Source organism: Pseudopodoces humilis, chromosome 19 (assembly GCF_049639895.1).
Source record: "Pseudopodoces humilis isolate 2021_Gansu_Grassland_sample_001 chromosome 19, ASM4963989v1, whole genome shotgun sequence".
Lineage (NCBI taxonomy): Eukaryota > Metazoa > Chordata > Aves > Passeriformes > Paridae > Pseudopodoces > Pseudopodoces humilis.
In genome coordinates this window covers 2,174,879-2,315,729 of record NC_142218.1, presented here as the reverse complement: position 1 = coordinate 2,315,729, position 140,851 = coordinate 2,174,879, and the positions used below count along the sequence as shown (strand labels likewise).

General features: G+C 51.5%; 1 protein-coding gene across 4 annotated transcripts; it reads left to right on the top strand.

Moving 5' to 3' along the window:
* The first annotated feature begins 25,668 nt into the window (after positions 1-25,668).
* Positions 25,669-137,508, top strand: RALY (RALY heterogeneous nuclear ribonucleoprotein). Of its 4 annotated transcripts, none has more exons than XM_088064612.1 (10): positions 25,669-25,790; positions 64,873-64,951; positions 118,794-119,058; positions 123,735-123,807; positions 129,587-129,634; positions 129,783-129,943; positions 130,725-130,838; positions 131,798-131,943; positions 135,658-135,706; positions 135,924-137,508. In XM_088064612.1, the coding sequence occupies exons 3-9, from the start codon at positions 118,803-118,805 to the stop codon at positions 135,700-135,702; spliced, it is 843 nt and encodes a 280-aa protein (XP_087920738.1). In that variant the 5' UTR covers positions 25,669-25,790; positions 64,873-64,951; positions 118,794-118,802; the 3' UTR covers positions 135,703-135,706; positions 135,924-137,508. The 4 variants fall into 4 exon arrangements, with proteins under 4 accessions (XP_087920738.1, XP_005533005.1, XP_014116934.1 ...); XM_005532948.3 differs by having other exon boundaries at positions 25,675-25,805; XM_014261459.2 differs by having other exon boundaries at positions 25,675-25,805; positions 135,811-137,508.
* The last annotated feature ends 3,343 nt before the right edge of the window (positions 137,509-140,851 follow it).

Sequence of the window (140,851 nt, the reverse complement as noted above, 5' to 3'; positions counted from 1 at the left end):
AGGACCCTTACCTCCCCATCTGTTGAGGTCTCTCTGCAGAGCTGATGTAAAAGGCCTCGGCAGCCCTCAGGCCATTCAGATGATCCTGGCTCCCGGCTAAACTGGCCAGGGAAGGTGAAATGAGCCTTGTGTGTTAATAACACCTTGTGAGATCCAGCCCTGCACAGGCAGAGCCCTGCTAGCCCTGCCTGCTGACCTCGGGAGGCTCCAGAGCTGCCTCCCCTTGCCCCAGGGAGTCACACAGCTCATTCCAGGTGAGTGTGCTGGCCAACACCCCTGAGCTTCTGCAGGGCCAGGCTGCATGGATTCACTCTGAAATCCATTTAGCAGCTGATTGGTATCTTCTCCAATTCATCTTTGCCATATTTACTCTGCTGCTGAGAACAGGAAGCCAGTGTTTCCTCAAGCAAATGATTGTGTGTTCCTGGGAAGCTAAAAAATAAAGATTTAATAGCTCAAAACCCCACAATGGTGTCAGTGATGAATTCGAGGAGTTTATTAGAGTAAGGCTTTGCTTTTCCTTCCTTACTGGAAGCTCCATGGGGAGCTCCTGCCTGTATCTTCATGAAGAGGCACAGTCTGTGTAATCCTTCCTGCTGTCCCCATGTCTGCTCAGCTTTTAGATCCCACACAGTCCAGCCAGAACTCTGTAAATGGCCTCACTCTTTGACCAAAGTTGCACTTCACAGCTATAAAAATTACTGAACCTACAGAAGCCCCATAAAACCAGGGAACTAACAATTAATGTAATTTGACTGCCAATTCCCCTCTGGAAAAGATCCAGGTAGGGCACAGTCCTGCTTGGTCCAGAAGGTGAGGGGCAGTTGGGTTGATCCCATGGAGTCTGTGCTCTGGGGTTACACTGGTGGCTGCTGCTTTTTCTTAAACCACCAGCCTGTTACAGCCCCTCTTGCTTCTTTCTCCTCCAAGCCCAGCGCCAGTTTGATCCCAGGATGTTTTTATCCTTATCCATATATTGCTATCCCAATATTTAGTCTAAATTTCCCCTCTTTCAGCTCAAATCCAGGGATCAGCTCCTCCAAGGAGCCACTGAGGGATCTGGCAGATGGAGTCCCTAATCCACTATCCATCACGTTTGAAAAATTGTGGCAGCCAGGTGAAGTTCCTGATGACTGGAAAAAAAGAAAACATAATCCCCATTTTAAAAATTGGGAAAGTGAAAGACTTGGAGAGCTGCAAACAAGCCAGGATCCTAAGGTACCAGTGAGGTATCCAAGCACAATTTCTGTTTGTTTGAGGAAGAAGTTTTGTGTTGCTTCCTCTGCACTCCAATGTTCTGCACTTCCAACTGCACTGGATGATCTTTCCCCAGTGCATTCCCATTAAAAGCAGTGGTGCAGAACCCGGGGTCCTTGCATGGGGTTTTCACCCTCACAGGCTCAGTGAGCTGAGTTAAAAACAGGGTTTGACACAAAGGATTTGACTTGAGGGGAAAACCAGAGAGGTTTCTTGCTGGGATTTGCTGCTAAGGAGATCTGTCACGGACCAAAGGAGATGTGCAGGTTCCCTGATCTGATATTTTCTTTCATTCCTTGAACTCAGCTGAACTCTGGGTATTTCTTTTATAAATGCATGGATTAATTAGCTGCAGGACATAATAAATGTCCTGAGAAAAACACTTTCTTGCCTTCTGATGCTGCCTTTAATGTAAAGTCTGTTTGACAGGAGGTTTCAGGAACATTTTTCTGGTGACTCACCTGAAGCACGGGGGGAGCCTTCATTCCCATTCACCTCACTGGAAGATGGTCCCTTCCTGTTGGGGTGTGAGCTGTGTCTGATGGCTCCTTTGAAAGGAAACTTCATCCCTGCAGATGTTTAGTCCTTAGGGCAGGACTGAGTGATCTAAACGAGGTCCAGCCTTCTTCAAGGCAGTGGTGACACTCCCAAGCCTTGGGGTGGGAACTCCATGGAGCTGCTCAGAGCTGCAGGACCACTGGCAGGACTCTGGGTGCTGTTAGCCCTCCTCTGGGACTGTTCTGCACAGCTTCAGGAGACCTTCTGCATCATCCAAAAGTCTATCTCCAGTTGAGAAACCAGGTCCTGGAGAGAGATGACCATTTGTCTTCTCTTTAACCCTGCAGAGGTCCAATCAAAAGGCAGAGAAGCAGCTCAAAGCCCTTCCCCCATTGGAATGGGATGGAACTGAGGACCAGGCACCCCCTGGCAGAACCTGCTGGGCCCCTCAGGACAGAGACAGCGGTGGAGGAGCTCTCCATCTCCACCCTGTTCCCTTGGGATCTTACAGAGCTGGAGGGCAGCAGCACAGAGCTCCTTGGCTCTCCTGCTCCATGTGGGAAGTGTCACAAGGACTGGGAGGCTGGCAGGGGCTGCCACTGGAGCCTCCAGCAGCAGGGACTGATGGCCAACCTTGGCAACTCCTTATTCCAAGGTCCCAAATCACCAAGGGACCACTTCAGCATGAGTCATTCAAGAAATCCTGGTATTAGTTTAGATGAGGAGAATTAGTTTCATCATCAAAAGGGCAAGAAACCTTTCTCTTTTTCCTCTCTCTGCTTTTTTTTCTATTTTTTTAAAAAAAGAAAGCTGCAAGTCTGAAACAAAGAAAAAAATCCACGGGGGTACACTAAACCCTCAGAACTTGTGGATTTTATCCATGCTTGAACATTTTGTGTTCCTCTACCTGTGCAAAATGAATTAAAGGTTTCAATCCGGCTCCTGGAGGAAAAAGTGCTCCCATCACAACTGGCACTAATTGGCTCCCATGTCAGCAGCTTGTTGGGAAGGTGAGCAGCGAGCTCTGCACACACTGAACCCCCAGCAGCTCCAGGGAAGGAGGGGAAGCAGGTCCTGGTGTTTCATCTCTTCCAGGGAACACCAGAATTTCGCTTTCTGGGCCTGCCAACTTGGCGTTAAATTCCCTTAAATCTTGTTTGCGACGGCAGCGTCCCCCTGACGGATTAATTGAGCTGGGAGAGAAGCAAAGGAACGTGAAGGAAAAGCTGCAGTTGCATTAGCCAGGGTTAATGCAGCAAAGAGGGACCAAAAGCTGCAGTGCTGGATGTCCGGAATGCCAAGGGATCCCAGCCCTGCCTGCAGCAAATGAAGAATATTCATGGGGTGAAAACCATCGGTTTAAGCTCCCCTACAGCTGGAGGAAGGGGAACTGCACCTGGGAGGTGGCTCTGTGATGACTCCAGTGCTTCATCCATCAATATTAATAATAACACATAAAGCTGGGGCTTGCATATTATCTCCCAATGAGCAGGAGCCAGACACTGGGTTCCATGTAATTTAATTTCAATTAGTGCACTGGAGCTTTTTAAAGAATGGACTATATATTCTTCTGCAGTTCCTTGCAGACTATTAAAAACAATGCAGAAAAATTTTTATGTAAATGAGAATTATCTTATTGGCTTTACTATCTTTCTCCCTTTCCCTTCCCCAGGTAATTGGGTAGGAAGGTGCTGGGGGAAAAAAAATGCAGGTGATGGGAAATGAGAATAATGAAACCTCCGCAGCGTTGCCTCCTGTTAGATGCAGGAGCCCAAAATATATGTGTGTGTCAGTTTAATTTAATTTGCTGTTAATTAGCTTAAATGGCAGTCTTACCTTCGTGTGCTTTCACTGCATTTCTGTCCAGGCTCTCATTAGGCAGAGGGATAAAGCAGGTGCTTGTTAAAAATACCAGAAGTGCCTATTTACATTACAAAGCTACTCCCAGCACTTGTGGTGAAGGAGCTGAAGTCTTGTCCCTGGATACAGCTGGTGGGAGAGGGGAAGCAGCTCCTGTTTTCACAGGTTACCACATCAGAACAGTAATTCCTGGTATTAATGAGATGAGAATTTAGAGCACAAGGTGCTGCAGCAGAGTCATGGTTTGGTTTGGGCTTGAAGGATCCTCACAGCCCATTTCATTCCACCCCTGCCATGGCAGGGACACCTTCCACTGTCCCAGGCTGCTCCAAGCCCTGTCCAACCTGACCTTGGACACTGCCAGGGATCCAGGGGCAGCCACAGCTGCTCTGGGCACCCTGTGCCAGGGCCTGCCCACCCTCACAGTGAACAATTCCCTCCCAATATCCCATCCATCCCTGCCCTCTGGCACTGGGAGCCATTCCCTGTGTCCTGTCCCTCCAGCCCTTGTCCCCAGTCCCTCTCCAGCTCTCCTGGAGCCCCTTTAGGCACCAAAAGGCCACAATTATGTTGCCCCAAAGCCTTCTCTCCTCCAGGCCAAACAAGGCCAATTCTCTCAGCCTTTCCTCTTAGGAGAGGTGTCCCATCCCAATAAATCCAATTAAACAACAGGTGTGTAGCTATCACCAAAGCCAGGTGGACAACAGGCACTCAGAAGAATGCCTGGAGGATTTAGGTGTTCACTTCCCACCTATTTCTAGCTTATGTAGAGGACACCTCTGCAGGGATATGCAGATGTCTGTGGATGCAAATCATTCAGAAACAAAGTTCCCAATTATTTAATTCAGGCCAACAAAGAAAATCAAAAATCCAGGTTTGATTTAAATGAGCCTGGATGAACCTGGGAGAGAAAGCAGAGGTGGGAAAGAGGCAGCAGGGATGGAAAAGGGCACAGAGAAGGAATGCAGCGTAGGGGAGTGTGCTTTCAAATATTGATATGGAAAAGGTATAAATAGAAACAAGCACATGCTTGTGGAGCTAATAAAGGGCTTGTTTACAAGTGAGCAGAGAGGTTCATTAAGAACAGGAGCAAGCACCTGCTCTGAAAATAAGGGAAACACTTAATGAAGCACTGAGAGGGTGGAGAGAGGGATTTGAGGCCAAATGTGCTCAAGAAAGAGAAAAGTTCAGCACCTCTCATCATTCACCTTCAGCATTTGTGTGCAGGGCTGCAGTCCATGGGCAGGGGTTCATAGAGAGCACAGTCCAGGGCAGAGCACTAGGGCTGGCACAAGGAGTTCAGGAACAGAGTATCTGGTTCTCACTACTTTATTCCAAGGAGTATTAAATCCAAACAAAAAAACCCAAAACCTCAGCTCATTTCTTATTTTCAACTCATCTGCTTCTCCAGTTGTTTGTTTGTTTGCTTGTTTTCACTATCTCCAACTGGAAAAAAAAATACAGGCAGGGAGCAGAGTCTAAACACCCTGGGAGATGTCCTGCTTCCACTGTGTCCAGCTGATGTCTTCAGCTCTGCAGGGGAGGGGGATTAGGCTGTGGTGCCATCAGGTTAAATCCTTCCTTGTACTCACCTTCACAAGGCTCTTGACAATCCTTAAGGAGCAGACAAGGCTGTGAGACTCCAACCCTGGCTGAGGAGGGAGGGTGATGGCCAAATAACCCCAGAGAATCACACAATATCCCCAGCTGGAAGGAACCCAAAAGGATCATCCAGTCCAACTCCTGGCCCTGCACAGGACACCCCAGGAATTCCACCCTGTGCCCTGATAAGTGTGGAAGTGAACGTGGAGAGTGGTGAGAAAGAGAATCCATCTCTCTCCTTGGAGGTCCCTCTGGAAGAGCTGTCTGGAGCCTGCCCTCCATCCTGTTATGGTGGGTGTTTCTCTAACCTGACATGCATTTTTCTCCTTTTTTGTTTTGTAGGAGTTGGAAAGGACACGTAGGAGGTGTCCTGGTATCCCCACAGCATCCCTGCTGGGGGAATTGTCTGCCCAGGGACTTCCTGCCCCTTCCCAGGCTGTGACAGCTCCACAGCACCACTCCAGCACCCCTGCACCTCTCACCTGGAGAACAGGGACTTCTCCCGAGTTTGGTACCAGTGGAAGACAAGAATGTTCCCCTGTTGTATGGAGAAGTCTCCTATTTCCTCTGTGCCAGAAAGCTCTGACAATAATTTGGGGATGACTGTGGGAGAGCTGTGGCTGCTCCTGGAAAGGGTTTGAAACCCCTGCTTGGCACAGCAGGCTCTCCCCCAGCTCACCTGTAACCTGGCATTGGGGGTGGGGATAAGCAGGGCCCATGGCTGGAGAGCAGCCTAGAAGGAAACATTTGCTTTCCACAGGGAATTGTTCAGTACTCCTTGGAGGCAGGCACTGCCCTGGGGAGCAGTGTCTGAGTGGGAGGGCTGCTGTCTGAGCCCTCCTTTCTTCCTGCACCGAGGGACAAGGATGTCCCCTGCCCTGAGGTGACCCCTGAAGTGGCCTCTGCCTGCTTCCCGACCAGGTACAGCTGTACCAGCTCATGCTGCTCCCCTAAAACCTTGAGGACCTTTCCAGCAGGTGTATCTGGACTGTGAGTTGAGCACAGTTTGATCCTGCTCCTGGGACCAGAGCATCCAGCACTGGAGGTCCTGCTCAGCTCCTCCCTCAGCCAGAGCTCTGCAGAGGGAGGGGAGCCCAGGCTTTGACCCTGGGGGCTGCACTGGCAGCTTGGCAGGGCTTCAAGCACTCCAGCCCAGCTCTCCTGGGCTTGTGCTCCCCCTCCCCATGCAAATGCCAGGCCAGCACAGTCTGTGTCCCCACTCCTCCCCTCCTGCACTGCTGGGACTCTCTCAGAGGTGTCTGGATGCCTTTGGAGCGAGGAGCAGCCCTGCCTGCCCCAGCAGCAGGGCTGGGTGTTCTCACCAGTGTAGAGGGTCCCTTGCAGTAACTGTGTCCAGTGTTTACACAAAGTGCTCCTGGTGTCATCAGTCACCTGTGTCTGCTCAGCAAAGGGGTTTGGAGCAGTTGCTGCCACGTTGAGAACTTGGACAGGTTTAAACCTGGTTTAACTTCAAGGGCAGCAGTGGAGGGGAAGGTGCTGATCTCCACTTCCAGGTGATGCCAAACGAGGGGATGGAATGAAGCTGTGTCAGGGCAGGGTCACAAAGTGTCACAATCTGTCACAAGCTGTGAGGAGGTGAGGGTGGGCTTGGCCATCCTGGCCATTCCCACCAGGATGGGTTTGTAGGGCAGATGGAAACGAGCTCCCTAAGAGCCCTGCTGCGAGGATGAGGAGTAAAGAGCCCATTTGTTCAGTCTGCCAGCATGATCTGATTTCATACTCCGTGTTTAGCAGAGAAGCTGTTTCCCCTTGAGCAGAGTTATGCACTTTGCAGTTCCTGCTTTAAAATGACTTAGTTATACATTTGCTCCATGTTATTTTGAATTCTCTTGAAGATCAAGGACACTACAAAGCCAGCAAGATAAAATTAGCATCTGAGCTGTAGCCTTTGCTTGGTATAAGAAATGCAGATCAGCTTCACTTGCAGTGAATGCTGGAAGGTGAATTTCATTTATGTCTTCCTCCAGCAGACCCAGTTCTGCCATCCCAGTTTGTTTTGAGTGCCACCACAGCCCCTAAGCTGTCCCGGTATTTCCGTACAGCTGCTGCCAGAGAAAGTATCAGACCACAAAATTGGACCTCCAGCTGATAAGAAATCAGTTTGCTCAAAATCAGTTCTTATCTCTTCAGTGTGATCCCTGGGAGTTTCAGCAGGGGAGCAGCCAGGATGGGTTTGTTTGTGCACAGTTCTCCAAGCAGCAGCAGGCCCAGCACCAGTGCTAGGGGATTAAAAGTCTTTTGGAAGAGAGATTGTGCCTGGAGAAGAGCCCAGGAATGACCTAAAGAGGGGAGAAGTGCTCTGAAGTGGGGGCTGTAATGGCCTGTGTGTTTGGGGGGTGCCCATGCTCATGGGGCATCTGCTTGTGGGGGGAAATGCTCTCAGAGGGAAAAGGTGGGGGTTGGAGGCCACTTCAGCATAGCAGAGAACAATCTCTGGAGGAATCAAGGCACGTGTTTAAAAGGGAGATTAACCATCAGGAGGGTCAGCCAAAGGGACCTAAACACCTCTCAATCCCTTCTCCTCAAGGCAGATTTTTTGGGCAGGTGCTTTTCAGGAGTTTCATAAAACCTCAGATTGTCTCAAGCTGGAAGGGACCCACAAGGATCAGCAATTCCCTTCTCCTCACAGGAACACCCAGAACTAAACAGAGGATTAAGAGCATTGTCCAGGTGCTCCTTGAGCTCTGGCAGGCTCTGCCATGACCATTTATTTCCCTGGGGAGCCTCTTCCAGGGACCAACCACCCTGTGGGGGAAGAACCTTTCCCCAGTGTCCCACCTGAACTTTCCCTGACACAGCTTCATTCCATCTCCTCGTTCGGTGTCACCTGAAAGAGGAAATCAGCACCTTCCCCTCCACTGCTGCCCTGGAAGCTGAACAAAGTTGAAGCCTGTCCAAGTTCTCAATGTGGTGACAACTGAGCAAAACCCTGCTGAAAGTACCAGACATCCCAAGGAGAGGATCTGCCCAGCACCACTTTAGCACAGGGTGACCCCTTCCAGGCATTCAGGTGCAGGGTTGGAGCAGAATGGACCATGAAATCCTGAGCAGAAATTCCAAGTTTAGATCCTATTTTTCTTTCCTTTTTTTTTCCTGGCCATCATTAGAGCTTTTACCCATTATCTTCATCCCTTCATCCCAGGCCCTCATCCCTTCTCCTGTGGACTTGTTGGTGACAGGCCCTGTTATCTCTTTGAAAACAGACCCAGAACTGGCAGCCTTCACAGCACTGGCTCTGTTAGGTCTCACAGATGAAGCATTATCTTCTCAACCACCTGGACCAGGAGGTGACTGGAAGTGGATCCACATGATCCAGACCAGAGCTGGAGGCTCTGGGCTCCTCAGTCTCCCTGTCCTGAGCTCAGGAGCTGGAGCACTGACCCCAGAAGCAAAGATTTCTTTTGAATCTGGCACATCCTAATCTTTTATTCATGGTGGATCATCCATGGTGATGGCAGGAGGAGAAGGAGGACGGATTAGAACAGCTACAAAACCACCTGAAGATACAGATGGGATCTCAGAGGGGACAATCAGGATTTCAAACTTGGCAAATTGCTTTAAATGCTTTATGTTTACATATTCTGCATCCAGAACCTGAGGAACTCCACATTTCCAGCAGATTAATTCCCCCCAAGTAAGGGATGTATTTTCTGTCTCTGTGTTTGCAGGGTTTCAGAACAGCTCTGAGTTTTGCACAGTATTTGAGATGATTTACTAAGATCTAAGTTGGGTTGTCAGTGAGCATAACCAGGTGTCAGTCTCTTGATCTTCATTGATTTGTGTCCATTGATACCAGCTCAGGATTATTCTTTCAAGAAGATGGCTCTGAGTACCCAAGCTTTAAAGCCCAAGTTGGTTTAATTGGACTCTTAGGTAAAGTGTTTCATGTTTCCAAAGTAGGATGAACACAAAGACACTTTCACAGGGTTACTGATACAAGCTTAAAAGTAGGTGTTTTTCTGGGAATTGTGCTGTCATTTGTGCTCATGGATTTACAGTGAGCCAGCAGGAAACAAGGCAAACCTGATCCATCTGCACCCCCTGGCACCACCATTACCCCCAGTACAGCAACCAGGCAGATCTGGATTTTACATAGGATCATGTCATGTGCAACCACACTCTTTGTTAGGGAAGTTAATGTTCTGCATGTCCACTAGAGGTGGATCCATGCCACAAACATCCCGATCCAGACCTTGGGTCTTTGTGTCCAGATCCTTTTGTTTGTCCCGTTGAAGGAGTAAGGCTGACGGTGAATTTTAGTTCTGGAGCCAACTTCTGCAGTATCTTAAGGAGGTGGGAGGCTGGATCCAGGCTGATGCCTGTCCAGTTTGCTGGAGGCACCAGAACACTGCATCCTCATTCCCAAATGCTGGATGAGTGTTGTAGTTGATAGCCTGAAATGTATCTTTTCCCATCTTTTAGTTGTAATTCCCCCCCAGCTTCTCTTTCTCCTGTTTACCTGGCGTCAAGTTACCATGGTTACTGAAGTTTCTCTCCTCAGCCCCACGGCGAGAGGCCGGGTAGAGTAAAGAGAGGACCCCGCTGGCATTTCCAGCTGCTTGAAGTTTCTTTAGCCCAGGAAAGCACGGGGTTGGGAGAAGAGAACTCTTCTTTCCTACACGGAAGTTTGTAACTTTTTCCTGTCCCAGAATGCCTCTAAACTATGGAAGCTGAGAGGGCATGCTTACCTTGCCTTCCCTTTCTTTCCCCCCCTGTGTTGCCAGGAAACCAAGCCCCCCCTCTCTCCCCCTCTGCCCCTCTGTATAGAATACTCCCACACCTTTGTGGGCATTTGAAGAAGTTAGTGTCTGTTATTTTTTATCTTGGCGTGTGTAACCTTGATTTGTAGAAAGTTTGTAAAATGTACTAACTGAGAAAAATAATTGGTTCTCTCTCTGATGTTCCCTCCCTCCGAGAAACCCTGTTAAAAGAGACCCCCCAGACCCCAAATCCTTGGTCTCTCATCCTTTGGATTCCCCTTCACAGAAATAAACTGTGGAATGCAAACCAGAGAGAGAGTCCCCCCCTGATTTCTTTACTCGCTCTATAGACTTGGATTCTTGAAGAAAATCAGTGAACCCCACAAACATATGCTGGCTCGAAACTCGAGTGAAGAGAAACCTCATCACTGAGCTAGCCGGGCCACACACAGATCGAGTCAGATGACGCCCAGAACGTGAGGCTGGCCTGTCCCTCAACAAAGGGGACAGAAGAACCACGGAAGGTGAGATTCTGACCACCGCTGGGACGACATCTACCCCAGAAGCGTCTCTTCGCTGTTCTAAGTGGAAGACGTGTTGGGGAGAAAAGCAAGAACCCCTGTGCACCGAGGGGCTGCTTTTGAGAGCGAGACAACGGCAGGAGCATTCAGAAGACTGAATTCCCCAAAAGGGGGAAGTGGTGAAGAGGGAGTGGGTGAGAGAAGAGTCCCATCCCAGGTGAAACTTCTGGATGCAGAGCAGTTTGGAGCCGTTGGTGAAATAGCTGCGACGGACAGGTGAGATCACAGAGATGGGTGCAAAGACTGTCTGTAGCACAAAGGGGGATTTTTAATCAAGTGATTGGCATTTTGCAAATTGGAGAGAAACCGTTTTCTAAGAAAAAGTGAAAAAATTAGTGAATTGGGTTTTTTTAAATTTTCCTCAAGTGTCTCCTGCAGATGTAACTTCTGTTTCCTTTTGGAACAGAGTGGGACAAAATTGACTGAATCTGTGAATGCTGGAGATAGTTCAGCAGAGAAAGTAATCCATTTGTTTTGTTTTTGGTTAGACTAACCCTTATTGAAAAAGAAAAAAAAAAGGTTATCCAATCCTAACCCTGATAACCCTGTTTTCTTTACCTCAACCCTGTTACCCTAAGCTGGGGGAGGTCCTCTCTCAGCACCCCCTGTTCCAGTAGCTCTGGCCAAGCTGTTGGAAACCTTTCCCTAAAAAACCCATCCCAGCTCCCTCTCCTACCCCTCTTTACCCTCAATATCCCTCTCCTCTTGTTCCTGGTGGTCTTTTGGGTACACAAAATGGAGGAGACCACATGGTGAGCCTCCCCCCAAGAGTTACACAAAGGGCCCAGGAACTTCAAAATGGAGGCGGGCACATCGGCGACCCCCAGGTTGCATCTTCTTCCCACAATCCCCCTGGTGCCCCTCCCCCCCCTCAACCCTTTCCCTCCCTCAAGACCTCCCCCCTCCTGGTCCTCCAGACCCTCCCTCCTCTGCCTCCGCCCCACCCCTCAGGGGTGTCTCCCTCCCAAGGCATCCCGCCCCTGACCCCTCCTTCCCCCCCTGCAACCCCGCCTGCCCTCTCTCTGCTGCTGGCTCCCAGGTCACTCCCTCCAGCTCACACAGTGTGGAGAAGGGAGGGAGTGAAGGGACAAACCAGGAACAGAGGCCTGCCTTCTTTTGCAGCACCTGTAACTTATGGGAGGGGAGGAAAAATCACCATAATGGAATGCAATGTCATTTCGATTGAAAATGGAATTATGCAAAGCAGCAAAAGAGTTTGGAAAGGAAAGCCAATTTTTTAAAAGTCTTTTAAAAGGCAACCCTCTCCTCCAACCAATTGGGCCCCCCATGATTTGAAAGATTTGTTTTCCTGCCTTCTATCCCCAGGAGAATATTTGCTCTGGGAAGGGGCTTGGAAAAGATTGTTGAAAACCCTTTTGGGAGAATTACTGAGCAGTGATTTTGAAGCTTTAGATGAAAGGGGTAAAATAATTACCATGAATCATTTATGTGGTGAAGGTGATTGGAGCGAACCTATTGACCAAGCCCAAAATTTGGCCAAAAGGAGTTAGAGAGAAAATAAAGAAGGCTGCAGAGAAAGCATTTTTCAATATTCCTCTTTCTGAATCTGTTGTTCCCTATGCTCAAGTTTAAACAATGTTCTGATGAAAGATTTGTAGATTTTGTGAATAGATTAAAGGTACAGATTGAAAGACAAGTGCAGAATACCCACCCTGCACTCTGACTTGCTGTTGGAAATGGCTCGAGAGAATGCGAATGAAGCCTGCAAAGCACTGATTCGGGTGCTGCCGAAAGATCCACCACCGACTTTGACAACTTTGATCGAGATGTGTAACGGATGTAATCAGCACTTCAATGCCAAGGACTGAGGATTCCCAAAGAACCCCAGGAAGGATTGCAGCCACAACTGTACCTACTCTGCCATCACCAGCAAAGCCGAAGGGAGCGTTCACCTGTCATCGGTGTGGACAGCCAGGACATTTTGCAAAGTTTTGCCAAGTGCCATATCCTAACAAGCAAGGGCAAAGAAACCTGGAAAAGGGAGGGGGTCCTCAGAACCAAAAAAACTAGATACGCAGCGCGAGTCTATTCCGCGCAGAGACACAAGTAGAATAGAAGTCGCAGGGGGAGGGAAAATTGAATGTGATAACACTCTTAAATGTGACGTTTCTCACAGGTCTGACTTCTGCCACCGAAATAACACCAATGGTTGTGAGGTTTGGAAGCCAAAATTACCTCTCAAATTGTTTACTGTGAAAGATCAATTTTTTAGGTCTCGCCACTGGACGGTTGTTTCCGTTGACCCGCTGAGAGAAAACTGACCCCCGACTTGAATTGTAAGTTTCTTGTTATTGGGGACACAAAAAACACACCCCCAGAGATTGAAATTTCTCCTGTCACTCTTTCAGCTGACTTGGATGCACTCATCCTTTTGGCACGGTGCATCAACCCACCATTCTACCTGGCACAAGGGCAGGTAATTGCTCAAGCTATTCCCATTCCATCAGGGATCCCAGTAGACGACGTAGCACCTCAGATCTACTGGGCTCAAGCATGGGAGAAAACAAACCCATCATCTCATGCCATTTGAAAAAAGGTAGTGAAGGCATGGGAATGACAGGCATGATAGACACAGGAGCAGATGTGACTGTCATCCCTGAAAGGAGATGGCCACCACAATGGGAACTGCAACCGATGGTTAGCCACATCCAAGGTATAGGGGGAGCCCAATTGGCCAAGATATCAAAGGAACCCATTCAGATTAGAGGACCTGATGGGCAAATAGCATCTATTCGCCCCATTGTCACTGATTTCCAGGTTCCCCTGTGGGGAAGAGATGTCATGTCCCCAATGGGGAGTCCCGCATTGAAATTCCGAAAACACCTCGGGATTTTTGATTGCGGCCACTGAGAAGCGCCAGACCCAAAAAAAACTAGAATGGACCACAGATTCCCCAATTTGGATACCCCAGTGGCCGCTGAGTAAAGAGAAATTAAAGGCGCTAAAACGAGTTAGTAGATGAGCAATTGGCCCAAGGCAATATTGAACCTACTTTTAGCCCTTGGAACTCCCCTGTGTTTGTCATTAAAAAGCCAGGGAAAGACAAGTGGAGATTAGTTCATGATCTGCGAGAAAATTAACAAAGTCATTGTAGACATGGGACCTCTTCAACCAGGGATAGCCGTCTCCTGCCATGCTTCCTCAAGATTGGGAATTGGCTGTGATTGACATCAAAGATTGCTTTTTTCAAAATTCCTCTAGGACCCTATCGATGCCCCCAGGTTTGCTTTTTCTGTTGCCTTCCCTCAACAGAGAAGCCCCAATGAGAAGGTTTCATTGGAAAACCCTCCCCCCAGGGGTGGAAAATTCACCTGTGATTGCCAATGGTATGTTGCTGCCTTGTTATCCCCTGTGCGAGCTGAGGTGGGGGAAGCCATTATCCTGCATTATATGGATGATGTGCTAGTGTGTGCCCCCCAGGAAAAATTGCTCCAGTCCACACTGGACCGGGTGACCGAAGTTTTAACAACTGCAGGACTCACCCTTCAGGAAGAAAAAGTACAAAAGATGCCTCCTTGGAAATACCTAGGTCTGGAAATCACTGCAAAAACAATTGTTCCTCAAAAATTAGCTTTTAACAGCAATCCCAAAACCTTAGCCGACTTGCACTCTCTGTGTGGAACATTGAATTGGGTTAGGCCTTGGCTAGGCATTGCACTGATGACCTAGCCCCTCTTTTCAATTTATTGAAAGGGGAGGTGAGCTGAGTGCTCCAAGGACTCTGACTCCAGAAGCCAGGGATGCTTTAGAGAAGGTAAGCAGCATGATGGAGGAGAGGCAGGCACATAGATGCCATCCAGACTGCCTTTCAAATTTATTGTAATGGGGAAATTGCCACACCTTCAGGGGTTGATTTTTCAGTGGGACAAGGACCAGAAAGACCATTTGATAATCATTGAGTGGGTCTTTCTCAGTCATCATCGGTCCAAAAAATATTACAAGGCCACAGGAATTGATGGCCCAGCTGGTTGGAAAAGCCAGGCTGAGAATGAGAGACCGTGCTGGCTGTGATTTTCATGTATACATTTGCCCCTAAGCCTCTCTGAGGAAGAAACCTCCTCAGTGAAGATGACCAGGGAAATGGTTTGAGCACCTCTTGAGGAATCAAGAGACCCTGCAAATTGCTCTGGAGAATTTTACTGGGCAGATTTCAGTTCATGCCCCTGCACACAAATTGTTTAATTCAAAATTTAATTTGGTACCAAAAGATAAGAGGAGTCAGAAGCCCCTTGAAGCTTTGACTGTTTTTACTGATGCTTCTGGAGCATCCCGAAGGTCAGTAATGACCTGGAAGGATCCTCAGACGCAGCAGTGGGAAATAGATGTTGATTATGTAGAAGGATCCCCTCAAATTGCTGAGTTAGCAGCAGTGGTTAGAGCATTTGAGAGGTTTTCAGAACCATTCAATTTGGTCACTGATTCAGCTTATGTAGCAGGAGTAGTTTCCAGAGCAGAAAATGCAGTCCTCAAGGAGATCTCAAACAGAACTTTGTTTGAATTGCTCTCAAAATTAATTTATGCAGTTTCCCATCGAGAACATCCCTATTTTGTTATGCATACCCGGTCGCACATGGAATTACCTGGTTTCATAGCAGAAGGGAATGACAGAGCTGATTCCCTGGCTGCTGCCCCTGTTGGACTGGCCAGACTCCCTGACCTGTTTCAACAGGCAAAATTAAGCCATGAAATGTTTTTCATCAGAATGTACCAGGTTTGATTCGACAGTTTAATCTGAAACGAGATCAAGCCAAAGCCATTGTGGCCACATGTCCCCACTGTCAGCGCACAGCTCTGCCATCCCTGGGTGCTGGAGTCAATCCAAGGGGACTGAAAAGCTGTGAAGTATGGCAGACTGATGTAACACACATCCCTGAATTTGGACAGGTAAAATATGTACATGTATCCATTGATACCTTCTCGGGAGCAATTTTTGCCTCAGCCCATGCAGGAGAAAAAGGTGTGCATGCCACAAAGCACCTGTTGCAAGCTTTTTCTGTACTAGGAATCCCTAAAGAAATTAAAACAGATAATGGACCAGCATATATTTCCAAAGTGTTTAAGGAATTTTTGCAGGAATGGGGAGTGAGACACAAGACAGGAATCCCCCACTCTCCAGCAGGTCAAGCAATAGTAGAGAGAGCACACCAGTCACTCAAAAGAGTTTTTGAAAAATCAATGGAAAAACAAGTAAAGTTAACACCACAGGAAAGATTATTGCAAAGCCCTGTTCACTCTCAATTTTTTTAAACTGTTCTATGGAAAATCAAAACCCCCCAGTGGTTAAGCATTTCTCCCCTCATGGCAAACACAAGCTCAAGGAACATCCACCAGTGCTGATGAGAGACCCTGAGAGTGGAAAAATTGAAGGTCCTTACAAATTAGTGACATGGGGAAGAGGATACGCTTGTGTATCAACACCCCTGGGTTTGCGGTGGGTCCCACAGAGGTGGGTAAAACCGTACATTGAAAAACATCCCACAAGACCCCCCGAATATTTCAGTAGCAGAAGTTCAAAGAACAAACAGGTATTTAGGTGGAGAAGGAAATCCAGATTCTCCATTCTACCCTGACTTTCCACTGTTGAATTTTGTTTACTGATGAATTTAGCTGATGGTTTTTGTTCCTTGTTTACCTGTATTTTAAGAAGAAACCATCCTCAGTATGACAGTTTTTGTAGACATTTTCTCAGAATGGGGATTTTCGGGATGGCTGTCTTCTGTTTTCCGTACTGTTTTAGGGTTTTTTGCAATTGTTGTTGTTGTTTTAATTATGTTTTTCTGTTTTTGCTACGTTGGTGTGTTACCACCACCACCAAGTTAATTTCTCCTGCACCTCAGATAAATGCTGTGGAATTCCCAAATCCCAATACACCCCAAGCCCCTTCCCCTTGGTTTGAAGAAGTAAAACCAAGTTCCCTTCCTTCTTTTGGAAAAAATTAGGGGGAGATGTTGTAGTTGATAGCCTGAAATGTATCTTTTCCCATCTTTTAGTTGTAATTCCCCCCAGCTTCTCTTTCTCCTGTTTACCTGGCGTCAAGTTACCATGGTTACTGAAGTTTCTCTCCTCAGCCCCACGGCGAGGGGCCGGGTAGAGGAAAGAGAGGACCCCGCCGGCATTTTCCGCTGCCTGGAGTTTTCTTTGGCCCGGAAAGCACGGGGGTGGGGGAAGGGGACTCTTCTTTCCTACACGGAAGTTTGTAACTTTTTCCTGTCCCAGAATGCCTCTAAACTATGGAAGCTGAGAGGGCATGCTTACCTTGCCTTCCCTTTCTTTCCCCCCTGTGTTGCCAGGAAACCAAGCCCCCCCTCTCTCCCCCTCTGCCCCTCTGTATAGAATACTCCCACACCTTTGTGGGCATTTGAAGAAGTTAGTGTCTGTTATTTTTTATCTTGGCGTGTGTAACCTTGATTTGTAGAAAGTTTGTAAAATGTACTAACTGAGAAAAATAATTGGTTCTCTCTCTGATGTTCCCTCCCTCCGAGAAACCCTGTTAAAAGAGACCCCCCAGACCCCAAATCCTTGGTCTCTCATCCTTTGGATTCCCCTTCACAGAAATAAACTGTGGAATGCAAACCAGAGAGAGAGTCCCCCCCTGATTTCTTTACTCGCTCTATAGACTTGGATTCTTGAAGAAAATCAGTGAACCCCACAAACATATGCTGGCTTGAAACTCGAGTGAAGAGAAACCTCATCACTGAGCTAGCCGGGCCACACTCGAGAAGATCGAGTCAGATGAGGGAGGATGATGATCCTCTGCTTGTGGAGCAGCCCTGCCCTGCCTGGGAGGGAGGAGCAGAGAGGATCTCGCTCAGCCCTGGGACAGGAAGAGCTGTCACCACCAGGTCACTGTCCCAGCACACAGGCACAAGGACAGCTGATGGACTGATGATACTGTAGGGATTCTGTTGGTACAATCAAGTCTATTTTACCCAAAGGAAAAGGATGAAGTCCTTACAAACCGTGGATGTCTGGGATTCCCAGAAAGTTGCAGTAGTGCCCATTTCCTGCCTTACTGGTTTATGCTGAGGGCAATATTCCCAAATAAACGACAATTGAGGGAGGAGCAGGACATGTCACCTTCTACCATGCAGGACTTCCATTTGTGAAACACACAAAAAATTAAGGACCCTTCATTTCTCCTGCCAACTCTTCCATGATTAAAGCAAAACATGAGGGATTGCATTTCACCTATCTAACACCTGTCTAACCCCCTGAAAGGGTTTGCTACATCCCCAAGTCCCTCTCATTTGAGGCTTCACACTTTCCTGTCTGTTGTTATTTTACATTTCATTATCTCAGTGTTTCCAGATGAAAATAGACCCACTCTGTCAAATCACTGAATGTTTTTTCTCTGTCGCAAACAGATTGCTTCCCTGTCCCTTCTCAGCATCCAGCCCCTGGCTGCAGCAATATCCCTGTCATTAAATGGAACAGGAGCATCCTGCATTCTCCGTATTGGTTTCCCCCCAGATGCTGGGATCGATGTGGTGGAAATTTCCATCAGTTCTGTTACCTGTCCTAACACACAATGCAGACATGTGTGGGTGCATTCATAGGCTGCTTTTCACCTCCTGCTTCCAAGCTGATGTGGAAGCTGTAGGGAAAAGAGAAATGGTATTTTCCAGTTAGGTCTACTAATTGCAGGATGTGTTTTGGGGAGGAAAAAAAAATTGTTTTCACTTGCAGTCTTTCCAATCTGTTTTGAATTAGGAGACACTTAGGATTAGAAAGTGTTTTCTCATTAGAACAAATGTCACAGATTTAAAAATCTCTTCATTTAAATTCCTCCTAATGTTCTTTGGCTTGAATGAGTGAGCTCTTAATGTCCATTTTAATTAAAGCATTTCTGTGGGATTTCTGCCTGGGCACCTAATGACAGCAGGTCTCGGGGAAGTGGATGTGCTTCAGCTAAGAATGGGAACTCCTGGACGGCAGCTGCAGCAGAAACTCTCCTTTTGGGGCTTTTTTGGGAGAAGTGCTGAAGGACACACAAATTAAGATCTGCCTAAGAAGTGATCCCACGCTTCCAGTGGCCAGAAATACCACACTGGTTTGGGAGACTCTGGCTGGGTTTGCAAAGGGAGTGATTTGTGTTTCCTGAGGCACTTTGAATTTTTCTCTTTTTGCTGCTGTTCTGCCATCAGCACAGGCTCTGGCAGCCAGGCAGGGGTGCTGGGCTCAGGTTTAGCACCCTGTCCTTCCTCTGCCCCAGTCACTGCCCCACGTTTCTTCTCCCTGTTCAGGTGAAGGTTGGGTCCTTCCCCCACTCCGCAGCAGCTCCCATGGTGCTGGATCCATTTATCAATGCACACCCACGGGACCTGCCAGTGAGCAGGGCTTTGTCAGCTTTCCCAGGTAAGAAATCCTTTGAAACACCAGGTTTCACAAGGCAGGTGTCTGTCTGGTGGCACAGGAAGGCAGGAAAGTGCTGTAAAATAAAAGCATAATTGGAATACATCCACATCCCTCTCCTGGAGCATGGCAAAGGCAGTGGGAAGCATCCTGGTGGGGAATTGGATGATCTTGCTCCTCAGTGTTCTTCTTTTCCAGCTGGGACAGCCCCCACTTCTCCCTTTTCCCTGGAGCAGCCTGGGACAAGGAGCTGTCCCTGCCTCTGCCTCACCACGGGACTGCCATCCCAGAAGGATCCAAGAGGAGAAGAACCTGGAGGCCAAGAGCCATCAGACGGTAGGGGCAGCACATGGACAGTTTCCCTACAGGCAGTGTGGGTGCTGGAAAAAACAAACCACAGAGCCAGACAGCAGTGATGGAAATCGCACAGCTGGGGAAAGGCAGGAACCTGCCTGGGCTCACCCTCCCTCCCTCCTTCAGTGACAAATAAACCTGGAGACTGTTAATAACGAAAGGCTGTTAGATAAGATTTAGTCTTTATTGTTCTCATGCTTCCTGCATTTGTCAGGCACTTGAACCAAACAGAACAAACGTTGATCTGGGAAACGCTGCTGATACCTGGACAGTGGCAGATTTATTGGCACTTGTGACCAGGCACCATCCAAGGGATGAGGAGCTCCCTGGGAAGGTGTGGCCCTGTGTGATCCTGTGTCCCTGCTCCTTTCCCTCAGGACACTCATTCCAAGCAGCTACCTCCACTTGGTAGCTCATAAACAATGTCACTGCCAGAGCTGGGCAGCATTTCTGGGCCAAAAAGAACCTTGACAGACCAAGTGTTGTTTTGAAGAAGAAAAATCATGGAATTATGGAATGTGTTGTGTTGTAAGAGACCAAAATATCATCTCATTCCAACTCCTCCTTCCACTATCCCAGGTTTGTCCCTGTCCAACCTGGCCCAGGACACTTCCAGGGATCCAGGGGCAGCCACAGCTGCTCTGGGCACCCTGTGCCAGTGCTGTTTAACCACCACACTTCAAGCAATTTGGTTTATTTTTAATGATTCTTGGAAGTAATATTCTCTATTTTCTTTATTTTCACCCCCGTTCCCCAACACATGAATTGTTTTTCTGTCTTTTCAGAGAGAATCCTGTTTGTGTTGCCTCTCATTCAGGCTCTGCGAATCCTGGGAGCAGTGAGCTGCTGCGTATCCTGGTGAGGTGGAGGGAGTGCTTAGCAGTAAATCTTTGATTTCCTCAACATAACAGTAAGAAAAACAAAAGAAAATAAGCATAGTTTTTGTTTTCAGCAAGTTTTCAGCTGCATGTAATGTGCAGATCCTGTAAGAAAAGGCACCTGGACATACACAGGGCACGGAGTACGGCCCCAAGGCTACCAGAGCTCCAGGAGCATTTGGATAACACTTTCAGGCACAGGGTGGGATTGTTTGGTTTCCTGGGCAGGCCCAGGGGTTGGACTGGATGATCCTGGGGGCTCCTTCCAGCCCAGGATATTCTGATCCATCATCCTGTGATTCTTTGGTAGGAGTTCCTGCAGGCAGGAGACTGAGGGGAAACGTGCAGCCCTTCCCGAGACAGTTGTACAGATACAGCCACCTGAGAGGCATCTGCTTTTTGAGATCACCTTCACAGAGTTTTCCTCCTTTAACATGAAGTGGATGAGCCTCAGATCCCCCCTTCCAACATCCTTTCATTGCTTTTAGACTGACTTTGAGACAGGGTGGAAAAAGAAATCTGAGAGAGGTGAGTTCCAAGGTCAGTGCTGCTCACCCGGCTCTGTCATCCCACTGAGCTCATAAATTGGTGTTAACACCTCCTGGAAAGAACAACAAATATAAAAAGAGAACCTGGCTCAGACGTGGAAGCAGAGCCATTACTGGGGCAGCCACTGCAGAGCTGAGTCTGGCACAACAGCAAATCCAGCCCAACTCCAATGCCTGTTCAGGCCAGATGTGGTCCCAGCCCCTGGCAGCATCCTGGTCATCTCTCAGGAGATGGAGAAAGCTGCCTTTTTAGGCAACTTACTTTTTTAAACATCACAAAGCACCTGTGTACTTCTTGCTCCTCTCCTGTTAAAAATCTGCTTTAGCAGAGTGCTCTTTTTTCTTTTCTTTTCTTTTTTTTTTGCTTGTTCTTTAAACAGCTCCTCAGAATGGGGTTTCGTGGTGTGGAAAGCACAAATTAGTTCAGAGCCTTTCATTTGCACCCCCCCACCCCTTCCACTTATGATTCCCTTCAGTGGGATTCACAAAATCTATTATTGCTGCTGTAGATTGGCCACGGTGTGACTTTGGAGAAAATTCTTTCTATGTTGACACTGTTGCTTCATTGTTATTCTTTCTGTATGCGTGAAACAAAATGAAAAATTCATTAAAAACAGAGGAAAAAAAAAAAGGAGGAAAGAAACCCATTGGTATTTCTCTATCTCCCAGCACAAAAATCAAATGTGGAAGATTGAAAACAGGGTGATGGGAAGGGAAGGGCAAGAGGATTAAATGTCTGAAGGATCCAGCCACAGTGTCTGGGATAAATATGTCAATAAAGAGAGTAAAAAGGACATGTCATCTTCTCAGGCTCCCACTATGAACTTAGGAGCCAGGGAAGGGTCTCACAGGTGGACTCGCTTTCATTGGGATGTTTTAGCAGGCAGCTAAAGAGGAGCTCTGGGAACTGCACCATGGCCCCAGGGAGCTCCCTAAGGAGGGGCTCTGCCCTCAGCCCTGCTCTCAGAGAATCACAGGATAGAATATCCTGAGCTGGGAGGGACCCCCAGGATCCCCCAGCCCAGCCCTGGCCCTGCCCAGACCCCCCAACAACCCCACCCTGGGCATCCCTGGCAGCGCTGTCCAAACGCTCCTGGAGCTCTGGCAGCCTCGGGGCCGTGCCCATTCCCTGGGGAGCCTGGGCAGTGCCAGCACCTCTGGGGAAGAACCTTGCCCTGACATCCAGCCTGATCCTGCCCTGGCACAGCTCCAGCTGTTCCCTGGGTCCTGTCCCTGTCACAGAGAGCAGAGATCAGAGCTGCCCTTTGGGAGGAGCTGCAGACCCTGGTGGGATCTGACCTCAGTCTTGTCTTCCCCAGCTGAACAAACCTGATGACCCCAGCCATCCTCTTCTGCCCCTCCAGGCTCTCCCAGCCTGGCAGGACCCCACATGCTTCCCTTTCCAGCTGGGCTGGAACCCCCAGTCCCCCCATGGCCCCAAGTCCCCACAGACATCACCTCTCGTCTGCTTTGCCCCATTTTTCCAAGCTGGGAGGCAGAGGGAGGAGGTGGCAGGGAGGGGACAAACAGAAGGAATCTGAGGCATTCTGATATTCCCAGGCCAGACTCTGCTGGCAGTGGGACTCTGGGAACAGCTCCTCACCACATGGGTGCTCTGGTGGGCTCCCAGTGCCTCCTCCTCTGGTGATGGGGCACTCTGCCTGTGCACAGACCTACGCTGACTTCTTCCAGAGCCTTCTGAATTTCCCAGTTTGCAGCCTCAGGGATGTCTATTCAGGATTGAAGGGACAGATCCTCTGGGAAAGCACAGCCAGAGGAGCTGGCCCAGGCCCTGGAGCTCCTCCTCACCTGTGGGACCTCAGCAAAATTGCTCTGTGTGGTTCTTCAGCCTCAGAGCAGTGTGTGGCTGTTCAGGGCAGACCAAGGGACTTGGACCAGCAGATCCTCAGCTCTGCAGGTTGGATGTCCCCATCCACTTTTTCCTAGGATGAGGCTGATAAAGAGCATCTTCTGTGGTTCCTCACATGGAATCCCAGAGCACCCCAGGTGCCTTGATGCTGGGAAGGGCTTTGGTGTGGTCTCCTGTGTTATCCTGGCACTCCAAGTCAGCACCTCACAGCACAGACATGGGGCTTGGGAAAGGCTGGATGAGCCTTGGGCTCCAGGGAGATTAGGGATGGGCTGGACTCTTCCTGGGTGCCAGTTACAAGGGGAAAGACCCCTCAGGGGAATTTCCTGGCACCTGCCCTAATAGCCATAGTAATGACCTGAGAAATGCACCTGCAAAATGAGAGTCTCAATGTCCCTTCCAACCTCAACTCTCCTGGGATTTTGTAGCTCCCTAATCCTCTTCCCAACCTGCTGCAGGTTTGCTTTGTTGCTGCAGCTTTTTATTCTCATGACAGACTCTCATGGAGATTAGGTCTTGATCTCCACAATCACCACTACATTATTATCCATCCCAGGAAGGGGACACCCCCACAAATAATCACCCATATATTTTTTAAAAATAAAAATGACAAAACATTTCCCAGGATCTCTGCTGAAGAATGTCACAGGGGAAGAAGAACTCTTTTTGTGATCAAGAGACTGAACTTCAAAACACAAAAACTGCACATCTCTGCAGGGCACCTTTCTGCAGGGTTATTAATAAGAAATAATTGTTTTAAATGCAGAAAAGTCTGTGTGCTTTCTATTCCCTTCCAAAAGCCCTGCATCGCTTGTCCTTAATGAATAATGAAAGAAGCTTTTGTATTGCTTCCCACCCATAGACTTTCAAGTGATTTTTAAGCAATAATAAATAGGTCTCTAAAGAAAATCAGGGCTTGATGAAAACTTGATTCTGGACTAATAAGAGAAACACCTGCTGTTGCACAAGTTTACAGACATTCCTGGGGCTTTGGTTGGTGGAGAATTTTGGTGAAAGCTCTGAGTGTTCCAACCCTGGGATAATGTCACTAAATGATTCTGAAATGTTGTGTAGCTCCATGGGAATTAGAATTTGGAAGGAAACCAGGAGATGCCATGCCCAGGACGGGCACTTTGATGCCCTGATCCAGCACTGCTGTGATGCCTGTCCAGTCTCACTCTGAGGGGGGATTTATCATGGAAAGCCAAACCCAAAGGGGATGTTGTTCTCTGAGGAGAGAGGGAGAGCAACATCCCATGTCAGATTTGGATTTCCTGGGCAAATGTATTCCACCAGGAAGCTGTTGTGGCTTTCAACCCTGCCAAGGGAAAGCACATATTGCAGGTGAAAAACTGAAGCTTGGAAAGGGATATCATGGAATAATGGAATGCGTTGGGATGGAAAAGACCTTAAAGCTCATCTCATTCTGTCCTCTCCTGCCATGGGCAGGGACACCTACTACCTCAGGTTGCTCCAAGCCCTGTCCAGCCTGGTCCTGGACACTTCCAGGAATCCAGGGGCAGCCACAGCTGCTCTGGGCAGCCTGTACCAGGACCTCCTCACCCTCACAGAGGAGAATTTCTTCCTGATATCCCATCCAATCCCTGCCCTCTGTCAGCCATGAGTTGTCCGAGAAAAATTAAGCTGAAAAAGCCAGATAATTGCTCACATTTGGGTTGGTAGGTACCGAGTTCTCCAGCTCACAGCCAGAGAGGTCTTGATGTTGGCAGAAGAGTTCAGCTTACAGAGGAGTCTTTACCCAACATTCAGAGGTATCTTCTGAGCACCTCAACATTCCCACCAGTCCCATCAGCAATCTGCACTGTGTTGGGAAGTTTTGAGTTTCTGAGATCACTTCAATACCACTATAATTCTGTTGGGATCAGTGGGGGAACCGTCAGGGGGACTTGCCTTGATTGTTAATTAATCATTTGTGCTGTAGCACTATCCGAGACATGTAACAGGAATAAATTTCTTACTGAAAGGGTTGTCCAGCCCTGGAACAGCTGCCCAGGGCAGTGGGGGGAGTCACCATCCCTGCAGGGATTTAAAAGCTGTGAGGATGCGGCACTTGGGGACATAGGTTAGCAGCAGTCTTGGCAGTGCTGGGATAATGGTGGGACCAGATGGTGATTCTATGATTTACGCCTCTGTGATGGGTCGCTCCTGCTGGTGAGCTCTTGCCCTTCCCTAACACGCTGTTGAGAGCAGCTGCATAAAACTATTTGCATTGATGTGACCTGAACACGGCTGCCGTGAGCTGGGAGCACACAGCGGGAGCCGTGGAACCGTGTGCCAGCTCCAGCCGGTGCTGTCCGCAGCCCGCGATTCCCCGCACAGCTCGGCGAGTGCCTGTCCCTCTAGCGCCGGGGCTCTCAGCCTGGGCTTCCCACGCCTCCACACACTGACGAAATGCTGGACGTTCATTTCGGTCAGGAAACATCATTTTCCCAAGAGAAGCGTTTTCTTCCCGGTGAGTGCCAGGAGCAGGCGAACGGAGCAGCCGACCTGAGCGTCGCGCTCTTACCGAGAGCGGCTGGGGAAGAGCGGCCGGGCCGGAGCTCCGGGCTGGACCCGCGGCTCCGCTCAGCGCTCAGCGGGGACGCCGCGGGTGCGAACTCCGGCTGCGGCTCCGCTGAACCGGGTGTAGGCAAAGAGCGAGCGGTGCCGGTGCGAGCGGTGCCGGGAGCGGATGTTCTGCAGGTCCCGGGCCGCGCTGCGGGGCCGGGACCCCCCAACACCGGGACCGAGACCGAGACCGACTCCGACCCCGCCACGGCCGCCCCGCCGCTCCCTCACGGGGACCCGCGCCCGGAGCAGCCCCGCGCGCCCGGCCCCGCCCGCGCCCGCCCCGCTCTGGACTCTTCCACCGCGCGGGCAGCGGAGCGGGAGGGAGCGGGCGCTGCGGGCGAGCGACGCTGCCCCGGCCGAGCCTCAGCGGCGCGGCCCTGCCCGGCACAGCCCCGTGAGGGAGGATCGCTGCGGGCCGCGCCGCGGCAGCAGAGACAGCGAGCGGCGGGCGGCGGGGTGGGTTCTCCGCGGAGCGCGGGTCCCCCCCGGCGTGGAGCCGTGGTACGGTCGGCGGGAAGGAGCCGCGGCGCGGGGCGGTGCGCGGCACTGAGCCGGCGGCTCCCGCGGGCGAGGCGGGACGGGCCCGGCCCTCCGTCCGCACGGCACCGACCTGCCCGGCACCGACCTGCCCGGCACCGACCTGCCCGGCACCGACCTGCCCGGCACCGACCTGCCCGGCACCGACCTGCCCGGTGAGTGCTGCCGCCCCTTCCCCCAGCTGCTGCGGGGGCCGCTCCCGCCAGCCGGAACGTGCGGTCCGTACTGGCAGCGCGGGTCCCCCTGCCAGTGACTTAGTGCCGCTTTATCGTTATTTTTTTTTTCCTTTAAATCTTCGCTTTTCCCACCGTGTGCGCTTAGGTTTTTTCCGCCCCTGATGCGCGTTTTCCCCGTTTAACGGGAAGCGGAGATGCCGGCGCCCGCGGGATGGGGAAGTGCCGCGCCTGGAAGCGGCTGCCGGGTGGGTCCGACCCCGCCGGGGATGGCGATGGCTCCGGGGCTGAGCCCTCCGCGGGTCCCGGACGCTCGGGAGGGATATCCGCGATGTGACCGCACGATCGCGGGGTACTTTGTGCCTCTTGCGAACCGGAGATGCTCCGCTGCTCTGCCAGCGGAGCCTCGGGCGGCCGGGAGCGGCTTGTTAGCGAGAAAACAGGCGGAATATGGAGCCCGAGCGGCGCTGAGCCGAGCCGCTCCCCGCGGGTCCGTGCGGAGCCGGGGCCGCCGGAGCTTCTCGGACGCGATTCTGTTGGGGCTGCTGATTTCTGTCGGGAGTTGGATTTGGGAACAGGCTCCCAAGGGAAATGGTGGAGTCACCATCCTTGGGAATGTGAAAAATGAGCAGATGTGGCACTCGGCCGTACGATTTAGTGGGCATGAGAGGACTTGGTCAGAGATTGGAACTTGATGGGTTTTTTCCAACCTTAGTGATTCCACTGTTTTGAGGTGATGTATGACACTCCGGGTCTTACTCCAGAGCACCTTTGGTGAGTGTGAAGCAGTCAGATCCAGCCGTGTTTTTGGAAGGGTGTCTGGCTGCTGATTTCCTCTTTAGACAGCCACAAGCTGCCGGGATGGACAACGGGCTGGATGTGCACCTTTATTTTCCTGACTTGCTCCTGAAGAGCAAGAGCCCACCTGCAGGAACGACCCATCGCAGCCGTGCTCGCTGCAGTGCTTCAGCACAGAATCCCAAATCACTTGGGTTGGAAAAGCCCGCTCAGATCGAGAGCAGCCTTTAAACCCAGCACTGCCAAGCCCACCACTAAACCATGTCCCCAAGTGCCACCTCTACACCTCTTTTAAATCCCTCGAAGGATGGTGACTCCGCCACTTCTGAGTATAATTCTCCCGTGGTTTTGGCACGGGGAAGGGCTGGGAGCCAGCCCATGCTGATTGTGGCTCTGGGGCCTTCCCACACTCCAGCGGCTGCTCAGGCTTTTCAGGAGACTGAAGTCAGTGGCATCACGGCTGCCTTGAGCTGACTTTCAAGGCCAGAAGAAAAGACCCTCTTATTTCATATTGAGGAAATTGTTGTCTTTCCCCCAGCAGTAAATCCCGTGTGGTGACCGATGGCCGGGCAGGGAGGGACCGGGGTGGCAGCGCAGCTCGGACACCGCTGCCGGCCCTTCCCGAGCTGGCACAAGCCCTTGGCATTTGCCCTGGCTGAATCTGTTTTCCTCGGCTGTGTCAGCAGCCAGGGAGAGCTGGGCTGTGTCACAGCACCTCCGGATTGTCCCTGCTGCGGGGAGGGCTGAGCTCTTCCACAGGTGCCTCCACTCTTGGTCTCCCTTTAGCAGTTAAGTGCGAGATGTTGCTTTCCCTTTCATTTTGCCCTGTCCTTTATTCTGCTGTTTGTTGGGATCTTTGCATTATTCTAAAGGACAGGGAAGAAGCCTGGCTTCCAAGTGAGCTCCGGGATGGGGTGGGAAGGGAAGGAGTGCTGTTGTCAGGGAGCTGAGGAGCTGTGCCACGAGCAGAACCGCAGATGTGTGACCCTGCAGCACCTTGGTGGGCTGCCTGCTCTGGGTGACAGCTTGTCACAAGGTTTATTGTTCCTGGAAGCCTTTTGTGACTTGTTTTTGGCCGCGTGTGAAAGCTTCCTTGGAGAGGGGTGGGTGTTCAGACTCTCCCAGCTCTCTGAGCCAGGGAGGATTGCTGCTGTTTCACTTCTGTCAGGCTAATATTGGAGACGGATTTCAAGGGAACGGCAAAGCAGAAAGAGGTGTGTCTCTTAAGAACCACTTTCTTTAGAAATGGCTGATAATAGGCAGTGAGTTTGGGGAGGATGTTTTATTTAGGGATTGAAAAGAGAGGATTAAAGCTCTTGACAGAGAGCAGTTTATGTGAAGTAAGTGATGGGACTTGATCATTCAGAAAAAGACTCTAACAGTGTTCCCATCACCAAGACAGCTTACAGCTCTCCTTGTCCCAAATCATTCAATAAAAGCAACAAAACTCCTTTTGATTTGAGTTCTTTGCTGGTGGCCGCTAAAGGAGTTTTCAGACCTAGCAGTAAATTTGTATGTGCTCAAAGAAAACAGTCTATGGGTATAAAAAATCTGTGATTTGCTAAAGTACTGTGGATTTATCCAAGGTGTTAATTATAGGCATTGGAAGTAGCAGTGTCTGTCTTGGAGAATTGCAGCTTTTCCTTCCTTGCCCCCTCCCATCAAGTTACTGTGCTCCTGGATTTGCAAAAGCACAGAGTCACTGCTCGTAAAATCACTGAAATAAAAAAGGTTTGTGCAGGGGAGAAGAAACAAGAATCAAATTTTAGGCTCAAATTGTGATTCCAAAACAAGTTGCTCATTCTTCTCACAGCTTGAGATTTGTGATGGAAAGGTTGAAAATACCCAGCAGAAAAACAGGCTGGGGAAAAAAAAATCAGAATAAACTGTCGTCAGAGAGTCTTTATAAACCTGCTGGAGAAAAGACAGGGAGCAACCATTCAGATCAATAACAAGTTCTTATTTTGTAACTGTAGAGCTTTAATCATATAGTTTAAAAAAATAATCCTAAATGTGTGCATTTTATACCTGTGCTGGTAGCTGGGGCTAAATCTGCAGAGTTCATGCTGATCTGGGTAATCTGAATCAAGCTGAATAGTAAAGAGGCTCTTAGGAGGATCTGAAACCCAGGAGGCATTTTTCAAACCTGAGTTATGTCACTTTTTTTAGAGGTGCCTCAGGCAATTGCATTTTAAGAAGACAAAGCTTTTGTTTTCAAGTTGGCCTAGAAAAATGCCAAGGATGAATCCAAAGTAAAGGCTTTCAGAAGTTGTCATTTGTGATTAAGTTGATTTTGCTGTTGTGCACAGAAGGCCGCTGCCTTTCCTGGCGTGCTGAGAGCTGGGGCTATTTTTATTTTTGCCACCAGTCCTGGTGTACCTGTTTAATTCCAGTGAGTAGCAGTGCCCAGGGGCTCTCACCTGAAAGTGTGTGTTTAATGAGAAGGTCGGGTGTCTGCCAGCTCCATCTCCAATAGAAAATGAGCTTAGAAAAGGTAGAATTGAGGTGATACCGGGCAGGGATTGACTTAGATGAGTGTTCTGCAGAATTAACATCTGTCTGCATCTACTTTTGTATTTGAGATGTTGGAAATACCAAAGCCAAGGCTTCGAACCACGAGCAAAGGCTGTTTCCTTTCACAGAGACCAGCCTGCACGCACCGAGGGAATCCAAAGCTTTTCTTGGGGCTTCTCACATTACTTGCAGCCTAAAACAATCAGAAAGTGTATCCTGCTGTTGCCAGGCTGTGGGCAAATAAGAGGAGCTGCTCCTGCAGAGCCCGAGCTGAGGGAATATTGTGCAGGATGTAACAGATGATGCTGGAGCATGGATGTGGAAAAGTCTGCTGCCTGCAATCTGGAGTGCTGTGAGCTCCCAGCGAGATGCTCCTTGTTAGAGAAAGGTGAAATCCTGCGAGTATTGTAATGACTTCTTGTTCCTAAATAAAACGAGAGTTGGTTTTGTCTGAAAATCTGTCTGAAATTAGCTCTGGCTGCAGGAGCAGTGCCATGGCGGTCTCACCTGGGCAGGAGGTGTCCCTGGAGCTCCCCTGTCCCTGGGAGCAGCTGATTCCTCAGCCTGGCTCTGGATAGCCAGGGAAGGGCTATAAGGGCAGCCTGAGTCATCCTTTTGGCTCTTGTATAACACCCAAACAATGCTGTTTGTCCTGCTCTTGGATTGCCCAGCACAGAGAGATGTGGGACTGGATGGACCTTTCCAGGGGCACCTCTGAGCTGCAGCTTCTGGAGCAGCTGGGTCCTGCAGCTCTTACCGTGGCACTTCATAATCCTAATTTTTATTTTTTATTTTTTTTTAAAGCAAGCCTCGAGAATGTGTTGGAAATGTGTAGAGCAAGTGGTGCTGGCGATCTGAGGCAAGACTTGGCCTTGCCTTAGCAGGGAAGGTTCCCAGTTGATTCCTGGGCTTTTCCTTCCCCTCTGTTGCTGCCTGGCAGGTTGCCAAGCTCTGTTCCAGGAGCATCTTTGCACCTGTATTTCCTTTATTGAACATCCCCACACTTTGCCAGTGACGTTACACAACTGTATGTTTTTGGGGTTTTTTTTATCTTGTTTTGTTTTTTTGGTTTTGTTTCAAATTTGTTCCAAAAGATCTGGTTTTAAAATAGAAAACACAACAGCGGGTTGCTAGGGTTTATTTCTACCAAGAGAAAGGTAAATAGTTGGGCACCTCTAGGCAATGTCTGTGTGAATTCAGTGACTCGAAGGTGGTACCTGCAGCATCACCTCCATGTGGGGATGGTACCAAACAAAAGGAGCTGAGAAGTGCCAGGGCTTTATCTGATGCTTTTGCAAGCAGCTTACATTTCAACAAATACAGCCGCGCTGGGAATGAAGGTGAACTCATTTTCGGGTTGCTACTGCAGGCAGAATAAGAATGGCCAGGTTAAATGTGTGAGCTGGAGTAATAACTGAGGCAGTGCAGCTCTGTCTCCTGCTGGGTCAGGATTCCTAGTGGCTCCCACCTTCCCTGGAGGGAGAACAACCTTCCCCTGGGGCTCTGCCTGCTGGGCTTAAACAGGAGACAATTTCTGCCAGAGGAGGTTTTGAGGAAAAGGTGGCAATGGATTATCCTTGTGGAACCATTCTTGTTCATTTTAATGTGTGAATTTCTGAGTTCAGGATAGGATGTGGCAAAGGCTACAGGGTGCACAGAGGAGGTGGTCTCAGGTCTCCCCCACCAAAGCTCTTGATGGTTTTATTAATCTAAATCTTGTCCTGCCCTTCTGTCTTTAGCAAACTTTCTTTTGAAAACTGTCTTGGGAGCATTTGTGAGAGAAGTTCCTTTGGAAGGATGTGGAGAGCACTGACTCTGCCACTTCTGCATGGGGCTGGTGTGTCACTGTGCCCTCGGTGCTCACAGCTGCCTCTCACCTGGCCCTCGGTGACATCCTCCACTTGCCAGGACTTCAAGGTGACTCTTCTGGCCTGGGATGTGGCCCCTGTGTAGAACACTGCAGGTGGCTGCTGCTCGAACATAATTGTGGTTTTTTTGCATCTAGAAAAATCTCAGTGGTTGCTGTGGGACAGACCTTGCAGAGCTGATGGTGCTGCCTGGCCTGAGCTGTGTTCCTGCTGAAGAGCAGCACTGGAGGGGTTTGGTGGTTCAGCAGCTCCTGGTTCCTGTCTCTGGAGCTGTGTCTGCTGTAAAACATGTATTTTTTTTGGTGCTGCAGCAATCTGCAATGCTTGGAGCTCTCACAGCTCCCAAAGCTCCTTCTGGAGCTGGTAAAAGCTGTAAGCACTGCAGAAATCCTCTTGAGCTCTTCTAGTAATTCAAACTTAATTTTTTTTTGTTTATAATTTTTAACTTCTGCTCCAAAGAGTGCAACTCTTACGTTCACACATTTCAGCAGGCCAGTAAAACCTCACCTGTCTCTGTGATGGCTCTGAGAGAATCCCAGGAAGGTTTGGGTTTGGAGGGACCTTAAAGCCCATCCAGTGCCACCCCTGCCATGGCAGGGACACCTTCCACTGTCCCAGGCTGCTCCCAGCCCTGTCCAGCCTGGCCTTGGACACTGCCAGGGATCCAGGGGCAGCCCCAGCTGCTCTGGGCACCCTGTGCCAGGGCCTGCCCACCCTCACAGGGAACAATTCCTGCCCAATATCCCATCCATCCCTGCCCTCTGGCAATGGGAAGCCATTCCCTGTGTCCTGTCCCTCCATCCCTTGTCCAAAGTCAAGGACCTGGCTCTGAAATGGCAGCTTAAGATGAAAAATCCTTGGTGCAGTTCACACCCTGCAGTGTCCGTTCTGTACCTCTGGTGGCCCCTGGGCACCCTCAGGGCCCAGGAGAGGAGAAACTCCCCATGGGAAGTTCCCCTGGCAGGAAACCTGTGCAGGTAAGGCTGTGGAGCATCTCCAGCACTGGAGGAGTGGCTGCTGCACATCAAAGGTGGGATCTGGTGTTTTCCCCTTAACCAGGAGCCAGTGCTTCCCTGCAGCTGGGCTCCCCAGCCATTTGACTGCGGCATAAACAGCATTTCCAGGGAGGCCACGGTAATAAGGCAGAGTTTGCTGATACCTCCTGTGAGCACAGCCACACCTCGTGGCAGGAGAGAGGCAGGGAGGGCTTAGATGATTTAATTAAAGTTGTTGTGAGGAAGAAATTAAATTTGGTCTGTAGCCCTGGTCATATTATGAGGGAGTGAATGCAGCCTTTCCCAACTGAGCCTTTCCTTGCCTTCTGTTTGCCTTGGAAAAAAGCAATTTCTCTGGCAGCTTTTAGCCTGGCTCCTGAGCCCCAATTGCTTGTTTATCTTCAGCAGCTCCCCAAATCGCTTTGAAGATGGGCATAAACATTGATCATCTCTTACAATCCTTCATCTTTCCTCTGCCAGCAGACATTAGGAGAGATATTTTAAATTGCCTTTTTTCCCCCCAAATGAATGGGCTGTGTATGGGCTGGAAGAATTAAAGCTCTTTCAGCCACTGTATAAATCAGCTGCTCCCGTGTTTTCGTCCAGTTCTCCTGGATTCATCTTCCAGCCCAGTCTGCAAAGCAGCAGGGATTCCAGGAAAGATAAAAGCCAAAGTGAAACTTAATTTTGAGGCAGAATCTACCAGTTTTCCCTATGGGGAGCGGGATCCTGTTTAAAAATGACTTTTTTCCCCTTTATTGCAGCAGTGGGATCTTTCTTCTTGCCACTCCCTAGGTAGGGGCTGGGGAGCCCCATGGGGTGATGCCCTCCAGACAGTGGGGTGCAGAGGTGAGGTGATGCCTGACACTGGCAGCTGCTGGCAGGGAAGTTTGGAAAATAAACTTTGGATCACTTCCTTTGCCTTTAGAGCACTGAGATCTGGGAAAAAAAACTACTCGCTAACAGCAGAACATTTATTCTGTGTCAAACAGGCAGCAGACAGCAGAGGTGGTTAATTCAGCATGGAAAAGCCCAGAGCTACAGTGAACAGGCAGGAAGGTTTAATCAATCATTTGGAGCAGGTTTCTGATGCTCCTTTATGCAGACAGTTTTTTGCTGTGGTGTTGTTAACACTTCATTGGTAACAGGTCACACCAGCCTCTCTCCCAAGCACAGCCAGAAGGGAGCAGCTTATTTAGATGCACAGTCACCCTTATTCCTGGTGTATGTCCCAAAATACTGCTGAGAGGAAGGTCCTGCAGGGCTTGGGCTGAGGGGTTTGGCTCAGTGAAGGGTCATGCAGCAGCCTGAGCTGTGTGGGTTTGTGATCCAGGCTGGGGTCTGCATTCATTGCTTTTATTATCATTTATCCTATCACAGAGTCACAGGCTGGTTTGGGTTGGAAGGGACCTTAAGGCTGATCTCATTCCAGTCTCCTTCTGCAGTTCAGTTTGCAGATTCCACGTCCCCATCCCCTTCTGTGTGCTGATGCTCTCTGCCTTTTCAACCCCTCGTTTGCAAGAGGGGCAAAAACAGTGTGACCTCATCATTAATAGATTTTAGCCTTATATGTAGCATAAACATCTATATTTTATAGTTTATTGTGAGGCATTGGTGTAGGGGATTCTGGCTCAGCGAGTCAGAGGCTTTTACCACTCAGTGATGTGAGTAATTTATGGCTTGTCCCAAGTCTGCACAGCTGGGTTGCTGAACTACAGCATGTTGGGGAGTAAATATTGCATGTTTACACAAAGGCTTTTCTCTCCAAGTCCCCAAAAAGAGGATGAACCACTTTAACAGGCTGCTCAGGCTGGGTGGGTGTCATATCCCAGGGCAAGATGCAGTTGGGCAAAGCAGCCCAGCGATCTTATAAATACAGTGAATTTCAAATTCTTTCCTGGGTTGTTACAGGAGAGGAGCATTCCTGAGCATCTCCACAACCTGCAGTGATGTGAGAGGGAAAGCTTTGTGTAGTGATGGCAAGCAGCCTTTAGATCCACTGAGCTTTTGTGAACAGAAAGTGTTTTCAGAAGCTGCTGCCTTTGGAAGTAGCTGCCCTCAGCCCATACTGGAATTGTTTTCTCTGTTTGTACCAAACAGGCTGGTGCTGCTGAGGTGCAGGGAGCCAGGACTTGTGCTGCCAGTGGCTGCTTTATAAATTTCCAGGTTAAATTAGGCAATGGGTTTGGATTTATTTTTTTTTTCTTATCCAGAAGCTTGTCAGCCTCTTCTTTACTCTGAGTCTCACAGTCCTGAGCAAGAGGAATCTCCAGCAAATAGACCAGCTGATAAAATTGATGGAAACCAATTTATTTCGTTAGAAATATGAAATACTCTGAGCTGGAAGGGACACACAAGGATTGAGTCCAACTCCTGGACACTCCAACTATCCCACCCTGTGCCTGAGAACATTGTCCAAGTATCCCTTGAGCTCTGGCAGGCTTGGTGCTGTGATCACTTCCTTGAATTCTCCTTCATCCCTCGAATTTGGCTTCTCAAAGTTATCTAGTGAGAATAAAGGCAACCAGGAGGTATTGATAAGGCTTCCCACCCTCTAGAGTTGCTTCTGCCCCCACCCTGAAAAAGGAAATGTAACCAAATCTGAGAAATCTGTAGGACGTGGTGGGCAGTGGTGACATTTGCCGTGCAGCAGGGTGCTATCTGCAGCTCCGGGCTTGGTGCGGCGCGGTCGTGGCTCTGGCATTGATGCTCTAAATATATAACAGGTAGGAGGGCATGTGGCTTGGCCTGACCTTGGGCAGCAGCAGAGCTGGGAGCCAAGCCAGCTTTCAGCTCCCAGTCCCTGCCATGTGACGTTCTCTGGGCTGCTCTGGCCTCCCCCAGACCCTGCAGGTCCCTGGCCCAGCCCCAGCGAGGTGTGGGGTGCCCGAGCCCAGGCGCTGTTGCTCCCGGCCATTCCTACCCCATTCCTGGGGCTCTGCCCTGTCACAGCTGATTTTCTCGGAGGGTCTGGACTCCAGGGAATGCCTGGCACGTGGGATTTCGCTCGGTGCAGCTGCATAGCAGCCGTTTTTGCCGGGCTTAGTGCTGGGTTGAGGAGCTGGCCCTGCTCTGAGCACCCTCCTTGGCAAATCTGTCCGCAGCACCTGTTTCCTGTTGCTGCATCGACTGATTCTCCTTCCTTATTTTGTCTCGGGGTTAAACTCTGGGAGGTAACAGACACCTGAAATTACAGAATCACTGAGGTTGGAAATGACCTCTGAGACCATTGAGTGTAACTGTTAACCCAGCACCGTGTTTGTCACTAACCCATGTCCCCAGGTGCCACATCCACATGGGTTTTGAACACTTGCAGTGACTGTGCCTCTTCCCTGGGCAGCTTACCTCGATAGCTGACCTCTCTTTTCAGTGATTTTCCCTAATATCCAATCTAAACTTCCCCTGGCACAGCTTCAGGCTGTTTCATCCTGTTGTTTGTTCCCTGAGAGAAGAGCCCGACCCCAACCTGTCGTAATGGACTTGGACTTTGTCACCTGGGTGCTGCAGGTGTGTGCAGCTTATTTCAGGTGAAGAGGTTTTGCAGCAGTGCTGGCAGTGCTGTGGTTGTCCCCTGATTCAGCAGCCCAGGGTTCTGTCCCTGTGCTGGTGCCATTTATCATCCTTTGAGGATCCCTGGGGAATGGATGTCAATCCTTCACACTCCTGGCCAAGGTTACAGGGCTGTCAGCCCTGGGAACAAAAGCTGTGCCCCAGTCTTGAAAATCATAGAATCCTGCAATGGTTTGGGTTGGAGGGACCTTAAAGCCCATCTCATTTCACCCCCTGCTATGGGCAGGGACACCTTCCACTAACCCAGCTTTCCCCAGTCACTGTCCAACCTGGCCCTGAACACTTTCAAGGATGGACAAGTATATTTAAACAAAAAAAGATGGACGTGCTGCTCCCGAGTTCCCATCTGAATCCTGCTGCAGCACTCCTGTGCACAGCTGCCTTTTGTTCCTGCATATTTCCAGGCAAAGCAGGTGGTGTTTAATTTTTTTCTGCATTAAAAAAAAAAAAATAATCTGTGGCGTGCTGTGTGAGGCTACTCACATCTGTGCACTCTATGTAGGTCAGATGTGTAGTTGCTTCTTTACGAAGACTAAACTTGACAGCGTTTCCTCGCTGCAGCCTGCGAGGGAGGATCACAAAATTCACATGCTGTCTTCATGAGAAATGTCCTCAGGGAAGACCCCACAGGGGCTGTGTGTGCAGGTGAAGTTTGTTGCCATCCTGCTGTGCTCCAGGTTTGTGACAATGAGCTTTTATTGATGGAGATTTATCTGAGCTGTGTATCCAGGCTTGATTCAGTGTCATATCAGATTAGCCTTGCAGCTGGAAATGCTAAATGCTTCCCTGCCCTGCTTCCAGCAGCTGCCTCTTGCTCTGCTCCCACTAAAAAGCCTGTTCCCTAATCTCAGCAGCCCGTGTTTCTCTTGCTGTATCTCTTCACCTGCAAACCCCTCTCCCTCCCCTTTCCTCCCCCCAGCCAATCCTGGTCTGGGATTCCTTGACCTCTTCTGACTCTGGCAGTGGTGGAGGAGAAAAGGAGTTGGAAACAGGCGACCTGTCATGCCCAGGAGCAAGTTGGGGACCTGAGCTAACACCTTTCAGCGCAGTTGAGAGCCTCCCCTTGCTCATGGACACAGCCTCAGATCCAGGTGTGTTTGGTCTTGTGGGAGATGCTCCACTGGGATGAAAGTAACAGGGATCAAGGACACTGTTCCTGCTGATCTGCCACTCATCAAAGTCCTCTGATCTCCTCAGTCTGATCCCAGCCCATGAAACAGGAGACCTGAACCAGTCTGGCTGCTTTGTACTTGTTGGGAGTTTCTTCTGTCTTCAGTCCTGAGCTTCTGTGGGTGATGTAGGAACTCTTTCTCACAGAAGGGGCTTTTTTGGAGGGGGAACTTGAAAATGGGTCCCTGAACATCCATTAAGACCAGATAAACAGAGGACCTAAGGCTCATTTAAATCTGAAGAGGGAAGTGGCTTTGCTGCCCACATTACTTTTCCTAAGCTGAGATGCCCTTGGAAGTGACCAGAACTGGGGCAGTGGGATCAGAGCAGATGAAGATGGATATTTGCATGTCCTTATGCAACCCAGTGTAGGGTGGAAGATATTTCCAGTATCAGAATTGTTCTGCCTGCTCCACAAGCCTTACCAAGAAACATTTGAACTGAAAGGCCCCACCTGCCACGTCTTCCTCTGAAAATGAGCAGCATCTGCAGCAAAGGAGGCATTCAGCAAAGGAAGGATTCAGCAAAGGAGGAATTGTCTACAAGCACTAACAGCTTTCCAGGAGACTCCAGATGGGATGGGAAGTTGTGTCCTGAAGCTGGATGAGTGCCCAGGAGCTCAGGACAGTGGCATGAGCAGCTCCTGGTGACTGGAGCAGTAAGTGGTGGTAGGTGGAGCACTGATCCATGGATCTGGGAGCATTGCCCTTGGGTTGGAGTAGGCTTCCAGTGTGAGGAAATGGACTCTGGAATTCATGGAGTCGCACAGAGTTTCATGGAAACGAGCGGTGTTGGAACGCTTGGAGGGAACTCGGAGTAGTTGGAAATTGCTCCCTACAAGAATTCCAGCTGCAGTCCTGATTCTTGGTGTGTAAATGAGTGTGAGGACATCCCAGTGCAGCTCCCTGCTGCTGAGAGCACCTTGCTAATTGCTCTGCTGCTGTGTTCAGCCACAGATCCAGGGATGAGACGTTTCCCATGGCTGCTCCTTTCCTTCTTCCTAAATAAGATGAAGAGTGCCTTGTTAGGGAAGCTCCAAAGTGCAACCAATCTCCTAAACTCCTGCTGATCAACTGAAACTAAGAGGGAACTAATGAAATCCCTATTGCCACAACACATTTGTTTTGACCTTTAAAGGAAAATGTGCTGGTGAGTCAGGAGTCCCACCAGGAGATCTGGGCTTGTTTTGGGCAGGAGATGGCGTGGGGACCATGAGGGTTTAAAGTGGAGGCAAAGAGCAGAGCAGGGGGTGAATTTTATGGGTTCTGGTGAGCTCACAAGTGGAGTCCCTTCAGCTTTTGGGGGTCTCAGCTGTGCTGGTTGTAAAACAAACAGGTACTCCTTGAGTATTTTGCAGTTTTCTCCTGACTTGATGATGAAGCAGGGTGTAAACTCCTTATTTTTAGAGATTTAAAAAGAGAGGAAGAAAGGGTCCTGTGCCATGCAGAAGTGAAACGACTGCTTTGGCCAAAACAATGAATCTCAAACATTTTCATGGCAGGAAGTCCTTCTGAGAAAGGTTTGGGGCAAGTTTGTGGCTCAAGGGGAGTGAGCCCAGCAGCTCATCAAGGCCTTTGCTAATTTGGTGTAAACTCAGCTGGAAGAAGATGGGATAAGGCTGAGTTTAGTGCTTTGAGGAGGTTTTCCTCCTGAAAGTTCAGAGGTAAAGAGGATTTTGCATTCACCAGGACCTCCATCCATGGAAAAGTGGCCTTGTGAAGTGACTCTACAGCTGTTGGGGCTGGCTTTCTCCTGGCAAGGGGTCTCAGTTGCCAAACACAGCAAAGCTCAGGTGTTTGGAAGGCACAGACATTTTGGAGACATCTCTTTGGCTCTGCTGTCTCCTGGCCCTTTCTGTGGCTCCAGAGCACCAGAGGAGCACATGCAGCCAGTTCCAAACTGGTACCAGTGCTTTGGTGGTGCTGGGCACAAGCTGTGCTTGCCCTTGGGCTGGTGGGCACCATCCTGCCCCGAGGCTGCCAAGAAAACCAGAGAGCCTCTCCCCGTGCAGGGAATGGGCACAGCTGCTCCCCTGGTGCCAGGGAAGGGATGTTGTGTGACAGCTGGAGGCAGCAGCTCTGTGTTCTTGGAATTTTGGGATAGGTTTGCTTCCAGAACCAGGCTGCTTCTCCCAGCTGCCTGTTCTCTCCCTCCTTAGATCTGGAATGAAATCAGTCCTCTGCCTGAGCTGTTGGAATGATTTTTGTGACAATTCGGGAGGAGTAACAAGGGCCACAGGGGTCTTGGGATTGTCAAAAGTCTGCCCAACTCTGTCCCTGACCCTGCTGCCACCCTGTGTGCCTCCAGCCTGTTTCTAAGAGGAATTTACTATCCTTCTGCAGTAATTTTCTGTCTGGCTGCTCCTTGTCCAAGGCAGGCTGAGGGGAATTGAGGTGGAGCTGCCCCTGGGGCTGCCTTTGGGCTGGATTCCACACCTGCCTGCCTGGAGAGCTTTTCTGTAGGGAGCCTCTCCACATGGAGCCTTGTCCATCCCTGCTGCTGATTCAGTAGCAAACCACCCTGGCCAGAGTCCAGGAGGTACTTCAGGGGCTCCAGCACTCCACTGAGGTTAGCTTGTGGAGTTAAAAAGGAGCAGGAGCCCCTGGTGCTCAGGTGGAAGTGCTGCCTGTCCCTCTGCTGCCACCCCAGGCTGCCACCAAGGCTGTGCTTTGATTTGCCTCCATGCACACACGGATTATTTTGATCTTAAATCACCTGGGAAGGCCACAGGAGCTGGGAATCCTGCGTCCCCTGCTTGCTCCAGTTTATTAAAATCCCCCATCCATAAACAATAACTCTTCAAAGCTGTGTGCTGCACAAGCTGCAGTGCTGGGTGATGTATAAAACATGACCCTGCCAAAACCAGCCTGCTCCTCTGGGGGCAGCTCAGATCTGGCCATCCTTGAAATAATGCTCAAAACAAGGTGTCTCCTGCTTGTTCAGCAGAGCCTGAGACTCCTTTAAATAAAAATGTGACACTGGATTTTGTCAACAGGATCTGATTTGTCCCTTGGAATGGGAATTATTTCCTGACTGATGTCAGCAGTGCCTCTGGGCTGGTGGGATTTGGCTGCAGATTAGCATGAGTTACTTGGTTTAGAGGAAGGCAGAAAACATGCCAGCTCAAGCAATTTGACCAGACTTCACATGTGTCTGTGTTGCAGGGACGTGGGGAGCTCCCACAGCCCAGGCTGGAGCTGTCAGTCAGTGCTGGTGTGTGACACCCTCTCCCCCTCACAAAGGGGCTCAGGAGATGGGAGAAGTCACTTTTTGTGTCCTTTTTGGAGAAGAAATGTGCTGGTTTCATGGTGACTGAGTGGTGGGAGCTGGGGAGGGCTCAGGAGCCAGATGTGAGTCACCATCCCTGGATGTGTTTAAAAAAGCCTGGACGTGCACCCAGTGTCGTGGTTTACTTGAGGAGGTGTTGGGTCAGAGGTTGGACCTGATGGTCTCAGAGCTCTTTTCCAACCTGGTTCCTTCTGTGATTCTGAGACTCGAGCAGGAGCCCTGCATGTCTGGACTGTCCCATCACTACTGCACATTTCCCTTGGGTGGAACTGCAGTATTTCAGTAATAATGTGGTACAACCTGAAATATTGAACCAAACCCCATTTCTATTTGTGCTATTCACTGCATAAAATATATTTCAGTAAACTTTTGCTGTCCATATATACAGCTTCCATTCTTGGTGGGTTTTTGTTACCCTTCTCTGTCCCAAGATAAATATCCCTGAATGAGTGATCTCACGATTTCAAATTCTGTATTATTTTTTTGAGCCTTGCACTTTTCTTTCCTCTCTGCCTTTTGGTGCCTGGCCTCCTCCAGGGATGTTGCTTTCAAGATTTATTCTGCAAGATTTATTCTTGTAGCTGTTTCAGCAGGATGACCAGCAGCAGGCATAGGGGAAAAAACCCTCAGAAACCTCAGGATTTTCATGTTGCTTGACCTCGGGAGCCACAAGTATCAGGAACTCAATAATAAACACTGCCAAAGCTTGGAAGGTGGTGGGAGCTGGTGTCCTTGTAGTGCAGGTTTGGAGAGACTTATGCTGCAATTTTAGGTTCCTGCTGGTCTCTTTAAAATGCTCTGCTGCACCTTTGCATCTGATGAAGGTATGGGAGTTTTTTTTCTCTTTAATATTTTTTTATGTTTTGTTCTGATTTAGGCCCCAAAATCCACTGAAATCCTTGAGGTTCCTTAAGGCTCCCCTGCTGTGAGTGTTTTTAATTCCCGTGTGCTCATTCACCATTGCAGCAATGAACTTGGAAGGGCAGCACAGGGAAGAGATTACAGTAGATATTAAAAAAATATCATAACTGGAGCTTGAGGAGCCTTGGGGTGTTGCAGGGGGTACATCCTCAGCCTTGGTCTCTGTAGTGTGTGTCTGTGCTTCCATGTCACTTTATGGCACTCTCAGATCCCTGCTTCCAGTTGAATTCCACTGTGTGCTGTCTGTGAGAGAATCCCAGGGTGATTTGGGCTGGAAGGACCCTAAAGCCCATCCAGTGCCTCCTCCTGCCATGGCAGGGACACCTTCCACTGTCCCAGGTGCTCCAAGCCCTGTCCATCCTGGCCTTGGACACTTCCAGGGATCCAGGAGCAGCCACAACTTCTCTGGGCACCCTGTGCCAGGGCCTGCCCACCCTCACAGGGAAGAATTTCTTCTCAATATCCCATCCATCCCTGCCCTCTGGCAGTGGGAAGCCATTCCCCCTTGTCCTGTCTCTCCGTCTCTTGTCCAAAGTCCCACCTCAGCTCTCTTGGAGCGCCTTTAGAGCACTGGAAGGAGCTCTCCGGTACTAATTTTTGAAGATGTCCTGAGTTATCACCTCTATCTCTCTGTCAGTCCAGTTTGCCTTCACCTTGCCAAGTTCTTGATCTTTATGGTGGCATCTCTTGGGAGATCTCAGGGTGTTCCACAGAACGAGGTATTTCCTTGTGTCAGGTAGATTTCAGTCACTGTGCAGCGTTTCTGTGCCAGAGCACTTTCACAGCTGCTGAGCAGAGCTTGGCTTGCTGATATTCTGGTCCAAGTTGGGAGTAATTCTGGTTTCACTACAGCTGTTTTGATACACAGTAATAGAAGAATGGAGCTCTGTGATAAATGGGGCTTTGACAGGGCAGGAGTGTTGGCAGACAGCGCCCCTGGACCGCACGGCTCAAAGGAAACCTTCTTAACCTCGTGAAGTAACCTTAGACTTTGTAATTCCTAGGAAAAAAAAATTAGGTTTCTTCTATTCTTTGTGTTCTGGAGACTTGTCCAGAGGTTTCTCTGCAGGGATTTAGGCTGAGTATTTCAGGGAACGGGACACACTCCCTGTGGCTCAGCCTGGGGGGTGTTGTCACCTCAGTGGGTCACAGAGGCTGCCCCAGCCCAGTGGTGGCACAGGGACCTCACAGAGGGGATGCCCAGGCTGTGGGTCAGCCCTTCCCAGGGGAGTGTGCAGGATCAGTCCTGCTGCCCCAGGAGCTCTGGTTGTCTCTCTGGTGCTCCATGATCTCCTCTCTGATGGGCTTATTGGACCAGCAGAGCCAAAGGCTCTTCCTAAGCCTTTATTTCCAAGATTATCTAATTCCTTGTTTTGTATGCACTGCAAGTGTGTGTGAGCCCCTCTGCTCCAAAGCTATGGAAGTCTTTGGAGAGTCTCTCCCTAGTTTACTAGCTCTTGGATGGGATTCTAGCTGTTTATGGAAAATCTGAGTATCTTCTGCCAAGCTGGGGCAGACAGGCCCCAGGTCCAGGCACAGAACCTCACAGCCTCGTCCCTTGCATTCCTGGGAAAGGCAGCACAAACCAAGCCAGTTGGGTTTGACATAACCTGTGTTTTTCAGGAGCTTCCCCTTCCCCTGGGCATCTTGGATATTTTCCATAGCAAAGAGGGCCCACCCTCAGTGCCAGCAGCTTTCTGACAGCAAAGTCTCTGGAATGTGAAATCCAAGAATTAAATCCCCCCACACTCAGACTCTTCTGTGCCCATCCAGGGCAGCTCTGCTCCCAGCCCTGTCCCTTCTGCTCCTGCTCATGTGTAATGCTGAAAATCCAGAGCTATTTTTGCATCTTCAATTAATTAAGGAAGGATGGTTGATTATTTTCCAAATACCATGTTTAGGAAGAAGAGACTTCAGTGAAACTTCATTTCCCTGGCTGCCTTTGTTCTGTGGTTGATAATTATTTTTAAACTGCCCGTCATGTTGTGAGCAGGGTTGTTGTAGAGTTTTTTTGCAGTTGTCAAAATGTCAATTCTAATGAAAATCTCCACAGACACGCCATACCTAAGTGATTTAAGCCTTTAGGCTAAACAGGCTGCTGGTAAAATGCTGCTCATTTTCAGATGAGTCAGAAAGGTTTGTGTGTGTCTTTTTTTTAATATATTTTTGTTTGGTTGGAATGTCTTCATCAAAATTGGTTGTTGAAGGGGTTTTTTTTCCCCCTTTTTAAAGGCTAAGCAGCTGCCTGTCAGCTCACCCCAGAGCTGCTTGGAATTCAGCATCGTACACAGCAGTTACATTTGGGAAAAGGGAAGTTCCTGTGTAATAACAATAATTGAAAATTAATAGTAGATTAAATTAATACATAATTAGAAAACGCTAATGCTCCCTGTGAACAAAGGCTGATTCCTACAGGAGCCTTATGAACTGAAGAGGGAAAAGTGTATGATGCTTTCTCTGGGCCCTGTCTATTCCAGCCTGCAGATCATTAAAGCAATTATAATTTCACAGAGGTTTGATCTGGAATTGATTTCTTTGTGATAATTCAATTTGGAGCCATGCTTCCTCCAGGGGAGCAAATGACAGAAGATGAAGTGTGTAATTCCAGAGCCGTGTCCTCAGGCCTGGGGAGGCTGGAACCTACCTGAGGGACCTGGATGGAGCCTGGGACCTCTCAGAGCTTAATTAGGAGATCATCAACAGCAGCTTCCTCTGGGTGGGAGAAAGGGATGGGTGTGAGGTTTGGGTCCCCACATCCTTTAGCTGTGCCAGGGCAGGATCAGGCTGGATGTCAGGGAAAGGTTCTTCCCCAGAGGTGCTGGCACTGCCCAGGCTCCCCAGGGAATGGGCACGGCCCCGAGGCTGCCAGAGCTCCAGGAGCGTTTGGACAGCGCTGCCAGGGATGCCCAGGGTGGGGTTGTTGGGGGGTCTGGGCAGGGCCAGGGCTGGGCTGGGGGATCCTGGGGCTCCCTCCCAGCTCAGGATATTCTGTGATTCTCTGATCCTTGCTGGGAATGATCCCTAGAATCTTTTCCCATCTGTTTCACAAGCCTGTGGTGAAAAATTCTTGAGGGTGTTGTACCACGTGAGCCTGACCTGGTGTTTCCAATCTGCCAGCTGCTTTTGATTCATCCTGATTCCCACAAAGCCTCCATAACCTTGGCAGTAGGTGGTAGAAGGAGGATGGTAAAACCTTTGGTCCTGATGGTCATGGAATCCTGGAATGGTTTGGGTTGGAAGGGACCCTAAAGCCCATCCAGTGGGCAGGGACACCTCCCACTATCCCAGGTTGCTCCAAGCCCCAGTGTCCAACCCGGCCTGGGTTCACTTGCAGGGATCACAGCTGCTCTGGGCACCCTGTGCCAGGGCCTCCCAGGGAAGAATTCCCTGCTGATATCCCATCTAAGCGCTCCTCTGGCCATGGAGGAGCTGAGGAGCGTGCAGGGATGTGTGTCCTGCTGTCTCATTCAGGGCACAGCACATTTGCTGCTGCCAGGCCCTGAGGAGCTTGTGGAGGCTCCTTTTCATTAGCCAGCCCTGGAGGTTGTGATAAAACAGAGAGAGGAGGAGGAAGGGAGGAAAGAAAATGAAGCACAGGACAGCAGAATACACAGAGGCAAAGCAAATCCAAGGCAGCAGGGAAAATTGGGACCTCATGAAAAATAATGATAAAGTTTGCTAAGCAGCTGCTGAGCTCCATCCCTCCCCTCCCAATTAGGCTGCATTAGTGGCTTGTGGGAAGCACCACAGCCTGCTGAAACTAATAGAGGCAGAAAGAGCTATTCCTTGGTGAATTTGCTTTCTTCTTGGCCCAATACAACATTTAACTTTTATTTTTGTAGCTTTGTGCACAAACCCCCTCCATTTCCCTAATCTCTGAGGCTGTGTGTTTGGGAATCCTGGAGGAACAGCTACTTGGGCTGGGGTTTTGTTCCTAATTCTGTTTGTGTGAGTTGTGACTTCAGCTGCTCCTCTGTTCCAGGGCTTCAAAAAAAACTAATAAATGGAACCTGTTCAGAAAGGAAAAAAAATTGAGAGGTTTCTAGCTTTGAGTGCATTCATTAGGCTTGGTTATGATAATAAGGGGATGTTAGGGAAAGATGAATTTTAAAAAAAATCATTATTTCAATCAAAGGCAGGGTTCATGGCTGATTCCATAACAGTTCTCAGTTGTGAGTGCTTATTCAATGAGTGCATTTATTTTGATCTATCTTAATCTCTGTATTTAGTGAGGGGGTTAAGAAACCATCTTAGCCCTGTAGTTGTACCTTGGACTGGTTTGGGTTGGAGGGAACTTAGAGGTCATCCCATTCCACCCCCTTCCATGGACAGGGACACTTCCCACTAACCCAGGCTGCTCCAAGCCTGTCCAGCCTGGGCTGGGACGCTGCCAGAGCTCTCTCCTCACTGCTGGGTGCTCACAGGGGCCACATCCCAATGGTTTTTCATGGGGTGGGTGCATGTGGGGAGCTGGGGGGGCACAAGATGTTTCCAGTCTTAGGGTGATGTTGGAAGCCTTAAGAGGGGATCTCAAGCCCCAGGCCCTGGGATTGGGGGTTCTCAGTGCTCCCAGTTCCAGAGGGAGGGATGTGACACCTCCTGGGGTTCTGTGGTTCAGCTCCCTAAGGGTGCAGCCAGGGTGGGGTCGGCTCTGCTCCCAGGGAATGAGTGGCAGGATAAGAGGAGACACCCTCAAGCTGTACCAGGGAAGATGTAGATTGGATATGAGGGAGAATTTCTTCCCTGAACGGGTTGTCAAGCATCAGAACAGCTGCCCAGGGCAGTGGTGGGGTCACCATCCTTGGAGGATTAAAATCCATGTGGATGTGGCACTCGGGGACGTGGTTTAGTGTGGCCTTGGCAGTGCTGGGGAATGGTTGAACCTGATGATCTTGGAGGTTTTTTCCAACCTAAATCACTCAATGTTCCTTTGGCTGTGACACCTCCTTGTTATGATCCTGCTTGGGGTGTCACAGCCATCATCAACACAAACTGGCAGCCAGGAATTTGGGGCTGAATGGCCTCTAATGTAGAGGGGAACCTTTTAAGTCACCTCTCCTGGATTCCTTTGAAGGCATCTCCCACAGAGCAGTGCCCCCAGCTGCTGGTGCCAGGTGTGATGAGCAGCCCCCCACTGCTGCCTGCAGAGAGCTTCTGGGACTGGGGATTTGTCTGTAAGGAATTCTAAATGCTTCAGTATGTGACATCTTGACAAGAACATCTGACAGACTCAGAGTAGTGCTCACAGAATAAAAACAAATTTGGAGAATTTGGTGTTTTCCACTTCACTTGAGGGGGTTTGCAGTCCCATTCATGTAGCTGGGGATGTCAATAAAATGACACATAAAATAAGGTTATTTTGCTGCTTATTTTGTTGCAAATACCAATTCAAAAAACAATCAAACTTCTTTTTATTTTTTTCTTTTTTGCTTTCACTTTTCTCATTAGAAAAGAACCCTTCAAACTGTGCATTTTCTTCCAGGAGTAGATTCATTGAGGATTCTTTCATTTTTGTAAAACCCCAGGTGCTGAGCTTGTTGCTCACCTGGGTGCTGTGGCTTGGGCTTTTCTCTGATCTGCATTTTCATTCTTGCAGTGAAAAGGGACAGAGCAGGATTAGTTCTTTCACAGAATCCCAGACTGGTTTGAGTGGAAGGGACTTACAGCTCATCCAGTGCCACCCCCTGCCATGGCAGGGACACCTTCCACGAGCCCAGGTTGCTCCAAGCCCCATCCAGCCTGGCCTTTCTGCAGATTAAATGTGTCCAGAAAAGGAATTTTGCTCCACTGCTGGAGTGGATGTGGTACCTGGGCAGTGCTGGCTCTGTAGCTGCCCCTGCTTGGGCACAAAGATATTAAACATTAAGTTTAATAAGTTACTAATAACACAAACTTACTGAACTTTGTGTCCTGAGCAGGTTCCACGTGGAGCAGGTGGGTTGGTGGGAGGGGAGGGGTGTCTGGACATTTTTTTCCTCAACAAGCAGTGGACACACAGAGCCTGGCCAGAGCAGCTCCTCAGTGCTGGGCTGCAAACACCAGGCTGCTCTCTCCTCCTGGCCTCTCTCCTGTTTTCACCCTCAGAAAGAATGAAAATGCATCCCAAAGGGTCACACCTGCTCTGGCAGCTCATTTTTCACCTGGCACCAAGATGAATCTTTGTGATAACAAGCTCCAATGATGAAAAATGTTGCTTAAAGCAGCTGGGTCAAGTTGAGCTAATTGGCTCTGACCTCACTAATTCAAGACCCCAATTAATTCAGTGTGTTTTGAGGGCTGGGCTTTGCTGCTCTTCAGGCCACAGCCCAGCTCTGGGTTATGCAAAAGCAGCTGGATTCTGGGCAGGGACTTTGGGAACAAAGAGGGTGATGGCTTTGTACCTAGAGCTGCCTGTGGCTGAGGAGTGACTCCATCTGACCTGCTCTTTCATGAGAGGCAAAGTGTTGGTGACTCTCTGAAATGAAGATTTTAGGAGGCTGTTTGCTCAGAGGTTGGGATCCTGGCACTCTCAGCAGACATTAACTTGGACTGCACCCTCCCCAGCTTGGCAATGGGATGAGCACAAGGCTGCCCCAAAAACTGTCTTGAGCTGTTCCAGATTTTTCTAAAAAGTTGCAGTGAAAAGAAGCCTTTGTTGCTTAGAGGTTCTGATTCTGCAGAGGGATTCACATCTGCAAGGACTGGTCCTTGCAGGTGGAATCCCCAGACTCCTCATGGAATTTCATGCTTGGAGGCACCACAGCTGCAATATCCCGGGAACTGCAGCTGAATCTCACCTGAGCCATGTGCACACAGTTCTTTCCAGTACTTCCCTCAAGCCCTGTTGGGCGCAGGGCTCCGAGCCCTTCCCTCTGGTGCTGCACATGGAGTCACCTGCTGGGAGCTTTTCCTCTCCTGCTGGAGCCACAGGCTTTGTTTCTTGCCTGCTTTGTGTACAGGGGTGGAGCTGCACGTGTGGCTTGGATTGAAATAAGATATTGTGCTGCTGGAGGCAAGGTTTGAATTGGATTCCTTCACCATTTGGTAAAATGAGAGGTCAGCTCGTTTTGGGAGAGATCCCCAGGCCATCCCAGCATGCTGGGGAGGGAGGGGTGATGCTCCTGGCTGGTGTGTTCCTGTATCCCACTCTTGCCTTGCTCTGACCCCTGATAAAACACAGTGTGGTTACATTTAGGGGCTCTGAGCTGCTTTTAAAACTGTTTAATGACAAAGAGAATTGGGAGATTGTAGGTTTAGGAGCTGGATCCTGGCTGGCTGGGTGTGAGGCAGCTGAACTTATGGAGTTTGGGGTAGGTAGGGGCAGCAGGACCTCACAGGGATGCTCTGCTTGGCACCAGCACTGAGCTGGGAAAGGCAGAAGGAGCCTGTGGATTTGGGAGCTGGGATCTCAGCCTTTGCTCCAATAGTAACAGAATTATGGAACATCCTGAGCTGGGAGGGACCCCCAGGATCCCCCAGCCCAGCCCTGGCCCTGCCCAGACCCCCCAACAACCCCACCCTGGGCATCCCTGGCAGCGCTGTCCAAACGCTCCTGGAGCTCTGGCAGCCTCGGGGCCGTGCCCATTCCCTGGGGAGCCTGGGCAGTGCCAGCACCTCTGGGGAAAGAACCTTTCCCTGACATCCAGCCTGACCCTCCCTGGCACAACTTCAGGCCATTCCCTGGGTCCTGTCACTGTCACAGAGAAGAAATCAGTGCCTGCCTCTCCACTGCCCTTTGGGGGGATGTTGAGAAGGATAAAGGGAAAGTCTCTCTCACTTCCCCTTTGCCCACAGAGCTGTCCTCTTGGACCTGATCCAGTCTGGATCAGTGGCACCACACCTCTCAGCACAGCCCTGTGTCCTTGGGAAGGGGTTGCTTTAGAGGCTGCTTAGAGCAGCAGTGGCCCCATGGGGTGCTGTACGTGATGCTGCAGTGAGCCAGTGCCTCTATATTCTGCTCCTGCTACCCCCTTTCCCCCTGCCAGACTCCTCTGCCCCCAGATCTTCTCTTTCTGTCCTTGCTTTGCAGTGGGCACCTCCATCTGCAGCCAGGGATGTGGCATTGCCCATCCCAGCATCTCTGCCTTGGTGGGTACCAGTCCCTCTGTGGTTCAGCATTGCCTCGGTACCTGGTAGTGATCAGCCTGAGCCCTACTGGAGCCTTGTCCCAGGGGACCTGCAGGCTCCTGGTGTGAAAGAATTGCTCATCTGCACAGCTTGATCTCTGGCCTGGTGGAGAAATGCCCACTGGAGCTTGCTGAGCTGGAGTGAGAAGGGCCCAGATGCACCGGGCACTGCTGCAGCCTCTCTGCATCACTGATGAGACAGGCCAGGATCACAGGGAGTTTGAGAAAACTGGAAAAACATCCCCAGGAATCCTCTGTGCTGCTGCAGATTTTAAGGAGACATTACAGCCACAGTCTGGGTGAGAACGAGATGGAATATTGGGCTCAACATTGAGCTGCATTTTTCCTATGAGAGAGGTGAGGTAGAAAGCATCATTCCTACAAATGGGAAGAAATACGGGAAGTTTCCAGGTGCTGGGAAGCAGGGGGGGGTCTCTGTGAACCTTTCTGGATCACACAGGAGATGTGGTGCAGCAGCCAGAGGAGATGGGAAACCTCTGTTCTTTCCTGTGAGTTCTGGGCTCCAGGACTGTCTCCAGCTGCTTCCAGGCACTGCAGTGCCACCAATTCATTGTCTCTGCTCTCTGACCTGGTTAATTTATGGAGCATGGAAGAAGGGCTGATGCATTTTGATTTTTGTCCAGTTTTGAACTGGCGCCATAGTTTATAAAGACTAAAAGTTTATTTTGTAGAATGAGAGAGGAAAATCTTCCAGGTCCACATGGAAGGGTGAATACTGGTGCCAAACAGCTCCCAACCACATTTGGAATCCTGTGACTTGGATGTGGCCAGGAACATGGAACCTAAATGAGAAAAGAGGGGAGCAGTTCTGTGGATTTTAATATTTTTATTGTTCCAGTTCTTCCTCTTTAAACTCAATGGAATCTACACCCCCATAAAGGCACTGTGGGGTTTGGATTTTGTTATATTTGGGGTTTGTCAGAGGAGGGAATAGCTGTGTGTCCATGATTGTTATTCCTCCTTGCCCATACATCCCAGGAGGGAAGCCAGGCTGGAGCTGCAGGGTTGGGTTTCTGTAGAAAGGACTTTGTGCCCAGTGAACAGATGTGTTTGGAAACTTGGCTGGGCATAAAATGTCTCATGGAAATTTGTTCTTGTGGAAAGATGGTGATGGCTTTTTTTGAGAGACCACAGAGACAGCAGGACACCAGGTGGGTGAGGGAGGCTGTCCTGGTGGCAGCTCCTCTGGGATTCTGGGGAAGTTGTTGTGTGGGATGTGACGTTCTCAGTGCAGATGTGGCTCTGCAGGTGGAGCCAGGGCAGCTGGAAACGTGTTTTGGGCTCCCTGGAAGTGAGAGATGCAGTAGTGGAGGTAAGACTGTACTTACTAAACCATGTTTACCATGGTTTCAATGGTAACATTTAAATGTTGAGCAGCCAGGCTTGGAGTGCAGGCCAAGTCTCTTCCTGACTTGTGTCTCATTTACATTCCTAATGAATTCCAGGGGTTTTGGATCACCTACATTCATTATCCAGGTGTTTTTGAAAATCCAGGCCCAGTAGCGGGTGGTGGATCTGAGAACCACAGATTTGGGTTACAGGGACCTTAAAACTCAACCAGGTCCTTGCCATGGGTAGGGAACACCTTCCACTGTCCCAGGCTGCTCCAAGCCCCATCCAGTCCCATGCTGGGCACTTCCAGGGATCCAGGGGCAGCCCCAGCTGCTCTGGGCACCCTGTGCCAGGGCCTGCCCACCCTCACAGGGAACAATTCCTGCCCAATATCCCATCTAACCCTGTCCTCTGGCAGTGAGAGCCATTCCCTGTGTCCTGTCCCTGCAAACCCTTGTCCGAAGTCCCTCTCCAGCTCTCCTGGAGCTCCTTTAGGCCCTGGTAGGGGCTCTGAGGCCTTTCTGGAGCCTTCTCTCCTCCTGGCTGAGCAACCTCAGCTCTCTCAGCCTTTCCTCAGAGCAGAGGGGCTCCAGCCTGCAGCATCTCTGCCGCCTCCACTGCCTTCCCTCCAACAGCTCCAGCTCCTTCTGTGCTCAGGACCCAGAGCTGGGGCAGGGGCTGGGGGGAAGGCTCCTCTCCACACTCATAATAGGAATCCCAAGCCAATACTCTGCCTCAACAAGATCTTTACATTTTCTAACCAGCACAGATCTGCTCTGCTGCAAGAATCAGAAGTACTCTTGCAAGCTGTTTTGTTCTTCCCTTAAGCTAATGGGAATGGGAAATCAATTTAGGACAAATTGGGCTAAATCAATCCAGGGAGGATGCTCTTTGAAATCATGGAAGTTCTTGTGTCTCCTCCCCATGGCACTGAGGTGCTCATGAGGCTGGGGACTGGTCAGGATGTGCTGAGCCCTTTGTGCAGGGTACCACAAACCCTGCTGGTGTCTGGGGAGGTGAAGGCACTGCTGCTTGGAGGGCAGGCACGGTCCTTTGAAGGAGATGTGGGCAGGTGTTCCCTCATGGGACAGCAGTGCCCAGGAAAATGGCTGTGACTGGAGTGTGAGGGGCACAGTGTTTCACCTTCACTGTCAGGGTGACTCCAGAGGGGATTTCAGCTGTATCCATTACCAGAGCCAGGCATGGCTGTAGCCCTGTAAGGCACCTTTGCTCTGTAATTCCCTTCAAGGCTGTTGCCTTTCTCCTGTAATTACCACCATGTTTCACCCCCTCCCATCTCCCTGTGGCTCTTCCCTCCCACCACACAGACACAGGCTTAGCATCCCTTTCATTCCCAGAAGACAGAACAGTGAGGGACAGTCACTCTCCTTGGGAGGGGTGGGGAGCAGGAGGGATTTGTGTCAGGACCCTCTTGGATCAGGTTTCCATATCTGCTGGATGCAGGAGCAGAGCCCAGCAGGTTCCTGTTAATCCACAGCAGCTCCACCTCTGCCAGGGCACAGCAGGAGTGTCACTGCGGAGGTGGCAGCGGGGGGGCCTCTCCCTTCCCAATCCCAGATCGTATTTCCAGGATCCAGGTTCTCATCTGCACTTACACAGCCCTGTGTGAAGGCCCACAGTGAGCAGGAGTGCCCAAAATGGGAGATTTGGGGGGAACAGGGCTGGGCAGAGCAAGGGGAAGATGCTGGGGCTGGTCCAAGCTGCTTTGGCAGAGGAAGGAGCTCAGATCTGAGGCAGATCTTTCACAGTGGCAGTGGATACTTGGAACAGGGGAGAAGCCCATGTTGGAGTGCTGCCTAAGGGGTACCCTCTCCAAAACCCTTGGAGGTGTGCTCAGGCCGTCCCCTCGGTGCAGCCAGCGGCCTCCATGTGTCTGGGCCAGCTCCAGCTGCCTTGTGGCTTTGCTGACCCCAGCTGACCTGCCAGGTGTCCCTGCACAGCCCCACTGTGCCAGAACTGCTCCTTTATGGAGGGCAGAGCTGGGTTTGGAGCCACTGTGTGGCCAAGGAGTCCCATGCCATCCCTGAATCCCAACCATCTGCATGATCTGCCACAGAGCTGAGGGGCTGGGTCAGCAGCTCCTGGGCTTTTTGTGCAAGTTTTGAGTTGCAGAAGCTGGTGGGGAGCTGCAGGGATGCCCACAGGAGATGTTACAGATAGCACACCCGCTGTTCTGGTTCAGTGAGTGAGTTTGGACTGTAACTGGAGAATTTCTGCTTTTAAGTGAAGTGAAAATGAACTTCTGCCCCAAGTCCATCTACTCTACCCCTGTTCTTGGAGTATTTCAGGACCATTGTCCTCAGAAACATCCTGTGCATAAAGGGGCTCCAAGAGAGCTGCTGAGGGACTTGAGACAAGGAAGAGAGGAACAAGACAAGAGAATGGCTTCTACCTGAGGGGATAGGTTTAGATTGGATGTTAGAAAAAAATTCCTCACTCTGAGGGTGTTGAGGCCCTGGCACAGGTGCCCAGAGAAGCTGTGGCTGCCCCTGGATCCATGGCAGTGTCCAAGGCCAGGTTGGACAGGGCTGGGAGCAGCCTGGGATAGAGGAGGGTGTCCCTGCCCACAGCAGGAGATGGCACTGGATGAGTTTTAAGGTGCCTTCCAACCCAAAGCAGTCTGGGATGATGCACTGGGAGCAGCTCTCCAGGGACTCAGAGGTTCCTGTTGGATGCAGGTTCCTCTGCACCAGCCCCTGCTCCAGACAGGAGGTTCCTCCCATGCTTGTTCATCAAGTTGTTTTGGTGAAGAGCTCTGAGTTGTTCAGCTTCAAGCAATGTTTGAAATTCCAGCTTTGCTGCTTGTTTGTGATTGGCCTGAGAATTTGGAGGGTCCCTGAGAGTCACTGAGGGCTGTGATTGAAGTCCCTGAGCAGTGGGAGCTGGAAGGGGAGCAGGAGAAGTGTTATTCCCACAAGCAGGACTGGGAGAAATTTGAGTAGCAGGGACCATGAACCTAAGGGAAAGCTGTGGAAGAAGAAAACCAGATTTTACTGTATAATCTGACTCTCACCTGGTTGTGCAATTAAACATTTTGTTTAAGTTAGCTCCAAACATGACTGCAAATATGTATGAGTCCCTCATGTTTGTGAAGAACCTCCTTCAAAGTGCCCCTTAATCAAATGCTCTTATCCTCCTGAGTTGTTTGTGTAACTGATTCCGTCTTTTCCCACCTGCCAGAAGCAGTTTCATGGAAAAGAACTCGACAGAAGCCACGATTTTTGGAGCATTGGTATCTCCACTTTTAGACCTGCTGTTTTCTCTCACTTCCAGCTTTTTTCAAATCCTGCAGTGACTTTTCCCAGCTGGATCTGAGCCAGTGGAGGTGTCACAGAGGCAGTTAAAGATGTTCATTTCTCAGAGGCTCTTTGGTGGCCCTTTGGCCACCTCTGACCCAGCCAAGGGACGGTGTGGAGCATCCCTGTGACCAGCATGCCACCTGGTCCCTGAGCACAGCTTGGCTGTGTGGGCACCCTGCCTGGCTGGGAGGAGTTACTCAAGGTGCAGACACTGCTCAGGGTAGCAGTCTGAGAGCAAAGCTGGCTGTTCACTTACCAGTAAATAACTCTGTGGCTGGGGGCATTTCTGGCTTCTTGCTTCATTTCCCCATCTGTAAAAATGGTCTAATGGAAAAAAAAAATAAAATAAATCAGGCTCAGGTCTCTCAGGAGAGCATTTTCTTGCTGCTTCCCTGAATGTTTTGTGCTGTTGGTGTTTTCCTGTGGGGTGCAGAGAGCTCTCAGCCCATTACAGGTGCCTGGTGCAGTGCTGTCCCAGGAGGAAACGCCCAGGGAGCTTTTCAAAGCTGCAGTGCCACAGGGTGAGTCCAAATCTGCCCCTGACCGTGCCACAAGATGATTTTCTGCCCTGGGGTGAATTAAAATGACTTTGGGTTCACTGTCTCCCCCAGCTGGAGTTTAAAGGCACTGGCTGCAGCCTGTTCAGGCCAGGTTGGATGGGGCTCAGAGCAAGCTGCTCTGGTGGGTGCAATCCCTGCCCGTGGCAGGGGAACTGCAATGCCACGGTTTAAATCCCCTTCCACTCCAAACCATTCCCTGGTTTCTCTGTGCAGCAGTTTCTCTTTTAGCCCAGGTGATTTTCTGTCTGGCCTGACTCTTCCCCCTGTGAAAAGGAGCCTGGATCACTTCTCAGCTGGTGTTTTCTAGCATAAACAACCCAAAAAAGGGCAACCAACTTGCTTGGTCCTGATGCTCCCCATCTGGTGCAGCAGTGGGGCTGAACCTGGGCTGTGTGGGTCAGCTCTTCCATCTGCCTGCCTGGCCTGTGCAAAAGCCTTCTGATCCATTAGGATTTCTCCCAGGGACTTTCTCCATGTTTGGTACATGAGTATCTCATTCCTGTGTCCAAGCCACAGTGGCCACTTGGGGACATCCCAATCTCCTGGTCCCAGCTGGGTGTTGGGGGCTCCTGATTGTGCAGCCTGAATACCTCTGCAGGAGGAGAAAACACTGGCAGGAACTGTCATGGTATTTTCCATGTGCTTTTTGCCTGGCTTCTGCCTTTCAGCCATGCAAAATCTGCCTGATGTTGAGCATTATGCACACCTTGTGGAGGTCCCAGCACTGGAGGTGTCATTTGTTCCAGGTTATCAGTCAGCTCTGCAAGCTCCAGAGGAATCTATTGCTGTCTCATGTAACCCCACCCGGGCAGGACTTTTTCCACTGTGTGAAATAACTCAGTGAATTTCTAATTACACAAATCTAATTAAGGGCTGGATGTAATAACTGTGCCTAATTGTAATGATACACCCACCCATTCCATTACAGAAAAGGAATTGCTTGTGTACAACAAACCACCCAGCTGAGTGCAGAATGAACATCCCCCTCTCCAGCTGGAGCTGTGTGTGTGCTGGGGATCTCCCTGGAGGTCCCCTGGCTGTGGGGAGTCTCCTGTGGCTGTGTTGGGATCAGTGGCTCCTTTGGGAGGAGGCTCTCCAGAGGTGCCTGTGATGATGAGGGTGAGGAAGTGGTCAGAGCTTTGAGGCACCATGGTCTGTGCACCATGACCATGGGCCCCGGTGGCTGCTGGACTGGGATTTACTGGGTGTTGTGTCAAAGCTCAGCAGTGGCAGAGCAGCAGTAGCTCCTTCTCTTCAGTTTCAGACCAGCTCTGCCTCATCTGATGTGCTTTCAGAGGCCAAAGTAGCACCAAAAATCAATTACCTCACACTGGAGATATTTTGTTCTGTGGCTCTCCACAGGGCTGCACCAGCACCTGGAGCCAACAGCATCTGCTGATGGGTAAAACTTCTTGGATGCTCTTTTCCCACGAAGGTACCTCTGCCATCAGCCTTGAAAATCAAGTACCTGCTTATCCCAGAGCTCCAGCAGCATTCCTGTCAGAGGGATGTGGTTCCTTACAGCAGGACAGACCTTAACCCACGCACTGGAGTGCGAGTTGCAGACGGATCAGCTGCACTTACAAGCCTGGAGTTTTCATATTTTTGTAGCAGTTAGTGCTGAAATCACTCTTGCAGAAGAAACTGGGATATTATCCTTTCTTTACCTTGGAAGTTTGTCCTGCAGTGTGAAGGCTGGGCCAAATTTCTGTCAGCCCTGCAAGAATTTGGATATCAGAGGGGAGCCAAACATGGGACAGAGGGAATGATAACATGGCAATGAGGTTAAATCGACAGATAATTGATTGTTTTCAGTTCTGGTTTGGGTGTAAATCCATTGTGGTTAATGGAGGATGGCAAATTGAATTGAAGAGCCCTGTGTGGGAGGCTCAGCCTGGCACATAGCCAGTGCCAGACGCTGCTTGTGGTGTTCCCTTGGTGTTCCAGTGGCTCCATCCTGCTGTTGCTGGGGTTTTTATGCCAGGTGAGGGGAGCTGAGCTCTGACAGCTCCAGTCATGGACAGACTGCCCAGAGCAGCTGTGGCTGCCCCATCCCTGAGGTGTCCAAGGCCAGGTTTGATGGGGTTTGGAACAAGCTGGGATAGCAGAAGGTGTCCCTGCCATGGCATGGGGCTGGAAAGAGATTGTCTTAGATATCCCACTCATTCTGGGATGCTGTGATGGTTTTGTTGGAGCAGGCTTAGGGAGCATCCCTGTCCTTAGGACTGCCACTGCCAGCCATGAGGTTGCATCCCACTGCTTTTGGTGGTGGAAAATTTCCGTGGAAACCCCACTTTCCATGGACCTGTGGTGCTTTGGGCTGAGGAGGGGCGAGGCCCCACCTGTGGCAGGTGTGTCCAGGTGTGGTGGGAGCACTGTGGGCAGCACAGGGCAGCCCAGTCCTGCTCTGGAGTGCAACATCTCCCACTGGTAAAGGCTGGTGGAGAGATTTCCATCTTGGATCCCGCTGACCCTGAAGTTTGCTCACAAACCTTGATAAACCTGGATCGTGACTCCCTTCACCAGGGCCGTGCTTTCCATCCTTTGCCCTGTCCCTCTGCTCCTGCACATCACCCTGCTTTGTGCAGCAGCTAAAAATAATGGCAGGCAAGGTGTGAGGCTGCCTGGGGCAGGGGCCAGGGGCCAGCCCTGTGTGGAAACCAGACTCCTCCAGCTGCAGCAGCCTGTCCGTCACACAGGCACCAAGTGCCGGGGGCTCGGGCTCTCTCTGGATGCTCACTGGCTACAGAAATAAAAACAGGTTCTCTTCATGCCTCTTGCTAGCCTTGACTTTTTGGCTTGTCTCTGTATTTTTAGCCTCAGGACACTCTGTCCCCAGGGCTGGAGAGGACCTGCCTTGCCTCATGCCTTTCCTGACATGTGAAGCCAGCTCTCTCCCTTCCCTGCTCCCGATTTAGCAGAGGGGAGGGGGCAGTGCTGCTGCTTCCCACTGGCTCTGCTGCAACCCCAGCCCTGGGATGGGAGTATCCCTTTGTCCAGGAGTTTATTTATGCTACTGATGAATAAGATAGTTGTTTAGTGTGGGGGAAAAGGAGGCTCAGGGGGGACCCTCTGGCTCTCTTTAACTCCCTGACAGGAGGGGGCAGCCAGGTTGGTCTCTGCTCCCAGGTGAAAAGGGACAGGATGAGAGGAAATGGCCTCAGGCTGTGCCAAGGGGAGGTTTAGGTTGGAGATTAGGGAAAATGTCTTCCCAGAAAGAGTGGTCAAGTCCTGGAACACACTGCCCAGGGCAATGGTGGAGTCACCATCCCTGGAAGTGTTCAAAAAACATGTGGGTATGGGGCTTAGGGACATGGGTTAGTGGTGGGCTTGGCATTGTTGGACTCAATTATCTAAGAGGCCCTTTTCAGCTTTAATGATTGTGTGACTCCAAGTGAAGGGAAAAAAAACCCACACTTGATTACATTCAGCACATTGCACTATTTCTTTGTGTTTCACTGAGTGGGGGACAAATTTGGGAGTTTATTCTCTTTTATTTAAAAGCACAGAATGATTTAGCACAATGCAAAATGACATGTCACTTTGAATAAAGGTTCAAATGTTCTTCCATATGTGAAGTGCTGGGATGAGCACGACTCATGATGTGGTACCTCAGTCATGCCAAATCCACCTTGGCATCCTTCTCAGGTTGTGCAGCAGAACCCACCTTTCCAGGCAGCTCGGGTTATCCTAGTCCTGGCTTTGGAGCCTCCTCAGCATCTTCACCCTGGTCCTTGTCCCTGAGTTGGTTTGAGGGCTTTTCTCCTGTGCATGGCTCTGCAGGGCTCTCAGCGTCCCTGGGGCTGGAGCTGGCTGTGGGAAGGGCTCCAGGCTGGGTTGTACTTGGGCTGGAGCAGATGCCCTCGAGGTGCAGCTGGGCAGTAGCACAGGTCTGCTCCAGCCCTGCTCCCTGCAGTGTGAGCTGGGCTGGCATTGTCCTGCTGCCAGCTGTGCCAGCCTGGCTCTGCTGACGTGTGTCCCTGCGGGATTGTGTGACCTGTCCCCAGGGAGAGCCGTGCCAGGGCACGGGCTGCTGGAAGCTCTCAGCACCCCAGCTCCTGGCTGTGGAGACCCAGTTTTGGCTCTTCAGGAGGTCCCAAGGCGTGCAGCAAGGGGTGCTGGAGTGAGTCCCATCAGAGCTGTCCCTGCATTGCAGGCCCCACCTTGCAGGCAAACGATGCCTCAGGGTGGCTGAGGGTAATTATTTGGTCATTGAGATAAAAAGCAAGACAGAGCAGAGGCTGGGTGCAGGTTCCTCAGGTCTCTGGGGACATGGATCACTGCTGGGTGGTGCTTCTGCTCTGGGAAGCTCTGACAGGCTGAGCTCGTCCTTCTTGTCCTCTGCCAAGAGAGGGTGGTGTGGGCATAGCAGAGAATCATAAACCCCAGGATGGCTTGGGTTGGGAAGGGCCTTAAAGCCCATCCAGTGCCACCCCATCCATGGGCAGGGACACCTTCCACTGTCCCAGGGCTCTCCAAGCCCCATCCAGCCTGGCCTTGGACACTTCCAGGGATCCAGGAGGGATCCCAGGGCCTTGGGACTGTGCTGTTATCCAGCTGGGAGAAGGCACCATGTGCTGCACAAGGCTTAGCAGATCTTCATGAAAGCAGAACTATGTGCAGATATTTGGGGGACAGCCGTACAGTTCCTTGAAAGAGGCAGCTGCTGGATTTTCCTGGGCGTTATTCCCTGCCCTCCCTGTGCAACTGATGCTCCCCAGCCTCATCATTCCCTGTCCGAGTGCTGAGCTAAACAGCTGAGAGATTTTGTATTTTTTAATGGCTCTCTACTGTGCCTGAATTAATGGAAAAATGAACTGAAACCGAGATGAAGGTATTGAAGGGAGAGGATGACAAATTGGCTTTGGAGCATGGCAACAACGAGCACTGTCAGGGGTTCACGCACTGACCTTTATTAAACAGAACTGTGTGTAACAGATAAGAATATTTAACAATAATTAATGTCACATCAGTGCCGAGAACAAAATGACTACATCAAATGGGCAAGAAATCCACTGCAAATTACTCAAAAGAGAAATGTCAGCTCCTCCATATCTGCAACCTGCCTCATGCTGATGGGGCTGGAATGAGCCGGGAGGGCACACGAGGAGAGGAGCTATTAAAAATGATTTAGGGACTGGGTGATATGTGCAGGAATGGAAACAGCAGCAGCTCTGCTGGACCAGAGTCGTGTACAATCAAGCACCAAACCAAGCTGGTAATTGGGTGTGGGAGAAATGTGTACAAACCAATTATCCCCACTGCTGAAGTTGTGACAGGCTGCTCAGGGCTTCTCTTTCCTTTCCCGTCTGCCTCCGGGGTGTCCTGGTGTGCTGGGATTCAGCGGGCGCTGCCCTGCTCACTGAGCCCTCCTTCATGTTTTATAGACAGGAAAAAACATCTGGCTGGGGATGTTGAGAAGTTTTTCATTCCCTTTCCAAGCTGGGGTTATCCCAGCTCCCCAGGAGCTGTGGGGGTGTCTGGAGGCTGGCAGGGTGCTCCACAGGCAGGGGCAGTGCTGGGGAGGGATGCAGGGAAAGCAGCCGGGCTCCAGGGGATGCCTGGGACAGGGAGGGCACTCTGCCACCCCTGATTTCATTTCAAGATGAACGAGGGTCCATGGACCGTTCTCCAGTGTCATGACAGCACCAGCTGTGTGAGGAGGAGTTAACCCCTCCTGACCTGTCTCCTGCTGCAGAGCATCCCCTGGGCCTCTCACAGAGTCAGGAAATGGTTTGGGTTGGAAGAGACCTCAAAGCTCTTCCCATCCCACCCCAGCCATGGGCAGGGACACCTTCCACTGTCCCAGGCTGCTCCAAGCTCTGTCCAACCTTACCTTGGACATTTCCAGGGATCCAGGGGCAGCCACAGCTGCTCTGAGCACCCTGTTCCACTCAACCTGCTCAGCCCAGACATTGTGAGAATATTGGGAATATCCAGCTGGTGCACGAGTCTGGTGAAAAGCTTAACTGTCACTGTCAGACACAAAATGATTCACACAGACACAGCTCGAAGTGAGATGAAAGAAGAAGAAGGAATTTTATTTGTTCTTTCAGTATTTATAAGTTTTTGACCACAACCAGGGATTGGATAGTCAGGTTAACACCTTCCCAACCACACTGGCCATGACAGACATCCATCAAAAGGCAAATCTTTAATGGAATGTATGAACACCTGTGTTTATAGTTACTTTCCTGGGAAAGTGGCTGGAAATTATGAAAACAATATTGAAAGGTCTGATTCTCAGGGCGACACTTAACCAAGTCATATTTTTATTCTAAACAGACCTTTGTGTCCATACTACTGAATTATTTCCTCACCATAAATTCATGGCCACATCTGGAAAGTGTTACCAGCCTCAGTGGGTAGAGCACAGAGCTGGAGGCCAAGGTCATGAAAGGAGCCTGGGGAAGAGCCAGGAGCTGCTTCTGAATCCCTTGAATTTTTGGCTGGTACAGTAAAGGCCAGTGCTGTCACCCAGCCACAGTCCTGCTGCCCACTAATTAGTTTTGTTGTCAGCATTTTGCCAGTGGAAGGAGGCAGCCAGGTGCCTCTGGATCAGCCAGGGTGTGAAAAATGCCTTCCCAACTGGCCTGGTGACCTTCTGACAGCAGCAGAGAATTCACAGGCAGAAGGTAAAGATGTCAAGATATAAAATTAGGGACGATGGGGAGCTGTGTCTGCCCCTTGAAGTGAAACAGGAAACCCTATCCCTGCTCCCATCCTGGCCTGGGATGTGGTTTAGGGTTTCCTGTCTCTGTTACAGAAGTTGCTGCTGTTTGCCTCATTCGAGGCACATCCTGCTCCCAGCTGCAGCTCCTGCAGCAGGACAGTGTGGGAGAGAGGTGGGAGCAGAGCCAGCTGCCAGCACACTCCCTGAGCAGCATCCTGGCCCAAAAGCTCGGTCAGGAAAAGTGTCTGATGTGCTCAGTGGCAAAAGAAACCCAGCCCAAGGTGAGATGAGCAGAGAAGTGATAATTGAAGGATCAGCAGCCTGCCCATGGCAGGGAATTGGAACAAGATGATCTTCAAGGTTCCTTCCAACCCAGACCACACTGAGATTCTGTGAGTATGGATCCACAGGGGAGAAAACAGGACATTTAAACACCAGTTAAGACTGAAGCCAAACTGAGGTATTGCTTACAGTGAAAGGCTGTGACTTTGCATCAGAATACAGGAGCAGAGCTTTGGCAAAACAGGCGGTTAATTAAAGTGCAATAATTAAACGAGGTTCCTCCCTATTTTGTCTCCCATGAGAGGAGGTGCAGAAAAGGTACTTGTTAGAAAAATAGATTTAAATAAATCCATGGTGTTACAGATAACATCTGGAGAAGCACAAAGGGCAGAGACCTCTGCTGTGGTGTGTCAGGAGGAACTCTCACACTTCCAGCTGAGCCACTCTGCCTTTGGGTGAAGTCAGATGGTTTGGTTTCTCTGGTTTCCAGCCAGTCTCTCCAGTGTCTCCCAGTGCTCAGGGACCATGCTCACCCCCTGGTTTTATGCCCAGGAGAGGCTGGGGCACAATCAGATCCAAGCTCCCAGCTCCCATGGAAAGCTGGAGGAGTTCTCAGCACAGAGGGACACACGTGAGGATTCTGATTTGGGGCTTCTTCAGAAGGAAAAACCTTATCTGTGGAAGCTGTTTGGGGCAGGCTTGAGCCAGCTGAGCTGCCTTGAGTTCTGTAGAGACTCACCAGTGGTTCAAAAGATGAACTGCAGGTTTCCCTTTCCTTAGAACAAGGAGCAGAACATATCCATAAGCTCTCCTTGCAGTTCTTTGACTCAGCTCCCTGCAGGCCATCTGAAACCCTCGGTATTAAAGTGATTTATCACATCGCTCCTCTTGGTGCTGGAGCGTGGAGAGAGGGGCTGGGACACCTGAGGGAAAGCAGAAAGCTGTCCCACCTACCTTAGCTCCCGAGGCAGAAATCAGCACCCTGATGTCTCTTGGTCAGGGAATGGCTGGAGCTGTGGCAGAGGAGGTTGAGGTTGGATTTCAGGACAACTCTGGTCACCTGAACCTTGGCTGTGCTGATGATTTTCCCCTCTCCATCCTCAACACCAGCACCAGCCCTGCCCCACAATTTCCAGGACCTTTGCTCGGACCATTTCAAGGGCCATTCTCTTTCTTTCAAACCCCTTGGCTTCCTTGAGATGCCATTTCTTTTCACCCATTTCAAAAGTCAATTTTGCGGAGAAGTTTGAGTGGAGAGAGTGAGAGAGAACGCAAAGGGAGCAGGAGTTTTGAGGTTGCACCACCTGATTATCTCTGAGACACACTGCTGCTGTCAGCCCTTTTTATGCACATCCAGGGCTGGTGCCATCTCACACCTGCTCCACACTTGTTTTGAAATGACACGTCATTATGATAGGCACTGCAAAGATGGATCTTTATCCCCAATTAAATAGCTTTTCATTTCCTGCCCCAGTTGAGGAGCAAATCCCTGGAGAGCAGACTCTTTAATGAAGTAGGAGGTGCCTGTGAAATTAAAGGTGATCTTGTTTGCTGGAAATAAAATCAGTGCTGATTCCTGGTGTTTCCAGAACACTGGGCTTGTGTGTGATGCCGTGGGAGTGTTTCAGGTGATTGGAAGTGCTGATGTCAGGATCCCAGGTCAGATGTGAGAGCATTCCATGTGGGACGCTCAGAAATGTCTGGATCCCGCTCCAGCACTGGGCTTCACTTTGACTCTTCCCTTTTCCTGGGGTCCCCAGCTGATCCTGGTGTCAGTGGGACAGCCCTGGGAAGGGAGAGGAGCAGCCCTGGCCATCCTGCAGGGCCTTTTGGCTGGGCAGGAAGGGCACTTTTGGGAAATCCCTCCCAAACCCCATCTGTTTGCAGGTTCTCTGCCCTCAGCAGTCAGCAATGGGTATGGAATTGTGGCTTTTGGGAAATGAGGAGGTGTTTCTGTCAGGGTGTCCATCCCCAGCTGAGGAGGGGGTGCAGGTGAGGTGCTGGGGTGACACTGGCTGTGATCTGAGCCTGATGGGAGCCTGGACACCACATTCCAACCCCTCAGCTGTGCTGGGTGTGCTCCCTTTGCTGCTCCATCCACACTGAGCCCAGGGTGCAGAGTCCCTGCCTGGGGACGAGCCCTGCCTTTTTAAGGGTCTGTGATATATCTTAGTCAGGATCTGCACCGTTCCATCCCTTCTCCCCTCCTCCTGCTCCCTCAGAATGCCATCCAGCCCTGTGATTTATTGCTTTTCAACACATTTCCTTCGCTCTTGGAGAACTTCTGTTTAATTTTTATGCCCGTTATCATTCAGGGAGAGAAGGGAAAGGCTTGGGGAGCCCAGAGTGGAAATAAAGCAGCACATTTAATGCAGTTACTTCGTTCAAAAGATGCTGTATATTGGCAGAGCACTTCTGCATTGTGGGTTGAAGTGATTCTGCAAAAATTGTGGGATGGGGCACTCAGTGGATCCAGTCCAGCCTTGCAAGGGCTGGGCTCAGCTGCTTTTGCTGCCTGGATTCCATAGGAATCGCAGAGTAAAGGGGAATTCAGCGTGAGAGCAGGGAATGGCCTTGAACTGAAGGAGAGCAGATTCAGAGACTGGGAAGGGAATCCTCCCTGGGAGGGTGCTGAGGCCCTGGCACAGGGTGCCTCTGGATCCTCTGTATCCCTCTGGCTGCCCCTGGATCCCTGGAAGTGTCCAAGGCCAGGCTGGACAGGGCTTGGAGCAGCCTGGGATAGTGGAAGGTGTCCTTTTTTCAGCTCCCTTGATTTTGCTCCTGGTGAGGTTTTTCTGTGGCACCTTTTTGCTGCTTCCACTCCAGGTTATCAGTCAACTTCTTAGACCTCACCCAGGCTTAATTTAACATCCTTGGGGGCACAGAGAGCTGAGAATCTGTGCCCTGCACCCTTCCCTGTGAGGAGCTTCCCTGCACACCCTGTCTGGACCAGCCCCACTGCACCAGGAGCTTCTGAGTGACTCAGTCAAAAAATGCCTTAAAAATCCCTGCAGCTTCCACTTCTGAATCCTGGTTATGTCCTGGCACATCTCTCATGGTGGGCAGGTATCTCAGCCATGGCAGGGAAAGGAAAGACCCTTAATTTAAAGTTGCAGGAGGATTTGGGGCATCTCGGGGCATGTAGAGGAACTGACTTAAAGCAGAACATTTCAGTTTCATCAAGGAATAGTTTCAAGCTGGTCTAACCCAAAGCAAAATCTTCAGTTTCAAAAGCACATTTTCCAAATATTAAATAAATAAATAAACAAAACTCTGGAAAAGTTTTACTGTGGGATATTTCACTTGGAAGAAACTGTTTTTTCCCTGAGCCATCCTGACCAAGAATTCCTCTATCCTTGTCCTCTGCCAGCATTAGCCTGATGGAGCAGTTTTTGTGGGATTTCTGGTGCCTGAGCCAGCCTGAACCACCTCCCCAGTGCTCAGCCCTGGGAACACAACCACCTCTGTCTGCTCTGCTTCCAGCTCTGAGCTAAGCAGCTCAGAGTCTTAGCTCAGAAAGTCCCAGCTCTGATCCTTGCAGACAGCAGCAGCTTTGCTTCCCAGCACTGCACACCCTCACAGAAAGTCGTGGATTATCTGCTTACCCTCCCTCCATGTCCTGGTTCCTGCAGGGTGAAGAACCACAGAGAGGAGCTGCTCCTGCTCCGGGAACGGGGAGAGTGACAAAGCCCCAGAGCCCAGGCAGCCCTGGTGAGTGACTGTGTCTGTGCTCTTGGGGTGCTGGGAGAGATCCTTGTGCTTCCCTGTGGGGCACACAGCAGTGGGATCTGGGGCAGGAGATGAACTGTACGGGTTCTGGGCTCATTCTGAGGATTCCTCCCGTGGGAGCCTGCCGGGAGAGGCTGATTTTCCCTCACCCTGGCCTAGTGGGGGTGTTCAGGGAGTCAGAGATTGATGGATTTGCTGAGAACCTGCCCCTGGTGCTGTTGGGGATGGAGCTGGGATCTCTTTAACCCAGGCAGGTGCTGGAGTCACCATCCCTGGAGGTGTTCAGGGAAGGTCTGGATGTGGCGCTCAGCGCTGTGGTCTGGGTGACAAGGTGGTGTTGGCTTGGGCTGGATGATCTCAAAGGTCTTTCCCAGCCTCATTCTGTGGCTCTGTGACTGTGATTACACCCTGTGGGTTGTTCTGGACACGGGTTTGGGCAATATCCATCGCTTGTGTTGCTCCTAAAAGTTCTGTTTGCAGTTGGTGGAGGTGGGAGCGAGTGTGACTTGTGAGTAACCTGGAGGTGAGCTCTGCTCCTGACTCTGCTGGGCACATCCCAGAGCAAGGGGGGCAGCTGGGGGAAGTGCTGCCCCTGGGGAATGCTGTGTTTGGGGCAGGTAGAGGTGCTGTGGGGCTGGGGGGAGCCAGGGTTTGGTCACACCTCTGGAGCTGTCTCTGACAGGGGGAACAGAGCAGCCTCTGGCACTTGGGCTGGGAGGAAACATTTCCCGTGGTATTTCCTCGTTGGGGCTGTGTTTGTCAGTGCTTAGGTCGGGACAGAGGAGTTCCCCATCCCCAAAGAGGGTGCAGGGGTGTCCTCAGGCCACAATTCAGGAAGTTTTAACATCCCCCAGACCTAGCTTGGCCAGGGGGGCTGAGCTGAAATCACCTCTGTGACGCAGAGGTTTTCTGGAGGGATGGGGAAGGATTTGGGGATCAGGTCCAGTGTTAGCATGACCTGAGGGTTGGGAAATGCTGGCCTGGGAATGACTGTGGCTGTTGGAAACTTGCTGTGCTTCCTGAGCCGTGAGGTCAGGGAGGGCTGGAGCTGGGAGGGCTCTGCTGGGAGTTTCCTTGTGGGAAGAATGGATTAGCAGGACTTCAGAGCAGTGAAACCTGGAGTTTGCTTCAGAGAGGGTGAGGATTTCAGGGTGTCCTCGTTCTGTGCTCAGCTCATGGCAGGAGGATGCAGCAGTGTAGTTTTCAGCAGTGGATTTTCTCTTCCAGTTCCTGGGCAGATGCAAGAAAGCAGAAATTACAGATTAACAGAGTGGGTAAGGAAGGGACCTTAAAAACCATCCAGTGCCACCCTTGCCATGGGCAGGGACACCTCCCACTATCCCAGGTCACTCCAAGCCCTGTCCAGCCTGGCCATGGGCACTTCCAGGGATCCAGGGGTTCTCAGTTTCCAGTTCAGCAGGGTTTGCAGAACTTGTGTTTTAATTGGTTATCACAGTTGGAGTTTTCCTTTGGATATTACATAGAAGAGAGAAAAAACAAATGTGATGAGATAAAACTTCTTATCACAGAGGTAGGAGCTCTGCTGCTGTGTGATGGACCCCTGGAGATACCACACACAGTAAATAAGGATCTTATTTGGAAATCTAATCCAGGAAACTCCAAATAACAGCAGGGAAAAGATTCACCTGAACTTCTTCAAATCAAAATGAGGCAGTTGAGGGAGAAAGGGAACTTTGGTTTGATCAGATTTGTCTATAACCATTTTCTGTTCCAGCTCAATGTACCTGCCCGTGGTGGTAGTGAGGATATTTTGACACAAAATATTCTGGTACATGGGTAGATTGAATAAATGACCTGACTAAAAACCCTTTCCTGCATTGACTAAGGCAGCCACTATACCCTAATTCCATAGACCAGGATTTAACTCAGCAAATGAAATTGTGGGATTCAGCAGCACTGAAGAAACATTTTTACTGTTTTTACCATTTACTGGATTTCTACTATTGAAGACATTTTTACAAAGAACGCTGCCAGAAATTTTTCCAAGTTTTGTTTTGGCTCTTGGCATATTCAGTAGAGCTTTGAAGTGTGGACCTTTCTTTTTGTACGAGGTATTTCCTGTAAGTGGAGGGAATTGTCTTTTATCCAGCAAGTTCTTCCCTATCTCAGGACTCCTGAGCCCCTGAACACTGCTGGCTGATTATTTCCTCTTCCATTTTTCACTTTTCCCTGCACTTTCTGGTGGCACACAGAATAAAAGTAGATTCCAGAAGGAGCTGCTGAGCTCCCTGTTCCTTGGGAAATATTTCAGTGGGGAAATATCTGTCATTCAGGCAGTTAGAGAAGAACACAGAGAGTGACTGAAGAACAAGGAAGGCTGATGAAAATGCCCATTATTCCAGGAATGCAGGGGAAGTGTTGGAAATAGCTGTTATTGAGTCCATCCTTGCAGGGCTGGGAGTGCCCCGTAATGAGAGGACAGGAGGAGCATCCTTGGGTGGCTCAGCAAAAACGGGATGGCTGAAATTTTCTGCATATCTCAGAAAAGCCTGGGGTGCAGGGGGCCAGCAGGGCTCTGAGCACAGATAAATCCAGGCTCTAATCACCTGCTCAGGTCGTTATCAGCTCGGGCAGTTCTGTCTGGCCAGGATTAGGGGGGCACTGGCGGCCCTTTAAGCTACGATCTGTGGTGACCTTCTTAGCACCCCGTGGGCCAAGGAAGGAAGGGATGTAACAGCTTCTTAATTTAGAGAACACCGGGTCAGGAGGAGGTTGCAGATCCTGGAAGCTGGTGGGGGCAGGAGCTGGGAGGGGCTGCAGTGTCCAGGGACCCTCACAGGGCTCATGGTCGAGCCTGAAAATGCCAAACTCTAGGACTGAGTTCCCCTCTGTGCCTGAGGTGCCTCTGCCAGGGAATGGGTGGTTGCATCACTCAGGTTGGAACTCATTCCAGAGGCTCCACAGGAGTTGTGAACCATCAGAAACCAGGCTGAGGAGGGCACAAGCAGAAATTCCCCCCAAATGCACTCTCCCCAGTCTTTATCTGCTGTAAAAAGAATTCAAAGATACAAAAACAATAATTCAAAGTTAAAACTCATGTTGTAAGTAGGCTCCCAGGAAGGATTGCCCTTGTCTGTGCTGGGAATGATCTCATGGCACGTGCAGTAATTGGGAGTGGTTGGCTGGAGCATGTTCCCAAGGGTCTGGAGGAGGTTTTGGCTGGAGCAGGCTCACTCCTGTCCCATGGGAATGGGCTGTGGAGCCCACCTGGCAAAGGCTGCTTGGGAGGAGAGGTTTCCTCACACAGAGACCCCAGTCCCTGACCACTCTGCAGGGAAGCAGAGGAGTCTGGGGATGTTCTTGGCACACAGTCTGTAGTGAAAGCAAAGCACAGAATCCTTTGGGATTGGAAAGGACCTTAAAGCCCATCCAGTCCCACCCCTGCCATGGGCAAGGACGCTTTCCACCATCCCAGAGTGCTCCAAGCCCCGTCCATCCCAGCCTTGGACACTGCCAGCATGAGGGGTTGTTTTGGTTGAGGATGACTGGGGGATGATCATTCAGTGTTTGCACACAGCAGGAGCGGGGTCTGCAGGCTCAGCCCCTGGTGTTGTCCAGCTCTGAAGTTCTCAGGGATGGAGCCATCCCCTCCCAGTGCCTGTGGGAGCTGAGCTGGGCTGGCTGGGAGTGGGGACCCAGGCAGTCCCAGTAAAGGATCAGGTTTTCCAGTGACAGCCAAATGCTGACACACCGAGCTGCCACTCTTGACACTGGAACCTTCTGAGCTGGACACTGCTGGATGGAGCTGCTAATTAACCCTTTATAAACACCCTCATGGCTCTGTCCCTGGGCTTACCTGAGCTTTTAAATAAGCAAATGAACTGCCTGAAGCTCTCAGCTCTGCCAAGTGATGCAGGACAGGACCCTCTGCTCAGGACCTTGATGGTGCAGTCTGAGAGTGGAAGGCTGTGTGGCTCAGCTGTCACCTGCAATCTGGGAAGAGCAGAGTGTGTTGGGTGTTATTTAAGGGCTGTAAGGCTGAACAGAAGATCAACAGAATCATGTTTGATCCCTCAAACACCAGTTCCCACAGCAGACATGATCCAGTGCGTTGCACCTCATCTGCTTGGGGATGTAAAACCTGGAGAAGCAGCAGAAACTCGAGCACGTGTGTAATTGTTAACCTGCACATTCAGGCAAAGCTGTCATGCTCCAAGAAAGCCATGGGTTAGAAAGCACCTTCCTAAGCCACTGATTCATCTCTAGAGCTGAGCTGGTTTTCTGTGATCAACCCAAGTGTTTGATTCTTTTAAGAGCTGAGCAAGTGATTCTTAATGAGCAGTCGGTTTTCTGCAAATCTCGATCTTACTGAAATATGATGTCGATTTAAATCATCCAGCTGGGGGATTTTTGGTTTTCTTTTTTCATTCCTGCGTTTCCTTTTTGAAATCATCTGTTTCTCAGAACCTCTCAAGACTTGGAGGTTAATTCAGATTAAGGTTGTGCATGGATGGAAAATGTAAAATCTTTTCCCAAATAACTGCTTGTGCAAACACCAGGCAGATGATGGCACAAATCCCTTCTTCTGCTGTTCCTGTGCTAAAACTTTGGATGAAAATATTGGCAGAATGTCCTCTCCTGACTGGGTGCAGCTTTGTCCTCACTTCTGGAGCTGAAATGTGAGTCAGAAAGGAGGAAATCAAGGGGGTGCCTTAAAATGAAAGTACAAAAATAGATCTCCCTGCACGTCTTTTCTCAGCTTCCCCTTACAAGGCTGCACTGACGTGTGCTGGATGGGGTATGACGGCTCTGGCCTTGGCAGATGCATCAAATATGACATGTGAGCACGGGTTTTAGGGATTTTTTTAAGGAGACAAATAGGGGTTAGCAAGAAATGCAGAAAAAATAAACAGTGAGGTGGCCACAGTCCTTCATCTCTAGGAATCCAGGCCTGAGATTTGCTTCCAGCTCGGCCTGAACTGGAGATTTCAGGAAACAAGCCAAAAAGTTGCTTATTTTGCCATTTAATCATCAAATGTGCTGCTTCCCTGGGGCACTGGCCTTTCACAGGCAGTGCTGTGACAAAAGATGTGGTGAAACATAAGGGACCCAGTGCTGGCTGGAGAGGTTGGGCTGTGCCAGGCAGAGCGTGGGAGATGATACCACAGCCCCTGTGTTTGGGATGAGCTGTCTGAGGTAGGCTGTTGGGGTTCTTTTCTGCTAAAATCCTTTTTTTAATTTCCTCCTGAGGGTGGAGGTTCCATTGGAAAGACAGGGTCAGTGGATCAGTGAGGCTGTTCCCCCTTCCCCGGAGAGGGACACGAAGGGACCGTGGCAGCCTCAGTCTCTTGCCTGTTTTTCCTGTTGTAATGGGGAAAAGCCTTGAAATCAAACCTTGTTTCATTCCCCCACATCTTTCCCTACGAGCCTGGGTTTGCTGTGCTGTGGGGAATCAGGACATCTGCACCCTGTTCACCTCCCAGGGGGTATCTCCTCAGAACCTTGGAATCATTACAGGTGGAAAGGACCTCCGAGACCACGGAGTCCAACCCTTAACCCAGCACTGCCGAGATCATCGCTAACCATGTCCCCAGGTGCCACACCCACGTGTGTTTTGGATACTTCCATGGATGGTGACTCCACCACTGCCCTGGAGCAGCTTCTTCCAATGCCTGACCACCCTTTTAATGTATAAATTTTCCCCAATATCCAATCTGAATCCCCCCTGGCACAACTTGAGGCCGTTTCCTGTTGTCCTGTCCCTTGTTCCCTGGGAGCAGAGCCCAGAGTTGTGGAGAGCCAGAAGAAATCCCCCCTTTTCCCCACTTTTTATATCACAGCTTCCCTGAGCCTGTAGGAATGGGGTGCAATGAACCATCCCTTGGCTTCCCACAGTTCTGATCAAGGAGAAGTTTGTCAGGGCAGGGAGAGGTTTGTGGGCCACTGAGCTTTCTCTGATGTTGTTAATTATCCATCATTTCTTGCCCTACTTTCCCTACCAGCCTTCCCTGCCTGCTCAGTGTCCCCTGGGAAGGTCCTTGTGCTTCTTCTGGGCTGGGTGGCTCAGCCCCACAGAGATGTTCTGAGTCTGTTCCTTGTCCAGCTCTGCCTGTCACTGTCTGTGCCTTGATCCTCCTTGTACTCCTCCTGCTAGATCCAAAAAGTCTGCTGCATTCTTTTTTTTTTATTTTTCCCCATCTTCTTGTCATAGCTTTGAACGCCTTTATTATTCCTTCTTCCCTCCTCTGGCAGAGGTGTCTCTGCTTATAATCTTCTTAGCACTGAGGCAGCCTGTTCATTTCAAAGAAAGCTGCTTTAAAGGCAGGTGTGAGCCAGACTTGGCCGATTCTTTCTTTTCCCCTGTGGCTTGAAGGGCCTGAAAATATTCCTGTAATCATTTCACAGAATCCCAGAATGGTTTAGGTTGGAAGGGAGCTTAAAGCTCCTCTTGTTCCACCCCTGCCACGGGCAGGAACACCTTCCAGCGTCCCAGGTGATGCAGGGAATGGATCACCAGGCTTTGGGCTGACCCGTGCAGCTCCTGGCTGATGGACACGGGACACAGATGGGACTTCTGGCAAGTTCTGCTCCTGCCATGCTCGAGTGAGGTCCCTGAGCTGTTCTCTCTCCACCCAGCCCCTCTCCAGCTCCCAGCTCGTGGCACTCCTGCGTTCTGAGGAGCAGCTCTGGTGTCCAAGGACAGTGCAGGAGGGAAGCAGGGTGTCCCCTGTTCTCTCCAGCCCTGATGGGACCCAGCAGGGATGTGGGAGTGAGGCTGTGCTTGTCCTGCAGCCTCAGCCACGTCCTGCCCGTCCCCCCAGGCTGCAGGAGGCAGTGGGGTCACCCCACAGATGGGCTGGGCTGGGCTGTGGCAGCCAGGGCCGGTGGATTCTGCTCAGGAGCTGGGGGATTCCTGCAGGGATGGCTTCAGGGGGAGCCCTGGGGGCAGCCAGCTCCAGTCTGCCCCCTCACCCCTCCCTGTATCTGTGCAGACACCCCTGAACACAGCCAGGGAATTGTCCCCTCTGCCCACCCTGCAGAGGGACAGGGGACTCAATACCCTGCTGCATTTTGGCTGCAAAAGCCAAGGAGTGGAGTTTGCTATGCCAGCACCTCCTTCTGCAGGAGACTTATCTTCCCTGAGGCTTTCCTGCTTCTCAGAGTCTGGAAATGCATCTGTATTGTTTACCTGACCCTCCCATGTGGTCACAGCCTTTACAGCCTCTGCCTTGGCTCCTATTCCACTTCCCAAAGCCTCTTCATTGCCTGACTCCTCTAATCCTTCCAGGAGCACCCATGTTTTATGCCTTGGTTATGCCTCCCTTCCTTTTAATTAATTTTTCACTCGTCCCTGTTGCCCTTTTTGATTTAATTTATTGCTCACTAGCCATCACAACACCTGGGCAAGCCTTTAATTTATCTCTTCCTGTGTCCCTTGCCCCCCCTCTGTCCTCTCCCATTATTGATTTCTCCAGTTTGATTTCACCCTGTGCTTGCCAGCATCATCTCCCACCCTTCCCTCCCACTCAGAATTGCTTGGATGAGTTTTCCCCCCCATTTGCTGCATTGTAATTCCTGGCCCAACAAGGCTGGGATTGCTGCTTGTTGGATCCCCTCCTTTGCTGGGGTTTGGCTTCCACCCCAAATGTCCCAAAATTGACTCTGTGTAATTCCCATCCCATTGCTGTGATAAGGAAAAAGCTCCTTTCCCAGTGAGTCTCATCCAGATGGAAGGGGTTGATGGCCATGACCTGGTGTAGCTTCTGTGCTGAGGTTCCTGCAGGCAGGGAGGTGTTCCAGGGGCTGGGCTGGGCTCTGCTTGGTTCCAGCTCTGAACAAGGAGGGAGCTCTGTGCCCCCAGCAGCTCTTTATTCCTGCCATTATCCTGGAGATGAGGATGTGCAGCTGAACCTGCCCTGGGGAGCCCTGGCTGCTCCCAGCTCAGCTCTCCTGCTGCTCTGAAGCTTTTTCCTGGTCTGCATTTAAACAGCGAGGAAATTTTGGAAGAGGGAATAAATTACTTTTCTTCTGTCTTTTAGCTGCCCTGTGGCTGCCACAGCCCAGCTCCCCAGAGCTCAGACAAAGAGGGAGCCCCTGCTTTGCTCCATGGCTCTGAGGAATTGAGGGCTTTTATTTGCCACCATAAATGGTCCATTTACTTACAGAGCAGTCCCTGCCATTACCACGATGGCTTTGGAAAGCACATTACTGCAGATATTCAGGTTGTTTTGTCATTTGTGGCCATGTGATTTACAAGTTGAGACCACAAGTGGGAAAAAGGGGTCAGAGGATGGGAGCCATGTGTTTGTTAAAAACACACAGCAAGGCAAGATCATGAGCTATTACCTGCTCCCCTGTAGAACAGGCACAAAACACAGCAGGCTGAGGCTCAAAAGAGTGGGTATCTACATAGTTCCCTGTTCCTGCTAAAAAATACTTTGGTTAGAGCTGTGCTCATATATGGGATTTTCATTTCCATGGGGTCTTGTGTATCTGAGCTGGTTCTGTCTGATGGAGGAGCAGGGTGGGGCTGCAGCTGGCTCTGGCAGTGGATGTGATTGGATATGTCGTGTCCTTTGGATATTGGGAAAGGTTCTTCTCCCACAGGGCACTGCCCAGGCTCCCCAGGGAATGGGCACGGCCCCGAGGCTGCCAGAGCTCCAGGAGCGTTTGGACAGCGCTGCCAGGGATGCCCAGGGTGGGGTTGTTGGGGGGTCTGGGCAGAGCCAGGGCTGGGCTGGGGGATCCTGGGGGTCCCTCCCAGCTCAGGACATTCCCTGATTCCATCATTCCACCTCCTGGCTCCCAGGGCATCAAACTGGTAATTCCTTGAGTGTAACAGCCCTGGGATATTATCAGCATATGGAAAATGAGGAAGTACAACAGGCATTGCATGGATCATGGAGAGCTTAGAGGATCTCAGAGGCACCAAGGGACCATCATTGGTTTAAAGTTGGTGGTTGGTTATAAGTACCTGGAGTTCCACACTGAGGTATTGGCGTGGTTAGATTTGGTGAGGGAATAACATGGGGGAACTGTAGGATGGCCTGGAGGAGCTGGCTAGGCACTCAGCAGAGGTGTGTGGGAAACATGGGAACTTGCTCATTCCACTGATTTTATTCTATTATCTCTCTTTTATTCTTTTCTCTTCCTCATTCTCCCTATTTCCCATTCTTCCCTCTTCAGCTGGGTTTAACACTGCAGGTGGGATCACCCTATAACTCCTGAAGGTAGGTCAGTTCCCTGATGCTGTCAGGGAAATCTGTGGGTGTCTGGGAGGTGCTGACCCTTTTTCCAAATTAAGAAGCTCTCCTTGTCCATCATTGACCATTTTTATCAATGCACAAGCAAAGGAGACCAGCTCCCTTCTCCCTCTGCCTCCAGCTACAGAAATATCCTTTTTTCATGTAGGAACAGCCCCCCATGATATCCATCCTTACCTTGCCTTGCTTTTTACAAAGGTGTGGTGTGATAGGAGAAGGGGGAAGGGCTTTAAGCTTGAGGAGGGCAGGGCTGGATGGGATATTGGGCAGGAATTGTTCCCTGGGAGGGCAGTGGGGCCCTGGCACAGGGTGCCCAGAGCAGCTGGGGCTGCCCCTGGATCCCTGGAAGTGTCCAAGGCCAGGCTGGAGGGGCTTGGAGCAGCCTGGGACAGTGGAAGGTGTCCCTGCCCATGGTAGGGGTGGAATGGGATGAGCTTTAAGGTCCCTCCAAGCCAAACCCTTCAAGCAGTCCATGGCAGAGCACTTTGCAGCACTTGGGGGAGGATTTGTTTCCCAGCTGTCAAAGGAAACCTTTAAAGAAGCTGGAAACCATTTGGGGATCAGTCAGTGACACAGTTTGAGGTTCAAAGTGAGACTCCAACTTGAGCAAACTCAAAAACTGGAGAGGAAAGCTGTACTTTAATGATAGACTTCAAAGAGGGGATCCTGCTCTGTGTTTTGTGAAGATTGTATGGAGACAGTAGCTGACAGACAAGGATGTGTTTGGATCTGTTTGGATAATTTATCTTCTATTGTGAACTGTAGTTCTTTTGTGAAACACCCCAGGCCCCTCGGTGTGGTGATTGATTCAATCCATCTGCCTTCCCCTGGGAATGACACCTCTTCCCCCTCTCCATGGGCTCTCTGCAAACAAGGAGCTATAAATAAACACCAATATCTCTGTTTGCAGGGGGTGGGAAGCTGCGCTGGAGCTTTGCCTTTGTACTTGTAAATAAAAACAGGCAGGTAAGAGATGCTCCAAGCCAAACCCAGGCAGAAATTGGGAGCACACATAGATGCTGCTTTGTGGCACATGAAATCTGCAGAACTGTAAAATCAGGTGATATTATTTTGTAATTTGAGGAAAAAGTGCGAAAGGGATGGAGAGTTTTTGATCTGAACCCAGGCAAGTCTTTCAGTGAACTTTTTCTTTCTCGTGCTCACAAGCAGAGGATAAATGCTGGAGTTTATAGTGCTGGGGGTCCAGGTTTGATGGACTCAGTGATGCACTGAGAGGGGTGGGGGAAGCTGCACTTGCCTTCCCTGGCTGTGGAAATTCTGCTGAGACCCATCTGCAAGGAGATTTGGGGAAGAACCTTCCTCCTGTAGGGTCCTGGTGCCTGGGTGGTGCCTCCTGAGTGATGCAGGGAGGAATTGAGGGCTGGACACGGTGTAGCAGCGTTCATTGGAGCTGCTGGGAAGTTGAAGGGCAATCTAAAACTCAGCTGAATTTCAGCTTTAGGACTCCGTGGTGAAGGAATTCCCACAGGTACAGGTACAGCTCATGGGCACACTCAGCATGGGAAGCGTGTCCAGGGAAGGGAATGGAGCTGGGGGGACTGGAGAATTCCTGAGGGATCTGGGAAAGGGGCTCAGCCTGGAGAAAAGGAGGCTCAGGGGGCCCTTGTGGCTCTGCACAATCCCTGGCAGGAGGGGACAGCCGGGGGTGTCAGGCTCTGCTCCCAGGGAGCAACAGGACAAGAGGAAATGGCCTCAATCTCATCAGAGGAGGTTTAGGTTGGATATTGGGAATACTCCTTCCCTGAAAGGCTGGTCAGACATTGGAACAGGGCAGTGGTGGAATCCCCATCCCTGGGGGTGTCCAAAAAATGTCCTTGGGGACTTGGGTTGGTGCTGGGCTTGGCAGTGCCAATGGGTTAGTGGTGGGACTCAGGGATCCTAAAGGGCTTTTCCAATGATTCTGTGGTTCCATGAACCTGGAGGATGAGGCTCTCATCCCGCTCAGAGCCAGCTGCAGAGCTCCTGGTGCTCAGTTAAGAGCTGTTCTGTCACTCTACAGAGCAATTTTTCTAAGAGAAATGACCCCAGAGAATGATTCCCTGAGCTTTTCTCTACAGCACTGCCATTTCTTCCTCTTGAGCGCTTTTCCTCAGAGCTCTTTCCTTGGTGAACTGTGATCCATAGAACAGGAGCTCCATCCCAGAGCCACATGTGGCAGGAAAATCCTTCACCATCTCCTACCAACAGTGATGGAATGTCGGCAGAGAGCCCAGCTGCTCCCTGCTGCCCTTTCCATCCTGCCCTCCAGACTCCCAAGGGTGCATCCAGGGAGGGATGTCCCAGCCCTGGCCTCAGGACCCAGCTGCTCTCAGCTCCTCCTGCATGCTGAAGTGTCCCTGGACACTCTGGGGCCAGCACAGCACCTCACAGGGAAGGAGAAGTGTCCTGTGTCATGAGGGCTGCACTGGAAACCATTCCTGAAGGGGGATGGAGCTCCTGCCTCTGGCCCTTCCTGGGAGCCCCCTCCAGAGCTTGGGGGATCAGGGAGTGTCCTGAGGGCTGATCCCAGAGTCCCTCTGCCCTGAAAGCCTCTCTGGGACTGGTGCTGCAGCAGCTCCAAGGGTGTCTGTGATTGTGGAGTCATGGAATCATGAATGGCTTTGGAAAGGCCCTTAAACCTCATCCAGTGCCACCCCTGCCATGGGCAGGGACACCTTCCCCTGTCCCAGGCTGCTCCAAGCCCCATCCAACCTGGCCTTGGACACTTCCAGGGATCCAGGGGCAGCCACAGCTGCTCTGGGCACCCTGTGCCAGGGCCTGCCCACCCTCACAGGGAACAATTCCTGCCCAATATCCCATCCATCCCTGGCCTCTGGCACTGGGAGCCATTCCCTGTGTCCTGTCCCTCCATCCCTTGTCCCCAGTCCCTCCCCAGCTCTCCTGGAGCCCCTCTAGGCTCTGGCTGGGGCTCTGAGGTGTCTCTGGAGCCTTTTCCTCTCCAGCCTGGCTCCAGAGCAGAGGGGCTCCAGCCCCTGGAGCATCTCCATGGCCTCCTTGCCACTTGTTCCAACAGCTCCATTTCCTTCTCACGCTGGGCTGGAGGCAGCTCTGAGCTCACCTGAGCTCTGAATCTCCTCCCTTGAGGTGCTGATGCTTCATGCTACAGAAGCAGGGCACTACTGCACCTGAAACCACTTGTGGTGGGCTCAGTGAGACCTTCCCACACGTGAACTTCCCCTGTCCCTCACTGCCCGTGCTCTGCTTCACCTCATTTCACTTGCAGAATTTTCCAGAGTGCCTGCAGTGATCCCGCAGTCCCACGGGATGTTTGTGCTTCTGTGCCTTCATCCTCTGCATCCTCTGTGTGCACTCAGTGCCAGGGCTGCTGTGCTGGTGCAGAGGAGCTGTTCCCAAACTGGGATAACATCCCCTGCATTCAGCTGACTTGCATTTCCTCCTTATCCTTGGTATTAATCCCAAACTTGCAGAATCACCAGGTATTAGGATTTGATAAAGACGCTGCTCTTTGTGTGACGAGCCAGCTGATGGAAGTCTTAATACTGCAGGTGGTGAGCTGCCAATCCATCTAAAGCCAGGCTGCATTAGCACCCTGGGATCAGAAATATCCCTCCTGATAGCGGGAAGATCCCTGCAAGGGAGAGTTGGGGAAGCTGAGTGCGTTGCCTCTGTGCCTGGGCTCGTGTGTGAGCGCTGGCTGCGGCTGAATCTGCCCAGTGTGGCACATCCAGAATGGCTCCTGTCCATGGATGTGGCTGGGAAAGGCAGAGAGAGAGCAGCATCCTGCTCCCATAAGTGTCAGGCTGCAGGGGAAGAGACAGGAGGAGGGACAAAGCTGAGGGAGCTGGTTTGGGTTGTGTCTGCAGGATTAGGGGGACTCACTCCCTGTTCCTCCATCGTCCTCCAGATCCTTCTTCCCTCACCATCCTCTCCCTTCCCTGGTGTGAGACAGGGCCACAGCCCCCTGGTCAGAGTGGGGTCCTGAGCCTCCCCAGGGTGTGGGGACCCTGCCTGGCTCAGGGATCCCATATCCAGACCCTTTCCCAGGGCAGGGAAAAGGTTGCCTGGGATATCTGAAGTGTGATTTGGGCTGGTAACTACACCACAGCTATCTTAGTACCAAAAACCTGCTTTCTGTTGGGCCACTTCAATTTTCCAGTTCTAGGAATTACCAAGAACATTCAGCAGGATACAAAACATGTAATTTATAAAATGAAACCGTTGTAGTCATGGTGGACAATAACACTTTCAGAAAATCCTTTTTTTCCCCTTCTCTCACTGTAATTCTCCACAGTGACCAGGCTGGTTTTCCCCACCTGGTTCCAAAAAGCAAACACAGCTTAGCTCAAGGTAAATCCTGCTCATCCCTCCAGGGTTCATCATCCCTTAGCCCTGTACAGATCCATCACTTGTCTGGTGTTTCAGGAGCCCAGCTGAGAGGAAAGGCTGGGAGGAAGGATGGGCTGCTCTAAAAACCCCAGCTGTGATGATGGAGCAGCATTCCATGTGGTGGGAGCAGTCTGGGCAGAGCAGATAGAGGATAAATACAGAATGTATTCTATAAAGTAACTTGATTCTCAATTAGTACCCTAATTTCCCCTTTTTTTTTAATTATTGACTCCAAAATTACCGAGCTGAGTTGCAAATGCCGTGGAATATAAAAAGGAAGGAAGGACTTTTTATTGACATTTCAGAATTACAAATTATATTTGTTGTGAAAAAGTGAGAGACCGTCTGTTTAATTGGTTGTAGGATGCAATTTGTGAGCACTTAGGTAAGAAAAATGCAGCTATCTAGGGGATCATTAAAGATCCCTTTCCTCTGAGTCAGCAAAGCTCAGAGCTGGGGAGAAAGCAGATCTATATTCCATAAAATTCAGGGTAACAAGGAGCTCTATCCAAGGGATTGCTCTTGGCAGGGAGGGAGGTGGGATGGACAGAGAGGAACAGAAAGTTTGGGGACCCAAAAAGAAAAAGCAGAGGATCTGCTGGCTCAGTCCTATTCCATATTCCCTTCTGGAATGTGGGGTGAGCCCCCTGGGTCAGAGGAAGTTTCTGGCTGCAAACAGAAAATAAAATTTGGGATTCCTCTAATGGTTTTTAGCTTACAGAGGGTAGATTGAGATGGGATATTGGGCAGGAATTGTTCCCTGTGAGGGTGGGCAGGCCCTGGCACAGGGTGCCCAGAGCAGCTGGGGCTGCCCCTGGATCCCTGGAAGTGTCCAAGGCCAGGCTGGACAGGGCTGGGAGGGAATGTGATGCCAGTGTCATTCCCACAAAGCCCTTGGAAAAGCACCACTGGGAACTTGCTGTTGCAGGCAGATTTGGTAATTCTAACCAGCAATTAGAAGTGGAGCCTGTACTCCAGGTGGCAGAAAGCTCTGGAGATTAAAGATCAGCATTTGGACTGAGAAAGGCTCTGCTGTTACTGACTGGATGAATTGGGATTTGGCACAGGATTTTGTTGTGGAGAAGGGGATGGGGGCTGTCTGGTGCCATCATTTCCCAGCAGAGAGCAGGAGAAGGGGGTGCTGAAGGGATGGATGGCACTGAAACGAGGGGATGTGTGGAAACAGTCAGGGAGAGCCGAGGGAAGGTGGGCAGGGGTGGAGACCTGGATCTCATGGCCCCTCTGCAGGCTGTTGCCTCCTTGTGTCTCCCCCCTGAGAGCCTCCTGTGTGCCCTGGGGTCTGGCAGGTCCTGCCTGCAGTGCACCCCACCCTAAAGCATCCCTGTGCTCAGGGAGGTGTGATGGGAGCTCAGGTGTCTGCCATCCCTGTCCCCAGCTTGTCACCATCTCCTGCCCTGCTGGCAGTGAGGCTGATGCTGCCTTGGACACCCTCATGCTCACCTGGCCTTGCAGCTCCAGCAGGACAGAGCCAGCCCAGCCCAGCCCACCCCAAGCTTTGCAGCCCCCCTGGGCCCTGACCCTGCTTGGAACTGCACAAGGAACGATGGTGTTGGAGCAGGGCAAAATTACAGACTCTGGAATGGTTTGGGGTGGAAGGGATCTTTCAGATCATCCAGTGCCACCCCCTGCCATGGCAGGGACATCTTCCACTGCCCCAGGGTGCTCCAAGCCCTGTCCAACCTGGCCTTGGGCAATTCCAGGGATCCAGGAGCAGCCCCAGCTGCTCTGGGCACCCTCTGGGCTCTGTAGGTTGCTCACCCTGTAGGAAAGGTTCAAGTTTCAGCCCTCCCTGTGTTCCTGCACCATGGCCAGCGTGGGAGAGGCCACCAGGCTCCCTGCAGAGCAGTGATGGAAGGAGAGGTCTGCACCAGGATGCTGCTCTTGAACCTCACTGGAAAAGGTTTTGAAGCTTGTGGACCCGTTTCTCTCTTTGGATCCCCCATTTTCCTGCTCCTTCAGGCCATTCCTGCCTCTGGCTGGGTGCTGGGGGGCAGAGCAGCTCAGGAGCTCTGAAAATCAGGAGCCCTGAAATCCTCACCCACATCAGCACCTTGGAAACAACACAGTTAACAGGAACTCCTCCCCTGGGCTGAGACTGAGTTGAGGAGCAGCTCCTGTGATTTTTTTCTTTTCCCTTTCTGTTTGTTTTACCCAGATCTAATCAATGCTATAAAGGGCAAAACAGTAGTTTTATTTATTTATCACGGGGAGCAGCACAGCAAATAGTGAAGCTCTTGGCAGTTTGCTGACAATGCTCTCGATAATCAGAATTTTTCAGGCTCTTTGCAGGGAAGTCCTGTGGAGTGGGGATACATCAATAATGCCATGATCACAGAATTTGATGGGAAGGCCACTTTTTATAGATTTCATAGCTCTCCACAGTGATAGCATTGGGGATTTTGTTCTATAGAAGAAAAATTAAAAGGGTGAGCTTTAATTCAAGTTTTTTGGTTAAAAATTACTTTTGCAGTGCAAATTGACATGGAATCATAAAATCACAGTGTGGTTTAGGTTGAGAGAGACCTCAAAGGTCATGGAACCATGGAATATTTGCGTTGGAAGGGACTTCAAAGCTCATCCAGTGCCACCTCTGCCATGGCAGGGACACCTTCCACTATCCCAGGCTGCTCCAAGACCCATCCAACCTGGCCTTGGACACTTCCAGGGTTGGGGCAATTGTCATAGAAAGTTTTTCATTTTGGAGTTGTCATGCTTCTAATAGGAAGAATGAAAGCTGTAACCTTTACTGAGGAACAGTGAATTATAACTTTGAGTTTTAATCTAAAAAAAAGGGGTTAGAGTTGATCCATTTTTGTGTAAGCTTTGTGATTTCATGGTAAACCCTTTTCCCTCCCTTTCCAGCTGCTCTCCAGCACTGTCAGGGGGTATTTTCTGATAGGAGAGAGAGGATTCCTCAGCAGAACCCCAGTCCCTGCTGCAGGTACTCTGTCTCTCTCCCAGACACCTGAGAATTCCATTCCAGGGAAGCCTCATGGTCTCCTTTCCCAGCACATGCCACTTCCTTAAGGGCAACATTTGCTTCCAAGCCCCTCCAGAGCAGCGTGGGCTGCTGGAGATAAGGGTGACAAATTGGCACACAAGGCATAAACTTGGATTCCTGAATAAACCTGCTTCCTTGAATGCCATATCCAGCCTTTCCTGGGACGAAACACAACCAGGGCTCAGCACCTGGGCAGCTCACAGCTTACCAAATGTCCTCCTTAAGGTGCTGAAAATGTTTGCCTTGGTTCCCTGACAGGGGTGGTTCACCCTGTCCCCTCCATCCTCAGTGCCAGTCCCTGTCCCAAAAGCCTTTCTGCTCAGCCACTCCCAATTTTCCCCTCCCAATTAGCATTAATTGCTTGATCTCTGGGGTGGCTGAGCTGGAGTTTTCCCTGGACTCCAAATACAAGTTTTCATGCCTCTGGCAGGGCAGGAGCCTGATGTGGGGCAGCCTGTGATGCCCAAACCCAGCAGCTCTGGCAGCTCCAACCCCGGGCAGGGATCAGCAGGAGTGGGCAGGAGCATTCCCAGTCACAGGAAAAAGGGATGGATCCCATTGCTGCCCTCTGGAAAGGCTGGATCTCCCCAAATCCTGTTGTCTCCTGGTTCAAGGAGCCAAACAGAGCCTTGCCCAGGAGGTTTCATGGATCATGTCCATAGAAAGACTTCTTAAGCCTCTCACCTTGAGCTGGGCTTTTCCAGCAGGGAGTTACTGGATGTTAGCTGTGTCCAGGGCTGGGTTTGGGGTTATCCCAGCAGGATTCAGGACCAGCCCCATGGCTGAAGGGAGCAGCCTCAGTTTCCCCCAGGCAGGCACCCTGAGGTGTCCCTGGGCACGTCCCCTTGCTCCACCTGTGGAAGAGGCCTTTGCTGGGGCTCTGGCAGAGGAGGAGCAGCCTCAGCCACGCAGCTCCCCCTTGATCCCTCTCCTGAGGATGCTGTTCCCAGCCAGGGAGGCTGGCAGGGTGGAGCACACAAATATTTGCTCAGTGGAGGAGCACTTGGCAGGTAAATACTGTGGGAGCAGTGACTCCAGCAGTGCATTCCCAGGGATGTGGACACATCTGCCACCAGCATGAAGGAGTCCTGGGCTAGGAGAGCAGCCTGTGTGTGCCCCACCAGCTCAGGGCTGGGCTGCCAGGCCCACCCAGAGCCACGTGGGTGCTGGGTGTCCTTGGGGATCAGGGAAAATACATCCTCCTCTTCCCTCAGCTCCTGAGAAATGACCTGGATATCACCCCTGGAACTGTCTGTAGAGGGGAGAACCCCAGGATACCAAAAAATCGCAACTGGGGCTCCCTGGCAGTGCAGAGCCACTCACCTGTGCCATCCCTGGCACTCCCAGGACACGAGGGCTGTGCAGTGCTTCAGCCAGGGCTGCAGCAAGGAAAATTCCTTCATGGAAAGGCTTGGCACTGGCACAGACTGCCCAGAGCAGGGATGGAGTTCCTGGAGGGATTGAAAAGGCATGTGGCTGTGACACTTGGGGACCTGAATTAGGACGTGGTGCTGCTGGGTGGGTGGGTGGACTCGATGGGCTCAGATCCCTTTTCCACAATGATTCCATGATTCTGTGCTGGACAGGGGGTGCCTGCTCAGAGCTCCAGCCAGGGACCCCCAGAGCTGCTGGTGCTGAGAGGAGAAGCCCTGGGGCAGAGCTCCCATCCAAGGAAGGATTCCAGCCAAATTCCAGCTGAATTCCAGGGAGGGTTGCACCCCTGCAGCTCCAGCATCAGCGCAGGGATTTGTGCAGCAGCTGCTGTCAGTAAAGTGTGGATGGGCCTCATTAACGCTGCCTTACCAGTGCAGTTGAGTGTAATTGTTCACTGTGCTTAAAAACCAGAACCAGGGGGAATTGCCAGAATATATTCTCTGGGTGTGAAATGTGGGAAATAATGGAGCTGGAGCTGGTGTTTAGAGCAGTGTAAAAAAAGGCAGAGCTGTGATTTAAGGGAGCAAATAAAACATTTCACCTGGTGCTGCTGTTTTACACAGACAGGCAGGGTCTTACAGCTGCTTCTGCAAAGGTGACACAGAATCAGAATCATATGAATCTATGTGAGCTAGAGCTCATAGAGGGGGTGGGCTGTGCATGGATTCCCAAATCTGTGCTCCCCAGGAGCATCCCACGACAGGCTGGCATCTCCCATGAGATCAGGGTTAACCTGCTGCCTCTGACCAGTGGGAGCATCCCTGCCAGTGGATGCATTTCCTTAAGGAGAAGCCTGGAGGGTCTGGGAGGTGTAGGGATCATCCCATTGCTGTCATCCCTGAGTTGTTTGTGGCTCCTGGTGCTCACTCCCAGTCCAACCCAGCCCTGAGCCTGGGAACCTGGGTGTGATTAAAGTGTCTCTCTCAGACAGAAATGCAGTTAAGATGTCAACAGTCAGACTCTCCTGCCCCCCTTGTCACTCGTGCCAGTGGTTAATCATTTTCCTGCTATAATTTGTGCCCTTTATCTCATTTGAATTGGTTGGGCTTCAGCTTGCAGCCATTTATTCCTGTTCTGTCTTTACCCTTTTGATTAAAGAGCCCTTTGGTATCCGGTATTGTCTGCAGATGAAGGTTCTTACACACAGTAATCACATCACCTTCCCATAGCCCTTTTGATAAGCTAAACAGAACAAAGTCTTTAATTTTCCCTTTGTCAAGCATTTTCTTCCAGCCCTGAATCACCTTAGGGGCTGCTTGCTGTACTTTATATATATATTTTTTAATCTGTAGAATTTTGATCTTGAATTGAGCGTCTCAGTTTTCAAATCAGAAGTGCAAATGTGCTGCCAAGCCCTGAGTTTAGAGTCTGACCCATGCCCTGGACCTCACCCTCCACAGAGCCCCCTGTGGATCCTTGTCAAGCAGGAAGCCCCAGAGCCTGGGATTTGGGATCTCTGCTCTGAGCCAGGCTGGGAGGGCTGGGGGTGCTCACCTGGAGAGGAGAAGGCTCCAGAGAGACCTCAGAGCCCCTTCCAGGGGAAGAGACCTCAGAGCCCCTAAAGGGGATCCAGGAGATCTGGAGAGGGACTGGGGACAAGGGATGGAGGGACAGGACACAGGGAATGGCTCCCAGTGCCAGAGGCCAGGGATGGATGGGATATTGGGCAGGAATTTTTCCCTGTGAGGGTGGGCAGGCCCTGGCACAGGGTACCCAGAGCAGCTGTGGCTGCCCCTGGATCCCTGGAAATGTCCAAGGCCAGGCTGGACGTGGCTTGGAGCAGCCTGGGATAGTGGAAGGTGTCCCTGCCATGGCAGGGGTGGCCCTCAATGAGGTTTAAGATTCCTCCAACCCAAACCATCCTGGGATTCCTTCTGTGGTTCACCACACAGTCACAGCCATCAGCCTTCAGAGCAGCAGTGTGACCCAGCACAGAGCCATTCTCAGCCAGGTGTCTGATCCGCTGCCTCCCCAAACTGCAGATGTGCCCCATTAACCCTTTTTGGCAGGGCCAGCTCAGGGTCAGGATAAAGGCAGGTGTACACAGGGTTCACATGGATCTGAAGTTGGTTTCTCCAAGCCTTGCTCTTGGTGCCTTCCTGATGTGACTCCCTTCACTGAGGGCACCTCCACTTCTGCTTGGGAATTTTCTTTCTGATTCTCCTGTCAGATCATGCAGGGGAGAAGAAGAGACACCTAAAGGGACTCAGTTTGGTGAAACTTTGCAGGAATCCCCACCACAGCTGTTGGCCACTTCCAGGATCTTCCAGCTTGGTCCATACAGGTGAAGAACCCAGGGGAGTGAACTGCAGGAGGAGTTCAGCAGCTCTCCCTTTTGCAGGTGGAAATCTGGGATATCCTCCTCAACTCAGAGAAGCTGAAGCCATTGAGGATCAAGCCCCTTAATCAAGATTCCTGACACTGTCTCAGAGCCATTTCAGCAATGATGCATCCTCATTTCTTTGCAGCAACCCAGTCGACCCAGAGAGGGGTTATATTTGCATAGTCTTCACTTTTTTTTATTGCTCTCTCGTGTTTTTTTGAAAGCTTGGATATCTGAAGCACTTAGCTCTGCATTGAGTGTCTCATTAAATTGCAGAACCCTGCTTTTCTAGGCTCTGTTAATTAAGCACTTGATTGAAAGTCTAAATCTGAAGGCTTGGGTATTGACTCCAGCTTTGCTAACCTGAGGTGATCTGCTCAGTGTAGTTACAGCTGGCCCAGACAATTTCTGAATGTCTTTCCCCCTGCTCTGCCCAGGCATCCCAGATTGCTGCAGACCCTGGTGTTTCCACTGCCTTGCCTGGGAAGTCTCTGAGGTTTATTTTAGCTCTTGAGCTCTGCTGTCACTGGAGTTTGCTGCTGCAGTTGTTGGTTAATAAAGACTGCCTGGCCATTTAGCAGGCAGCAGATAATGGCCAGCATGGATTTTGTCTTGGATGCTTGAGTAGCCTGTTGGTTTTGTCACCTTATTTTTTAATTTTATAGACTATTTCATTTATTTTCATAACAAGGAGCCTCCCTCTGGATACCAATGTGTTTTTCATCTGTCTGGCATGGAGGGACAGCCAGGTTTCCAGAACTGAGCACCTGGTGGAACCTGATGGGTCCCACCTGGGCAGTTCTGGGGTGTGGAGCTGCAGCCAGAGTGCAGCAACCTGGCTGCCACGTGCTGCTCCTCCCCATGCTGCTTTTCCATCAGCTCCTGATGAAGTTTTCCTTGCTGAAGGAAACCAGCAAGGCAGGAGAGCAGAGGACAGGAGGTCTGAGAGCTCTGTGCTGTTTGCTGAGCCTGCCCTGCAGGAAGGAGGCAAAGGAATGTTCCCAAAATGAGCTGTCCCAGGCCAGAGGGGAGCTGGATTAGCAGAGGATGGCACAGAACTCCCAGTCTGGGCAGTGGGAGACCTCCAAGGCAGCGACTCAGGGAGGTGTTTGCAGGTGGGTCACTCCTCTGGGTTTGTGCCTTGTTTCTCTCAGGCCCAGGCCAGCAGCCCACGAGGGCACTGGGGCCAAATCCCTGAGAATTTCTGCCAGCATCGACTCTGCAGCTTTCTGCTCCCCAGTGCTGCTCACATCAGTGACATTCACAGCTCAGGCTGTGCTGCTCACCCTGATGGGCACCAATTGCTGCTGGCCCTGTCTCCCCCTCTCTTTTGAAAGGAATCCATTTCTGGAATTTGTTTTTCTGGACTCTCCTTGCCTATCTCATAATTCCCTATTTTAAATTGCCTCCTGCAGCTGGTTTGTTCCAGCTGCTCCAATATTTGCTCTGGGTCCTGCATCTCCTATCTGCCATCCCTGGACACTTTTCCTTCCTGCTCTTCTTCCCTCCCCAATTCATACCAGGCTGTGCCCATCCCTGGTGTGCCCATTGCATCCCTGCAAAGGGGCACTCAGGGCAGGCTGTCATTTAATTGAATTTTCTTCTGAAGCTTTAAGTGGAATAATCCTAAAGCTTAGCTTTGCCTCTGAGTCACAGCCTTTGTGATCTGTGAAAGGTTTTTTTTTATTAGTTTCTCAGTCTAATCAGCATCTCTGGTTGCTGTCTTTGCTCCTGAGGAATATTTCTGATGTGTTTGGAGGTGGAGGATCACTGAGACCACACAGCTGCTCTCAGAGCTCCCTGTCCACGTGTGTGCATGTGTGTGGAGGCTCAAGAGTGGATTTGGAGGGGAACAAAGTTCCTGCTCCATTCAAAAGTAGCCTTTTTATTTTGTGAAGGAAACAGACACTTTCTGTCCTTCTGTGCCCAGTCCCAGAATTTAGAACTCCTTTACAGGGCAAGTGTGTTACAGGGTACAAATCTGCACAGAAGTGTGGCCAAAATAAAAAAAGGAAGCACTGAGCAGCCCCTGCAGTGGGTTTGCTGTGAACCTCTGTCAGAACCTTTCCTGGGCAGGCTGTGCCCTCCCTGCTCAGGCTGGCAGTGCCCTGCCACTGATGGATCTGCAGGGACTGGGGTCCCTGCCTGGGCTGCAGTTGCAGATGGCCCTGCAGGGGTTAAATACCTGGGGCTGAGCCCAGAGCTGGATGCAGATCCCACTGGGAGCTGGCCTGGCCCTGGGGTGGTGATGCAGGACCCCAATGCTGCAGCACCAGGGGCTGGTTTGGGAGGGCACAGGGTTAATTTTCCTCCCAGGAGCTGGTTTGGATCTGTGCTGGGAACAGTGCAGCTACTACAGGGATGTTGTAGTCACACCTGAGCAGGGGGAGCACCAGGAGCTGGGAGGGGGCAGCTGGGCTCAGCTCAGCTGAGGATATTCCAGGCCGTGTGGGATCATGCTCAGCATGGAAAGCTGGGGGAAGAAGGAAGGAGGTGATGTTTGGAGTGATGGTGTTTGTCTTCCCAAGTCACTGTTAGGGCTGAAGGAGCCTGAGATGCTCTGGAAGTGTTCAGGGCCAGGTTGGACAGGGTTTGGAGAATCCTGGTCTGGTGGAGGTGTGTCCCTGCCTGTGGAACAAGATGAGTTTAAAGGTCCTTTTCAACCCAAACCACCCCATGAATCTGTAATGATTCTGAAACCTGTGTGCCCATGGGAAGTGTTTTGCTTTGCTTTCATGCACAGCTTTTGCTTTCCCTGTTAAACTGTCTTTATCCCAACCTACTTTCCTCATTTTTACCCTTCAACTTCTAACATCCCACCCAGGGGAAGGCAGGGAGCAGCTCTGTGGGGCTGAGGTTAAACCACAACAAGGTGAAATTCTGAAGAAAGTGGCTTGGGATGAGCAGAGAAGTTGGGACACAGATGAATTCAGAGCAGCCAGACGTGGGGAAAACGCTGTTATTGATGTGCAGATCTTGGTTCCCAGTTCAGTGCTGACCACCCACAGCCACAGTGTGCTCAAACTGGCAGCAGCCAAACCCCCTCCAAACCAGCTGCTGGTGATAAATCCTGCTGGAAACATGCAGGAGGAAGTTGCCATCTTGTGGAAGCTGGGAGTTTCCAGTGCTGCTGGTTTGGGATGTTTTTGTTTTTCCGTGGTTTGATTTTTCAAGACCATGCTGGTCAAGGCTTGGAGCAACCTGGGCTGGTGGAAGGGGTCTCTGCCCTTGACAGCAAGGTTAAAATGAAATGGTTTTCCAAGTCCCTTCCAACCCAACCCATTCTATGATTTTTGGGGAAATACAGGGATTTTTTGACACAGGGTTAGTAGAAGCTCTCAGCAAAGCCCATGGTTTTGGGGCAGTCCTGGCGGGGCTGGCAGCAGTGCTGGTGGTGGGACATGAGCAGGTCACCACCAGAGCTGGAATCTCAGAAGCTCTGCAGGCTGAGGGAGATGTGAATTGTCATTTGGGTCAGGCACGTAGCTGTGCAGCCAGGTCTGGCTCTGGAGGATTTCAGGGGGTTGATTCATTTGGGGAGGGCTGGGGGTTGTTGGTAGATTGGGATAATCCTCCTTTGCCATCCTGCCTGCTGGGCAAATTCAGCATCTCCAGACTGGGGAGGAACCCCATTGTTCCACAGGCTTCCCTTTGTCCTTTGCATGGCTCCAGGTGAGGTTTGCTTGGATCTAGAGGTGCTCCTGGGAGTCAGCAGCTCAAGGATCTGCTCTCTGCAGGTGTGGGCTGGTCCTCTGGGGGCATCCAAAATCAGTGGGAAACCTGAGTCACACAGTCTTGTCCCTCATTTGGGAAAGCACAATCATTCCATTTTTCTCTTTTTGACTGAAAAGATAAGATAAGGCTGATTCCTTTTTAGGTTCCATGTGGGCACAGCGTGGTGGGCAGGGGAGGACGCTCGCTGCAGGGATGCTGATCTCCTCCCTGCCTTAAAACCACAGCTCTCAGCTTTTTGGAATATAAATTGTAAACTGAGGAGGGCATTCAATAAAGGCTACATTTCTCCCTCCCGCCTTCCCCGTCAGAAGAATTTAATCAGAATCCCTCTGTGTTCTGCACAGAGCCCCTGGCTTTATATTTTATACCAGGGAGCTGGTCCAGAAAAACACTTAAGCTGGAGGGGTGTCCTGTTGCATCTAATTAGGCTGCTCTTGGGCTCAGGTTTAAACAAATAATTAACTGAGTGCCTGGCCCAGCACCAGGATAGGGAGCACTTCCATAGCTGCCCCTTCTTGTTGTGGAGCAGAGGATTTCACGTGGATGGACCCTGGTGACCAGGAACAGGACCCAGGGAATGGCTGGAGCTGTTCCAGGGCAGGATCAGGCTGGATGTCAGGGCAAGGTTCTTCCCCAGAGGTGCTGGCACTGCCCAGGCTCCCCAGGGAATGGGCACGGCCCCGAGGCTGCCAGAGCTCCAGGAGCGTTTGGACAGCGCTGCCAGGGATGCCCAGGGTGGGGTTGTTGGGGGGTGTGGGCAGGGCCAGGGCTGGGCTGGCTGATCCTGGGGGTCCCTCCCAGCTCAGGATATTCCATGTTTTTTTCCTGTGATTCCCTTCTACAGCTGTGCTGGCACACAGAGAATTCCATGAGAACCTTTCCACTTCAAGGGCTTCAACCTTCACCCCGAGGGCAAACCTGTCCTTGTGGGGGCAAAGATAAAGCTGCCTTGAATGGAAAATCAAGAAAATCAGAAATCTGGGAATTCACTCTGCCAAGGAGAGCTTTGGACCAAGCATCACTTGAGCCCATACCTTATTTTCCTGTTGATTCCAGGGCTGTGTTTTATTGTGGAAGTTGCTGGAGCTGACATGCTGGGAAGTTCTGAAGAATGGATTTCCCAATTTTTAGTGCATTCTACTGGGCAGGGAATGAATTCAGCAGAACTGATGCCGTGGTCCTTTGGATCAGATATGTTACATACCTGGACTTGTAGATGGTTAAATCAAAGACCAGGTCTGTGGTCTAGAAACTGCAGTCTGGAGCCCAGGTCCCTGAAAAGGCTTGGTGCCAGCAGCTCCAGGCTTTTCCTGCCTCTCTGGGTGACAGTCCAAGGAGGAGCAGCAGGAAGGGGAGGTCAGGGCTCGTGTCAGGCAGTGCTGTGGGTGAGGGAAGAGTCACCTCTGCCTGTGTTCCCTGGAATCCCAGGATGGTCTGGGTTGGAAGGACATTAAAGCCCATCTCATTCCACCCCCCTGCCTTGGACAGGGACACCTTCCACTCTTCCAGGCTGCTCCAAGCCCTATCAAGCCTGTCCTTCAGCATTTCCAGGCATGGGAATGCTTCTCAGCTATGTTTCTTCACTTCTCTATGAAATGACTGGATATATTCAGTATTACCCTGCACACACCACCCCTGTCCACAGGGATGGATCTTTGGTTTGCCCTGGGCCAGCAGTTCAGATGTTCCTGTGGCTGGTGGTGCCAGCAGCAGTTGTCACATTTCTCTAAGAGGTTTGGAAGATGACTTCCAACGGGAATTCCGGGGAGCTGTGCCACAGCAGCTTGGATCCTGTCTGTGGCCACCTTCTCCAGAAGTCCTTACTGGGAGGATTTGGCTTACCCAGGGTCTGAAATCATGTTCTCTGTGCTTTGGTGCAGTGCTGTCCCATATCCCACAGCAAAAGGCACTTTGGTGACCTGTGTGGGTGTTCCAGGCAGGATCCCATGTAAAGAGGAGAGCTCCTTGTATCCAGATTACACTGAACATCCCTGCCTGCAAAAATCCCTGGACAGTTTGATGAGTCCTAGGGAAGTGTTCACTGTGCAGGACATTTATCTTTTTTCTTTTGTAAGTAACAGCACCAAAATCTGTGTTATCAGGCAGAAAGGGAAAGCTGCTCCCTAGAGCTCTCAGCTGGGGCATTCAGCCTCTTATCTGAGTAAGCAAAATCCCAGATATCCAAACACAGGCAGGCCCAGGCAGCCTATGGAGTGTCTGGGAAATGCAGAACAAAAACCTCTTTGCACTCCCAATAAATCGGTCCCATAGGAATTTTGCTTTGAAATTCTAATTGACCCAGGGAAGAAAATTATTTCATGGACTTTGAACTCATAAAAAAATCTCCATCATTCATCCACAGTTTATTCCTGACACTTAATCAAAAGCAATGTAATGATCTTTCTAACGAACATAATGTGATGTTTTTGGGGATGTGTCTGCTCCCCAGTACACAGCACATTGTAGGAGTGGAAGGTGTTTATTACCTTTTTTTATTACAGTTACCAAGCACCTCTCAGGAGTTTCAGAAGTTTCCAGAATTAGGAGCAATTGTTTTGGCATTTTTTAATCACAGATTTTTGTGGATTTAGGGAATTGCATCTCTTGTGGAATTTCATATCTTTAAAACCTTTTCTACAAATGGAAAATAAAATAAAGTATCAAACCCCTGATTAAGAAAATCTAGAAGATATTTTTAAAACTCAAACTTGAGTGGCCATTTAAAATCAGATTTGAGTGCACAGATGTTAAATTACAGGGCATTCACAGCACACCAGCAAATCCCCCAGAGGTGTAAAAAGCATCTGGAAGTTCAAGGAAGCATTTTCTATTGTAGCACCCTGAATCCTCAGCATCTTCAGAGGGAGAGAAGATGTTTTCATGCAGGAGGGTCCTTAGTGAGGTAGAATTTGGGGCAAGAAGTCACATTTCCTACTCAAACTTTGCAGACTTACAAGATCTCATTTTTCAGTGCATTCTAAGTGGGATGTTCTCTTCTGGAGCAAGTGATGTCAGGGCTTAGCCAGGGTCATGGTTGTGGAGAGCCTCAGTTGTGCAGTACCCTGGGTTTTGGAGAAGTGTAATTCATCCAGTCAAACTCCTGGGACATGTTTCACCCCCAATCATGATAATCTGCTAACCCTGAGATCACAAGGTGTTCTGGAGAAGGTGCTTAAAATCAGGATCTGTGGTTTTCACTCATCCTGAAAATCAGATGTTTAGAAATCCTTTGGAAGTTTGTAAATCCTACCAGCAAATTTCTTACTGAGCATTGTCACCTGGCAATGTTTCCCACAGAGTGAATAAAACCAAGTAAAGTCCTCCTGCTGTTACCTTAGGGACCAATCCTGCTGCACTGAAGTTAATTATTAATTATAGTTAATTGTCTTCTGTAAAAGCAGGGCAGAGCCTGGAGTTCCACGAGCAGCTGGTGCAGGGCAGCTCTTGGTCTCAGTTCATGGACTTGCCCACAGGATTGTGCCAATTTGCAGCTCGAGCTGAGCTCTTTCTGGGTGTGAGTGTGGAATGTGAGTGGCTGGTGGTGGGGAGAGGCTGAGACCTGGATTTTCTCCCGTGCTGGGCTGGAAGGTTTTCTGCATCTGCATTGTTCAGAAGTTCCCACTCCTTTCTCTGATGTCTAAAAAGGGTTGTGCTCTGTCAGTCTTACCCAGGAGACTCTTTAAGGCCTTCCTAAAGGTGTTCTCAGCCTTTCATTTTTATGGAACTTGTTGTAGTTTACACCTGAGCTGCAGTAGCATGAGCAGCGCTGGGGTTTGCCAGGAGCAGGTTTGGAATGCACACGCTGTCCCAGTCCCATCCTTCTGTCCCCATCTGGGATGATGTCAAGGACAGCAAGAAGGGCTTTTTAAAATATGTTAGTAACAGAAGGAAGAGTAGAGAGGAGAAAAAAAGAGATGGTTCCTGGAAACCCACCCAGACCCCAGAGAGACTCCCAGCACCTGGTGACCCCCCAGTGCAGGTGAGGGGGTCACAGCCACACCTTCCAGGGCATGGCAGAAGGTCTCATCTCCTTTCCCTCTGCCAGGCCAGGACTCAGCCAGCAGCACCTCCCACACCAGTGAGACACAGCCCCAAATCCCCCTGAAATCCCCAGCCTGGGTCACTGTGGCTGCCGGGGCTGGGGAGCAGCCAGTGCACCCCAGAGGGCCCCGGTGTCCAAAGGAGGGATGTGAGGATGGGGAAAGGCCTGGAGGGGAAGCCCTGTGAGGAGAACACTTGGAGGAGACCGAGGGGACACTCGTCACAGTCTGCAGCTTCCATGTGAGGATGAGGAGGGGAAGACACTGATCTTTGTGACAGGACCCAGGGAGCGGCTGGAGCTGTGCCAGGGAGGATCAGGCTGGATGTCAGGGCAAGGTTCTTCCCCAGAGGTGCTGGCACTGCCCAGGCTCCCCAGGGAATGGGCACGGCCCCGAGGCTGCCAGAGCTCCAGGAGCGTTTGGACAGCGCTGCCAGGGATGCCCAGGGTGGGGTTGTTGGGGGGTCTGGGCAGGGCCGCTCCACGATCTTTGTGTGTCCCAGCTTGGGACACTCTGGGATTCAGGGATTCCATGTCTTTGCTTTGAGCCATCTGTTGGATGCCCACTGGTGTGGAGGTGCTCTCAAGGTGATGTGCCCGTCCCTGGAGGCTGTGGGTGCTGAGGGACATATTCCACTGAGGAGCTCAGGAGAGACATCTGGGTTTATTCCTGACACCTTTAAAATCAAATAAAAGTATTAAAGGCACTGCTTGCCTCTAATCCTCAAGCTGGGTTCCTGCGAGTGCACGTGCAGATGTGAGCCTGCAAACCAGGTCAGGAAATAGAAGATGATACTTTTTAAAGAAAAGAAAGTGTGTAAACCTCATGAAGTTTCCTTCCTCTACCCCTGCCTGTAAATCCTGCCAGTGCTGGAAAGCAGCAGGGCTCCCTTCTGGTGTCAAAGCTTCTCAAAATGATGAAAATCCCTCAGTGGCAAATCCTAAAATTCCTGGGGTGAAGGGAATGCGAGCGGCTGTGCGGAGCCACACTGTCATGTGCAGGGTGGGGAGGCACCAGGGGTTGATTCTGCCTGGCAAGGGGGGGATGGATGGATGGATGGATGATGGGTGGATGGATGCAGGGATGGAGGATGGATGGATGATGGATGGATGGAGGATGGATGGATGATGGATGGATGGATGGATGCAGGGATGGAGGATGGATGGATGGATTGATAGATGGATGATGGATGGATGATGGATGGATGGATGATGGATGGATGACGGATGGATGGAGGATGGATGGATGATGGATGGATGGATGGATGATGGATGGATGGATGGATGGATGGATAGATAGATGGATGATGGATGGATGATGGATGGATGGATGGATTGATAGATGGATGATGGATGGATGATGGATGGATGGATGGATTGATAGATGGATGATGGATGGATGATGGATGGATGGATGGATGTGCCCCAAGCCCCCCTGAGAGGAGGCCAAGCCCACCATTAGTCACCTGGGCTATGAATGCAGAGCTGCCCCTTGCCATCTCAGCGTTGGGGAGGCATTTCCTCCTGGGCAGGGACACAAGGAGAAGGCTGACCTGAGGAATGCCTTTGGGGATGTGGTTTGTTGTCCCTTGGAAGGAACACTGATGCCTTGCTTTGTGTTGTATTTCTTGTCTGGATGTCTTTACCCAGACAAATGAATTCATTGTGGGGCTTGGTGGGAGTGTGACTGGTTGAGCAGAGGAGCTGTGGAAGATAACAGGGCACAGACGAGCACTGGAGCAGATTCAGGCTGGTGTTGGCTGTTCCCAGCAGCAGATCCCCACCTGAGCCCTGCCAGCTTTCACCCAGAGGAAGATTGTCCCCACAAAACCAGCTGGGTCCCTTTCAGTCAGACTTTGTCTGATCCCATTCATCCTGGATAAAACCCCAACCTGGTTATATTTCCTGTAAATGGAGGCATTTCTCATACACACTCATCCCCCTGCAAAGCAGTGTCATTATCCATGTGTGGTTGGGCACAAAACCCTCAGATATATTTTGAATATATGACATTTTTCCAAGAATAAACAGTAGGAGAGTTGGAAAAATGTTTGCAAACTTTTCCTTCCCACTTCTTAACCTCCAGGCAGCAAGCAGAAGATATTCAGTCCTTTCAGATGTTAATGAAATTCTGTATTTTGAAAGAAAAAAGTAACAAACAGAAACATTTCTCTCCCCAGCTGATGCTGTGACTTTGTCCCTTCATTCTGCCATCACAGTCACTTTGTTCCTTTTCATCTTGTTGAGAAGTTTGTCCTTTTGTCACACTGGGTGGGTGGAGTGGCTGAAGTGCTTTAAACAGAAGGTTATAAAGTTTATTCTGATCTTTCCAGGACCAAGTGAGTCCATAGTGGAGGACCAGGACATGAGTGGTGTGGAGTGAGAAGCTGGGCTGGGCTGGGGACACAGACAGGACCTGTCCTCTCTTTATGCCTCATTTGCCATCTTGGCCTCACATCCCTTATTCTGGTTCCCAAAATCACCCTAATCAATGACCAACAATAAACTGGAGTTTAATTCAAACTGTAAAGAGGAAGCATTTCTGGACATGTTCATCTGCCTGTCAGCGGTGAGCAGAAGGGAAATTTGATTTATCACAATTTTATCATCATTTTCCATGGGGGTGTGGCTCTTGGGGACACAGTGGGCTTGGCAGTGCTGGGGTAGCATTTGGACTCAATGATCTTAGAGGGCTTTTCCAAGCCAAATTATTCCATAATTAGGTTGGATCCAGGCGGGGTGCTGGTGGCTGTGCATTCCCAAGTGGAGCATCTGGGCTGTTCCCATGGTTTCAGCACTTCGGGATCAGGTTGCAGGAGTCAAAGCAAGCCCTTGGAGAAATAAATCAGGGCTGCTGTGGGAAGGGATTATTAAGCATTATTTTGTTATTATTGCTGTGATTGTCTGGTTCCTGTAGCTGCTGCAGGGTGGGAATGAGAAGCAGCTCGGGGTGGTACCGCAGGTTGGGTGTGCAACCCCTGGAACCACCCATGGGAAGAGCCACAGGCTCTGTGCCAAAATCCCAGCCAGGATCCCACTCCTTTTCCAGATCTTTTCCATGGATCTCAAGTCAGTCCTTTATTCATTTCATTCCACTGAGCATGGAATCGTACCATGGAATCCCTGAGTGGTTTGGGTTGGAAGGGGCCTTAAAGCCCATCCCAATCCATCCCCTGCCCAAGGCAGGGACACCTTCCCCTGTCCCAGGCTGCTCCCAGCCCCATCCAGCCTGGCCTTGGACACTGCAGGGATCCAGGGGCAGCCCCAGCTGCTCTGGGCACCCTGTGCCAGGGCCTGCCCACCCTCCCAGGGACATCTAACACTTACCCTAAATCTCTTTTTCCAGTTTAAAGCTGTTCCTCTGTGCCCTATCACTCTGTGTGAAAAGTTGCTCACTGCAAGGGGCTCTGAGGTCTCTCTCTTCTCCAGTGAGCACCTCCAGCTCTCCCAGCCTGGCTCAGAGCAAAAGGGCTCCAGCCCTTGGAGCATCTCTGTGGCCTCCTCTGGAATCACTCCAGCAGTTCCTTGTCCCCTGGACCTGGACACGGTGGGGTCTCACAAGGGCAGAGGAGATTCAGCTACAGCCCTTGGGTATAACTCAATGCTTTAGGCTCCTTTGGCCTTGGAAGAGCTTTGTCCAAAATTCTGGCTGGGATGGTGGGGAGATCTGAGCCAGTTTTTGGAAGCAGGATCCTTTAATCCAGCAGTGAACAGTGCATGCCTGCTGCAGGTGGTGTCTAACCCATTAGAGAGAGATCCCCTCACTGCTTATTTACCTCTGTCAGAGCTTATGAGAGAAAAATAAATGCTGTGGGATTAGTCCCCTAATGAATAGACCTGTGTGTGCATGCATGTAGTGCTGCATCTTACAAGTCCATCTCAGTAGTTTTTAGGCCTGAGAATGAAAGTTATAATGAGGAAAATATTGATTTCCCATAAAAGGGCTTTAATCAAATGCCCTGACACCCCAAGGGGGACAGAGCTCTGCTACAACACCAAATTGCACTTCATACACCATCTATTTCTCAAACACTGTATAAATGAGCCTGCCCAGTGGATATATGAGAGTTCCCTGATGTCGTACATCACAGGAGCAGGGAGAGCTGTGAGGAGAGCCAGTGCTGCCTGGCTCAGGAAGGGAATGGAGTGGCAAACCCCTGGGAGCTGTGGGGACAGCAGGCTTGTTCTTCCCCTGGGCAGGACCTGCAGCCAGATGAGGTCTGATAGAGGGGCACTTGCTCAGGACTTCAGAGTCCTCATGGCCCTGTTTGTCCCTAAATGAGGGTATTTGTTTTTTTCCTTGGGGCTCTGAGGTCTCCCTGGAGCCTTCTCACCTCCCCAGCTCTCCCAGCCTGGCTCCAGAGCATGTTTGTGGTCTCCTCTGGACTCTCTCCAGCAACCCCACATCCTTCTGATGGTGAGGACCCCAGAACTTGGAATTAAAAATCCTTTCAGGGTCTGTGCCAACACAGGGGCAGAAGGAAGTTTATTGCTTTGATCAGCAAACTTGAAAGGAGCTTCAAGGTGTTGACCCCAAGGTTCACACTTCTGTTGAGGAAAATAGCAGAGCAATGGAGATCCAGATGAAAACTTTGCCTTCAGGAGGCAGTTCAGGCATTTTTGGGAGCCAGTCAGTCTCAGCAGCTTGCATGATTAGCTCTAGTTTTCATTGCTTCCATATTTCCTCCCCACCATCCTCTGCTGCCTCACCTCACCCTACAGTTGGGAAGTTCATTATTTATGTTTTGGCTTAAATCAAATCGCCCTGGCTGTGTAGCAGGGAGCCAGGAAATATTAGCACCAGGGAATCAGTATTCTGGAGATGCATTGCATTGCTTCCTGAGTGCTTATTTATCCATCCTGGAGGAGGGGAGGCTGTGCCTCCTTGTCCTGCCAGGAGCATCCTCCCGGCCCAGCATCTCCCTCCAAATGGAGCTGGGTGCCAGGGTTCTTCCAGGAGTTATCTGAACTGCTGTTGATTTGATTAGAGCAGTTAGTCCTTCCCTGCCACACATAATTCCTGTGATGATGGCTCATTTTTCTTGGCTGTAAGTGGAATTGCAGCAAACAGATCAGTTGTCTGGCTCTCCCCCGCTGATGGATCGCGCTGCTTCCTCGCGGTGCCGGCGCTCGCTGCCTGCACTCCTCTGCCCCACAAGAAATACTTCCCTACACCCAGTGTAAATCTCACCCAGAGCCTGGGAAGTTTGGGAAGTGCTCTGTCAAGTCACAGTGTCCTGGTTACTGGAGCCTCCTCTCTGCATCACCAGCTGTTCTGTGCTCAGGCTGGGGGAGGCTGAGCCCTGCTGGCTCCAGGTGGGACCCGTGGGCACACGGAGGGGCAGAGAGGCACAAAAGCCACCCCTGTGGTCCCCAGGGCCACCAGCAGCTCCTCTGAGGCAGCCAGAGGCTGCTTGGAAAGTGAGAGAATCACAGAACGGTTCAGTTAGGAAAAGCCTCCGAGACCGTGGAGTCCAACCATTCCCGCAGTGCTGCCAGGGCCACCACTGAGCCACATCCACAGGGCTTGGGAGCATCCCCAGGGATGGGCACTCCACCACTGCCCTGGGCAGCCTGTCCAGTGCCTGACCAGCCTTCCAGTGATGAAATTTTCCCTAATCTCAAACCAAAATTTTCCCTGGTACATCTTAAAGCTGTTCCCTCTCCTCCTGTCGCTGTTCCCTGGGAGCAGAGCCCGACTCCCCCGGCTGTCCCCTCCTGGCAGGGATTGTGCAGAGCCACAAGGGCCCCCTGAGCCTCCTTTTCTCCAGGCTGAGCCCCTTTCCAGCTCCCTCAGCCCCTCCTGGGGCTCCAGACCCATCCCCAGCTCCGTTCCAGCCCCTCAGTGCCTTTGTCATGAGGCGCCCAAAACTGATCCCAGGATTTGAGTAAAGAGAGGTGACCCTGGTCCTGCTGGCCACACTGTGGCTGATAAATTGCTGACAACCCCAGAAATAAATCAGGAGCAAATTACAGAAAGCAGCAAGGTCCACCTCCAAAATTAGGGAATGAAGGAGAACCATATGAGGAGCACTCTGGGGTGTGATTACAGTGATTATAGATTTTTCTGCAAGAGTGAACCACGGACCAGATCAGGAAATTCAGCCCCTCCCTGCAAGGCACGGAACAAGTGATCTGAAGATCCAAAGACCTCATGATCATGGTCAGGCTACTGAGACCTGGAAGCCCCAGTGGAGCATCCCTGCTTCCCACCTTCTCAACTTAATGGGTGGGATTTTTGGAATTTAATTGAGGCACCAGAAACTACTGAATTCCCTTAAGAGTCCTGATCTGCCTTAATTTAACTTTGCACAGGGGTTTTGGAGTAGGTTAACAGGTTTAATACTCCAGCTCATAACCCCTGGCATGGCCCTGGTTTTGTTATGGCTTATGGCATTGCAGGGGAGACTGAACTACATAAAAATGTGTCAGAATTTACACTCTCAGATTGTCAACTATTCACTAGTGTCACAAGGTTAATTATAGAGACCCAAACCCTTCTCACTTTCTCCTTCCCTTCAGATGTCATGTTTACTCCCCACTCTGCACTGAAGTGTCTGGACTTTGGGTGGGTTTTACGAGCACAAATAATGTGTGACTCCAGAATAATGTGTGACTCCAGCTCTACTCTGCTCTGTGAGAGATAAGATACATCAAAAATCATCCAAAATGGCTTTTTGCCTGGCCATTTCACACCACCCGTCCTCCTCCTGGGACCCTTGGGATAAATGATCACCTGTGAGGGTGGGCAGGCCCTGGCACAGGGTGCCCAGAGCAGCTGTGGCTGCTCCATCCCTGGGAATGTCCAAGACCAGCTGGATGGGGCTTGGAGTAACGTGGGACAGTGGAAGGTGTCCCTGCCCATGGCAAGGGGTGGCACTGGATGAGCCTTTAAGGTCCCATCCAGCCCAAGCCACTCTGGAGTGCTGAGGTGAGTGAGGTGGAAGCAGAGCAGATGCCTCCAGAGCAGGGACCACTCCAAACTCAGCAGTGAGAGGGGGTCTCACACAGGGGTCTCACTGTGAGTCCTTCTCGTGCTGGGGTCTCAGAGGGTTTCTGGGGATGGTGCAGCTGTGCACAGTCATTTGGAGATGGTCTCTACAAACCCACAAAGATGGTGAAGGGCCTGGAAGGGCCATAGGAGGAGTGGCTGAGGGTGCTTGGTTTGTCCAGCCTGGAGCAGAGGAGGCTGAGGGGTGGCAGCTCTGATCTCTGTGACAGGGGCAGGGACAGGAGCCAGGGAATGGCTGGAGCTGTGCCAGGGAGGGTCAGGCTGGATGTCAGGGAAAGGTTCTTCCCCAGAGGTGCTGGCACTGCCCAGGCTCCCCAGGGAATGGGCACGGCCCCGAGGCTGCCAGAGCTCCAGGAGCGTTTGGACAGCGCTGCCAGGGATGCCCAGGGTGGGGTTGTTGGGGGGTCTGGGCAGGGCCAGGGCTGGGCTGGGGGATCCTGGGGGTCCCTCCCAGCTCAGGATATTCCCTAATTCCATGAGAATGAGCCTTTCATTGCAGGCACACACTGCCTGGAGTCCTGGTGTTACAGAATTAATGGGATACACAAGTCAGCAGGGACTGAGGATGGAGAAAACCACGCTTGCAAGGGCCAGCACAGAAAGGAACCTACCCTTGGAATTACTTTTGCAAGAATTGCATTCATGGCCAAGGAGAAACCTGCAGAAAGAGGCCTGGGGAGCTTTTGTCCAAGTGTCTGGGAGCTGTTAGCCAAAGCCAGGATCCTGCAGCCCCTGCAGCACACCCATCCTGCCCTTCCCTTCTCTCTGCCTGCAGAGAATGGAGAGCGAAGAACATATTCTAGAGCAGTAAAGTCATTTTTGGAAAGCCTCCAAGAGCTCTTTCCACCTCTTCCTTCTTGCAGGCTCAGTTAAATTTTGGTTTAACCAGGGCTGGATGCTAAACTGGCCCAAGCTGCCAGTCAGTGTGGGAATAGCACATCCCAGGGCAGGGATGGAGGTGAAAACAAGGAGGGAGCCCAGCAGGGTGTTGCCAGTGCTGAGCTAAAACACTACTCACGTGTCTGTGAAAATAAAATATCTGCACTTTACTCCTCCTGCAAGTGCTCCACTGGGACATTTTGGGAGTAGTGCTCAGCCTACCCCAAAATACAGTTTTTAGTCAATGAACTACTCAGGAGGAAATGTGCTTCCCAGCTCTGCTCTAGCAGGGCTTTTTTCATTGTGTTCATAAACCCATGTCCTCTGCCCTCCTACCACCCCCTTCACTCTCCTCACCTCTCTCATAAAGAAGCTTTTTGTCTGTGTTGTATAAAATATACATTGGTATTCCACAAGGGATGGGCCAACCATTTTACTGGTCAAATAACCTTCCCTCACAATGAAATCTTCCTGTGGGAGAAAATCCTCACTCCATTCATTTTTAAACAGTCCTTGTAAATTAAGACCTTGGTATTTTTTAAAACCCCTCACTTCCCTGCCTCATCATTTATAAGCTTCTAATCCCTTTAATCTCTCTAGTCAGGAGGCGTCCAGGCAGCAGGGAGCTTTGTAAAGGTGTGGAAATCTCCCCAAATTCCTGGGTAATGCCCTCTTGCTCTGCCAAGGCACCTTCCCCCACTGCCAGAGGGGGAGCACAGAAGGGCACTGCCCAAAGGGGGGGTGATGATTTCATAAGCTGAAAGCTGATTAAGAAGAAAGGGGTCTCTTTCTAAACCCTTTCCTCTCCCACTTCTGGGAGTTTCACCCCTCTCCACCACGTTCTGGATGGACCATGGCTCTCTTTGGCTGTCTGGCACCAGCACAGGGACAGGACAGTGCTGCTGAGCTGCCCTTGGCACAAGGAGTCACAAACTCCACGTGAGGAGCACAAGGCACAACCCGTGCAGAGCTTCAAGGTGGCCAAATTTGAGCTTGGCTGAAGTTTTTCCACCTGTACCTATTTAATGTTTGGATTTGCCCATCTCCTCCTCACTGAGCTCCACTGCATTTCCCAGAGGCTGTAACTGATGGTTTAAACAGAGTGAATAATGCCATTTCCAGAGAAGTTTTGTTGCCCAGATGGACAACTCATTCTGAAGAGCAGAAATGAAATGTGATGGTGGCATGGATTGTGTCATCCATGGAGCTTCTGTAGAAGTCCACTCAGTCCTTTGGTTTGACAGCATTATATTAATAAAATCATGGAATGATTTGGGTTGGAAGGCACCTTAAATCTCATCTCATTCCAGCCCTGTGCCATGGCAGGGACTCCTCACACCATCCCAGGCTGCTCCAAGCCCTGTCCATTCTGGCCTTGGACACTTCCAGGGATCCAGGGGCAGCCACAGCTGCTCTGGGCACCCTTCAAAGAGAATGGAAAGTAGGTCCTGAGCATCCTTTAAATGGGGGAACTTGTAATTTAACAGCCAGAGGCATGTTCTTAGATATTTTAGATGAAGAGTTAGAACTGCCACAAGCTTTAGCAAAGCAACTGGACTCCTGCTTCTGCCAGGATGTCCTGGTGCTGGCACAGGGAAAACTCCTCTGGATGTGAAACCAGAGGGAGACAGCACCATGTGCTTGAGCTGTCATGTGTGTGATAAATTGCTGGATAAATTTATTATCTCAGATTATCCCTTAATCTAACCACCTGTATAAATCAGGTCCCAGGACTGCCCTGAATTCCATATTAAAGAAACAGGTAGCATGTTTTTTGGGAAGATTATCTGCCTTGCTTTAAAAGCAACAGAGGATCTGTCAGAGCAAGAAGCCTCTCAGGCTGATTACCCCCAGCATTAAGTGTTTGTACCTGGTTTATAATCTGCCTTTGCCTCATCCTCCAGCTGCTGGGTGTTGTCATGGCTCTGTTTTGACACTTGCAGCCCTCAGCCAGGTCTCAGAGTAAATGTTCAGATCTCAGAGTGAAAACACATGCCCCAAGTCAAACATCTTAAAGAAGTCTCAGTTTATTGATGCATCTTCACCTCTATAAACCCAGCTTGGGATCTTGCTGTAAAACAGTCCCTCTTGACTGGCCAAGATGTATATTGGATATGGGGGCGGTGATGTTATCTATTGCAGATATCACTGGCATTTACAGGCTGCTTTCCAGGTGATTCACAGCCAGGAGCAAACCTTCACAGCTTCATCTTAAATCCAAACAACAATTCACATGAACTGTGGCACGGGGAGGTTAAAGATCAGAGTGAAAGAAAGAGAATTTTTCCCAGCTTTCCCAAGTAAGATGTTCCCATGGCTGCTCGAAACTGGGAGGTTTTCATCTCCTTGGATGAATGCTCTTCATGCAGAGCCCTCCCAGTTTGAAATGTCCTCCTGAAGTGGCAGCCAGTCAGAGCCTGTGTGAGCCACAGAGACAAGGAATCAAATAGCTCTGGAGGAGGTAAAATATATATATATATATTTATATATGTATATAAAAGGGATATTTCCTCCTCTCTGCTCAGGAGTGAGGGTTCCTCTGGGCAGGGAGACAACACAGATGTTAGGAGTTCTTCCCTCAGCCTCTGCACTAGCTTGGTTTAAAATAAAAAAAGCATTTTTAAAATAAACACTCTTTTCTCTTTATTCCTGCCATGTCTGAGGGACATGTGTTAGGGGTGAGTTTGGCAGTGCTAGGATAACAGCTGGACTTTATGATCTTAGAGGATATTCCAACCCAAGTAATCCTAAGATTTTGCAGTGTTTGGGGTATATTTGCTGTTCTCCACTGCAGAGGCATCGCAGGAGTTGTGGTTGACAAAATCAAAGTGAGTTTCACAAAATCCCCTGGCACCAGGAGAAGGTGCAGGTCACCAGTGGCTTCCCAGTGCAGCCATTAAATGGGTGCCAGGTACTGCCAATACAGACCCACCTGCAAAGAACCAAGCAGCTGTCACTAGTTTAACAAAACAAAAGCCACGTGGATGGAATGGGCTCAGGAAAAGCCTTTAAAATGGAATTTTCTTCATTTTTCTGTCTCTAGTGTTGGCAGTGTGCAGCAGTGGGGTCTGAAGCAATAACCATGTGTGGCACAGAGGCGCTGGCATGGCTCAGACTCTTGCATAAAACAGAAATGCATAACATAATAAAAAATAAAACCTCCTGCCTTTCCCAGAACCAGAGCGTGACCAGGAGTGTCAGAGGATTCATGGGTGTCATGGCTGTGGGTGTGGACTGAGGGAAAGGCTGAAATCCCACTACAGTGAAACACTAAATTCCACAAACCAATTTAAATTCCCCATTCAAGTTCTTCAGCTTCGGCTGATCAGGGAGCCAGGGCTGGGCCCCTGGTGTTTGTGTGGAGGAACAGGGGGCACAGTTCACAGCAGCTCATTTGGCACCTGCAGATGAGCACTCACCAGGGGTTTGGGTTGGATGTTCAGGGTTTATCCGTGAGGGTCAATCCCAGATTCCCTGGGGGGGTTCATCATCCATCACACCGGAACGAGCCCTGGGAATCTGAGAGCTGAGACTGAGCCTTCAGCACATGTGGGAAATGCTCTGGAGCAGAGTGGGGTCTGCATTTCTGGGGGTGCAAATAACAGAGCCAAACTCATCCAAGCAGGGCAGGAACTCAAGGTTATGAAAATGAAATCATTCTTCTGCTGCTGCTTTCCCAGTGACTGCTACTGTTAAAATGAATAACTGTGGAGCAGCTGTGTCCAGACAGATCTGTTCCTGCTCACAGCTCTTTGTGACAGTCAAAGATGCCCTGCACAGCCAGGAAAGCAAACAGAGTTGGGAGTCACGCTGGCTTGGGTGAGCCCCAAGGGGTCTGTGCATCACTGGTGGAAGGCACAGTCCCAGGCAGCCAGGTTTGCTGATAAAAGGTTGCTTTTGACTGGGTTAAATAGGAGAAAATAGAGTTTACAGGGTAAACTCCTGCCTGCCTCCATGTGAGGGTGAGTGAAGGATGATCAGCTTTTGGGCATGAGGATGCCAGGCACACCCAGAGTAGTCAAGGGCTGTTCTTTGTCATCTCTGCTGCTGTCACAGGCAGGGGTTGGGTGGTGGCCACTGCCAGATGCAAACCAGAGCTCCTGGCACTGGTCTGGTCCATTGTGGCACCCCACATCCCTGCTCTGCTGTGGCTCCCCCAGGACACCTCAGAGGGCTCTGGGAGAGGAAATTCTGGAGAGAAGCTTGTCTCAAAGGTTTTAGTGGCAGCTTTTGTTGCCTGGAAAAGCAAGGTTATCCACAGTGCTCCCTCCACCAGGCCCCACAAATGAAAGCCAAACAGGAAAATGTCCAGGGGCCGCTACCCCTCTCCCAGGGGAGGCTGAGTGATGAGGGCCAGATTGCCATTTGATGTGATCTAATTGATTTTATAAGCTGTTGTGTTAACAAGAAGCTCTCCAGTGTCCCCTGGCATCAGCCAGGCAGTTTGATACGTGATGTGTGCCCTTCCCCAGGGGCACTGGGAGAGGCTGGGGGGCTCCAGCTTCGTGTGGAACCCCCACAGTGGGGCTGGACCCTGGGAGAGGGTTAGAGAAAGGATCTGCAGAGACCTGGAGAGGTTCTGCTTTCCTGCCAGGACTGAGGGGCCAGCAGCCAGTTTGGGGCCTGATATGAGTGGGAGCAGGAGGAGAGCCTGCCTGGTGTGGGGGAGCTGCTCAGCATCCCATGGGAAGGGCAGAGTTGAGCATCCAGTGGGGGTGAGGAGTTGTGGGGAGCCCACTGAGCCTGCCCTGCCCTGGCACGGAATTTTGGCATTACCAGGATGATCTGTGGGGAGCCACCTCCATCCCAGAGCACAGCCAGAAAGGTCCTGACCCCCAGTACCGTGTACAACCCCAGCTGCTGTCCCAGCAAGCTCTCCACACTCCTCCTCATCTCACCAGGAGCAGCTTCCCTGGATGGGAGACACTGCCAGTGCCCCAGCCTCAGCTCCTGCAGCCCTTCAGCCCCATCTCCTGCTTGGGACCTGCTCCAGCCACTCCCCACACTGGGCCCAGGGCTTGGCTAGCACTGATAAAGCCACATGTGCCTGGTCCCTGAGCCTGGGGCCGTGGCTGGAATGGTCCCAGCAGCTGTGAGGACATTTCTGTAGCTCTGTGTTTATGGATTCTGAGGGTCCCTGGTAATTGGAACAACTCCTCACACATAACAGATGAGGTGCTGGTGGAGGGGATTTGGCATTGCTTCACTCCCCTACAGCAAGAAGGGCTCATAAGTCACAGCTGACAATCTGCTGATGATTTTTAAACTTCATTTACAGAAAAGAATGACCATAATCAACAAACAACAATGGGCTACTAATCTTGCTGTTTTATTCCAAGGGGGTCTGTGTCTTCAGCCCCTTCTGTGAGAGCTGAATGCTGTCCCCAGGAAGGGCTGGTAGGGAGTGAAGGGGTGAAAGCAGCATCAGCAGAGTCCCAGGAGCCCTCCAGCCCTGACCCATCACCCTGGCATGCATGACGGGCACGCTGATGCTGATGGAGCAGGAGAGCAGCAGATGATGTGCTTTGATCTCAGCTTTGGCCCAGAGCCCACTGATGTGGGAGGGAAATCCCCAGACCATCAGACCCCGAGGGGAGCACAGCACCCTCTGCAAAACCAGCTTTGGCTTTAGCCCTTGCATCCGTGTACAGCTGGAGAGGCAAAGGCCAACAGATCAGGAGCAGGGTTTGTTATTTTTCAGGAGGAAAAGGAATGGTTGCCACCACAGGCCTTGCTGTAGCTGTTCCCAGCCGCTCTCCCTGTCCCACCTGAGATGTTTTTCCTGGAGAGAAGGTGCCTCCCCTATCTCTGTGGAGCCTCAGAGGTGGCATTTAGACAACCAAACCTCAGCAAATCCAACCAGAAGTGAGGCAGGAGCCACATCCCAGCCACTCCACAGAGATTTGTGTCTTAATTGTTCATGTCATTCTGCATATTGGAAGTGTCTGAAATAATTGTGAAAGGCAATCAGCTGGTAATTAACTCAGAGAGAAGAAAGGAGCGTGGCAAAACCCTCATCTGGTGGAGGTTCTCAGTGAGACTCCCTGAAGCTCCTCATCCCATGTCTGACCCCCTGCCACAAGCCCAGGCTCTGGGAGTTTGGTGTGAGTTCTGTGTGAGTTTGGTGGTGCCCCTGATGGGAAGTCCTTCAGCAGGTGGGAGGACAGTCAGGTGTTCTGTCTGCAGGAGAGCAGACAAAGAGAACTGAGCCTTCTGAAGGCTCAGTGTGCTCTGGCTCCCTGGGACCCCTTTGATCTGGCTGGTGACTGTCCTGCTGTTGGAGTTTGCCAAGTCTCCTGGTGGCTGGGGCTGTGCTAAAATCCCCAGGGACAGGAAATCCCTGATTTCTGCTCAGTTACTCAGGAGGATGAGCCATCGCCCTCCTGGCTTGGCAGAGGAGACCTGGGGGATGAGCAGGACCAGTTTGGCTGGGAAGAGCAGGGCTGGAGTGCTGGAGCAGCACAGTGCAGGACCTCTGCTCAGGAGATAAGGTCAGTGGTTGGACTTGGATGATCTTGGAGGTCTTTTTCAACTGTAATGATATAAGAGACAAATGGAGCTCAAAAAGGGGATTCCATCAGTGAAGCTCCACCTCTGGGAGCTCCTCTTTGGGAGCTGGGTGTCCCTGGAGGGGGTTAAATTAAATTAATTGACAGCACAAAATGGGGGCCTCCCTGGAGCCCAGGTTCTCCCTCTAATTCAGCATTTCCCAGTGGTGAGAGATCCACGTGTCCTTCCCACAGGAACCTGGGAATGGGGGGATGTGGCCCAGCCCTGGAGCCTGGGAGAGCTCCTGGACATGGCCAGAGGGGTTTGTGGGAGGAGGAGAGCCCTGGGCTCATGGATGGGGGCAGGAGATACTGAAAGCAGCAGCAATTCCAGCTCATTGCCAGAGAAAAAACTTCCCAAAAACTTCCCTTGGTTTTCCCCATAAATAAATCAATCCTTTACTGTTAAAACAACAATTGGGCTGGTGGGGGGTGTTCATTAAGGAACACCAGAATCCATGTGAGTGGGAGAGGGGGGATAGAAACATTGTGGTTTTCTGTTAGGCTGGGAATGATAAAGAATTAAAGAATAATTCTCAAGAAATTAGTCATTAATGAGCATCTTGGTAACACACTAATGAGCTAGCTTCAGCTGCCTGTAAAAAAGGCCTTTAATTAGATTAGTGCATGTAGCATTGTCCAGTGCCTGGTAGGTAATCATCAGGTTTTGCACTGGTGGGATTACAGATGACATTCTATTTAATTGCTGTTTCCTTTTTCTTCCTCTTTATTTTTTTTTTCTTTTGAAGATTCTTTCCTCCAAAGAATTTTGTTTCTGTTCTCAAGCAGAGCCTAAATGTTGTCCATGGAATTCTGCATCTGAAAGGACTGCCAGACTGGGCTTATCTGATTCAATTGACCTTTAAAATTTATTTTGCTGCTGTCAAAAAGAATGTTGGTCTGTTCACGAGAGATTTCTGAGATGATTTGAGGCAGAGGCTCCTGAAAACTTCACTTGTTGCATATTCTGCAATCAAAGGATGCTCCTATTTGGGGAGGGAAGGCTTCTAGGAGAAAAGTGCTTTAATTTAAAATACATTTTCATGGAGAAAATGCTTTCAAAGACAAAACTTCAGCCTTGTCAAGAGATGGAGATGGTGGCTGCCCCATCCCTGGGGATATTCAAGGCCAGGTTGGACTTGGAGCAGCCTGAGATAGTGGAAGGTATCCCTGCCCATGGCAGGGGATGGAACAAGTCCATCTTTAAAGGTCCCTTCCAGCCCAAACTATTCCATTATACTTTGGGATAAAGCACTGTGTCCAAAGGGGACGCAGATGAGCAGCTTTGGGGTGACCCCACCCATGTGCAGTGAGTTGTGGAGCATTTGGGGGAGCCCCAGATGTGTGGAGACAAGGCAGGGTGAGGAGCAGAGGCTGCTTGGACAGCTCTCACAGTCCAGCTCTAGCTCCTCCTTTATCACACTTATTAGGAAGGATTTATTGCTCTAATGAATAGATTTTTAAGCTTCTTCAGGCATAAATAATGTATAGGACAGATGGTAACGAGCCACAGCTATAAACTGAGTGCTGACCTGATGGACTTTGTGACTATAGCACCTTTAAGCACCTTTAACAGCTGATTAAATACTTATTTAAATAGCTATTGATTATTTATGGCTGCCTTATGGAGGATTTCAGAAATTTAAACCAGAGCCAGCTTTTCAAAGGATTGGCAGGATTTTGGCAGTTTGAAATGACTTGTTTTAATTAAAAATTCAAAAAGGAGGCTCTTTGCACAGCGGGGCAGAGAGCTGAAGGAAGGCTGGGGGGAGCCAGTCCTGTCCCTGCATCAGCCAGGAGCGAATCCCAGATTTGTGGGGACATCACTGCAAAGGAGAGGGGTGAAAGGAGCTCTTCCCTTGGCACAGAGGCAGCAGCACGGGTGACATCAGCCCAGGTGAGGCTGTGCTGGAGCAGCTCCAGCCCAGGATGCTCCCAGTGCATCAGCCGGGATCGGGGGCTGGAGCCACCCCTCCTGCAGAGCCACATCTGCTGTGGGGACAGCCTGGGCTGTTGCTGTGTGTCCCCATGAGCCCAGACCCCGCTCTTTGCTCTCCCCAGGTGGTTTCAGACCGAGTTTGGGCCGGTGCAGCCTTGCCCTGAGCGTGGGGAAGGGGAGCAGGGTGGGGAGCAGCTCCCCCATCTCCCACCCCACAACCTGAGTGCAGCAGGCAGTGGGGTCAGGTTATAAACAGGGGTGGGAGCTCCCTGGGGGTGTCCAGGTGCTTCCAGGGAACGTCTGGGTGCTCTGCCACGGCCTGGGGGTCTCAGCCTCTGTCCCTGGGGCTGTCCCCAGCCTGAGCAGTGGCAGCTGGCCCTGCAGCTCAGGTGTGAACACAGCGTTTCATTCTTCCAGGGCAAACACGGGCTGGCTGACCTGAGCCTGCCTGCTCGGGAGGGAACCCGTGTCCTCGGGCATTCCCAGGAGGTGCCTGGGGCTCACTGGGGATGCACAGGAGCTGCATTGGTGCCTTCTGCTCCAGCCACACAGCCCTGATGGGGTGGGCTGGCTATGGAGAGGGGGTAGGGGACAGCCAGGGGTCCCCAGCAGGGACACCCTTGGTGCACCTGCACAGCACCAGGAGGTCGGGGACTGCCACTGACAGAGCCTGTGCCTGGACAGGCGGCATGCTGAGGCCTCAGGTAGTGCCACAGGGGGTTTATCTTGGATGTTGGGGAAAATTTCCTCATGGGAAGGGTTGTCAAGCACTGGGACAGGCTGCCCAGGACAGGGGTAGAGTCACCATCCCTGGAAGTGACCAAAAAACCTGTGGCTGTGGTGCTTGGGGTGTGGTTTAGGTGGTGCTGGGCCTGGTGGCAGTGCTGGGTGCATGCTTGGAGCTGACAATCTCAGAGGTCTTTTCCAGCCTTACTGATTCCATGATGTGCAGGGTGGAGCCCTGGGAGGTGTTGGGAGATGTTCACAGGCCCTGTAGAAGGAGCCACGTGTCCGATGGGAGAGGGGACAGCCCCGAATGGCACTCGAGGGACCCAAACCCTGCCTGCAGGGATCTTCCCTTCCTGGGATCTGCACTTGCAGGGAGAACCAGCTTTGCAAAGGGACCCCACAGCTTCAGTCTGGCTCCTGCTGAGCTCATCCCCAGCTTTCCACAGCTCTCAGCACAGCAGTATTCCCTCAAGAGACAGCCCTGGGCCTGCAGAAGCAGTCTAATTGTGGCACCTTTGTCTACCCCCTTTTTTAATAACTTCCCAGTCCTTTAACACTCACATTTGGGAGGATTGAAGCTGTTTTCCCCAGAAAACCCAAGCACTGGTTTCCTCTCAGTTTATTCTGTTTATTGGAGCCCACAGCAGTGAGCAGGATCTTCCTGCTGTCTGTGGGGAGGGCTGAGCCTCCAGGTTTGTGTGCAGGGCTTGCTGGGGACTCAGGAGTTATTGAAAAGAGTGCAGGGTTTGTGTTGGTTATTAAGCCAACGCTTCTGAGCTCGGCTCTGGTGTCTGGGGACTCGCTAGGAAATTACTCAGGGCTCTCCAGGGAGGAATGACTGGCACTGGAGGTGGCAGGGACCGCACTTCCAGGGCTTGTGGGGCTCTGTGCTGCCGATGGAGCTGGGCAGGGCAGTCCCCTGTCTCACAGCTGGCTGGGTTTCTTTTCAAAAGTCTCTTTTTTCAGCTTAAAGGAAAACAAACAGGAGCAGGGTGCCCTGAGCTGTGGCTGCCCCTGGAGCCCTGGAAGTGTCCCAGGCCAGGCTGGGGCTTGGAGCAGCCTGGGACAGTGGAAGGTGTCCCTGCCATGGCAGGGGGTGGAACAGGATGATTTTTAAAGTCCCTTCCAAGCCATTCTGTGATCCTGTGATTCTCCTAAACCCCTCAGAGCCAAAAAGAGACTTGATGGCTGCCCAAAGTGAGATATCCTCCCTGTGGGACAGCTGTGCCAATTTGTTTGTGCTAGGGAATGTTAACTTCCCAGGCCTTCCCTAACACTCATCTTTCTGGCTGCTTGCAAGAAAGTGCAAATCACTCCCGTGGTGGATTTTTGTCTCCAGTGTAATGCTGCTGATTTAGCCTTTAAGTTCATAGAAACAGAATGGTTTGAGGTGGAAGGGACCTTAAAGCTTATTCCATTCCCACCCCTGCCAAGGGCAGGGACACCTTCCACTATCCAAGCCCCGTCCAGCCTGGCCTTGGACACTTCCAGGGATCCAGGGACAGCCCCAGCTACTCTGGGCACCCTGTGCCAGGCCCTGCCCACCCTCACAGGGAGGAATTCCTTCCTAATATCTAACCAAAACTGACCCTCTTCCAGTTTAAAACCATTCCCCTGTGTCCTGTCACAACAGACCCTACTCAGAGTTTTGGCCCCATCAAGTTCCAAAAATTTTCTGTGCTGCTCCCTTGCAAGTGGCAAGAAAGATGTTTGTATGGAAAAGGTTTGGGATGAAAGCAGCGAGGTCAGGGCTGGGGTTTGCCCTGCACAGGAGCATCTGAGACGGTTAAAAAGACTTGAACAAGGTGCACCCCACTCACATTGGCTCCAGTGTGACGATCCAGGCTGGATCATCCATCCATGCTGCCAAGACACAGGTTGCTGGTGCTTTTTCCAATACCCCTGATGCCAAATTAGCCTCAAACCTGTCAGGGACCAGGTTTGTCCCTCTGCCCCCGTGCTGGAGGTGCCTGCAGCATGTCTGCATTTGTCAAACCTCCAAGTTGGAAAGACGTGTGACTGGTGTTCAGGGTGGAGATGTGGGCAGGAGAGGAAAGCACATCTCCCCTCCCGAGAGCAGATGTGATGAGAGGGGGGAGAAGAGCCCGGCTGCTGCCTCACACTGACACAAAGAGCTCCTGCAGGAGACAGGGGGGCCTGGCTTTGCTTTTTGCTTTCCCTTCTCCTGCCGTGACAGTTCGTCACTCACCCGGGCCCCTGGGGTTTGCAGCCACCTGGCTCTCAATTAATGGGCTAATCTGGGAAAGAAGGCGCTGAGAGCAGGGAATCAGCACACTAGTGCCAGCCTTGGGCTCCTCCTGGGTGGAATAGCAGGATTTTTGAGGGATTCCTGCATGCTGGCAGCAGCAGGGACAGTGTGTGACATTGCTGCCAGGTGTGCTGTCACAGGAAGAGAGAAGCAGAGGCAGGGAGAGGAGTTTGTTGGCATCCATCCCTCTCCCAGCATGGCACAGGGGCCTGTCCTGGGGTGTGGGAGCTCACTGGGACCCTGCAGTGGTCCTCACCAGCCCTTAGAAATGACATGGGGGGGTCCCCTTGAATTACTGGGCTGCAGAGCTCAGTTAATCCCTGTTGTATTTACCTGGCAGTGGCACGCAGGTCATGCCCAGAGGGATGCAGCCCTGGAGAGTCTTGGGTAAATCCCAGGCTCCAGGGGTGTGTGGAGGGTCAGGTTGCAGGGATGGTGCTCAGAGGGTGCTGGACAGCCCAGCCTGGGTGCAGATAGACGTCCCCAGATGTTCTGGGGTCACTGCTGTCCACTGATGGCACAGACAGGAGGGAGGGAAGGAAGGAAGGAAGCAAGGAAAGGGGGAAGGAAGGAAGGAAGCAAGGAAAGGGGGAAGGGAGTAGGTTTGGATTGGATATTGGGAAGAAATTCATCCCTGTGAAGGTGGGCAGGCCCTGGCACAGGGTGTCCAGAGCAGCTGTAGCTGCCCCTGGAGCCCTAGAAGTGTCCAAGGCCAGGCTGGACAGGGCTTGGAGCAGCCTGGGACAGTGGAAGGTGTCCCTGACATGGCAGGGGTGGCACTGGATGGGCTCTAAGGTCTCTTCCACCTCAATGATTCTAGGAAGGGTAGAAGGAAGGAAGGAAGTATGGAAGGAGAATCTTACTTCTGGCAATCTCATCCTTATGTGTCCTTGTGTCTTCAGGGGCATTTGGGACTGAGAGTGCCATTGCAATATCCCTGGAAGCTTTGGTGAGGCTGGGGGCACACACCCCTCCACCCCAGACCTCTCCTGTGTGGACCTCAGTTTCCCTTGCAGAAAACAGGGGTAATCCTAATACTCTGTCCTTGATATTCCCTGGAGGTGAAGAACCCCTTTACACATTCACTTACTCATGTACAAGTGTTATTCCTTTTGTCTTTTCTCTTTTCCAACTCCAGTCCATCTTGTGGCAGCTGTGGGATGGAGGTTGAAAGGTGAAATCAGAGCTGTGGAAATGCACCTGCTGATGGCAGCAATGGTTATTGGAATATCCTGAAATTACCAGGAATATGTGTGTGTGCTGTGTGAGTGTTTCTGACCAGGCTCATCCCCAAGTTTCTCTGCTCTGACTCTGCTGGATGTTCCCTGGTGATGGTGGCTGGAGAGGCCTCTGTTCTCCCCAGCTGTGGAGCTGTTTCCCAGCTGATGGCTGAGCTGGATTTCACCTGGACACACATTCCCTGATGGAATCCAGGGAGGGGGAGTATGAAATATTAACAGCCATGGTTAAAATGCCCTTTTCCAGTTGTTACAGTGAGGAGGCCAGTAAGTGGTGCCAAGTGATGCTCTGTTTAAAAGGAAATCCCAAATAGTGGGACAGAGGAGAAGGGGAGGCTGATTTCTGTAGGGAATGTTTGGCTCGTGTGTGGCAGCAGCGGAGCTGCTCAGGGTGCAGGCACACGCAGTGCCCAGGGGCTTGGGAGCCACCAGTGATGGGGCCCAAACCCTCTGAGCATTCCCCAGCCTTGCCCTTCCCTTCTCCCTGCTGCCAAATCCCTGCTGCCTGCCCGGGCAGGGCCAGCAGAGCGTGGGCAGATGGCCCTGGAGAGCTCCCATCTGCAGACACCGGGGTCCCACTGCCTCCCTCCCCAGCCCTCCCAGCAGCGTGGCCATCACCTTGCCTGACCTTGGCTTGGCCATCTGGTGGCCCTGTCCCATCTCCCATCAGCCCAGGCACGTCCCTGCACAGATCTGCTGTGTCCTGAGGTGGCTCTGGAGCCACTGGGAGCCCCAAGGGATGAGCTCCCTGCTCACTGTCCCTGCAGTGGGGCTGTGTCTCCTGTAGGTAAAGCTTTACAAAGCCCTTCCACAGGGGTAGAAGTTGCTCATCCCATGCCCAGTTTGATGGGATTGTTGGGACCCAGGGGAGGACACAGCACAGGGAACAAGCACAGCACGTGCTGGTCCAGCTGCAGGAAGCGTGGGGAAGGTCACAGGAGCCAGACAAGGAGGGTGCAAGGTGGGGATGGGCAGCAGGGACCCAGGAGAGGCAGATTCCCCTTTTTCAAACCCCCCCCAACTCCATGGCAAAATCTTCATCTTGGGTGATGCTTTAGGAGATTTCCTTCTCCCAGTGAAGATCCTGCCCACACCTCAGCTTCATCCAGATCTTTTTTTTAATAGCAAACCCACATGGGGAAGGGTCCATTGACAGCTCACGTGGCACCTGCTGAGAGCCCATGGAACTGGGGGGAAACCACAGTTTTATATCCCCACCCTCCCCACATCCCACCTGAATCCTGCAGCCTGTTCCAGCCCAGGCACAGAGGCAGCTTAACCCACATCCCTCCTACACAGGCTTAAGGAGCTCAGCCCCTGATGTAATTGGGGTTTGCAGCTGCAAACAGCTGGGCAGAGCTTCAGGCTCAAGTAAATAATACCTGACTGGGCTGATTAGTCCTTGGGGAGGCTTTGGGCTTTGCCTGATTTGGGACTGGGGGGTAGCAGCAGTGAAGCTCTTCAGTGCTGGGGTGTGAAAGCAGAGCCAGGGGTGTGTTTGATGTGAGTGCTGGGTCTGATTTTGATGAAGAGAACCTTCCTCAGCACTGCCTGCAGCAGGGCCAGGCCTGCAAATAGTGTGGCCAAATTTGACCAAGCTACTTTTTTTTCTGTGGCAAAGTGGTTGGTGTCTGCCCTAACTTGAGGAAGGCTTTGGATATCCTGCAACATCCTGGAATCCAGGTGGGACACAGGCCCCAGGGCAGTGCAAGCTGGATGGGGGGCTCCAGGCATGGGGAGAAGGGCTCACACTCTGCCCAGGGACCAGGGGAGTTTCTCTGAGGTCTGGGGGAAATGAGGGCCATGGGTGGGTAGAAAATTGGTTGGAGACTTTCCCAGACTCCACCAGATGGGAATAGAAAAGTGGGAGTGCATCCTGTAGAGGAGGAAGCAGCTTAAAGGGACAAACAATGTCCCTGTGGCATGGCCTGGGGTGGGGGAAAGAGCTGCCAGGGCAGGCTGGCTCTGAAACAAGAAAATAGGAGCTTCAGGAGCTGGAGACTCCAGGAGAACCAGGTGTGACATTGCTGAATCCCCAGGGAAAGGAGTTCACAGCAGGTCTGATGTATCCTCAGGGCAGCAAGGCCACCCAGGGCCACCTGGCTGCAGACACCCCACAAGTGTGCAGGCTCTCTGAAGGTCCTGCACTGCCTCTGCCACTCCCAGCACGTTCAGGATGGAGATTGGAATGGAGTTTGGAATTGGAATTGGATGGAGAAGGAATGGGCACTGGCCACATTCAGGAGGAGATTTCCTGGGCACTGGCCACCCTGGAGCCCAGCCTACAGCTGGGCTTGGTGCAGCTACTCAGGATTTGTAAGAAATGAGTCCTTGGGGGTTAAGCTGGGTACCCAGAGTGACCAAAGAGCTGGAAAAAGCCTCCATTTCTCCCCATCTGCACTGGCTTCCTTCAGGAACCTCTTCCAGATGGCATTGGAAAAAAAAAAGTTAAAATAGAGAAATTAAACAAGGGCTGATATGGGGGTAGAAGTTGGAGCATGACTTGCCAAAGGTTGAGAATTTAATTCACTTAGATTCCTTTAAAAGTCCTGTCCTTTGGCTATTTTTCCTAGTGTTTTTAGGAAAACTCTGCCTGCCAGGAATTGGTTTTAAAGTAATAAAACAAAAGTCTCTGGCTCTTTTAATCTGTTAGCCTGAAAGGGAAAATACAATGAGCCAGACTCAGACAAAGTCTAACTTTCATTTTTATTTTTATGATTGGATTTAGCAGGAAGATTATTTCCAGCCTCAGTGGCAGGTTAATGGAGTCACAGGGGTTGGAGCCAGAGGGGATTTATTGTGGAGCCACATCCTGACAGAGAGGCTCAGACTTGCCAGGTGTCTCCAGTGCTCTGTGTGGTCTGGCTGTAAATGGTGAAAGGGATGGAGTGTCCAGCCCTTTGTGCTCCCAGGTGGAAGGTGGAGGTGTGCCCCTGGCAGCTGGGCACAGAGCCCACTGGGGGATTGTTCCAGCATCCTCTGGCTCCTGGGTCAGGCTGCAAACACCCTCTGCCTGTGGGATGGGGCAGTCTCCTCCCGTGTCCCTGTCCTGGAATATCAGCCCCTGGGATTTGGAGCCCTGACACCGATGCTTGGCTGTGTGGGCACCTCGGGCAGAGTGGGGCTGTGGCAGGAGCAGATCCTGGGGCACTGGGAGGGAAAACATCCCTGAGGAGCCAAAACAGGGCTCCCCTGGCAGAGGGTGAGGGGGGTGTGATGATGTTCTCCCCTCTAACAGAGGAGAGAGAAGTAACCAAAGATTTTGTGTCCTGTGGGGAATCTTGTGCAGGAAGGGAGAAACAGGACTGGGGTTTTGGAAAGTCTTGGATGCAACCCCAAAATATTGTGGCTTTTTGCCAGGCCCAGCCTGCCAGGGCAGGAGTGTAGGAAAGGGAACTGTGTGGCTTAGGGTGAGCCCTAAAGCTGGAACATCCCCCAGGGCCCTGTCAGTGCCTCGGGCAGGCTGGGCTGGGGGCAGCAGAGCCTGCCAGGGCTTGGGGACCAGGGGGACAGGGTCCACAGGGGCTGCAGCAGTGCAGGCAGGCAGCTGCCACCATCCCCTGGTGCTGCTGGACACAAAATGAGTCACACAGACACAGCTCGAGGTGTGGTGAAGGAAGGAGAGAACTTTATTTCTTCTCCCAGAATTTATAAGTTTCTGACCATGGCCAGGGATTGGATGGTCAGGATAACACCTTTCCAACCTCACTGGCTGTGAGAGATGTCCATCACAAGATGTGTATCAGAAAGAATGTTCACATCTCTATGTTTACAGTTACTGTCCTGGGAAAGTCTTTAGAAACTATGTCAACAAGATCGAAAAACTGAGTTTTTAGGGCAACACCCCACCTCGGACCAGGCTCTTCAGACTTGGGCTTGGAGCCCAGAGAGCACCCCAAAACCAGGGCAGGTGCTGGGGACCACCAGCAGGGGACAGCAGGCCCTTTGGTAGCAGTGCAGCCCCTGTGCCAGGCTTGGGGAGCTCCAGAAGCTGTGCACACCCTGGTGCTGTTGCCCTCGGGAGTGGGAGCACCTGTGGTTGCTGCTGGAAGGGGCTGGGGAAGGGCAGCACCTCAATGTGCATCACAAAACACCTGGCACAGCTCCCAGGTAAATGCCACTCCCTGTGTGCAGCACAGCGCGGATCCCAAAGCATTCCTTGGGCTGGAAGGTGGAAATCAAGCTGATCTCTCTGGACAGCTGAGGGTTTTGCTGCAGTTTGAGCAGAGAGGCCACGCTGCCTTGGATTTCAGACAACTTCCAGTCTTTCTCTCGTGCTCAGAAGGCAAACCTGTTCCCAGGGGCTGCCCACCAGGTACCTGAGGCACGAAGGAGGATCGGGAAGGGGCTTGGAGCGGCTCCAAGCCGATGTGATGGTGATTTCTGAGCTAACAGTGACACCTCCTGTTGGCACAAAATCCAGCCCAAAACTCGGCGTGCAGGCAGTGCAGCGCAAGTGCCAGCAGGAGCACACAGGCTGATCACTGCTTAAATCTCTTCATTTATATCCAAAATTCCCAAGTCCCCTTCCAGGTGCAAGTGTGGCCCCACAGGGACAAACCCATCCCTGTGAACAGTGAGGGCTGGGCTGGGCTGGGAGGTGCTGGCAGGGGAAAGCCTGGAACAGCGAGCATGAACCAAGGTGCTGGATGCAGACTGCTTCAGAAAGAGTTCTTTGAATTGTGATTTAGCATAGAGAGGTAAAAGCTTTGGTATGACAGCATCAAAGCTTTCACTTAGATGTGAAATGGATTTAAATCTTGGTTTCTCCTCTAAAAGCAACCTTAGAATACTCAGAGGTGGAAGGGACCCACAAGTCCCATTAAAGTTCAGCTCCTGGCCCTGCACAGAACCAACCAGGTTCAGCCTGATCAATTAATTTCCAGCAAGAATTTAGGATTGACTGTGCCGGTGCTCTCCCAGCACCCAGGGGCTCCCAGAGACGGGATCTGTCCCACTGTGACCTGTTGAAATTGAGGAGCTGTTTCCTCCACTGATTTATCCCCCAGCTGTTTTCCTGTGAATCCCTTTGCACGCCCTCCTGACTCCCCACCTGTCCTCGCAGGCCTCCAAGATGTCCTTGAAGGTGCAGACCAGCAACATCACCAACAAGAATGACCCCAAGTCCATCAACTCGCGGGTGTTCATCGGCAACCTCAACACGGCGCTGGTGAAGAAGTCGGATGTGGAGACCATCTTCTCCAAGTACGGGCGCGTGGTCGGCTGCTCCGTGCACAAGGGCTACGCCTTCGTGCAGTACTCCAACGAGAGGCACGCGCGCGCCGCCGTGCTGGGCGAGAACGGCCGCGTGCTGGCCGGACAGACCCTGGGTGAGTCCCCAGCCCACTCCTCCTGGCTTTTCCCCCGTTTGGGAATGAAACATGAGAGCGTTTTGGTCAGGAGGTAATGTAAAAGTGGGTTGGTTTTTATTTTATTTTGTTTGAAGGTTTTCAGGGTGCAGTTAAGGAAAGTCCATTCCCTCCTGCCGGGAGTGAGGATATTTTTATAGGTTTAGGAAATTAGCATAATTGATAGAAAGCAGCAATTAGGAGCACAAGTGGTGATGTAATTCCCCACCCCAGGTCAAGCCCCTTCTCTGGAGCCCCCCTTCAGCACTGGTTGTACTTTGTCTACAAAAATGTATCTTGAAGAGTTGTTTTTAAGTTTGGTACCCAGAAAGAACCAAGATAACACAGGGGTCACGTATCCCCCCCAGGCCTTGGAGCTCTGGAATTTGTTTTGGTTTTCAGCCTAGGGAAAGGCTGTGGAAAATGACTGGGAAAACTGGCCATTGATAGGATAGGCTACAGATAAATGTGCAAACAATACAGAGAACATAGAAAAGAACAAAAAAGGCAAAACCCAAACAGCATCAGTTCCATTGGGGATGGTGAAGGGGTGGCCAGTGCTGGGTCAAACTGGGATGCTGGATCTGCAGAGCAGGTCAGGGATGACCCAGGGTGATGAAGCAAGGTCAGCAGGATCCACGGCCAGGCACAGAGCTGGAGATCAGCACTCCCACAGCACCCCCAGGCAGGGCCTGAATGCTCCCAGATCCCGTGTAGGATGGGATCAAAGGCACCACATGTGACATTGTGGCCCAAAACCTCAGCTCTGGGCTGTGATTGTAGGAGCCAAACAGCAAAACCACAGTTCTGGATCGTCCCATGGCCTTGTCCTGGAACTGCTGGGGAAGAACAAGGGTGGGGAAAGACATTGCCTGGTATCAAAGACATGGATAGGATAAGGGGGAATGGCATTAAACAGAGGGCAGGGATGGATGGGATATTGAGAGGGAATTCCTCCCTGTGAGGGTGGGCAGGCCCTGGCACAGGGTGCCCAGAGCAGCTGTGGCTGCCCCTGGATCCCTGGCAGTGCCCAAGGCCAGGTTGGACGGGGCTTGGAGCAGCCTGGGACAGTGGAAGGTGTCCCTGCCATGGCAGGGGGTGGAACTGGATGATCTTTAAGGTCTTTTCCAACCCAGCCCATCCTGTGATTCAGTGATTCCCTTCCAGGTCCAGGCCCTACCCTCAGCCTGTCAGGAGAGCTGATCTCCAGAGCAGCTCAGCCTAACTTCAGCCAGCAGATGCTGAATGAGAGAACTTCCCCCCACCTCTGCACTGCTGTGGGGTGAGAACTAACAAGCAAATCCCCTCAGCTGCATCTTTGCTTTCTCAGATTACTCTGAGGTGTCATATTCTGAGGTGGTCTTGTCACCAGCTCCAAGTGGGAATTGGAACTGGGGAGAGGATTTTTAATGAAAAATGGTGATTTCCAAGCCTGCTGTGGGCAGTGGGTACCCAGGAAAGCAATTTGCAACCCATTCTCACCCTGCTGCTGGTACAGCAGCCTGACACAAGGAATTGTGCTGGGGCCATGCTGCTTCCTCTGAGGTTTATCCAGGTACCAGAAACTTCTGCTCACTTCTGTCGAGCTCCAGGAGAGCAGAGCTGCAGACCTGGCAGAGCTCAGCGTGCCAGGACTGCTTCCAGCCCAGGTGTTTCCCACATGTGCAGCCTGAGATAGGATGGAGGGGGCCTTGGGGAACCCTTGTGATGCTCCAGACAGATAGAGGAGATGTGGCAAGAGGCAGGGAGCACCTGCTCACTTAGCTGAAGAGAGAGATGTTTGCTGTGAGAAAAACCTCCTCTCAGAAAACCCCTGAAACCTCTCATCTCTGATGAGAGGAATTCCAAAAAGGCCTGGAATTCCAAAAGAAGGCAGAAGGGCTGTGTGGTAGCTGGGTGTCCTGTACATGTCCTGGACAAGGTGCAAACTCAGCTGCCTTTGATCTGCCTGCCCCTCATGGGCCAGTCTGAGCACAGGAGAGCTGCTCAGGCTTCCCCTTGCTGCTCCTGGCAGTGAGCAGCGGGGTGCAGGAGAAGCCAGCACAGAGGAGCTGTGCTGAGACAAGGCTGGAAGCTTTTCTCTAAAGAGAGGAGGGATGGCCATGTGGGAATGTGGAGTGGGAGGACAGGCTGGGACTGCCAGGGGACACTGCAGACACCCTGCTGAAGGGACTGTCCCTGCAGGTCCTGACAGCCTCTGCAGTGCCTTCTGCAGCCACCCCAGGCACTGCAGGAGGCTGCTGCCCTGGGGAGGCACTGGAAGCTGGATCCACACCATCCCCTGCCCCTGCCATGTGGACTGGACAAAGCACAAGCTCCCCACTGAGCATGGAACAGGTGCCTGGGTATGAGCAGGAGGGATCAGTACTGCCTTGGGGTGGGCAGATGGAGTCAGTGATGCAGAGGAGGGAGCCAGAATGAGAATGAGATGCAAAATCTGTCCAGGCTGATGTTCCTGCTGAGCTCTTGTTTCTCCTTTTTCACTCTCAAGGGAATCCTGTGGGATCTGACTGCCCCTCACCACCAGAGCTGAGAGTATGAATTCCCTGCTGCTGTCAGGTGCCAGTGAGGGCTCCACAGGGCTCTCTGTAGCAGTGGGGACCAGCAAATGGAGCTAATTGTGCCTCTCTCTTGGATGGTGCTGCCCAGCCTGGTGCTGTCAGGGGCTCTCCAGGAGCAGTGAGTGGCCAGATGCACCCTGGCAGCAGAAAGGGCTCTCAGCCAGGGAGCTGCAGCTGGGCAGAGCTGTGTCCTGGGCTGCAGCGAGGCAGGATTGCTCCCTCTGTTCCCCTGCAGTGCCAGCAGCCTTGGTGGCTCAGCAGGCTCCAAGAGGTGACCATGTGTGAAATGTTCCTGCTGGCAGCAGCTGGCCCTGGAGCCATGTGCAGCCCTCTCAGCATCCAGGCTCAACCTTTCCCTGCAGCTGGGAATGGTGGGGTGGAGGAAGGCAGCAAGGGAAGCACAGGCTCTCAATGTGCCTCCACTGTGCCATGGCTCAGCCAAGCACACCACACCACATTTGTTGTTCAGGCTCAGAAAGAGGCCAGGCTCCAGCTTCAGCAGGGATAAGGTCTCTCGACAGACCCTAAAAGGCAGCCAAGGAATTGGACAGCAAGGCCCTGAGCAGTGGGAACGTGTCCATGCTCCTCCAGAGTCGTGTGCAGCCTGTGCTCCTCCCAGCAGTGCTGCAGCCTTCCCGTGCTCCTGAAGATGATTTTCCTGGCTATTCCTAAGTCAGCAGGATGTTCCTTTGGCTCACTTTGTAGGCTCTTTATTTTGATGGTGTGTGGACCCGCCTGTCCACATTTCCTCATAAAGTCCCTTCATAAAGCATGAAAAAAATCCAAGTTTTAAATGACCTGATGTGCTAAAAGGTTGGCTGGATGTCCCCTAAGGTGCAGGTAGCTGAAAGCAAGGCGTCATTGAAGAAATTCCTCCCTGGGAGCGTGGGCAGGCCCTGGCACAGGGTGCCCAGAGCAGCTGGGGCTGCCCCTGGATCCCTGGAAGTGTCCCAGGCTGGGTTGGATGGGGCTTGGAGCAGCCTGAGACAGTGGAAGGTGTCCCTGCCATGGCAGGGGTGGAATGGGATGTGCTTTCAGGGAAGATTTCTTCCAACCCAAACCATTCTGGGATCTTTTTCTCTCACCACCTCTCTGGTCCATCCCAATGCTCCAGTGGGGTGTCATGGAGCTGCAGGACATACCCAGGGGTGGGACACTCCCAGCCCCTGGTTCTCTCTGGGGGCCCAGGTCCCTCAGGGCAGGTCAGGACAGAGCCCTGAGGACCAGTCTGTTCAGCAGGTGACCCTGCTGTGATGCAGAGTCTCCTGAACCCACCCAGCCTTCTCCAGCAGCACAGGTGTGGCTCCTCCGAGCTCCTGGAGATCGCTGGCCTCACACCAGCTGATGAAGGGGGTTCTTAACCACCCCATGGACTCAGCAGCTGCTCTTCCACTCCCTCCTTCCACTGCTTGCATTTTTGAAACATGAGGGGTTTTTTTACATAAATAACTCCTTTCTCTTTATTCCTGCTGTGTCTGAGGGCCATGGTTTTGTGGTGGGCTTGGCAGTGCTGGTCCACATGAGGAAATCCTGTCCTGCTCAGCTCAGATCTGCCATGCACAGAGGTCTGACACCTCTTCATACACATAGGAAGAACCAACAGGGTTTGGGGCTGATTGGAGAAGGCAGCAGGGCATTTGCCACCACTCACCTCTCTGAGTTCTGGCTCCACACCCCATGTTGGATTGCCTGGCCCAGCATTCCTCATTATTCCCCAAGGATCCAGGGCTGGATGCTCAGCAGTCAGCACCGTGCAGCAGGTTTGAATTTTGCCTTATCACACCAAAATCTCCCAAGAAAGCTGTCCTAGATTTGTGTGTGTGGAGTGCACCATGTGCAGGGTGCTGACAGCTCAGGGAATGGCGAATGGCTCTGGGAAAAGGAAGAGGTTTGCCAAGTGCAAGGGTTTATTCACCTTCCTGTGGAGCCCCCAGCAGGCCCCAGACGTGCCAGAAGCAGGTGGGCTTGGCTGGGGGGTGTGGGGGAGCTCCTTTCTCCCTGGCAGGGCTGTGTGCCTCTGCCCCAGCTCCGTGCCCAGGTTGAGGTGGGGGCGGTCAGGGACGGGCAGTGTCACAGCTGCGTGTCCCTTCCTTGCAGACATCAACATGGCCGGGGAGCCCAAACCCAACAGACCCAAAGGGCTGAAGAGAGCAGCCTCTGCCTTGTACAGGTAGGTGTTGACCACAGTGGGTGAGGTCTCTGGGCTGGTGTTTGCCCTCCAGCACCCCCCTGAGCTCCTGCTGCCTGCCCCCAGCAGCCTGGGCACTGCTGCTGAGCTTCTCCCAAGGGCTCCTTTCCCTGGCAGTGCCCCTCAGGCAGTGGCAGCCCCAAGGTTGGCCAGTCCTGGGGTGTTGTGGGAGGTTTCCTGGGTCCTGTGCAGGTGCTGGGCCTGGAGAGGGGTGGGCAGTAGCTGCCTTTACCACACCACAGGAGGGGAAGGAAAAGGAGCCAGGGAGCAGGAGATGGCACAGAGGTGCTGAGTTGGGGGAAAAAACAGGGAACAGGGATAATTCAGGGAAAGAGAAGAATGATTATCAAAGGGAGAGAAGAAGGGAAGAAAGTGGGAAGCCCTTGGGGTGAGAGATGGAGGTGAACCAAGGAGGTGGCTGGGGGAAATCCCAAGAGAGCCTGTTCTGAGGAGCACAGCCAAGGGATCAAGGGAGCAGGAGGGACACATGGGACACAGAGAGGTCTGAGGCACATGGAGCGTGTTACGGGTGCCGGTGAGCCCTCAGCTCGAGAGAATTTACCATTACTTCCACAAGAGGTGAAGATTTTCATTTAAGCCCCAGACTCTGGAGTCAGGGGAATGAGGGGAGAAACTCATTAAGTTCTTGCTTCTGGTTGCAGAAGGGGAAACTTGAGAAGGTATATCAGGAGTGCCCTCCAGGTTCAGGAACCCAAAACCAAATAACAAGGTCCCCAAATGTGTTTTATTTATAAATTGTCATAATTTTGATGTCAGTCTCATGGTGAGGAGACTGTGGGGCTGAGACAGGAGTTGGAAGATGTAAGGTTGGGAGGAAAAGACTGAAATCAGCATTTGGCTTATAGGTGGGTGTAGCAAAAGGGGAAATCACGAGAACTGGAGATTTTTCTAGAAAAAGAAGAAAAAAGCGTGAGGGGTGAAGAAGACCTTGTGGTTCAGACTGAGCCATGTGGTCCTGCACTGCTGTGGTGTGGAATGGCAACTCCTGGTTAGAAAATGCAGCTCTGGCAGAGCCAGAGCCCCAGCAGCCTCCCAGCACCCACAGAGCATCCCTGGGTTCCTTCCAGGAGCCTCTCTCCCCCTGTGCAGCATTCAGGCACGTGTCTCCTCCCACCCTGGGACCCTTTGGCCTTTCCCAGGATGTGGCTCTCTGCATTCCCAGGGGATTCACTTGAGGGGAAGGAGATGGGAGCAGAGATGACACAGATCCTGCTGTTCAGCTGCACGTGGCCTGCTCACGTGGGGCTGGGGCCATAACACACATCAGCTCCTTCCATACATCTTGCACTAACGAGCTTTTCATTTACTGCTCAGCCGTGCCTGGAGCACTAATCCCTTCCTCTGGAATGACCAATATTTCAGACTTCCAGACTGCTGAGAGAGATGTTTGCTTCCTCCCACAAATATGGATATGCTAAAATATGGGCCAGAGAACTGCACTGCTCCGAGCTCCAGCAATATTTCATCCCAGACTGGCTGTCAGATAAAAACTTTGCCATCTGGACTGGCAAAACTTACGATATCACCTGGAAAACAGGGATCCCAGGTTTGCAGCGGGCTGTGGTTACAGCTTCCCAAACCACCATCAATTTTACTAAATGTTAGACTTCAAAAATCATAGCACTGTAATTTATAAGAAGTGCTGTGTTAAACACAGCAGAGGGTTTTTTCCAAAGGCTGGATTTTGCTTTGCCTTGCTCCAAGTCTGCATGGGAGGGTCGAGGGGAAGGGAAGGCAAGGCAAGGGAAATTCCATTTTGAACATACAGGAAGCAACAGTTGGGACATTTTGATCTACCCACCAGCCTAGGTGGGTGTCCAGGTGTTTAACAGAAACCCTTGGGGATGTAGCCTCCCATCCACCTCCACCCAGGCTCATGCCACCATCAGTTTTCTCAGGTGTCTCCACACGAGGCACCTTCGCTTGCTGCCATCACTGCTGTCCTCCACTCTTGGATCTCTGCTCCTGCCTCCCTCCCTCTGGCACTTCCCAGAGCATCCCTTTGCACAGGGAAGGTCCTGCCTGGCACCCTGGCCACCACCACAGGCGTGGCTGGGCAGTGAGCTGCTGTCACCGTGTCCCCAGGGAGTCACTTGCTGCCTCTCCAAATCTGCCTTCTGGCAACACGTCCTTTTTCCTGCCCAGCAAATGTCTGGGCAGGATTTCCTGGGGCATGTGGGGCCATGTTCAGGTCAGTGCCAGAGGTCCCACCCAGATGCTGTCAGCTGGCTGTGAAGGGAAGGTGTTGGAGGTACAAATCTCTGTCCTGCCCTGCAGAGCTGGGGCTAAAGCTACTCCGTGGCCAAAAGGACAGAGAGGACAACCTGAGCAAGAGCTGCTGGGTGTCTGCAGCTCAGTGGCCCCAGGAGGGGTCTCTGAAGTGGTGACAGGGACAAACCAGTGCTGACTGACTGTCACAGGCAGTGAACACTGGCATCCAGCCCCTGTTACACCCAAAGCTGGTGTCAGCCCACCCCAAACACCCCTCCCAGGCCCTGTGCTGGAGCAGTGACATCCCAGAGCCAAATCCACATGGACAGGGCTGAGAGCAGCCTTGGGGCAGAGGGGGAGGTGAGCGGTGATGTCCCAGCCTACAGCAGGCCCAGCACTTTGGGAATGCCAGGCTTCATCACACATCCCTTTATTTCCCACTGCCTTGGCTGTGTGCAGGAGGAAGGAGTCACACAGCTCCACAAGATCATGTTTGACCAATGCCACATTTTCCAAGCAGCTTTCCAGCAGGTATTCCTTTCCCTGCTGCCGTAATTCCATGACAGAAGGGTTGGAGCTGAGCTCACCGTGGCACTGATTAGCAATATCAGGCAGTAATTAAAGCACAGATGCTCAAATGCACATTTGCTGTCAGGTCCAGGCTCAGAAGTGGCCCCACAAATGCAGTGGAGAGGCAGCACATGCAGACAATCACCCCTCAGTTATGAACAGTTGCATTTTGAACCTGAGGCAGCAGAAATGTTTGATTGCTAAAGGCTAACAAAGCAGAGGCAATGCATCAGGAGGTGGAAGCATGGCATTCCTTGAAGCCTTCCTGCTTTCCAGCCTTTCACTCTGGTTGTTCCTGCTTTAATCTGAAAGGGTGCAGCGTCACCAGCTGACTGAAAAATGGCAAAAACAATTCCTGTGCACAAAGACAGAGCTGCCAGGTCACTGAGGAATGATCCCTCAGTCTCAGGATGGCTCATCCCACTCAGAGCCCTGGAGCCAGGGGGAGATCCCACTGTCTCCTCTTGCCTGGGACTGGGGAGAACGCTGGCTCTGCTGGAGAGAGCCAGAAGCACTTCAGCAGAGCCTGTCAGGATTGAAAATATTACAAAATTGCAGCAATTTCATTTGAGTTGCATCTAAGGAGGGGGAAAAAATTGAAGAAGAAGAGTCTGACAGCGTAGAAGCATCTTACTTCAATTTTCCTTTCAAATGGCTTCCTATTTTGATGGTATTTTATATTTATTGGATTCAAACAGACCTGAAGTCAAACATCCTCAGTGATCAAAGTGAATTGGCAGGCTGAGGGGAGCTATTTTCTTGGTGAGTTTTTGTATCTCCAGGTTTCACCTCAGGATGAACAAAAATCCCATTACCCATCAGGAAAACCTCCATGGAGGTGCCTGGATCCCTGCTCTCCATCCCCTTAGCCCCACAAACAGCTGGGCTCATCCCAGCAGCATCTCCCTTTCGGTCCAGAAGAGGGAATAAATGAACACACCTCATGCAGTGGTTGGGACAGAGGCTGTGGGATATTCCTGTCTCCTCTGAGCCCAGCAGGAATGTTGGCTACAACGTGGGTCAGAAGGGGAGGGCACCTGAAAAGAATCTGGAATTCATCTGTCAAAAATGGCTCTTTTCCACCCTGCAGTGGAGCCTGGGAGGATTGTGGTGATTACACTCCACAGTCACATCTCCCCAGCAGTCTCCTTGCTGAGCAGGGACACCTGCACTGCCCATCCCATCCTCAGCCCTCTGGGAACGCCTCAGGCAGCAGCTGCTCAGGGATAAGGCCCGGCTTTATGGAATATCTCCTCACTGAAGTCCCCATGGCAGGGCATGACTGGGGCAGGAGGTGCACGAGCCACCTCCACATCCTTAACCCTGGCACCAACTGATGCCCCAAAGCAGCTCTGGTGTCTCCAAGCATCCAGAGGTGCTCAGCTCCCCCCAGGCACAGGCTGGGTCTCCAGAGGCTGCCATGGGCATCTGGGGAACCCAAGGAGCCTGGAAAAAACATCTTCCAGAAGCCAGGCAGTGACACTAAACACTGGCTGGGAAGCTCAGTGCCAGGACAGGCAGGACAGCCCTCCTGGGTCCTGTTGCTGGAGATTTCAATCTCCTCAGGGCTAAGCTCCCTTGGGATACTCCTTCACAGAGAGTTTCCCTTATCTCAGTTCTGTGTCAGGAAGGATTCTCCAAAGGCTCCTTAGGCTCTTGTTTCTTGTGTTTATTAACACATAATCAAAACACTTGGCAGGTCTTCCCCAGACTTTCTGCTCAAGTTCAGCCCACCATCACCTGGCTCAAAAGGCACAAAATGGCCTTGAAATATGCAGCTCTTTTATCTTTATACTTATCCTTACCTAATTGACAATAGACATGTTAATTGTTTTTCTTACTGACCCAATGACCCCTCACCTGTGTGCTGCACTGTGACATTCTCTATACAATCACCTACTACTACCCAAAAACCTCTAGAAGAAAGGACAAGAGACAATACCCTAACTCCTCCATCTTGTCTTCTGTTCTCTAAACTAGTTTAAGCTTAAACTAACTTTTTCACCCAGTGACTTAAGAAAACTGTCTAATTTACACACTTACACTTTTAGTTTTTCTATTTAACTTTTACAGTTATTTTCATGGTGTTATATGAAATTCAATGTTTTCTTGGATGTCAGAGCCAGGTATCAGAGATAAGGGCACACACTCAGTGCCTCAGACTCCAACAGGTCCAGCCTGGCATTCCTGGGACAAAGCACACTTCCCAGCAGTCAGCCACACACTGTCCTTGCCACTTCTGTCAAAGGTGCAGGACACCAAATTATCTCCCAGCTACACACTTGGGTGCTCATCCTTCCCTGTCCCCAGCTCCTCGTGGCTTAGCCCTTTCCTCTCCCCCATCAATCTCTCATTCTTTTCAGCCACTCCAGGAGGCAGGACAGACTTTTCTGTCTGGGGCTGCACTAATTCTGTTTGTTGGGAGCAGAGAGGAGATCACCAGCATCGCTGGTTTAGCCAGTGTTAATTGAGCCTCAGCACACCAGGGAAGGGTTTGTGCCCTGGTTTGTGCTGCCTTGTGAAAAATCATCTGCAGCAAGGGGAAGAGTGTTACTGGGTCTGCTGGGACTGGGGATGCTCCTGCTTTGGGTTAAAATGCAGCTCAAGCTTAAGAACACAGAATGTGGTCATTGCCTGGCTGAGGGGAGAGAGGTTTACATCAATAAATATCCCCATAAATATCCCCTTTGTCCCCACTTTTCTCCACACACATTTTCTTGCTCCTCCTTGAGACAAGCAGGTTAACACCCTGCTGCCAACATCACCGTCCCCAGTGCCTTCAGCCCCCCGGTCTTCCTCCTGGGCCCAGCCCACCTCCCTGCAGCCAGGAGAGTCCCTCCTGAGGGGGATCACTTTATTTACCCTCGCTGGCCCTGGGGGCGCTCAGCAGGCAGTGAGGGAGCAAAAATAACAAATTACCAGCACTAATTAACCCCTGACGCCCTGACTGTCTCTGCAGTGGCTACGACTTCGATTATGACTATTACAGAGACGACTTCTACGACAGGTGAGGCACCGGCCCGAGGGGCTGTGTGGGGCAGGGAGGGCGGGCTTTGGGTGTGGGGCGGCATCTGACGGCCCCAAGCTGCGGGGGCTCGGGCTGGGGCACCCCCCAGGCAGCCCCACCTGCCTCCCCTCCCCTCCCCTCCCCTCAGGATCTTCGAGTACCGGGGCCGGGTGTCCCCGGTGCCGCGGGTGGTGCCGGTGAAGCGGCCGCGCGTCACCATCCCCCTGGTGCGGCGCGTCAAGGCCTCGCTGCCCGTCAAGCTCTTCGCCAGGTCGGCTGCCATCGCCAACAGCTCGGCCAGGCTCAAGTGTGAGTATGTGCCAGGGCTGGGGACACGTGTGGGGCAGCACGGGGACCTCCTAAAAAACCTCCCGAAGCCCGAAACACCGGCGAACAGCAGCCCAGCTGTGGGGGTGAACCTGGGGGAGGTAAAGGCACTGATGCCTTGAGAGGTGCCTGGAACAGAGGCTGGACAGAGATAAAGGGATGAAGTGGGGATTTATTAAAAGGCCCTCAAAGGATGCACCTTGGGCAGTGCAAGAACCCAGCCAAGGCTGCACCTGAGATGGATGACCAGTCACGAGTTCAAACTTTCATCAGTTCTGGTCCATTGCCATATTGGGGTCAATTGTGCTATTCCAGCTCCAGGTGATGCAGTCCCATCCTCCCAGGCTGCTCTCCTCACTCAATTCGCTGTTGTTTGCACTTTTGGGGCCCGAAGCTGCAGCAGTTTCCTTGGTTCTGGGGCTGGGAAAGGATTGCCTGAGCTGTGAGGAGAACTTGCTGACACTTTATCAGAAGTTCAGAGTTATGTACCAATGCAGTGCAGAGTCTGGAAAATATGAAAGCTAAAACTTGAGGCATCAGTACAGCCTGAGCGTGCCAATGCCTGGGATCAGCCTCCACAGCCTGCCTGGACACAGCACCCATGGGCTCTTTTGGGAGCGGGCCCCAGCTCCTCTGCCAGTCTCCCAGCAAGTTTCCAGCCTGGGGTTCCTTTCTGCCTGCTCAAGGAGGTTCCCTGGGTGTGGGGTGGGGCTGCTCTGCAGGGCACTGAGTGCCTTCCTTTCCTTCCTTCCTCCCCTCCAAGTGAAGAGCAGCGAGCTGCAGACAATCAAAACTGAGCTGACACAGATCAAATCCAACATTGATGCTCTCCTGGGCCGGCTGGAGCAGATTGCTGAGGAGCAGAAGCTGTCCGCAGGTCAGTGGGGTGTGTGGCTGGCCTTGGGCATCACACCTTCCTCAAGGCTCTGACAGGGAAATGTCAACCCCCAGCTTCCAGGGTAGAATCACAGGCTCAAATTTCACATCAAAAATCCTGAAATTATGAAGTTGGGGTTTAAAATGATGAGATTTTTTTCCCCTTTTATCATATAGTTTGTACTTTTTAGTTGGCTTTTTCTGTTCTACCATTCTGTTTTACTCTGTCATATCTTATCGTATCCTATCCTATATTCTGTTCTGTTTTGGTCTATTCTATTTCTATTTCTATTTCTATTTCTATTTCTATTTCTATTTCTATTTCTATTTCTATTTCTATTTCTATTTCTATTTCTATTCTATTCTATTCTATGCTATGCTCTGCTCTGCTCTGCTATGCTATGCATATTTTCTATTCCTTTCCCATTCCTTTCCTATTCATTTCCTATCCTATCTCTGTTTTATCCTATTCTGTCTTATCCCTTTCCCCATCCCTACCCATCCTCACCCATCCCCTTCCTATCCCCATCCCCATCCCCATCCTATCCCATCCCATCCCATCCCATCCCCATCCCCATCCCCATCCCCATCCCCATCCCCATCCTATCCCATCCCATCCCATCCCCATCCCCATCCCATCCCCATCCCCATCCTATCCCATCCCATCCCATCCCATCCCATCCCCATCCCCATCCCCATCCCCATCCCCATCCCTATCCCCATCCCTATCCTGCTGGGGGGTGTAGGACCTGCTGTTCCCTCTCCATGGTGTCCCAGGCTGCCTCCTCCACACCAGCAGAGCTCCAGCTGCAGGGAGTGTTTCCATCATTGCCATTTCCCTGCCCTGTGGGGCTCTCCAAGGGTGCCCAGGCTGGGGCTCTGTTCCCAGCCCTGATCCAGCCCTGTTCCCAGCCCTGATCCCAGCCCTGATCCAGCCCTGATCCCGCTGTTGCCCCACAGAGGCCCGGAAGAAGGCGGAGAGCAGCAAGAGTGAGGTGTCCCAGGAGGACACGGCCTCCGAGGCCGAGGCCACCGCCGAGGAGCCGCTCAACGGGGACGAGGGCGAGGAGGAGGGGCTGGCACGGGAGGAGTGTGAAGATGAACTGGTAAGAGAGCTTGGGTAATGCACCCCTGCAGAAAAGGAGGCCAGTAGTGGGCCACAGTTTTACTGGAACTTGCCAAATACCCAGGAAAAGTAGTTTTTCCTTCCTCCAAAGAAATCACTGTATTTAAATCAAATTGTTGCTCATAGCTTCCAAGCCGCTCTGCTGCCTGCAGAAGCACTATCCCTGCAAGCACATGTGGAGATGCTGAAGAAACACAGTTGGCTCTTGAAATTCAGACATTTATCCTTGATTTCAGAGCTAGGAGTGGTTTAAACCAAGGTGCTGTGTTCCCAAGTGATCCTTAGGTGGATTTAAACACACAGCAGACAGGCTGTGTTAGATGAGCTGCATTTGCAGTGCCCTTGCAGCTGATCAGACACCCACAGAGACACAGGAGGGTTTGGATTGGAAAGAACCTGAGATAACTTCTCATTCCACCCCCTGCCATGGGCAGGACACCTTCCACTGTCCCAGGTTGCTCCAAGCTCCATCCAGCCTGGCCTTGGGCACTTCCAGGGATCCAGGGGCAGCCACAGCTTCTCTGGACACCCTGTGCCAGGGCCTCACCACCCTCACAGGGAAGAATTTCTTCCCAATATCCCATCTAACCCTGCCCTCTGGAAATGTGAAGCCATTCCCTTGTCCTGTCACTCCAGGCTCTTATCCAAAGTCCCTCTCTAGAGGCACTTGTCCTGTGGCACAAGCCAAGATCATGTCTTGGCACACATCAGCCCCACTGCTCCTAGTCCTGCCCCAAACAAGGGTGTTCCTGGTGAACCCAGTGACAAATCTGTGCATTTGGATGGGAGCCCAGTGTTTGGGTGCAGAACAGGTCATTCCAGGCACTGTGGTAACACTGGCAGCACTGCCATTTATCCCAAACCCAAACTGCTGAGAGCAGGATCAGCTCCAGATCCAGGCTGAGGGCAGCAGGGCTGCAGGGTAGAAGGACATGAGCTGCCCTGAGTGGCCCCTGGAACATCTCCAGTCCCTCCCCACCCCAGCACTGGTGGCAGCAGAAATGAGGATGAAGCTCAGCGTCCCTCTCCTCTTCCTCACCCCCCATCCCTGGGGTGACCACACTGCACACCCACAGCACTTCCCAAGGTCTTGAACTCCTCCAGCTCCAATCATTCCCAGCTGGTTTGTGCTCTCCTGCTCTGTCCTGCTCCAGCCATGATGGGTGAGGGCTCTGAACCAGCTCCTTCAGCTGTTGCAGGTCTGGGGCCTCGTGGCTGGAGTCCGTCAGTCCTGCGGGAGGACAGACATCACACCAGGCACTGGGAAGAAGAAAGGCACAGGAAAAGGAAGGCCAGGTTTGAGTTACATCAGGGCAAACAGATGGTAGAAATTAGGGGGAAACTTGCTGATATTAATGATGATAAAGCAGCACACAGCCTGTCAACAAAAAATGTGCACTTCTGTGCCTTTGCTGGGGTAAGAAAACAGTGGAGAGACATCTGCTGGCAGTGGTTTGGGAAGAGCTGGTCCTCATTAAGAGAAGAAGAAAAAGATGATTGTTTCAGCTCACTTACATCTCTGTTTTCCGTAACTCCCTGGTCCTGATGTGGCATCAAGACCAGAAACATTCCACTGCCAGCCTCAGACAGGCTCCCAAGTGCTCTGGATGCTCAGGGCAGCGTGTGCAGCTCATGTGCAGGGAGCTTCTCGAGCCCTGCAAGGCAGCTCAGCAGAGCTCACAGCACTGAGCACTTCTGAATTCCCCCAGTTCCGGAGAATCCTTTATCCCACACCCCAGTGTGGCTATCACCACCTGCTGTCCATGGACATGGCACCCACATGGGGTCCCTAAAATCTCTTTGGCTCTGAGGGGCAGGGGAGTGGCAGAAAAAGAGACAGAGGTCACTCAGACAGAGCTGAGGGAGTTTATTGAGTTCTGAGCCATAAATCTGGATATGGAAAATATTGAGTAAGTGCAGCTGAATTGGTGGTCTGTGCTATTTACTACACCTAGTAGAGGGATACAATTATTGTGTACTTGCCTCAAATGTCACATGTGTGCAAAAAATGTCACCTGCCAGCCCATCAATGCCTGGTGTCAGCTGAGGGGTGTCTTGAGGGATGGGCCTGCTCAAGGGGAGATCCCTGCACACAGACAGCTGCTCTGGAGGGAAAACTAAAGGTCTCCTGATGTGTTCAGGCATTTACAGCACAGTGGTTGATTTGCAGTCAGATTTTCTTCTGTTTTCATGCAGTTTTGGTAATTTATCTACCCAGTCTGCATCTAAACAGTTTTTGGGGTTGGTGCTGGGTGCCCACTGGAAGCCTCACACCACTGGAGTCCAGGTGTCCCAGCCTCCTTGGCCTCCAGAGCAGTCTCACATGGGATTTTACCAGTCAGACCCCTGAACAACCCAAAATCTGCTCTCTTAAGTTCAGGGATTTGATCCTGCTCTTGGTCACTTCACTCAGGGTGCTCAGGTTCACAGGCCTGTGGGCTCTGCAGCCAAGGCTTCTCTCCACCTTCACACCCTGACCAGGTGTGGAGGCCATCAGGAACCAGAACCACATCACCCCTGCTCAGCTGGGTCAGAACTTACTCTCGATGCTCTCCAGAAGTCTCTTGTCTCTTGCTCCAGCCCTGCCCCTTCCCCCCCGATGCCAGGGTGGTGGAGGTCACCCCAGGGTGTGCAGGAGATGCCTGTCACAGTGTCACCCACGCTGGGCTGGCCCTGGTCCTCCCCCCAGGCTCCCAGCTGGCTCAGGCCTGCTCCAAGGCACATCCCACTGCAGCTGGGCTCTGCCCAGGGCAAGGCCACCTCCCCTGGCTTTCAGCCCGTTCTCTTGCCTTTCCTTTTGGAGCCCCTCATGTCTCCTGCAGACAACTCCTGGATCCATTTCCGTCCCTGAAGTCCTCACCCTGTGCAGGAGATTAAACAGCACTGCTGAGCACCCCATTCCCCCAGTGATGCTGCTCTGCACAGCAACTCCAGAAGAAAAATTCCTGTGAGAACCATAAAGGCTGGAAAAGACTTCCAAGACCATCAAGTCAGTGCCAACACGTGCTGTGCTTTCCAAACCCCTGCATGGGGAGCAGTTCAGCACCATTTTTGTGGCCTTTGGAGTGATGGATGAGTGTTACTGTCCTGGAGAATGAGTTCTGCTGCAAACTGGGACCAGTTCCTGTGCTCAGCAGCAGAATTCATAACACTGATTTGCCTTTGTGGACTGATGCACCTTGGCAGCACTGGGCAGTTCCAGGGAAGAAGAAACAGGATGAGAGGAAATGGCCTCAAACTGCCAGGGGAGGTTCAGATTGGAGATCAGGGAAGTGTCTTCACTGAAAGGGTGGCCAGGCATTGAACAGCTGCCCAGGGAAGTGAACATGGAGGGGCTGGGTTACTGCTTGGACTTGGTGATCTTGGAAGTCTTTTCCAGTCTGAATGATTCTGTGATTCTGTTACTTCCAAGCCCTGGAGGGAATTCCACACCTCAGGTCTGTTTGGCAGAGCCATTTCAGAACAAGGAGCCAGAGGAAATTTGTGTTTTTTCCTGGGCCTGTGTTGTGGCAGAAAGCACAGCCCTGGTCCCGGTGTCCATGCCAGTGTGGTCTGTAGCTCCTCCATCACACTGAGCACCCTGGCACTGCTCTCCCACAGCAGGGCACCAGCTGGTGACCACATGTGAGGTGTCCCAGTGTCCCAGGCAGGGCAGGAGGGTGATTCACTGTTTGTGGTTCCCTTTTCCCTACAGGAGAACAGCCATTACACAGACGTGGAGGATGCCAGGCTACAGTAACCAGGTACAGCTCCCGTGCTGCTGATGGAGCCAAAGCTCTCCTGTTGGGCCTGGGGGGTTGCTGCTTCAGGAAAAGCTCTTTTCCACTGATCCTCTGTGTTTTCCTAGCATGGAGCTGGGCTGCTCAGCTGGGTCACTGGCCAGCCCTTCACCCCCTTTCCTGAGTGACAAATCTCTGGGGTTCAAGGACGGTGCTGTAGCTCCCCCTTCTCTCCTTGCAGCGGAGCAGCAGTGTGAGGAAAGCACGAGGCTAAACCCTGTCCTGGCACGTTGAGCAAGACAAGCTGAATGGAAGTGCTGCTGTCATCTCTACCTGGCATTCAAAGGAGAAACATGGCCCGACATCTTCCATCCATCTGTAAAGCAAAGGCAAAGAAAACTCATCCTCCCAGCAGATCCCCTCCACCCCTGCAATGGATTCGGAGCTCTGCAGCCAGCAGAGGAGGCGGGAGCCAGACGTGCACAACCCAGAGCCACCACAGAGAGCAGAAGTGTCCTGAGGTGTTCTAGAGCTGCTTGCAGGAGAGCAGAGAGAGCTCAGCCCAGCCCAGTTAAGACATTTTTCCTTTGCGAGGTGAGAGCCAGAGCATTTCCTAACTGAGGGAGAAGCAGTGTCTCAGTTTGGACAGTTTGTGTTCTTGTGCTGAAGATCCAGCTGGGTCAGAGGCTGTGGGGTGAGCTGTCCTCCAGCACAGCCACCTCCTGTCACCTCTCTTGTGCCCCACGAGCTGCTGTGTGTCCACGGTCGCTTCCAGGTGGAAAGGAGTCGGTGCTGGAGCAGTTGCTGTGCTCTGGGAAGCGGCTTGAAGAGGGATAGGGGAGAGGAAGCTGCAGGAAAGCAAGTGATCCCAAGCAGGAGAAAGCAAGCAAACGTCACCCTCAGTGGTTTGGTGTCTTCATCCTCCACCGTGTGAGGGCTGAGCAAGCCTCTGCAGAGTGAGGGGTGCGAGCAGATGAGACCCTTTCCTTGGACCAGCTGCTCCCCAGAAGGGATGTGGAGCACCCAACTCCTGCAGCCTGGAGCCAGAGACATCAGCCCCTTCCCTGGCTGCCCATGTCTCCTCCTGCCCCGGTCAGGACACGCCAGGGGAGTGGTGCTGCCACTCCTGCCTGAGCTCCAGCGCCAGGGTGACGGTGTGCCCGAGGCCGGGGACACCCCGGGCAGGGTGTGCCAGCACCTCCCCTGCTCCCCAGATCCCAGCTGCTTTGCCCCCTGCCCCGTGCTGTGAGCAGAGGGCTCATCGTGGGACCCCCGCACCGAGAGGCCTCGGCCGTTCTCCTCCTTGTTTCTCCCTCCTGGACTCCGTTTTCCCGGGACTGGAGCTCGGGCAGCTTTACCCAGAGCTGCTGTGTCCTGCCTGCCCTTCCCCTCCAGGACAGCACACACATCCGTGCTTGGAACCAGAGCAGTGTCCACACCTTCCCCCGGCCAGTCCCTCCCACACAACACCTGCGTGCTCCCAGTGCTCCAGCCTCATCCACAGCATCTCCTGGAAGGGTGAAGGGAAAACAGCTCCAGGGGTGACACTTCCCTGCCCCTGGTGCCGTCCTGGAGCACACGTGGCTCTTGAAGCACAAAGTTTTCTTTGCATTTCTTAGTTTGGGCTGCTTGGGGAGGGGTTGGAGGGAGCCCCGTGCTTGCCCCGCCCTTGTTCCTGTGCAAGGTCTGCCCCGAGTTGTCCCGAGCTGTTCTCCAGGCCTGGAGAGATGAGCTGCAGGTTTGGCTGTGAACTGACTGTGCTGCTGCTGTTTGGGAGAGAGGTGACCTTGTACATACAATCCTGTATAATAAAAGAAAGAAATCTAGTTTGCTTCCCCTCTCTTCTCTCTGCCATGCTCACACACTCGTTTCCTCTGTTCCAGACAAGTCTTTTTTCCCTCTCCAAGACAGGGCTCTGCCCACAGGATTTACTTTCCCTTGCCCAAGGGAAAGGGCTGAGCAGAGCATCTGTGTTCACAGGGGTTCTGGGATTTTCCTCTGGAGGCTTGGAAGCTTCTTTGATGTAGGACAGCAGGGGCCAAATCCAGGCCTTTAATCTCCACACTTTGCACTGGTCCAGCTCATAACAGACTGGAAAAATCTGGCTGCTTTGCCAGTTTGCACAAGCCAGCAGTGCTGAAGACTGCTCCTTAAGCAGAGTGTTGCTCTGGTTGGCACCAGAGCGGTGTCAGGAGGGACCAGTGACAACATGGGGACAGTCCCAGAATCCCAGAATGGTTGGGGTTGGAAAGAACCTTAAAGATGATCTCCTGGGGACACCTTCCACTGAACCAGGTTTCTCCAAGGCCCATCCAACCCAGATGGGTTCTTTGTGGCTGAGCCACCATCCAGCCCTGGAGGGCAAAACTGCCTGAGTTCATGGTGAGTGTGAGATGTTTGAACATCCACCTGTCCATGCATCCTGCCCTGAGTCACCAGTTCACTCCAACGTGAGAAGCAGCAGCACCAGACTGGTGGTTGGGCATCTTTGTGACTGGAAGGAGGAACAGAAGGGGGGAAAAAAGCCCTAAAACCAAACCAAGGTTGTCAAGAAGATGGAAATCAGCCCAGCCTTCAGTCTGCTGAGCCATGCACCCAGCTCTGAGAGCTGCAGTGCATCAGGGGTTGGGTCACTCCAGCTCAGCTCTAGAGCATGGATGAGGCCTCCCAGCAAACAACTGGTTTGATTTTGTTCATTATTTTGGGAGGAGAGCTTTGGGAGCTCTCAGGCAGGCCCCTGCAGGGAGTTCACTCTGCTCCTGGCAGAGTGGGGCCCCAAGGAGATGAGTTCTGGGGTTTTGGTGCTCAGAGAGGTCTATGGCAGTACAGAGAACCCAGGTGAGGGGACAGCAGGGGGTGGGAAAGGGACACCCCCAACCCCTTCATTCACCCTTGGGGCCATAAAGCACCTGCAGAGCTCCCTGCTGGCTGCACTGGTCCATCAGGAGAGGAATGGGGGCCCAGGAGGGGTCACCCCTGCTCTGAGCACGGTTTTCCCACAGACCCATTTAGGCTGGAAAAGCCCTCTAAGGCCATCCTGCCCAACCTCCCCAGTTTCTGCCAAGGCCATCACTGACCCACGTCCCCAAGTGCACATCACCTCTTTAAACCCTTCCAGGGATGGGGACTCCACCACTGTCCTGTGGACAATGCCTGAGCACCCTTTCAATGACAAAATTTTCCATAATATCCAACCTAAACCTCCCCTGGCACAACCTGAGGCCATTTCCTCTTGTCCTATCCCTTGATACCTGGGAAAAGAGACCATCCCCAGCCACATCCCATAACGGAGGGAGATTCTCCTTAGCCCTGCTGTTGGTGATGTATTTACAACCACATTTTTTTATTGTCTTCTATGGCAGTAGCCAGATTAAATTCAAGTTAAGCTTTGACCCTTCTTATTTTCTCCCTGCATAACCCCATGACACCATTGTAGTTGTCCTAAATCACCTCTCTGTTCTTCCAAAAGTCAGAAATTAATATTTTCACTTCAGTTCCAGGCAGAAGTTCAGCCAAGCCAGTTTTCTTCCCCATCTCATCTTTTGGCACCAGCAGCTCCTGGCCCTTTTGGGTTGTCCTGCCTAACAGAGGTGTGGTCCTCCTCAAGCCCTTCAAACATCAAAATTCAAACATAAAAAGATGTGTTAGATCCCATTTGCTCTTGAATGAATGTACAGGGTCCCATCCTATTTGCACCCAACCTCGTTTTCCATGGTCCAGTGTTCCCACAGCACTCCTGTAAATTGTCCCTGCCCTGCTGGGATGTGGGAAGATGAGGGTTGGGTCAGTCCCTTCCCTCCAGAACAACCCCACAGACAATTAATTCAACAGCTGCATATTCTGGAGAAAAGTGACCAGCATAAACTGAGCAGCTCAACTGAACACACACACACACACATGGTGTGAGCTTGAAAAAAAAAATAAAGCTTTTGTGAAAGATTTTTCCCCACCAGCCACAGAGGGAAGGTCCCATTCCCAAGTGTCCTGGACCTCACCTGGGTTCTCACTTGTGCTGCTGTTTGCTGCCATCCCATCAGTGGCAAAAGCAGCACGGTCCTGGTTAGAAACACCCTCAAAGTCTCAGTCCCTGCTGCTTTCCCTGCAGCTCTGCACAGGAAGCAGGAGTGTCTGAGGCTGCTGACACACTTTGGGTTACTTGGCACAGCAAGGCACCCACAGGTGTGCAGGAGGCTTTGCTGCTCTGGTTTTCCCATGCTGGCCTGGACAGGCATTAGAGCAGCAGAGAAGGGTTCCTCCAGTCCCAAATGCTCCTTCCATTGCTTCTGGACATGGACAATCAATCACTGGGGCCAAAATGCCTGCACTCATTCAGTCTGATCAGGAGACACAACAAAAACCCCCACTGACTTGAAGAACTCCCATTAACTTCGAGGAGCATCACTGTTCCAGGCTGTGCAGCACTTTGGGAACATTTCAGTGGCTGCAGCTGTAACAGGACTGTTCTTTGGGGAATTTGTGAGAGCCAGTTGCAGTGTCTGTCACAGTGGTCACATCCCTCCTGCATTGTCTTCTTGTTACCTACAGGAGCTTCAATTCCCTCTCCTCAACCAAGTTTTATGTGTGGAGATGTGGTCAAGAGCCCCACAGGCTCCTGGTGGAGCCTGTCCATCCTCTGGCAGGAAAACACCTCCAGGCCTTGGATGGGGACGGTGGTGCTGAAAGGACCCAGCCACACTGGGAATGCTCTGCCTGCCCTGGACAGAGAGCACGTGGCAGGATGGACACCCTGGTCCAGCAAGCAAACACCGAGTTCAGCACCTTTCCTTGCCCAGATCTCCTCCCAGGCAGGGGCATTGTTGCCTCTGCCAGGCTGGCACAAGGGTGCAGAGCCCCCAGCACTCGATGGGTTTGCTCAGAGCTCCTGCTGGGTGAGCCTGAGGCAGGTGGGGCGAGGGGAGCAGGTCTGGCAGCTCAGCTGGGACATCCTGGGCTGCACCCTGAGCCTCAGCTCGGCCCCTCCCTTCTGTCCACACAGGCCAGGGCACCCTGTGCTGCTCTGGAGCCGCCTCTGCCTGCAGCATCTCCAGAGGGACAGGGGGCTCCAGCCCCAGCACACTCCACCTTCCTCCAGTCCAGGGATGTTCTTGGCCAGGGGCAGGATTTAAAGGCCACCTCCCTCATCCAGGGCAAAGAGGAGAGGCAAACAAT

Bases quoted from the DNA above. Each gene is read 5' to 3' on its own strand.
- RALY (XM_088064612.1), top strand. From the start codon at position 118,803: ATGTCCTTGAAGGTGCAGACCAGCAACATCACCAACAAGAATGACCCC. The intron at 123,808-129,586 runs GTAGGTGTTGAC...CTGTCTCTGCAG, and splicing joins GCAGCCTCTGCCTTGTACAG to TGGCTACGACTTCGATTATG. The intron at 129,944-130,724 runs GTGAGTATGTGC...CTCCCCTCCAAG, and splicing joins CAGCTCGGCCAGGCTCAAGT to TGAAGAGCAGCGAGCTGCAG.